This window comes from Chamaea fasciata, unplaced genomic scaffold, assembly GCF_029207755.1.
Source record: "Chamaea fasciata isolate MVZ Bird 193981 ecotype frontalis unplaced genomic scaffold, bChaFas1.0.hap1 SCAF_3, whole genome shotgun sequence".
Classification (NCBI taxonomy): Eukaryota; Metazoa; Chordata; class Aves; order Passeriformes; family Sylviidae; genus Chamaea; species Chamaea fasciata.
The window spans coordinates 14,367,640-14,511,818 of NW_027094088.1; the positions used below are offsets into that span (position 1 = coordinate 14,367,640).

Genomic DNA, 144,179 nt, shown 5'->3' on the forward strand with positions numbered 1-144,179 from the left:
TGGATGAGTCTCTGAGCAACCTGGTCTAGTGGAAGGTGTCCCTGCCCATGATAGGGGGCTGGAACTAGACGATCTTTAATGTTCCTTCCAAACCATCCTATGATGCACATCTAAACATTCAATGGACAAACATCCTATCTTTAAGTTTCAGAAGAGTTTTACAGAATTACAAGCATCATGAAAGAAAATTCTCCAGTGGTAAGTGTCAGGTGATGTTTTCAATGGACCTGCCTTCCAATAGTATCTGTATTTTTGTGAATGCTTGGTGTTCATGTGAGGTACCTACTATTACAGGCCAATAAAGCCAGGTGCAGTGCAGACAGGTGGGAAATAAATTTTCTACGGAGCAGCAGCACATGGGCAGTTTGAGCAGCATGGGGGCAATTGGGCTCTCTGAGGCTGTGGACAATCTCCATGTCTTGTGGTCCTAATTTGCAGGAAATTTCTGCAGTGTGGACTGCAGCTTCAGTGAAGGAGAAGGTTTTGTGGAGCGTGAAGCAACATCTGTCTGATGCTGCCGGATTCGCTCTCTCCATCTTTGTGTTGGATGATAAATATCTTGTCTCTCAGAGGAGCTGGCGTTGGTCTCTTCTCAGAACACCTCTCTAGTGCCATATTGTTTCTTTTCAGAGAGGCAACTCAAAGATGACCAGCACAAACTTTACTCACCTGTAATTTCATTTAGAACTGAAAGACTTTAAAAGTTAAGTGAATGCATTTAACCCACTGCACACTTGACCTTCAGCACAAATTAGCCACTGTGGACTTCCCACCTTACGGTGGGAGCTTATGCTAACATTTTTCTTCTACCAAATGCTTTTCCATCACACTGAGATCCTGTAAAGGACAGGAATAAATATAGCCACTCACCTCAAAATCAAGATTGGAGGTGAAGAAATATAACAGCAGTGCAGTGTTACCATAGTAACAAAAGCTCTAAAGTGATCTAATCTACTGTTAAATTCCAGCTTGGAGATGAACAAAAATCAACATAACAGAATAAATCCTATATTAAAAAGGGAATGAGGATATTTTGAGACTGATATTATATTTGTGTACCAAAATGTAACACAAAAAACATATTTGAAAAGAGAGGAAATTTTTAGCCATTAAAGTTGCACATTTACTGTATTTGTTTCTAATTTGGACTGTAATTAATCTCTGGTGAGGTTGGCTGTCAGACGACTTTTTGCCATACTGCCCAAGTTTACTCATACAGATATATTGCTTTTCAGAATATTCCCCTCCTGTCACTCCAGTAACGCAGATGGTGAACAGTGCCCCATACGCTTTATGTCCCAGATTTTTCCAGCCATTAAAACCTCACACCCATCAGTGCTGCAGGATCTAAATGAGTTCAAACACTGAATCTCTTCAAAAATTGGTTTAGACCATGAAGAGCCTCTGAAGGGTCCTGTATTGCAAGGCAGAGCTGTTGTCAGTGTGTGTTTCTGTCTCTGGTGAATGTTGATATGTCAATAGGTGTTTTCATTCTGTTAAAAAAAATAATGTTATTAAAATTTCCCTTGAGGTTCATTACCTCCCTCCCCCAAATAAAAAGTCAGTTTTGAAAACAAACAAAGTAGAAGTTCTAAAATATGGATATTTCCTGCACCATTTCATGGCATACCACTCTGAGCATAGACACTATGAATAGGGTGAAAGTAACAATTTTCTTTTAAGTTTTGTCTTAATATCCTTAAGAACACTGTAGCTTTAGCTGCTAGTGAAGATTCAGTCGTTTTGGTCTGGGGAAATGAAGGTTGGGGGGTTTAGTGTTAAGCTGTCTCTATTTGTGCTGTATGTTTGAGATTTTAAATACCTGCTATTTAAGCATTTCCAGAGAAGATGAGAAATTCATATTAGTAGTCTACCTGCGTTTGATGTAATTTTGGCATATGCATAATAGTGGGAAAGTAAAAAGAAAATATCTAAACCAGCACCAATACATTTGAAATAATTTCTGAAGGAATTTGATAACTGATGTTTTAAAATGTTCAAGGTAAAGAAAATACATTCTAGCGACAGAGTTTGACCAAAAAAACCCCAGTCACTCTGAATCTAAGCATCTGGCATATATTTCATAACAAGGTATGTCTTCATGATCAAAGACACCCCAGAATCTCTCTCTGCTTCATACTGAAGAATAAATTAACTTTGTGTATGTTTAAAAAGTAGGTCTTTGAGTGTATTTCATCAGCAAGAAACAGATGAAAATAGAGTTTGCAGAGCATCACTTTCAGACTACCTTAATAGCTTACAAACAGCATATGAACAGCATGCTTTTCAGTTAAGTTTTCCTTTCCTAATGGAAGGAGATGTGCTCTTAGAAAATGACAACTCATTTGCATGCAATTTGCACACTGCTTTTTTGCAGAATACATTTGACTTTTTGCACTTTTCTCTGGTGGTTGCATTTCATTTTCTCAGTGCAGAATAGAAGCATTAAGATCACATTTTAACTTAAGAGCATTACTTGCAAAGACAGAAGGCTGCTCTTTCCAGCTCTCTCTTCCAAGCTGTGTAAAATCTAGTATTTTTTTCCCCGGTATCAAATCACGTATGTGTTTCTTTCTCCTCTATACCATGCACCAGACACTGTCAAATCTTCCATAAAGTTCTTGACTCATTATTGAGAGATAGGGAAAGTAGAGCTATTTCTGAGGCAATAATCTTTGCTTTTATGGTCTATTCTCCTTCACATTGATTGCTTGAATTTGAAACTCTCATGGCATTTTGCAGGCAATAAAAACCAGTGGAAGAATGTGTTTCTTTTTGCCAGTATATTATTATTAAGCCAGGCAGAGCTGCCTGCTACACAAACTTGGTGTAGTCACCACTACCAAATTCAGGAAAATTATGAAAAAGAGCAATTTCCATGGAGGATGGAGCTGGAGCTTCCTTCAGCTGATTCACAGGTACCCTTTGCTTTTTTTTATTTTTCAGCTCAATTTGCCCTCATTCTGTTTGAGTGAACTTGAAAGCATGAAATTCACTGGGAAGTAAAAGTAAGATCATTCTCTTCTCTTAAGCAGGCCACTGAACCTATATTCTGAAGTCCAGTGCAGTTTCTAAAGGGACTGGGAAGACTAGAACGTCCCTGCCCCTCTAGGTGCATCAGGATATGGTACACTCTGAAGGACATTTTGGAGGGTTTACTGTATTCTTCACACTAATGTGGTGACATAAAGAGTGCAAGTTGATCTATATTGATCAGAGGAGCAGAGTCAAATTTATGGTTCAATTTTCAGGCATATTTTCTCAACAGGGTTAAGATCCTTATTGTGTATGGAAGTCACAAGAGGATGCAAAGAATGTTTATCCTGCTTCTTTATATATATATATATATATATATATATATATATATATATATATATATATATATATATTTTTATATAGTGTAGATTCAGGTAAATACAGCAACATGGAGAGAATCTTCTGGGTGAGGGCCACGTTGACATCTTTTTCTCTTCAAACCTGAATCATTATTTTAGTTATGTTTTAGGGTTCCAGCTAGCATTTCAACCCCTATGCTTCCTGTACCTTGAAATCTTTTTTTTAAATAGAATAGTCAAAATTTGTCAGCTGGGAAAGGGAAGATCTCAGTGAGAGCAAAGAGATCTGGGCTTACTACGGGAGAAGAAAATGAGTTTATGATGCCCCAACAGGCTACAGATCAAGCCTGCTCTTTTAGTCACACCTTCCAGGTTCTCACAGGTCATTCCTTTCATTAATTTATCCATTGTTTATGTGGTGGTGGGTTGTTTGGGGTTTTTTTTTAAGTACTGTTTGGATGCTGGTTCCCACAGTGTCCTTGGCAATTAATTTTGACATTTTAGGTATAGATTGTGATCAAAAAAAAAAAAAAAAAAAAAAAAATCTGCTCTCTTTTCCTGGATTTATTCTGCTGCCTGCTAATGTTTAAATTAAGAAGCCTCAAATCAGACTGGGGCATAAAGAATAACTTGTTCTCTAAACTTCATTGCAATGATATTCCTTATTTTTACATAAATCCCTCCTACCTTTCCCTGACCATTGCTTTCCAAGTTTAAAAAAACTTAGTCTGTGTCATCTTTCTTTGTATGGATACTGTATTTTTTCTGGGATTGTTTGATTGTCCTTATCTGTTTTTTTCTGCTGCTCTATCCTTTTGGAAGTGGGGTGCCTAGAAAGACATGCAGAATTCAAGCTGTGGGAACACCATGGGTTTATAAAGTGGCACAACAATGGTTTTGCTCTTGTTTTTCATCCTCCATTAATAATTCTTGCTATTCTGTTTTCCTTCCTCACTGCTCCTGATCCATAAACTAGCATTTTCAAAGAACTGTCAATAATGACTCCAAGATCTTTCCTAAAGGCTGGGGGGTAATTTAGAGTACATTAATGTATATATTTAGACTATTTTCCCCTCAAATGCTATGCTTTAAATTTCACCTGACATTGATTGATTGTCCCATCATTCAGCATTGTGAGATGATTCTGCTGCTTCTTGTAATCAGTTTTCAGTTTTAGTGCCCTGAATAGTTTTGAATCATAAAGAAAGTCTGTCACCTCACTATTTATTCCTTTACTGAGCTTTTAAATGCATTTGGGACAATTCATAGGGGCTCACAGTTTAACTTCCCTATGTTATGAAAGTTACTATTTATTTTCATTCTGCCTTTTATTAAGTAATTTATCCTGGGAAGGACCTTCCTTTATTTCCATATGGTTTAATTTTTTTTTAAACCCTTTCATGAGAAAACTTGTCAAAACCTCACTGGGAATCCAAGTATAGGAGATCAATCAAAATGGCCTCATCCCCATTTATCTTCTCTTTCAGAGAGCCTGAATACTCATGTGAGACATGGCTCTGTGTGCTGGCTTTCCTATGTTGTATTTATTTACCTGTGTGCTGCTTATGTCTTTATTGCAATTTTATTAGTTCACTTGGTATAAAAAGTGGGATTTGCTGGTCTAGTTTTCCGGTAGTCTGTTAAAGGAATACTCAGGATTATGTATGTATGAAGCCTGTTTAAGCTAGGAGTACTTCCATGTGTGATTTCTCTCAGGACTCACTGAAATACTAGTAACTTACTCTTTTCTGATCTAAAACCTTACTTGTTTGCATTTTGGTTTGAGGCAGCTGCTCTGACTTTTCTCCTGTAGAGAAGCTATATGTCATCTTTTAATTATTTGCTAACAGCCACTGACTGCATTGATTTCACTCCTCTAATAAAGTACAAACCTTTTGACTAATTGTTGCTTCTAGAAACTCTTTGGCTGGCATGCTTCTATTGATACATCTTTTTGGAAGAAAATCTTTACTTTTTGTAAATTGATCCTGGACATCTCTTTTGCCTGTCCACACTGTGATTTTCAGATTTGACTCCCTGACATGCCCTTTACCATTTTCTTCAGCAGAGTATAGCTTCCAGTTCTTGATTTGTTGAGTTTGCTGGAAGCTCAAAACTAGATTCCGATGTGCTTTGTTATCATCCTTCCCTTCCTTCATAAGAAAAAATGAAATGGTTAACAGTATTGACGTGTGAATTATCTCTGCAAGACACTCAAATCAATCCTGTGCTGAGGAATTTCACATCCTCCACCACTCTCTGGAGACTTGATGAAACATGAGGATAAATGAAGACACAGCGGCGTGGGCTTCAGTCTGTTGCTAATGCGTTGCTGGCTGAAGTCAGTGCTGCTGTATCTTTGGTTCTGGCACTGCTGGAGATGTGTAGATTAAAGCTCAGCAGCCCAGATGCCTCCTCTCCTGCCTGCAGTGCAGACATTACTCAAGCATTTCCTACAACAGTGCTTCTTGCCACCCTGGTTGTCAGAGACCTTGAGGGACACTAACTCCCAACCCAGACACTGTATCCAAAGTTCACTTTGTGTGCGTGGTTTCTACCAAATAGCTGAGTATGTTCTGAAGTCAGTGTCATGAAAGAAGCTCCATGAAGGCACTTGTTTTCAATGTGCCTGCTTTCTTTTGCTATTAAGATGCCCAGCGCTGCTACTGGCATCTGTAAAACACCTTGCAAAGAAAATGTCCCTTTAAAAGGAGTCTCTGCATGCTGGCTCACCATCTCAGAAAAACTGAGGGAGAATGCTGTGGGTACACACTCTCTGACTGTACAGATCTCTTGTTCCTCAGTTTTGAGAGGAGGATTTAGTAATATCTTGGTCAGAGCGTGCAAAGGCAATGACAGGTGGTGGAAGTATGGGAATGTTTCTATAGGAAAAGGTTTTCCTGGCAGCAATCAGATTTGAGTTTTCACCTTCAGCCAGTTCATGAAAAAAACAGCCCCAAACCAAAGAGAAACTCAGAAAAACTCCTTCCTAAACCAGGTTTCATCAAGATAATCAAGGATAGACCAAATATCGAGCTTCTCTGACTGAGATATTCTCTTTGAATGTATTTAAGGTTTGCTTTGCCTCCTGAAAGATTTAACAACTGATTTTTAGATAGAATATTCTGCTCAATGTCATAACATCTTTATGATGAGGTACCCTGCTGCCTGCTAAGTCAGCAAACCTGGACCTTATAGCATTTAAGCTTCAGCTTCATATCCTAAATACAGGGACAATATCCACATACCAAATTTGCCTCAGATTAAGAAGTCATAGGAGTTGCTAAATTCATGTAGAAACATCCAGCATGTTATTCATGCAAACTGAACTCTGAAAAAGCCTTTCCAAGAGTACATGTAGTTCAAGAATCCTGCAATATTGAATAAGGTATTATTAGCAATAACACTGCAAAATTTTAAGAAGGCAATATCTGATTGAATTAGGAGTTTCTGCTAAAGAAATCATATATAAGTCCCTGAATGGTAATAAATGCAGTATTTCAGTTTTCAAGATCTGTTCTGTGAAAATACTCAATATTTAGGGACTGTAAATTTGGAATTTTCCAAAACTTCTTCAGAGTTTGTCTTGTACTTTCTGACACAGATTTCTGTTGCTTTTAAAATGATTAAACAATCCTTACTAACTCAGTATGTCTTCTATAGTCTTGGGCTTGCACAAGCATTGGTATCTTTCCATTATATAGTGATGACATTTGTTAGCTACATGAGAATCTTTATCAGTTCTTCCAATTCACTTCAGCTTCACTTATGCATGTAAAAGACTATTAGGGTAGAAAGACATCTCCAATAGCTTATTTAATCTCCTTTTAACTCTAGTAAAAGTACTTCCCCACTGCAGACCATCTCTAATCCATGGATATCCCAGTCTAGGGTACTGCCAGGATATTACTAATTTGAATGATACCTTATTCCTAATGCTATGTGTTGCTGTCTGTATTTCACTATATCTCTTCACAATTCTGATGACAAAGTGTGTATGTGTGGTTATACATCTGGTCATACATTTTCTTATAAACAAGAAGGGCGTAATTTAATAATTTCCATAGTGTTGGGAGGGGCGGGGGCTTTGGCACATCCGCTCTATTCTGGTCTTTGGACTGGAACCCTGGTTTGTGTTTGCTGTTGGCCTTGAAGGTAACTTTTGTTCTTTATCCTACTCGCACCCTTAAAATCTGCTCCACCTATTCAGAAAATGCATTCATTTCTCATAATTTTAATATTTGTAAGGAAAACCTGGAGTATGGAATAAGAAAAAAGGGGATTATTTTTACTTTAAACATTCTTTTCAAATATCTTTTCTTTAAACTCCATGTCTGCTGGCCTCTTACATATTTATACACAATAATCAAATATGTTTTTGAAATGTAAAATATTTTAGTGTAAGTTTGAAATTATTTCCTTTTCCATTAAGGTATCTGGAACAGCTGCCACTTGTCTTTACTCAGCCAGGGTCTTTCTCACATCTGAAAGGCAGAACTTTGATACTCTTATTTCGCTACATCTAGAGTAACTTCCTGTCCATGCACCAGTAGATAAGTATAATTGTTGAGATCTGTGATGCAAATGTCAGAGAAAATTTTGAACTAAAAGCTAGAAGGAAAGCTACTGGAGCTCTATAAAGTTTCCAGTAATTTGTATTAATAATCTAACTTTGTGGCTAATTAAGCCGTTACACTTTCAGCTCAATATGAAACTTTTTAGCAATTAGCATGCTGACCCTTACCCATAAAAGACATAACTAAACACCTGTTTTAAGATGATAATGTTTCAACTACTGCACTCTTTTCCAAACAAAAGTTAACAGGAATTCTTATGAATCAGGAGTTCTCTACAAGTAACCTGATCATAGTACAAAGCATATGATTCAGTCCCATTCAGGGAGAGAAAAACTGACAGGTGATGCTTGCACTTTTTTTCTCTGTTGGGAATACAGAGCAGGTTGGTTGCACTTCTCTTTTTCTAAAATAAGCCCAAATTTCTGTGTAATGCAGAATTCAATTCAGGGCATTCACATACAACAGAACAAGCACTGTGTGCTTCGGAAATCTGTAAATCCTGGTGCTGGGCTAAAACACAGCCCAGGGGAATGCAGCCTCGGCTGGCAGTACCTCTTCAGGCTGACAGTTCCTCTTCTCAGAGAGGAGCAAGCACCTTCCTGTGTTTCTCCTCTGGCTGTAAACCGGGGTTAGTTAGTATGCTGTGGCCGTGCAGATTTTTATTTCTGAAAAAACTTAGCCTGAAATGTATTTGTTGATGATTGACAACAATCAGATGAATTATAGATGATGTTGGTAAACAAAATGCTGCCTTGATGAATGATGACTTGGCTATACTATGACACAACTGCTAAGTCATTCAAAGCACTGATTAAACCCATTACAGTAAAATAATCACTATCCATTACCTTTAATGTCGTGAACTGACAACCTAGTTAAGGCAGCTGATGGTGTCAGCAAAATGATTTGTTGGTCCTCATGTCCAATGACAATAAATCACTTCAATAAATCAATGAACAGTAGCAATAAAACAATATATTTTCATTTTTCTTGACATTCAATTACAGAGTGTGTATACAGACTTATTCTTGAACATTCAGTGATACAGCAGGATTCAGCATCCACCAGTAACTAATACATACAGTTGTTGAGATCTTGTTTTGTCCAATCGTGTTCTACCCTTGGTTTTGTTTTCTGCTGCATCTGCTGTTGTGATACATCACTTGTCTTACACAGCCAGATCCATTCTCAGGTATAAAGGCCGATTTTATATTCCTTTTCAGTGTGTCTGAAGAAGTTTCTTCTTCTAAATTGGTTTCTGTAACTATTGCATTTTTTGCAAGACTTCAAGAATAATGATCACATTCCTCTTTTTCACCTTTCTGGTATTTGGCTCACAGGTTAAACAAAAAGTGAAAATCATTTGATCAGCCAGACCTGGGCTGAGGCTCCTGTGCTGCTCATGAATAAGCAGTGGATGAACACTGCTAAGATCCAATTCAGCCAACAGCCACTGTCTCTTCCCTGTTCTGCTGCCATTGGGGCTGTGCTAAACGCCAGTCCTGGCACACAGACAAACTGGTTTGGGAGCACTAGATTTTATCCTAGAAGTATACACCTGGATCTACCCATTCATCTCTCTTGTCATAGATATGTTCATGAGGGGATGTGTTAGCAAATTTTAGGTATGCAGAGAAGTACCAGACCCTAGAAATCAATCCTACACTCACCAGAACATATGAAAGGCAAGACACTTCCCAGGCACTTGAAATTATATTTTTATTAGGTAAGCTTACATGCTTATCTCAAGATTGACAATCTCAAAATCTTTATTCGTTCTTTTTGGCTAAAGAAAATGAAAAATTATTTTTTCTCTGAGTTCCTTCCTCTTCCCCAACCATGTGCACACACTCTCACAGACTCTAAAAGTACCCTAAGGAATTCACAGGGCACAATTTTTTAACATAATTTGGGTTACCTCTTATCCAGGAGGGTAATAAGAAGACAGAGATGGAAAACAAGATGGCTCTGAATTCTGTGGTTTGTCTTTTCTGAGAAGTCTTACCATTCATGTGCCCTGAATCTCTCCTTGCTTGGACCTAGCTTGTTTGTGTCATACTTGCATTGTAAGAAGTTTGCCAGCTATCAAGAGCAGGTATATTCACATTTGTACAAAGGGAAGATTCAGTTTTGGTTTCTGGTATGAGATCCATTTCTTTGAGCACTTGCCTGCTGCAGACAGAAAGAGCATCGAGATAAAACTTTTCCATGTGGCTACATTGCAAGGCATATGAAAGATTTTTCTCATTTCTTTCTAAAAATGGATCTGTCAGTAGAGAATGATTGGTCTCAGTGGACATATGGGCAGTTAGAACTAGGAAAGCTGAATGTCACTACAGGATGGTAAAAATGAAATGTTTGACTGTAAATTATTTTTTATGTCATATTTAGATTACAAGTTAAAAAATGCAAGTAGTCACTATGAGTTATGTAGCAGACATGAGAACGTGTCAAGAAATGCTCCATTTTTGATGAAAGTGAACTATAATGGAGACTAGCAGTGACTCTGCAGGAGACATAAGTTGATCCTTATTCCAAACGTAATATGTGCAGCAAACACTTCTGCAATGGCCACCTCCAGAACTTTGTGGGCTATGTACTGTGTAAGAGTTATTAAGAGTTCATTTGAGACAACAGTCATCAATTTGGCTCTGCAAAACCTCAGCAGTTGCTCAGAAGAGAGGTAGTAAAACAGACTGCTGTCCTGTATCAAGTCATCTACTTGTGAGGTCTGTACAAACAGTTAAAGTTTGTAAAAGGAGGGATGCACAGAGCTTTTCTGGAAAAGTTGAGTATTTTCAATGCTTCTGTTAAATGCAAGAGATTATCTGTGCTACCATGGGGGAACACTGCATTTTCTCCTGTAACAGTGATTCATTTAGCTGATGATATCTCACTCCCCAAACTCTACACACATCTGTATGTTCAACCTCATGGCCTTTTCCAGGAACTTCTTGACACTGGTGCTTTGCCTTGCAAAGCGGAGCCAGTGCCTTTAATCACTAGGTGTGCTTTCATCTAAAAAATTGTGTTTTGGGGGCTGTTTTGGCTGGTTCTTACTTTCATACTTCATCTTAGTTTTTCAACTCAGCTTCACAATGGTCAGAACAGGGCTGAGAGCCTGGAGACTGAGATTCTTTCCCTGCTGTCAGAGAACCACCTGGACATCACGGATCAGTCAGTGCTCCCTCTCCATTTCATGATGCTTTCACTCTTGCTGTTGAAAGGAGAGGAAGGGAACAGACCCTCCATAGATCCTCTCTTCTCCTGACTAAAGCTTGAATGAAAACCTGCAGGACAGCAGGCTCAGGTGTTCCCTCATCCCAGCTTTACCTGAAACATGATGTCAATGGCTTGTGGCAAGGTAGTTCATATTCTCATCAGGGCTGAAATCAAATGACCCCACAGACATTGAGATGAGCACAGTGCTTTAGAGTCCTCACCGGAGACTGACAGCACCAGTTTCCTCAGCTCTGGAGGAAAGTTAAGATGGAATTTCATGTTAACCTGGGTCAGCCCGGCCAGCTCTTAAGTTTGACTAGGCCAGGTGGTGTTTCTGCTGGTGTAGACACAGATAATTTATTAGACAGTCTGCCCGTGGGAAACAAGAGGACCTAGTGAGAAATCTTCAGGATGTGCTGTTCTGTACCTTGCTAAAACTGCAAAGGACAACAAGAAAATGTGTGATGCACAGTAGATGAACTTTGAAAATAACACTCAGCCGATGATTCTTTATACAGTCCTAACTCTGTCTGAGAAGTTGTGTAAATTTTTTGTTGTTTTGTTTGATTTGGTTTGTTTTTTGGGTTTTTTGTTTGTTTGCTTTTGGGTTGGTTTTTTTTGGTTTTTTGTTTAAGTGAATTCATCATGTTTTGTACCATCAATAGCTAAATTATGAGATTCTTGTACAATGGTGGTACTTACTGTACCTCTGGAAAACATTCAGCACTGTGTACTGGCTCTGCCTGAGAACAGACACCCCAAAGTGTTGTTTCAATGAGGCAAAGAGGCAATTTGTTATGAAATTTACTTTCCTACATTCATTTTAAACTTTTGAGAGATCATGCTTCAACATTCCTGTTATCACTGCCTTGAGATTAAGTAGACTATAACCAAAAAAAATTGATTTAGAATGTGTATTTTTACTTAGGTATTAACATTTGATATAGTCTTAAAGTTTTCTATAAAACTACTTTTATTCAGTATATAAATGATGACACCATATTACATGATAGTCTGTGGTCCCCCTTAGCTCAAAATAAGATGAATGCATTAACCTTTTTCAAATGTCACCTATAAAATCCATGCAATGAAATAGTTAAGCACATCAGCCCAAACACAATCAATATTTCTTGGTGAAATTGGCTCTGCAGCATATCTTTGCCATCTCTATAAACATTTGTATAGCAACTTTAACATTTGTGTCTGTCTCCTTTCAAAGCTGATGAAGAATTTCTGAAGGTATCCTAGCTTCTTAATTGCATCAAATATTGAAAGCTGACCCCGAAGTTCCCTTCCCAAAGTCCTTCTGATCTTGCTCATGGCTGCAAGAAATGAAAAATTAAACACTTAGAACACACAGATCCTGTTATTCAGCTTGAAATCTTTAACAAACCCTGGTGATCCCAACAGTGCATCATTCAGTTTTGCTGCATGTGGCACAGAAGAGACTGGGCAGATTTGGCTCATTATGGCAAGTAAAATTAAAAGGCTTGTCCTAAAATGGGGAGAGAAAGAAAAATAATGCAACCACCATCAGGAAATGGACAGGGGATTAAAAAAAATAATAAAAATAATTTTTAAAAAAGGCAGTGATCAGCATCTGACATGTAGCTAGTATTAGCTTCTTGGTCACATTTAATCTCTCCACAGGCCACTGTCACCATCAGAGTAGCAGTGTGTGGAGTGACTTGTGCCACAGCTGGCAGCCAGCAGTGCCTCGGCGCTTGGGCCAGCACAGCCACTGAAACATCCATAGAGAATGAACATCCCCACAGGCTGGGACAAGCACCAGGATAAGAGCAGATAGTGGAGAGGAGGAAAGCAAGTACATCCAAATTTTACAACTCTCCCAGTGCTTTTCTTTTGTCTTTGACACCTGTCCTGGACTACACACAGCACACTGCTGATTCACATCTTGTCACCAAGACCAAAGCAATGATTACATTCTGACAAGAAGGCAATCTTATTTCACTCTTGTCTAATAACTTACAGCAAGTAACTGCATGGAAAAGATCATTTTCTGGGGAGAGAAGGAGAGGTTCCTTAATTGTCCAGGTATTTTAATACCTTGTCATTGAAGCCTCCAGAGTGCCATACTATAGTCTTATAATAGTATTTTAAAAAAACGCAAAACAAAAAAAAAAAAAGCAAAACAACAAAAAAGCCCTCACCTTTCTCTTTTCAGCTTTGTCAGGTCAGCATAGGATGTTCAAAACCTGATCTTTTGTTTGTTAATTCTGGTAGGGGCTGGGGTAGAAGGATGTAAACAGTTTTTAAAAGCATTCTTCCCATGACTTGCTGGGAAAAAGAAGTGAAATTTGCATTTCATCATTAAGTTTGCTGTTTTGACTAAAATATAAAAGTTGTTCACTTTATTACCTTGTAAGGCTCCCCCATTTGCCAAAAATCTCTATTTATTAATTTCTCCCATAAGAAGAATGTATTCAGGACTGGAAATCTGGTATACAATGAGGCCATATCTGTATTTGAATTCTGAATTGGTAAATTGCAAATATTTCCCAGAATATTGGCAAGATTCAGAGCAATTTAATGATCAACAAGAAATACAGAGTTAAGAAAATATCTGTTTATATACAACCTGCCTTGCAGAATGTCTTGCAGAATAGCTTTTCTATTAGATCTGTATTGGAATATCTTTGGTAATGGAGTTTAAGAGCACATTTACCTTTCTCACAGCTGTAGCCAATTGGTGACCCATAGTCCCTGTGAAGTAAATTATGTTCTCGTAATTTGCTCTGCTTCTGGCAGTGAGACATCATTTACTCTAAAGGCAGGAGGCGGAAGGAGCAGAGTTTCAGAGTAAATGGTGAGTGAGCTCTCTGAAAAACATCCTCCATCAGATCCAGCTGTACCTGGGTAAGATGCTCCTGGCTGATTCTGGGTACATGGGGTGCTTGGGCAAAGTGACTTGGAAATCTCACTTCCATTACTTGAGCTTTTGTTGATGCTGGGAATTTAAACTCATCAGTAAGTTAGTGTTGCTGTGGCACAGACAGGTGTCCCACTGAGCCATCCTTGGTTCTGGCTGGTCATTTTGGTAGGAGGGGCACTTGTGTGACATCTTTTTAGCAAAGCCTGGAGCCTGTCTCCGCTCTGGCTCAGTCCTCAGGAATGTGGTATCTCTGAACAGCTGTTACCAGTATGGCTGCACCACGAGGCTCCCCTTACAACCTGTGGGTACAGAAAACTTTTTGCTGGCATTAAACAAATTGATGAAATGAACAGGCTGACAACTATTTTGTTAGCTCCAGGAAGGGATCTGGTTCCCTTTGTCTGAAAAAGGTGGTGACTGGTAGAAGGTTTTATCAATATAAGCAAGTCCTTCAGTAAATTCTCTATTTTTACAGGGGCTCTCAAGTCAAATGTTTGTTTATAGAGGGAGCCACATTATCTGTCTCAATTCACAGAGATTCCTGGTGGCCATTCTGTCATGCCACTCCCACAGCAGGAAGTAGCCAACAGTCAAAGCAAACAGCTCACAGAACAAGCATGGGTTCTTTAATAATATATTTTCTTCCCGGTTACCTGAAAAACATTTGCAAACACACTCAAGGACAGTTAGGCTTGATTAGGAAAACTATTTTTATCCAGACTCTGACATGCCATGATTGAGGGCTGGCAAATGCAGTACAGATGTGGCTCAGGTATCCGGCAGGTATGTGTGAGGATCAAAACCTTTCTTGTTTTACTTTAATGATTATGAACTGCACTAGCACAAAGAGAAGTTAATTGTAATCTCTTCATGCCACCTGACCTGTTTTTGTAATAACTGAAATTTCAGAAAAGCAATAAAGTGCATTCATGGCAGAAAAGAAGCATAGTGGTTGAGGGAAGTCAAGGAGTTTGATTTTCTTTCTTTGTTTTTTTGGGTTTGGTTTTTTTGTGGGTTTTGTTTTGGTTTGGTTTTAATGGATTATGTGGATTATTCGTTACATCCTTTGCTTTGATGGTTAACAAGATGCACAGTGCTCCAAGGAACAGCATGGGATTAAATGGCATCCTTAGTTCCCATGAACCAGAAGTCCATAGGTCTCCATGCAGAACACCTCCACAGGCACTAGAATTTAATTCTTTTTCATATGTGTTTTTTTCATTTTGTTGTGCCATAGATATTTGAATTCCTCATTGTCCTAATGCTCAGTTGTAGAGGGTTGCTGTGTTGAACAAGGGTGGAGAGCTCTTGGGAACTGAATTTTAAAGATGTTTCTTCTGCAACTACCAGGAACAAGTTACTGTGTGGTAATGAGAATGGCAGGTTACACCATGAGGAGGAGTTCAAAGTCAGTGCAGACTGAAGCAGACTTCTGCAAGCCTGCCAGCTTCACATTGTCCTGTGATGTCCCTCCTGCCACATGAAAGGAAAGCAGCATTGATTCATTGTGCTGACGTTGTGGTTTAAAATGGGAGTCTGAGATTTGGTAAACTGGTTAAAACCAATCTGTAGTGTGCAAATATAGAATGTGACGTGATGCCAAAGTAAAATGGTTTTTAATTCAAACACATATCCTCAAAGCATGCTCAGGAATATTCAGATTGAAGGTACTTATCCAGGTGTCTTGAAAGACACCTGAGAGTTTATGAAGTATTCCAACAGTGACACCAGAATGGGCTGAATCCTATTTCAGAAATTGTAGAGATGCTGTAGCAAACTGGTAGCATTATTTATGCTTGGTCTTATGAGATTATGGTTACACATCCTGTCTTTATCATTGCTTTTAAGTTTTGTAGTCTCTTTAATCTATCACTGAAGTATTTTCACCATCCTCCTTCTATGCCTCCATACTAGGTCGCACATGCATCTGAAATTTAACGCATGGTTCCCTTAGTTAATCATTCTGTGAAAGGCCTGTGGTTTGTTTGTTTCTAAGGTATGCAGTTCCTGTGGTTCTTAATCAACAAAGACATAAATCTGAAACAAAAAAAAAAGAAAAAGGAAAAAAAAATTATAAGGCATAAGTGAGGCAGTTAAAAAACCAATGAATTCCGGAGGAAACTTTATTATGTATTGTCAATAAATATAACAATAAAACTTTTTAAATCTCTGGAATCCTACTAAGATTACACCCTCTTCCATAATAAAAGGGATTTAGTACCAGTGTAAGATACACTGCAAAATGATGCTGCCTTCATGCAAGATAGATGTGCAGTGTCAGCAGTGAGCATTCCTGCACTATTTAGGTGTCACATGGTCCCTAGACATGTAAATCTAAATGGACTGTTTGTGAAGAAATCTGTTTGTAAATGTGCCACAACTGTAGTAAGCCAGCCTGGGAAAGGCTCTGATGCCTCTCCTGGCACCTCCAGGAAACTTCTGCAGTGAGCAGTCGTACCACCCTCCTCAATGTGCTACTTCTCTTTTCCACCATGATAATCTATGTAAATTTGGAGCCAGCTTTTGCCTTCCTTTTCAATTGCTGATGTGAACATTCCTAGCTCCTGCACTGTAGACACAGCCCTTTTTGGCACACATTCACATCCTGGTGTCTCTTAATCCTGTGATGGCAGCAGATAGTTCTGCACAGCAAGTGGGTAGGAACACTGCCTTGTCCTCTGGCAGAGTCTTCTTGGTCCTCTGGATCATTCACATCCTTTTGTAGTAATTCCTCTATCCAAGTTTAAGCTCTTCCATGTTTTCTTGCCACTGGTGACATTCACTCAAATTTTTAGCTAAGGGGCACTAGGATTCTTTCCACTTCTGCCCAAAGTCCATACCTGCCTCACATACACCAGCCCCTTTGTAGTTTTCCTTTTGCCTTTGCTTTGAGCAGCTATTTGGACCAGACCCGAGTTCTGCCCAGTGTCCCCAGTCATTGACACCTCTGCAGAAAGCTGCTTGCTTTATACAATACTTCTGCAGACAAGTGTAAACCCTAAACAAGATCAGATTTCATTTTGTGCAGCTTTTAGCCACAGCCTGCTGCTGCCAGCTGACCTCAGAAGACTTATTTTCTATCACCTGCAGTCGGTCACACTTGCCCAGCCTAAGATTGCTGCTTATCACCGTTGTTTTAACAATATTTCATCTGGCACCACAGCCCAGCTGGAATCTAAACATTCATTTGCTAGTACAGCTGCAAATATGGCAGCTGAGTGACAGGTGCCTGGCTTTGGCAGTGCATACACTCCTTGCTTTTCCTGGAACTGCACTGCAGACACCATCCTCTGAACTAAAGCCCTCTGCATCCTTGGGCTGTGCACACACTGCTCACCCCTTTCTTCCTGAAATAGCTGCTGCACTGGGGATTACAGATGGCTCTATTTCACATTCTCCTTGCACCTCTCCTTTTCTCACTCCTCACAGCTTTCTTTAACTTAAACCTCTTTCTTTGTGTGTGTGGAGGCTTTTTGGTGTGGGGTAGTTTTTTTCAGTATTTGTTTTTGTGGTCTTTTTTGTGCCCAAACTGCAATTTTGCTGTTTATTCTAATCACTTGAGTGGTCCAAGTGGGGTGGCTAAATTTGGAGGTGCCTCTCTGGAGAGAAAGTACTACTCTCTCAGCAAACTCTCCTGTGGCTGGGATCCTAGGTCGGTAGGGAATCACCTTGAAAATTACAGGAAAATAAGAAAGTTTAAAATTCTTGCAACTTATTTTTGTGTAAGTACATCATAGATCTCTTCTGGGTTATTTTTGGAGGAGATCATAATGCCTATTCAGAATTTCTGTCAGAAGTCTGGTGTTTCTGTTATTGTTCTTAGCAATGCTTTTTATCTTCCTTTTCTTTTTTCTTCCCAATGTGATGGCTAATACACATCTCCCTTCTGGCTTTTAGTTATTTATCTTTCAGCGTCTATTGCTAGATCTGTATACAGACTTTGCTTTCCCCTGCATTCATGTTTGTGCCAGATTCTCTTTGCTAGAAATTCAGCATGGCCAATGATCTGAGTCACTCAATGCTAATCACCTTCGCTGCCTTACTGTGCATCTCCCTGGGCTGCCTTCACCACATTTCACACACCACACGTTGGCTCATGAAACAAGAGGGCTTCATGCTGGCAAATCTAAGTGGGTCTTTATTTAGCAGCTTACTTCAGAGGTGCTGCAAATGCAGCATGGACGGCTCCTACCATAAATAGGTGAATGTCATGGTTCTTCCCTCAGAGTCTTTCTCTTTTTTGCACTTCAGGTCTGAAGAGGGAGGATATCTCTAGGGCACAGACAGTCATTTAAGCTCTGATTTCCATGAGTGTTTAGTACTTTTGCAGCAGCATGCTTACTCTTTCTAGAAAAGGCAGCTCACTGTGCATACAGACAGCAGTCTATGCCAAACAGGCAAGCATCTGGAGTTGTGTGTGTATCATTTTCCTGTTCTGGGAAAAAATTCCCCCTTTTATTCCACCCACTGGAAAAAGTCCACCTTTTTAACAGGAAAAGGGTTTTTAAATCTGTTTGGTTTGTTCTTTAAGTAAATGGTGAATTCAGTTACACTGCATGCACATTTTTTTAATTGTAGTTGTAGAGTTTATGCATATCGTAAAATGAGGAGTTTAAAAGAGGATCAAGAAAAATAGCAGACTTGTTGACCTTCTGACTATTCTTATATTTATTTTGTGTTCAGTTAAGTTGTTTGTGTATAGCTATTTACATCTTTTGATTTCCTGGAGAATTCTCATATCTTATTCAACCTTTTATGCTAGGTTGTTTTTCCTTTTTGTTTTGACTATTAAAAAAACTTTTGATACTGTTATTACAGAAATATATAGCAATCTATAAAATTATAAATTCTTGTGCCAAAGTAGCACAAGCTGTCAGACTTTGGAACAGCTCTGACAAAGACAGGGTGGGTGTAGCCATATGTAGAGAGCTGCCTGGGATTCATTGTCTTCAACAATTCAAATAATTATTCCTCACTGTGGATAATCAAGGATGAGGGGAATTAAGTATGCATTTTTATTTAACAGAAATGTTTTGAAGATGTATGGGATTCTTTGTGAATAATTTATGTTCTTTAAGATCAGAACCGCTGAAACAAAAAAAAAAAAAAAAAGGTGGGCAATTCTGCTGGCATGCACCAGTTTAGAAACAAAGCAGCACTCTTGCCACATGTAAATGCAGCTGAAACAGGATGGCTGTAACATCAGGGGAAAAGTTCTTTCCTAAAAAGTCTGTAGCAATATAGATGATCTCTTCTTCAGAATGTAAATTATTCATTTTGTCCTTGATCAATAGCAGTTAGCATGTATTTGTGGCTCACTGTTTCTTCACAACAAAAAAGTGACTCACGGGAAAAGAAAAGTCATGCTTGGGGAAAAGAGCATCAAGAAAACCCTACCACAATGAAGACTTCTCCATCTTATGCCCCTACCAGGCATCTCTGATTAATCAACCCTTTCAATGACTTTGGTACTAACAAGTTATTTAAATTTTCCTTGCCTCTCCCAGTTCATTGCTCTACTTATTTTTCTATGAGATTAGAAACAGAATGGAAATCTAAAAGGAAAAGAAATATTGGAATGTGCTTATGATTTGGGACAGCTGGAGAGCAGCAGGTGTAGTGTGGGCTGTTAGGGTGAAGCCTGTGAGGGACAGGTGACAGCTCTGCCACTTTATGTGAACTTTCATATGCTCCCTTCTGTGAGCCAGCACCAGCAAATTAATATAAGTATAAAAGATTTTTTTTTTTAAATTTAATCTCCACATCAAGTCCCTGGCTTTGCAGGGGCTTTCCAAACTGAAGTCAATGGGTGTTTGCTGGTGCCTAAAAATCATTGCTTCTTGTTCAAAGAACTGGGACTTTGTGGCACAGGTAAATTATCCCCCCAGCTGGTCACTGCATTATCCAACTGCTGGGCACTGCTGGGGAGCCCCTGTCAGAGGACAGCCTTGGAGCTTTCTTCCACTTGTGACATTCTGGCAACATGTTCTATTCTTCCCATTACAGGGAATGCATGAAGCAAAGCGTTCCCCAGGACTGATATTTCTGTCTGGTTTTCTCAGTACTTTGAGGACTTCTGTAGATCCATTTTATCTAGCATTTTAAACCTCTTGGGAAACTGGATGCAATCTGTTTGTGTTCAGCATTCAGAAGTTGAAATACTTCCATAGATGCTCCTATATACAAGCAGAATCCTTTTTTCCATGTATATGCTGGCTGTCAGCATACATGCTCTTCTTCTCAGGGATGAACACCTTTGGACACTCAGGAGAGGACACCTTTGGCTACATGGGCATGGGGTTGGGTAGAAGCACAATCTGCCCAGTTACACCCTAATGTCGGGACATTTTCACTGCCTTGGGTACCGAATGATTCTTGTCTGGAGAAGCCAGACAGACCAGAATGCACCAATCTTTTAAAATACTCCTTCTCCACCTCTTTGCTACTTTTTCCAAGCATAGACAAAGAAAACTGTAGTTTGGTGGTAAGGTTCAGCTAAATCAAACTGTCTGAACACTGAGCCATTTTTGGAACTCCCGCAGTGTGCCCTGCACCACTTCTTTTCCATTTTACATGCATGCAGAGAAGGTCAAGCAGTGAATTAGCAGACACCTTTGATGGTGCCGAAGACAAAAACCTGCTCCAATACATTATCAAATAATAGACTATAAATTATGTAAGCACTGAAATGCCAAGCAGCAAACAGCATTTTCAGTGCTAAATAGAATCACCAAAATCACTAGAAACTGCTAACCCCAATGATGCAATTTTTTTGAGGAGTCTAAACATTAACTCTTTGTCATCATCCTTCCTTTTCTTTCTGCCTCTCTGTCAAATGTGATCTTTTTTTGATCACATTCTCTTGCTATGCAATTCTGTGACACTGTGTTTCAATTCATGTTCAGACCAACTGCATAAGCTGACAGAATTCTAAGGCAGCTCAGGAGGGGCACCACGTAAGAATAAAAATATTGAGTATGCAAAGCTAGGGAGTAAAATGCCTGAAAAATGGAGCTGACAACATGGAGCTCTGAGCCTTTGTGTGCTGCTTAGCTCCACGCTTTCCATAAGCAGAAGATGGAGAGGTGAAAAATCCAGAGGCTGTGCATGTAATCAGTGTTATACCTCCTGAGATAGATGCTGCAGCCTCTGGGAGATGGGAATTGCAGCTGGCCAGGGATTTCAGCGTCCCTGGTAGCGAGAAATCAGAAAAAAAATTGAAAATGTAAAAGACAGATTTCATTAGAAATTCAGTAATGGTTCGGGGTTTGATGGGTTTTTGGTGTTTGGTTTGGTAGTCTACTTTTTTCTTTAAATAGAGAAACATCAAAATAAATAGGATAGACTGAAAAGTATTGAGCACCTTGGTTTCAGGGAACAAAAGAAACTTGTAACTAAGAGCTTAATATATACAAGTCAAAGAAGTCTTCTAGAAGTTGAAGCATCCTTGGGGAGGGAAGTATTTTATCTGCAAACTTGTTTTCACAGTTTCCCAGAGGCTGTGGACAGATATTGTTCTGCTAATGCAATTTGTTAGACACACAAGGGCAAGGAGTGCCACATGTGAAAAACACCATCATCATTTATTGACAAAATGTCTCATAAACTCAAAGGACTAAGTAAAAATTAGGCTAAACCAAGCCAAACCCAAAACCTGAGATAAATATTAATGTGCAAAAAGTACACAGTCTACCATGGTGCTTGGTCCCTATGTAAGCACAGCAAATGTCATGATCGTTGGGTACATAGCAGGACTCGGGCAAGTGCTGAGGTCTGTAGCGAAATGACTACTAGTTCACAAACTCTTTCTACACAGGCTGCTATCAATGCATTATTTTGGCAATCCACTAAAATTCATGGAATCATTATCAAAGGATAAAGAACATTAAGTTAGATACATCAGAAATTCCAAATCAAGGCATTTGCCACTGAACATTTTACTTGCTAAAGCTTTTTCTTTCAGAGAATTCTGCAATTCCTAAAAACAACTCTTTCTTTTTCATGATCACATATAGCTTTTAGGACCAAAAAAGGAAAAAACCATCTTTCTTTGTGTTTTATCTCAATATTTCACTGAACAGTTAAATTTTTTTAAAGCCTCGAAAGCAAAGACAATTTGCAAAATAATTTCTCTATGACTTTGAAAATAGAAATCATCAAAAGATCATGCAATGTCCTGTGTTTCTGTGAAAGAACCTAGGGTAGGAAGCACACATAATTAGGTGTTTCACAGCTGAATTTTGCTCTGATTTCTGTACTTGTAAATATTTGCTAGTAATGCAGGTTAAGGTAGGGCTACAGCTGTTGTACCTCTTAGTTCAGGTGCTCTTGCTTCCTTTTTCTGCAAGCAAACTTGAAGTCGTGATCAGAGAAATATCTTTTCCCCTTGGTTTACTACATGGAACAAAAGACCAGAGGTCTGTTGGCTAGAGGTGCCCAGAATTAGATTAGTTTAACAGAAAAGCAGAAAAGGAATATTTTGCTGCATCTCTTCAGAACAGGGCAAGTCGTCCCTTGCCAGTGGGAGTCCCTAACCCAGGAATATTCTCCAAGTTTAAGCATGAGTTGTGATTTTGCTATGTATAAAACAACTCAAATTCATAAAATTAGACATCTACTTGGCAAGCAATGATTTCAACTCTTAGTAAAAGTACCATTGTCCTCACATGAATCTGGAGGCAGTAGAGATATATGACTCAAGAGCACACTGCTATAAAGTGTCTCCCATTTCCAGAATTGTCAGTTCCAGTATATTTCACTGTTATAACTTCTATACAAAACAGTGAGAATGTTGAAGAGAAAACTTGGGAGATTAACATAAATTAAGTATTTCTATTACCATGGTAGAAGGTTTCAGCTACTGCAGAAAGCTAATTCTCTTTAAGCCAGGACTGGCTGTTGTGGAGTCTTAATGCTGGTGACAAACCAAGGATTTGTGATTCTGTCTCCAGAAGTGCTCATAAATGGACGCCTAAAGCAGGCAAATTTATGTAATGCCTTCCCCTAATATTCTCTCAGCCTCCAACTTCATACCTCTCTGGTGATTTCTTGGGTCTCTTGTGGCTCGTTCATTTAGAACCCTAAATCATCTATTTTTCAGGTAATCACACAGGTTTTTTTTTCCTTGAATCAGTGTCCACTCTTGCACCCACAATAACAAGGAATTACACAAATCTGCTTTCTGCTGTGTTCAAAACCAGCTCTCCTGGCTTCATTTTATAACCCATAGCTCTAGGAATGAAAGAGATAGTAAAAAATTGGTTCCAACCCTTTACTTCCATGCCAACACTTATTTTGCAGACTTGTACGAAATTCTTTCAGATCAGTCCTTTTTTTCATCCTCCTCACTTTGACCCTAGCTATTTTTTACCTTTTTTTAACCCAGTCAGAACTCCTTCTTTTTTCCCTTAGTTATTTGACTTTGGTGAAGAATTTTTTCAAAAATCTTTTGGAAATACAAATAGATCTCCCTTTTCTGCAAGGATCTGCATAGCAGGATTTCCCTTAGCAGTTTTTCACAGCTCTGTGGTTTTCCACACTCTGTAGATGCATCCTTTATTAGAGTTTCTGCTAATTTGCCCAGCGTTGTCATGATTACAGGCCTGTGATTTCTCAGATCTCCCTGGAACCTTATCTTAAGGATTGATATTTCACCCATTCTTTAGATTGGAGGATATTTTAAGGGATTGGTCTACTTGCAAATTGCCATTAATAACTCAACTACTTTAACTGAGTTCTCTTACACTCCCTGGGCGACTGCCATTGGTTTTTGCAAAGGTTACTGGTCATATGGAGCTGAAGTTAACCAGTGTAATTACATTATCTGCCCCCACTGGCTCTCTGATTCCTCTCAGCACAGAGCAGTCACTGCCAGCACCTTCCTAAGGGGCATCCTTACCACTGCCTGGATGTGGTTCAGTGCAGTCATGTGCCCCTCTTCCTGTTCTAATGATGTTTCTGGAGCTAATCCTCCTTTACAATCCTCTCCCCACCCTCTTCCTGGGAAGATGCCCTTAAAAATAAATGGAAGAAAAGTAAAATACTGGAGTTTTCTCTGCTTCCAGCCTGCTCCTGTCCCATGCTGTGCCACAGTCAGTTCCCTTCGTAGGTGGCATCTGGCTTCAGCATTAGGGTTGAGGTGAGAAATCAAGTACAGTTGGGACTGCGGGATCTGTTATTTCAAGCTTTTTGCAGAATTGAGTGGATTCAGAGTTTAGTATCTGAGAAATGTTTGGTTTTTCTGTAATGAATCTGGAGCTCTAATCTCATCATGGGATCAGAAAACTAAGCAGGATCAAATAGTATTTACTCTTCTGCCCTGGCCTGCTGCCAGAAATGTGCCACATGACACTGACAGATCAGTAGAAGACAATGAAGGAAAGAGATTAAATAGGAGCTATTTACAGATGCTTAACTTTGGTGCTGTCACCTTCAATCATGGCAGAAATGTCACCTTCTCCTACACACATCGGAGAATGCTCCTTACAACAGCTGTGGTCTGCCAGTGACGAAAGCCAGAGTTTGTGGTAGGATGCGAAAGTGTGAATATTGGCCATGATCAGCTTTGGGAACTTTTTCCTACTGCTGCTGCTGGCAAGCTCTCTGCCCAGAAGCTGGATGACTTTCTGGTATTCTGTCACTGAGGCAGTTTTAGATTTGAACAAACATCCTATCTCAAGGGCATATTTGGTCTGGGTTTCTATATCCCCAAAAGCTTTATAGACCTTTGTAGTGGCTTGACTTTTGTACCTTGATTTGTGTACCTTGACTGTTAGTCATTCTTTTTTTCTTTATGCATAAGTGTGCATACTGTTAATGCCAGGATGGCAAGGTTGCATAACAACATGAGGAGGCTAAATATTTTAATTTCTTCTTTTTTTTCTCTCTCTAAAGAGAGTCTTTGTAAGTCATTTTATACCTCATTCAAAATTCAGTCCTCTTCCCACAGTTCACTGTCACTGCTAGCATTTGGTAAAATCACTCCTATAATGAATTTGAATTGAGATGTATGAGGGTGACCAGTGGTTTAATGGCACAACTGTAACTACTCCTTGAATCAGCTCCTGGGTAATCAGAGAGGTAAGAATAGCTCCTCATCTTGTGTGCTGCACTACCTGAGGTTCCTGCAGGCAATCATTATTACCTGCTACTTCATACTCTGTTTGGCCAGATAATGTCTTGCAATTAGGCCTTAAGAGCAAGCGATGGAAAGCTCTCCATAAAAGCTGATTATATTTGGGCCCAGCAGCACATCCCTTGCACCATTCTCCAAGATTTATGACCTTTTTGATGTCTCTCTGCTGCTGCTCTGATACAGAGGCAAGCTGTTTATCCAGGCTACTGCAGTCCAAACCTACAGCAGTGGTGCTCTGGCAAAGCTGCATTGAAGTCAAGGACAATATGGCCTGCCTCATTCTCACTTACATCCCTTCATATTCTGTACTGTGAGCTGTATTCTTTGGCACTTTTTCATTTCTTTTATTGTCACACTCATTTTCAGTGGGTATAAATACCATGTCAACATTTACTCAGTGGATCCACTTCTGGAATCAGGCTTGCTTCATGGTTTTTACGTGATGATGCTGAAATGTTTTGGGGGGCTGTGGGAGATAGCACAAACATAGAAAACCTTGAAAGTTTGGTGAATGTCAATAGAGTTTGGAAATGAATCTTCCCTGACATTTACGTTTACGCTGCCATGCATGGAAGGGATGGACAGTTAAACTGGCCCCAACTGTAGCCCCACATCCTGAGGGCATACAAACTCCTCAGCTCCTGCATAGCAGCAAGCAAGCACAACTGGCTCCCAAGAACAGGCAGCTCTGCAAGTCCAGGCTTACAAGATAATTCAGCTGGGAATCTGTAAGGGAATTTTCAGCCTTCCTGCATTCCAAAGAGGAAATGCATATGTGTCCAACATGCCTTCTTTCCCCTTCCCAGAGCTGCTGTGGTTTGGGAGAGTGTGCAGCAATATTCTCTTGCTTTGTATTTATTTGGACAAGCAACATTGATGTCCCCAAGGCTGACAGTGCAGCCTCCGAGGGTTATACCACATGTTACCCTGTGAGTAAAGGCCACATCACTTTACCCACAGGCCAGGCCAGCCAGGAGTCATATCAGGAGAAACACTGGTTAGCACTGAGCATGAGCTAATGAGCCCTAATGAGATTTCTGTTCAGCTTGGAGGGCATGCAGAAGAGGCTTGTAAAATATAACCATATCACTTTCTAAGAGACAGTACAAAAACCTCATCTGAGAGCTTTTGGGTCTCCAAGCACTTTGAACTTCATCTGGGCAAGCGAAAATTAGTCAAGGTCTGGTGTACATTACTTCGTTTGACAGTGTTTAACAGATTGTGTTTCACCTTTGTGGTCCATCTTAAAACCACCAAAGGAAGGTGGCCATGAAAAGTAGAACAGTCTTGCAATTTGGTTTGGGTTGTTATGCCTAAACTGTGGACAGCTTAGTCCCAAAAGTATTCGGTTTTTTCATCTCATACAGCAGGATGTGTCAATTGTGGATAAATTATATCATGCTAAACGATGTCATGTGAGTGAAAGGGTAAGGAAAATTGTAGTGGAGATAAGAAAAAAATAGATTGAGGTAAGAAAAGTGAAGTATGTGGTGGATTATGTGTTTTCTTTCTGCTTTTAGCTTACAGAATTCAAGAGATTTAAATGCTTTTTCAATATCTAAAACTTTTCTTCTCTAACCCATATAGTGAAGTATATCCCAGCATTGTCACAAGGGTGGTGGCAGCCACAGGAGCCCTTCTGAGTGAAAGACACGCAATCTGTCAGGGTGGGCAGGCTAACACAAATCTGTTAGCACTTGCTTTTCCTACACAGGTCAGTCTTTGGAACACTGGCCAGATTTCAACTTGGGTACATCTGTTAGGACTTAAGCTGTGGCTTGTAAAGTTTGTTTGAATCCTTTGAAAAGCAAGAAAATCCTATGGAAATGTCAGGTGAGATGGGGTTTCAGAATCAAGGGAAATTTGAGATCTTGCCTGGGATGTGAGGAGGAACCACAGTGCATCTTTGTCCTTCCCCAGTTTCCCGTGGTGGATGCCAGTGAATCCCTGCAGGCAGCAGGGATGTTTCTGCATTGCAGGTCACAGCTGGCTGCACAGAGAAGCACAGTGCAGAAGCCAAAAGTGGCTGCAGGTGGGCCAGGGGGAGGTCAGAAGTCCCATGTGTGTGTTTGCAGCTCAGGACCCCGAAGCGCAGCTTCCTGACTTGGGCACATCTCTGTGGGGTTATACTTGTGGTGCACGAATCTGCACCTCTCTGGGGTGCAGCCCAGGGGATCTATCCACCACCAGGCAGTAGATGTGCCGTTAGTTTCCCTGACATTATCTGTAAAATGATGCTGGAGGTCTTTCTTTTCTACAGAAGTGGGGACAAAAATGAACATTAGAGCTGCGCAGAACTTTGATAACATGGTAATGAGGACTATAAAGCACCTCAGAGAGATGGACAAGCTTCTTTTTCATCGTCTGCAAATCTCATTAGCCTACCTGCCGTTCCATTCTGTGCCTTAAGAGCAATGCCAGGACCTTATTCTTCTCCTCTTGCAGAGAGCTGTGCCTGACCTGCTCCCTGTGCATTGAGAGCAATTGCAGGCAGATCAAGGATCGGAGGCTCCTCTTTGTCACTTTCCATGCAATAACCTGTTTCCTGACAGAAAAAGTGTCAAAGGACAACTATTCCAAGGATGAATATATCATTGGACAGTCTTAAGCACTAATTTGAGCTTTCTGAAGCAACTTGGAGCTGTTCTTTTCCATTTTTTCCAGGGCTACAGCTGTGTAAAGACTTAGACATGCCCAGTTTTCCTTTCAATGCTAATTTGCTTGCTTTTAAGTGCCTGTGTCACTTTTCATTATTTTTTATGCTGAGGGGCAGATACTGAATTTTTTAGCCATGTTTGGCAGAACCTTGTTCCATAAATAATCCTATTAATTCCAGTAGATCTGCTTGTGGAAAACAGTACGGTTCAGCAACAGCTGAGGAGTCCCAGCAGGAAGCTCCTGGAAAAGTGAATGAGGAAAATGGCTGCCAGAGATTGGAACAATATTTAGGTTTTAATGTTTTTCCACATCAGCCACTGAATGAAGTAAAATAACTTTTTTTCTTTGCTGTAAAAGCTCCAGCAAAAGTAGGAAAAACCTTGGATGACCTTCAGGGATGCTTTAAAACAAATGTGCAATATTCATTCTCACTGTTTAGTGATAAAATAAGACTCTGTGACTCTTGGGCTCCTAATTGTCACCTGAGGCAGCTTATTTAGCCTACCTGTCATGAAGGCAAAAGTATACAAAACATTGTAACTCCTGCAAAGTAATTGAGCCACTTTCTTTAACCTCCTTCTATCAATATTAATAACCAACTCTAATTGCACAATGTTTCTTTTTCCTTTTCTCCTTCATCTTCAATCTGCTATAGTTAGTCATCTGCATCTTCTTTAGAGGCCTTAACAAATGTTAATTTTTCACTCTTGCCTCTTTTTTTTTTCTTTTTTATTAAGTGTCAGAATGAAATTAATTTCCCAGAAGGATATTTAGTGTCTTTCATGTATCAATCACAGCTAAGTTCTTCCTTTTCTCATGCAGAGATTGTTTCTCTTAGGCTGCATGAGGTCAAAAAAGTAGAAGATAGGTATATTGTAAAGATATTTCCATTTCAGACCCCTTAAACGTATTTTAATGCTGGAAATGCTCACACAACCCGAGTGAATTTAACGAAATTTGGATTCCAAATGTCCAACAACAGGTTGTCTATGGGCCAATTTTGTGAGGTATTAAACAAATTTTCTCTTTACAGATATTTCCGTACTTCAATCTTTGAAACTTCTCATGTAAGCTCTGCCAGGCAGCTCTCTTTCTTTAATATGAGATGATAATTATGGCATGTTGTGGAGGCATCATTAAAGTTTCTTTAATTCATTTTATGTCATAATAAATTGTACTTGAAAGAATTAATAGCCTCTTGAATTCTAATGAGTAAGAACTTCAGGTTTGTAGCTAAACTGTCCTGAATGACAGGTTTTTGAACTTTGAAATGGTGGACAGAAAGCATTAACAGTCTATTTTGTTCATGCTGATGAACATTTTTCCTTTCTTTAGGGATTAAAGACCAATAGCTGAGCAGTATATTGTAACAATGCTCAAAAGCAAGTGGCAGTGTAGGTTTGAGGAAAAGCATGAATAGTCAGTCTCTATTTTAAACATCCTAAAACTTTTTTCTCCCTGAGCTGTAAGCAGAATCACAAAAGAATTCAGGTGAAAGAGGGACCTGGGGAGGTCCCACATGTTGCCCAAAGTGAGGTCAAACTGAGTTGGTCAGGGACTTATTCAGTCTGGTCTTTCAAGCTTCTATGGAAGGAGAGAGTACGACCTCTCCAGCAGCCTGTGCTGCTGCTTCACTGTCCTCAAGGTGAGAAATTATCTCCTTGTAGCCACTCTGAATACCACTTATTTCAACTCAAGTCTGCTACTTTTTGCTCTCCCACCATTCATCTCTGCAATGAACCTGAGTCCATCCTGTAGCAATCCTGGGGGCTGCTTTTATGTGTCCACAGGCCAACGCTTCATAGGCATTGGGGGCTGCTTTCAGGTGCCCACAGGCCATTCCTTCCCTAGGCTGAACAAACCCTGCTCTCACAGCTTCAGCTCATAGAGCAAGTGCCCCTGCCCTGACCATCTTGGTTCTTCCCTGCTCTCCCTCAGTTAAATTATATCTGCCTTCTACTGGGCATCCCAGAATGGATGCAGTGGTCCAAAAGTCCTGAGTAAAGGGGAATAATCGCATCTCTCAATTTCCAGGAGATCTGTTCCCTGAACAGGCAGTGCCCAGCCTGCATCGCTGGAGGGAGTTTGTCCTCCACAGGTTTGGGACTTTGTGTTTGTCCCTGTTGGATTCCATGGGTTTCCCCTGGTGCTGACATGAGCAGTGCATGGTTATTGATGTCCATGGGCAGGGCTCCTTGACTCCACAGTCAGGCAAGTTTCTCTTGCCCCACATCTCTGACCTTCAGGTACCTTTTACTGGCTGGGAAAGGCGTCAGAGGAGAATATATGATGCAAAGTGTGATTCTAGGTAGGCTTTGGTGCCTCTTGTGCATTATTTTGGTCTAGTCAAACCCACTCATGGACAGTGAAAAGAAAAAGTACTTCTATAACTGTGCTTCTACAGACGTGATAGAAACCTAGCAGATGGGCTGCGTCTTTTATTATCGACTGGGGATGAACAGACCTGAACCCAAGGAGCAGCACTAGATGGAGTGACAAAGATTATTCTCTAACTTCACTCTTGTCTCTTGCATATGTCTCCTATGGTCTGAAAATACATGAAGTGCTTCTATCCTCAGATTGCCTCAGAAAAATCACATAGATAAAGGGCTGAGTGGGACCTTGTTAGCCATCAAAGCCATAACGGTATTGGGGGAGACCAAAATAAAGCAAGTCATAACTCCCCTGTCCTCCCAGTCCATAGCACAAGCAGAAGCTCACTGCTGAGAAGTGTCAGCAGAAACATCAGAAGTGTCTGAGACCCTTCCATGCTGGGCTATGTCCTTCCTGAGTCAAATAGATAGGTAGGACTGTTTACACAAGACCCTAATTCGCCTTCAAGGAGGAGGGAAATAAGAGCCACAGTGCAGCTGCTTATTGCTGCATTGGACACAGCTCCATGCAAAGCGCAGCTCTGGTTTCTGCAGGGGTGCAGTTTAATAAGGGAGCAACTCATCACAGCCAAGTTGTGAAGTCGAGAGTCAGTCAGATAAAGGAAATCGTCATGAGCCTAATACCATGTAATTTCTAATCCTTTCCCTTACCCCTGTGTGTTCTGTTCCCGAGTCAATGCACTCCCTCTGGTGGTTGATTTACTGCTCAGCTTCACTCCGTTTTGGAGTTGAAGTATCACATGAGCAGATGGCTAAAGGAACTGAGAGAGCAATAACACTGCTTTTATTAGGCTACTTTATTGTTTTATGTTCTCGACACCGAGGGCACAGATAAAGTCTGTCCATTCAAATGTATTTAAAAATAATCCCCCTTCGCAGAAATAGATGAAACTAAAAATAATCTGTTCAGAACAGCTATTTCTGGAAAGCACCTAAAACATTATATTTTTATAATGTCAGTGATCTGTTTGCCTCAATGATCTGTTTTAGGATCCATGTTGGTCATTCACAAAAGGTAAATCAGCGATGTGTCAAGGCCCTTTTTAGTCATTTCCTCCAATTTCCTTTTAGGATCTGCTCCAGCTCACATTGCCAGCTTTTCTGGAAAGAAAACACCTTTTTCTTCTCATAGCATGGCAGTCAGGACAATAGAGGCTAATGCTGCTTCTAAAGCCACAGGGAGAGACTATGTGCTGGAAATCATCAAAAGAGAAAGAAATATCCACTCTGAAAGGATAAACCTCTTTTGGATGTGTTTTTTATATCATCTGTTCATGCAGATGATTGATTTGCCGACACATTTTAAGAGAATGCTTATTGTTAAGCAAAGCCACTGATAAAGAGGCATTCCATAATTAAACACTGTTCTGAGGCTGGGAAACATCAGTAGAAACAGTATTTATTTAATTAGCTGTCATGCTGTGTTTCAGAGGAGAGAAACACAAGCAGATGCTGCTGTGACCTTGCCTGCCTGTAGGTTGATGCGCTCCAGCACCTGGGGACCTTCCTGCCTTAAGGAAAGGAGCTGCACCCACACGTTAAACAGCTAGATTTAGGTGCTGACCTGGCCACATCTACAGTGTGGTGAAAGGGCTCAGAGCTGTCTCAGAAGCAAGTTTATTGAGAGCGAGAGAGAGAGAGTTGGGGTGGTTCATTTCATTTCCCACTGTAACCTCATTGATCCAAGTGGCAGCATGGCCCAGGACAGGCACTGCTGCTTGGTCAGAGGATGGAGTCTGCAGATCCCCTTGGCTCCTTTGGCTCAGTGCTTGCAAAATTCGACCAGACCTAATTTTAGAGGCCAGTCCTATCAAGCAGACTCCCTTACTACCACCTTTAAAAAGATCCCCTGTTGACTGCATAACCTTGAATTAACTGTTTGTCCCAGACATCATCTAATTTCATGATCTGTAACATCATCATTGAATATCTGTCATAATTCATTTAATTGCATCTCTGTTACTACAGTGCTTCAATTTGGGGAAATTTCTGTTTTCTTACTCAGGAAAACAGTTTACACTCTCAAGACCAATTTGCCAGCTGGAGCATAGTTCTTCTGCAAATGGATGCAAAGATAAGGCTCTCATAAATATCTGAAAGCACCATCATCTCTGTATTTACACATTCAACAGCATGAATCTTAATGACTGTGTGTTCTTGCTCCTAGCACATGATGCTCTGATGGTGGTCCCTTGCAACAGGTCCTGTGGGTTTTCAGGCACGGTCATAGCTCCAAGCTGGCACTCAGGAATGACTTTGGAGTGCAAATTCCACAGAAAGACACCAGGAAGTTTTTTTTTTCCCCTTCTTTTACAAGAATTTTCTTCCCAAGAGAAGATAACTGTGCTCCTGAAGTGGGAGTGAGAGGATGACCAGCTGATTAATCCATGCAGGGGACTGTGTTGATGTGGCCGTATGCCTTTTGACGGTCATGTGCAGAAATAGGACAGAGTTTCCCAGTTCAAAACATTATTAGACACTAGAATCTATTCTTTAAGAGCTTGAACCATATGTTTAAAACAACTCAGACATCCTTCTGAATCTTCATGTATCCTCGGGGAGTTTTAGTGTGGTCCTGATTTAGTGCTTGTTCCAATATGAATGAAATGTCAGTTCTGTTTAGCATACTAGCCTGATTTTACTGAATATACAGATACGTGCATATTTCCATCAAAGTCTTATCTCCCCGGTATTACAAGAGAAGCTTGTCATCTGGGTAAGGGGTTTATATTATTTAATAATTGTCATTTCATTCTTAACTGATGTAGGTGAAAGTGGAGCAATGTGTACTGTACTGAAAAAATGGCCTCACCAGACAAAAATAGAAAAGAGACTACCTCACTCCAGTTTTTGTTCATTATGTTCATGATTTGCTACTGAGCCTGACCCAATGTTTTAAAATATCTCTGTTTTACTAGTTGTACTAAAATAAAACATATTTATTATAGCTTTGGTTCCCACTAATAATTTGAAAAATGCCTTGTAATCCTTGTGATATTTTTTGATCTCCCGACTTTTGCATATAGAAGAATTATTGCCATCATCTGAAATAATTTTTTTGGTTTGATATATGAAACCCAAAGCTAATCAAATTGCAATGTCTTCATATTAGTGAAAATTGTTTTGACATTCAGAGAATGTTACCACTTTTTCAGCTATGTCAAATATTACTATCCATTTCATCAGTATAAAATGACCATTTATACTGATGTATTTCAGTATGAAGAGATACAGCATAAATTCCTCAGTATCCAAATATTCTTGCGCCCTTTATATTCTTCAAACTTCACATTTCATATTTTGGAGATTTTTTCATCCTACTTTTAGTCTACGCCTGCAAGAATTAAAGATTGTATTGAAAAGACAAAACCCCAAAAGCCTCACATGATTTGTCTTCCTGGCATTTGTTTAAATCCTGAAGTGTGTAGTTATTCCAACTTTCAGTGGGCTACAGCAAAAATTTAACTAAATAGGAATTTTTTTGATCATAGGGTGCAATTCTACAGTTTTCATCCCATTGAGGATGAAGGTGACTGAAGGTTTTACTTATTTCAGAAGACATTGTAGGTTGAAGATCTTTCAAAGGAAAGGGAAGAGAAAGAGATAAGGAAAAAGTCACTAAGGTTTTAGAATTTTTTTTTCTGGCAGTCACCGTCGTTCTTATGAAACTTAGAAAAATGGACCCTCTTTTACACATACAGCTAAAAGAATACTCTTACAACTCATTATAAGTCTACCACTGTTAGAAAAAGATTGTCATGATTTTTTCTTACTTTTTTTTCTGTGTGAATAGAAATTCTTATCTTGAGTAGGCTTAAATGACTGGGGGGAAAAATAACAAATATTTGGTACAATTGGGATAACTCTTAAGTTTAGGAATTATTTTAATTATTTTAAAAATCCTAATTATTCCCCTTAAGAAACATCTATATTATGAGGCTTGTTTTAAAAGTGAGAATGATGGAAACTTTTGGTCAACCCAATTCAGAGAAAAGATGCTGTCTTTTGTCTCATTACATTTGTTAACGCTTCTTGATTATGAAAGAAAAAAAACTTTAAAAAAACCATGACAAACAAGCTAACAGCAGCTTTTAACAGGATTAAGAACTCCTTCCAAGCAATGGGAAGGATTAAATTTGAGTGAGGTTCAGCAGAATCACCCATGACTCCCTCACTTATTCAAAATGCACATGATTTATAAGCTCTATGTGTCTGAAACAACTTTTTACAGTTAAAAAAAAATACAAATGTACAAAACACTCAAAAAACCCCAAAACAAAACAAACAAAAAATTAAAAAAAAAAAATATAAAAAAAAAACCCACAAACACTTTTATGTCAAAATGCTCATTTCAGGTCTCTTGTAGAGAAGCCCTGGTTCGAGGTGATGGCCTGGTACAGCTTGACTCAGTGACAGCAAAGAATTCACAGGGCCCCTGCCTCGAGGATTAATATTTGTAGTGAGATATTTTAGCTCAGTCAAAAGAGTAAACATAACAAATAGGGACTCAAAGACAAGATTCAGCATGCAAGCCTTCTGATGATATTCTTGAAGCTGTGTTCCTCCTGTTGTATCACAAATAGTCATTTGGCAATATTCCTGGGATTTCTGCTCCAGCTGATGATATTAGTTTACCAGTCCACAGGGATAATTTGGATTGTGGAGTTTTCTTCTGTTTGGGTTCCAATAAAGGTGCCAAAGAAAAAAAAAGGAGAAGAATCAGCAACTACATGAAAAATAATCACAGTTGTGGGAAAAAAGAAAAAAAAAAAGCCTTATTTAGCTCAGGCTTCAGGTCTGTAGACCTTTTACCCCACGAAGTTGACTATATAAAATAATAGCACCTTATATTTTTCTAGGAGCAATACGAAAGCAGAGGCCCTTGGATCCATGAATAGGAGCATAAATAGTGCCATAAACAGGGTGCTTCTCCTTCAGGGACAGAAAGGATCTGGGCTGTAGAAAATAAAAATGCTTTGCTGTCCCTTGGTCTCACCAAGTGAGACATGAAAAATAGTGCAGCCAAGAAGGAAGAGCCTTTTCCCAGTGTATTAAAAGAGCCCTGGTTAGTACAGCTGGGCCCCCTGATTTCAACACCACTTGAAATACAAAATACTTGTGTCATGAAAAATCAGCATTGCTCATCTCTATCCCCACTCCAACGCCATAAGGAATCTGGGGTCATGAAGTGAAACTTGCTGAGAAGTCATCCCCTAAGAGCCACATGGTTTGTCCCAGCTTTTGGGGCGGATCTTCCATCCAGGGAGTTGGCCTGGGAGGTCTCTGTGTTCCTGCCTTTCAGATAAAGGAGACCGGCACAGATGTGAAGGCAGAGATGTCTCCAGCCCTTGCCTGCTTGCTGCTGCTCCTGGCGGGCTGCCTGGGATGCCAGCACCCTGCCTGTTGCTGCCTGGGCAGGGTCTTCATCTGTCAGGAAAGCCAGGTGGTCCAGGTTCCCCGGGACATCCCTGCCAACACCACCGAGCTGTAAGTAGGGAAAGGGAGCGGCTGGGAGCAGTAGCCTTGTGCCTGGCTCTCCAAACGAGCTGCTGCTTGGCAAGCCAAAGGTCAGGCTTGCAGGGAGTCACTTGGGAGACTCCATGCCAGCTGTTTGCAGAGCACAGCCCTTCCTCCGACGCTCACTTAATTACAACTTGAAACTCCTCTCCATCTCTCTGGTCCTGCTCATTGTAAGATCTCTGTTAAGAAAGGATTTTGCACGTTATAATGTGAAGTGCAGGCTAAATTTGAAACAAGCATCCTTGGTGCTGTGACAGCAATTTGAAGAATAAAGTCTAAGCTTTCTTTACAGCTTCGCTTTAGCGGTCAGAATGTGCAGAGCAACTTGTCTGCCCCAAACAACTTGATGATGAGTGTTTGTTTGTACTTCAGGAGCTTTCCAAAGGTTTGTGCATGTTTGCCAAGAAGCAACTTAATGTTTTCCCTTTGAAATCTCAAAGGCATTGCAGAAAGGACTCTGGTAAATATTCAGGGAGGGATCCTCCTCCACCAGAGGAGCAGCGTGGCTGTGGCTGGAGAGAATGAACAATGTGAAGATAGAAGAGGGGTTTTGTCTATGCTAAAGCTTCTCATTATTTTTCAAAAAGCTAACATGAGTGTGTGGCAGCTGTTTTCTGTGTCAGTAGCACAGGTAAGCAAACGAGTTTGCCCAATGGCAAGCATGCAACGGGCAAGTGATTGTTTTCATTTTAATAGTTTTAAGGCAAATTATGTCACCCTTTGCGAACACCCCCACAGACATCTGGCATTGTTAAAACCTAAAGCAAAACCAAAAGGAGCAGTCCTGGATAAAGCCTTTGATTAGTAAATGGAGTGGCAAGTTTGATGGGAGGATACCATGAAGAATGATGTTACTAGTTAGAAAAATATACCCCCATCCCAGCTTTACACACCACAGTATATCCATGGTTATTATGCCATAGTTTTCCTAGGGCAGAAATTTTGTTTTTTCAGAAGGAGGAGTTGTTATGCTCATTGACTAAGCAGACTGCGGTGTAAACTTGAGAGAAATGTCTGAATTAACCACAAAAGGTCAATAAAAGTTTAAATCATTCTCACAACTAGAGGGAAAACTAATCCATCTGTGATTTAGGTCATCTAAATCCTGAGTGAACTGTGCTCCAGGCGTATACGGCTAATTTTGTTTAATTTTGCTTTGATTGTTTCTTTAGATTACACTGTTAAGGTCTGCCTTCTAGGGATTAAGCAAAAGCATTTTTTAATTATTTCTGCAAAGTAGAGTATCACTGAAAAGCACCTGCTGGTAAAATGGGATTTGTTCTCTCCTTGTTAACTTCTAGAGAGTTTGTTGAGGATGCTAATTTGTGGGTTCTTAGCATGAGTGTTATTCTCTGAAACAGGCAGAATACAACATTAGTGTGACTGAAAACAACACACAAATCCTTTCTTCTGCCAGTGCTGTGCAAATACTGGAGTTAGAATCTCTCAACTTGACTCTCTTCTCACTTTCTCAAAATAAACCAGCCTTTGGTTTCTCAGGAAGTAATTCAGGCCCCATTCCATCAGTATAGACCTGGAACTGATTTCAGCGTGCCTTAAAAATTTGAAAACTGCCTAGAGTAGCTTTGAATATACCAAACCTTAGCATTACCAAAGCCAGATACATTAGCTGAAGAGCTATCAAGTGACAAATAAATCTTAGATTTTTCCTTCAGGAACAAAGGGGAACTCTAGAAAAGTGCTTTCCTCTGCATCTCTCCACTGAGTACCCAGTGGGGTGATTCAGGTGACTAAAATAGGTTTTACTGTTCCAGATGACGCTGCAGTTGCAATCCTGGTAGCAGAAGAATCTTGCTTTATGTTTTCTCAAAAAGTCTCAGTGAGTGAAAAGGGTTGTAAAGCAGCGTACCAACTTAAGCACAGAAGGCCATGGTGTCTAAGAACCATATACAGGACACAAGCAGAGACTGCTTGCTATGTACAGCTCCTGCAAGGTACATTTTTCACTTAAGAGCTCATTCTGGGAGTCTGAACGCAGTCTATTTTTATTTAATATAAAGGAGAGGGATTTCTTCAGTACACTTATAGCTCTTCACCTTCCCTTACTGTGATCTTGATAGCTTCCCTAAGTTATCTTAGAGTTCTTCCCTAGTGCCTTTAAAATGTTGAATAGCATGCTGGTGAATGCTTTTGAGTGAGAACAGGAGCCTGATCAGCCTCAAGCTGATCAAGCACTTCTCTCTTTGCTGCATGTTTCTATTTCACTACAGCTGTGTCTAAAGTTGGGACACTGGCATGTGGCAGCCAGCTCTGACACTTGGAAGGGAAACTCATGAGAAAGGTAAAAATAGAGCCCTCACTAACAATTATCTCCTTGCCATTGCTGAATTTTTTTAATTGTTATTATTTTTTAGTGTTTGAGGGCTGGTCCTGAACACACACTACCTTGAGGGATTTCTTTGTGATTGGCTTCCCAACAGATAGAGCTTAGGCTCCAAAGGAAACATGATCTCAGCAGTGTGGTGCATGAGACAGGGGTTTGATCCTGGCTGGATTGGCATCTGCATTAGCAAGGGTGTTGCAAAGGGAGGGCTGGGAGCCTCTTAGAGTGAGTGACTTCATTTTGTACTTACTGTGTGGAAACAGAGCAGGGATCAGAATCCACCGGCTTTCATCACTCTAATTTCTGCCACACCTACTTTTTCCTTTACAGGCCAAAATCTCATGAGAAGATAATTACAGCTTGGGTTTGTACATTGCTTTTTGCAGATTTCCAAGCACTCTGCAGCTGATGTGTTCTGAGTTTTTACAGGGGAGGCTGTGGTTATTAGCGGTTTTGCTTTATAACCTTCGCTTGGATAGAAGAATTTTTGGTGTTTTTTGTAGATACCAGAATGGGATTGCCCCATTGAGAGGTGGCTCTGACTTACAACTTTATAGTCAATCCATTAGAAACCAGAGGCCAGCAGTTCAGATGGGAAATGTAAGCTCACTTGTGTCAAGTATTGCCTTGGGGGAAGAGGGGAGAGTGACTCAGTAGCAACTGCAGGGAGTTTGCTCCTTGAAGATCTATTCCAGCCTTAGAATCCAGTGTCAGGTTTTTTTAATCCATCATCAGTATTCAGTAGGATTTCATTTATTCCTTAGAGGTCTTGCTGTGAGATAGTAATGCAGACAAAAAAAACCATTCTCAGAAGGGATCCTTCTTAAGATTTAACAAACCACTTTAAGCAGAAACATTTGAATAGCACCAAGTAACAGGATAACAGGAAATGGCCTCAAGTTGCACCAGGGCAGTTTAGCTTCAATATTAGGAAAACTTCCTTCCCTGAAAGGGTCATCAGGCATTGGAATAGGCAGCCCAGGGAAGTGGTGGAATCACCATCCCTATAAGTGTTGTGGGTGTGGCATGTGGGGACATGGTTTAGTGGTGAACAAGGTGGTGCTGGCTCCACGGCTGGACTCAATAACCTAGGAGTTCTTTTCCAGCCATAATGATTCCATGATTCTAGGAGGCAGTTTAGCCATTGTCAGAGCAGTTTAGAGGTATGTTATATAGAGTGTTTTTCCCAAGCATCTGCAAACTATAAACAGCAGGGTTTTTTACTTGCTCACTGCATAGGTGTTTTTGTACAATTGCTCAAGGATATTTACTTTAGACTATCAAGTCAAGGCTGAGTAGATGTCTGAGCACTAAAACATCAGCTGCCTAGAAATAGCAAGTCCTGTTTTATGTACTGAGTCAGATGTGCTTCCCAGCTACAGAAGTCGCAAATGATGTGACTTGTAGCTGCAATACTGTTATTGATAGCTGCAATTAGGATTTTTTTTTTATTCTTTCACAATTAGAGTTGAAATTACACTGAAACCTGCAAACAGCTACACTTCTTACTTGGGTGTTTATACTGATGGACTGACCTTAACCTAAGAAAGGCAAGGTGTGAGAGGATAAAGTGAACGAGTGAAGACTCATGAAGCTTTGAACTATCTGTATTGTGGTGGTTAATCACAGAGTTAATCAATAAACTCACATTTTTTGGGGAATGAGATGAGATTTTTTTTCACAGCAGAGCATATTGAGAACATATTACATGCTGACTAAAGACTTTTTAATTACTTTAGGTTTTAATTCAAACCAGCTTTGCATCTAGGTTACATTGTTAGGGTTACATTCTTCTCTTCCTGAAATAAGGATCAGCTCCTACTTTGAAACAGAAAGCAACGGAGTTGCTGTAAGATTTCTGTCTGTAAATCAGTGCAGTGGTCCAATGCTTAGGCTGGATTCTGTATTTGACATTTTAATTGGGAGGATAAAAAGAAATAGGCAGTTCATAAGAGAGGAAGAGAAAGAAAGAGAAGAATATTACACAAAAGGATAAAACTCAACAGGACAGATCCTTGGCTGGTATAAATGACCAAATATATATCTTTACAGAAACATTCCGTTTCTAAACCTTCAGGAGTTTTTGAACGCAAGGAGTTATACTGCACACAATGGAAGCTGCTTTGCAGTGCAGCACTCTGCTGGATACTCCTGATGCTATAAATAAACACTTGCACAGGGCTCTCACCTTACTTATAGGGTCTGCCACTTGATGCATGTATGAGAGAGGTATGGCCAAGTCTGAAGGTGTATAGTTGTCTATATGTGTGTGTGTATATTTATATATATATATATATATATATATATATATATGTATATGTATATGTATATGTATGTATGTATAAAATGTATCTTTGAAATGGAAGTGCATTTGCTTAAAATTTAACGACTTGCTAAATGGCTGAGCTTTTTGCAGGGAAACAGTGAAAGCCAAGACTTGATTTTGTTTGCATGCAGTATTGGGAGGGTACCAAGCTGATGCCCTTCACTGGGGTCAGCTACAGAGAGAATTTCTCAATGTATAAATTCCATTTTTTCCAGCAGTCTCTGTCACACACACACACACAAACCAGTCTGTGTTACATCACCACAAGTCTTAAACCAGGCCAAAATGGGCTCCTGGGCTGATGAGTTCCATGTCCTGAAATAAAGTCTCTCTGTTAGAAATTTTAGATGTGTTCTGGTTCAGTTCCTACAATGAATCAAACCGTGCCTACTGAATGAGATAATAATGTTTTTCTTAAGTGTTTGGAAGATTAAAGTAGTCATTTGTAGGAGTTGGATTTTCTTGTCTCAAATATGGTGTCTTCATCTTGTGTGTCTCCCCATTCCAGTCATGAATACAGTTAAAAACCCAGGAGAGTTTGACAGTAATGTTATTCATGAGATGGGATCTGGTAAATACCAAAGTTAGTGTTGAGGCATGGCAGGAAATAAAAGCCCTACTAAGATCTGAAATCAGTAGTTTTAAACTAAAATGTGGTCAAAATGGTGAAGCCAGTAAGCCTAGGGGACATTGCAAAGTAGGATGGAGGTCTATCTTTTACTTCTCCTAGAAGAACATGAAGCACAAAGCAGATTTGAGGAGTCATGAATTCACTGGTGTCATGCAGCAGTTAATTTCCTTTGCTCTAAATGGTATGTTAGGCTAAATACTTCAACAGTATGAATGATTTCCTGGCTTCATTTACTCCCCTTACGACAGTTTCTCACAACTCATCAGTTTTCACTCTGCAGAAGTAAAACACTGTATTTCAGACTTTGTTGCTTTCTCATGTCTAATATTAAAATGTATTAACTCAATCTCTCATCAGGGACACTTTGGCACAGGGAATCCTATTGAGTATCACTCAAAGATGACTACTGCTAGCTGGGAGAGCAGAGCATAGTCAGAGCTCTAGGGAAACGCTTTCACAATTTTGAGTGACATTAAAGTGCTTATGTGGTTCAGTCTCAGCTTCAAGGAGCTGCCTTCCCATCCTTCACATGGGGAGCTCAGGGTGTTTATGAAGAGAGGGATGCAGGAAGGGAGTGGGTGCACTCATGCTCTGACCCAGCAGGGTACAAGTTGATGTACTGTAAGAGCTACCAAGCCAGGACAGTTCATCTGTTATCCCTGTGTTTGTGCAGTTGTGCTTTCAGCTCCTCAGTCAGGTTTATAAACGGCATCTTGGATATTTGAGTTAATAATTTTCTAGATCAGGCACTTAGCAAATTCATATCAGCATTGCACTCTTGAAGAGTAAAGCTTATTATCTCCCTCAATATCCCAGGCCATGCCACTAAATAAAAAATAAAATTTTTAAAAAGGCTTCTCAAATACTTGATAATCCCAGATATATTTCTGCAATGATTTCTGAAGAAGAGATCCCCAGTGGGATGTGTCTTTAAAATCTGCAAATCACATTCCTCTGGAAGAGTATCACACATAGAATGTGTCACCTGATAAGCCAGCAGGCAAGTCTACTGTGCATCTCCAGGGTTTTCTTTGCAGATGCTGAGGGGGTCTCATCAGACTGACATGTCACTGGAAACACTGCTTGTGTGAGAGTTTAACAAGGGTGACAGAAGAGAGTGGATGAGGAATGCCACAAAACCAGGAAAAGAATTGGCCAGAGGAGAGATGCTAAGAATATACATCCCAAAGGGAGAGCTGCTCTAACTGCTAGCAGTTTGTGTACAGGAGGGGGTCCTGCAGAGCCAAGCAGAGTTATCTGCCAAAGAGAAATAAGCAAACCTGTGAGACACCCAACTGAGTAGCCAAAGAAACCCATGCAGAGTTTCACATGCCTCACTCTCTCCTCTCTTGTTGGCAGTTTAGTTAGTTCTGCATAACTTTTCTGAGTCCTTGTGCAGGCAAGTTAACAGATAATTGGGGTAGCCTCACAGTTAATTTAAATTGTCATAGCTTCATTAACTTCAGTGGAAAGCACTCCGTTCATTTTCACCCTCTGGCAATGGGGACCTCTCTCAGCCATGTGTTGTTCATTTTGGCAGCAGCTGACTGGGAATGAGTGTGTGTGTCTGTGTTCAGTAAACAAGATAGTTTGGGCACAAAAGACAGGTATTATTTTTCATGGCAGTCTATTAGTTTTACACAGTGAGGGGCAAGCACTCTGGTAGAAAAAGCCACTTTTCTTTGTTTAAGACCTTGACCTTTTCAGACAAGATCTGTAAATTTTCACACACTGCCTGTAGTTTGATTGGGCTGCTCTTATTAGCAGTGAAATTTAAGCCGTTAAAATGAAGCTTATTTCAAATTATAGGTCAGATCAAGCATGGATTTAATGTAAGAGCATAGAAAATTATTTCTTTTAATTGTCTTGCACACACTATAATAAGGAGCCCAATTTCTGCCTTTTACTCAGGGGTAATTTCTTTGATCTTGAGGGTCTAGGGCCAGAAAAGCTTGTGGTTTGTTTACTTTTGCTAGATGTTTTCTTCCAGATATCCTTAGGTCTTTCAGGAGCTCAGCCTGGAAGGTAGGGATGTTTTTTATCTCCCATTACCTTATCAAGCCACCTACAATCATTTGCTCCTGGGTGGCTAGAGAATTTACAGACATATTATATGCAGAGGGAGATATGTGTCTGACTGAAATGAAAACAGCCTCCAACCTAACTCAGCTCAACGAGTCCTTGCTTTTCATAAGTATACTGAGTTTGCTAGCCTCCCTCTTTGCCTGGACTAGCTAAATAATGCTGTAACCTTAAAGGTAACACACTCAGATCTTCCTATAGACAGGACAGCCTCAATTTCAAGCATATAACCACTGGGTGAGCTGCAGGCTGAAGCTTTCAGCTCTGCTCACTCTCTTATCTATTCAAGAATGCTATTACTAGTCAGTATTTCAACATATTTGTCCAGAAATTCTGTTTTGTGAATGCCTATGGAGCATAATTCTGAGAATGGCCCTATTGACATAAAGTTTCCCCATATCCTCATACATGAGGATGTACTTTCTGATATGAATCCTTGTCCAACTACAGCCAGTTAATTGGAATTAATTTGTAAATATTTATTAGTCAGGAATCTGTGAATCTTCAGTGATTCTCCAAAAACACTTTGTGCATAAACATGCAGTGGGGAAAATCTGCAGGTTTTCAGTGTTTGATTCATCTTTTGTTTGAGAGTGGAGCAAGGGGGGAATATACTTGCAAATGAAGATCAAAAGATTTTTTTTTTTTAATTTGAAATAGTAGCATGCAATGAAGAACTAGATGGACTGTGTGAAAGTTGGAAAAGAAAGTGGTGTTTGTTTTCCCAGGAGAGTTTCTGCTGTCCTGTATTTATGTTCTAAACATAAAACTTTGGGATACCATGGGATACTTATAAAGACGTCTTCTCTCCCTCTTACTCCAAAATCAGATTCTACCCCAAGAAGTGTGTCCACACACCTGTGTATGTGCACAGGGTGTCTGTGTTTAACTTCTTCCTCCACCAGCTTGGCCCTGGGCAAAGAAGATGCGATTTGAAAATATTAGCATGGATCTGTAGCTGTAGATCCTAAAATGTCCCAGGCTGAGGTGAGAGAGAGTAATAATGGAAGGAGGGACCCTCTGCCTGTCCCTTTTTCCCAAAACCAAGAGCATAGGATGGGAAGAAGTGATATGTGGTTATTTGGTTTTCTTCACTGAAAAAGACTGTCACATAGGCAGGCTAAGAATTATAATGGTTTTCTTTTCAACACACCTTTGAAAGCCTTTTAATGGTTTTATAATCTGTGCTGTGTCTTGTGCTTAGAAATGATCTCTGGTGTAACAGTCCTGCCTACACTTGGCTTTGAGAGGTTTGGATTTCAGTGCTTACCTTCAGGGTAAGCTTTGATTTCCTTTTTTCACTTGTACCATCACATGATATAAACACATTAGTGTATTGCCTTTAGTAGCCCAATAGGCATTTTTGAGGACCAGACCCTTTGCAAAAGGGTATCCCATTCTGTGGGAAGTATTCAGGCCTGTGAGAGCCACAGGCATTCACTGAGGTAAGAAAGCACATCTGTCTCCAGCAGTGGAAGCACCACCTGTGCTGCTTTCTCTGGTGTCTCCAGTCTCTCCACAGCTTTAAAAAAAGGAGCACAGATCAGCCAAATCCATTTTTTCCTTCTTGATAACTACTGGGAAGCAATCAATTCTGAAGAGTCTTTCCTTGGAGTCCAGTCTCCTAGCAAGAATATTTGTAGACCCACATAAATTTCTGAACAAGCAAGGTATAAGTAGAGGGACTATAAACGCATGGAAAGACAGTGGGTTGATGCTAAAAAACTTCTCTGTCCCCAAAGTTTTCTTCGGCCAACAGAGCTGCTATGGAAATTTTTGCTTTTCATTTTTGGCAAGTGAAGAGTCATAAAAGAAGCACAGGCTGTGCTAGAAAATGACAGCAGACCAAGAAATGCCTTGGCAGAACAGCTCTCTCTAGGTGGAATTACTGGTTTGGGGCAATACTTGCTGCATCCAAATCCCACGAGTTGTAATTTCCTATCTGCAGTATATTTGTTGCCATGGCAGATGAAGCCCAGACCTCATTCTCCAGTCCTTTAAAATCAGCATTAGTGGCCCCTGTGAGGGAATACCCTACAAGAAAATCCAGGGTCTGATTCCATAGGCATTCATAAACATCCTAATTGATTGCCCAGGCAGCTCTGCTGCTTCCCAGTGGGAAAAATCACAGGTGCAAAAGTACCTGTCTGCACGTATTTGCAGATTCAGGACTTTGTGCTATTGCAGTAGACAGGAAACCACTGTGGGGAAAAATAAAATAGGTGTTGAACACACAAATGAAATAGGTTTAAAAATTTTTGCATTTATTTTAAATTATTAGGGGAGATTTTAATTGTTTCGATGAACCCCATGGAATTGATAAGACTGTCTTAGGGTTCACAAAGTTTTCTATAAATATTAACATTTCACAGCATTCCTGGTAAGGATGCAAATGTAATTTTATCCGTTACAGTAATAGCAAAGCTATGGGTTGCAAGTAGCACCACCTTATTCACCAGACTGTTCTCATATGGGAAAATGTCTCCCTTTCCCAAATAGCAAAAAAAAAAAAAAAAAAAAAACAACAACAACAACAACTACAAAAAAAACCCTCTTGCATATTTGTATTTCTTTCTAATAACTATTTTTCAGCAGACAAAGTTGTAACTCTACTATTTTTTAATGTCAGGTGAGGCATAAAGTTTCAGGGCTTTTTCCTTCAAATGCATTTTTATTGACTTGGTACATCTGCACCATCACCTTTTCCACTTTCTTCATTTCTGTACTTTTCTTGTATCAGTTTCTGTCACTGTATTAGAAGAGCAGCATTTCACAGTAGTGTTGCAGTCAGTAATTTAAAGACAGCTGAGGTGGAGATTTTTGTGAGTATTTAAATTACGGCTAACTGTTGGTTCTGTTATGGTCAGTAGGGCTGCCTATGGAGCACTGATTGGAAGGTTTTCACCCTTTCATGAGTTTAATTGCTCTCTGTATATTTCTCCTTTGCTAAAGATCTTCACAAATGTATGAATGTTGCATCTACAGGAATTTTAAAATATATATTTACAGTATTCATATAACAAACAATATTTCTTTGACTTACTTCATTTCTCTACACATTATTGCTGTGTTATATCAGTACAGCTGAGCACACTGCCTGGGCCCACACCCCAGAAATCATGTTGGTTTTTGAACAATTTACCCTAGAAATTGGAGCATGTCCATCCATAGCTTAACAGAGCACTGTACAGACTGAACATGGAGCCAGCAGTCTCCATGAAGTTCCCACTGAGTGATGTACTGTGCCCTGGTCTGGTGGGGACAGCTTATAGTCTCAGGGCTGTGGACCAGCACCAGCTTGGGCTTTGCCATTTTGTTTGTCTGCCAGAGGTGTGGACACTGTCTGGAAGAGACGCTCTGGCGGCATTGGAAATCAGGGAGACTGGGTCTTTGTTCAAGGCTTTGAAAGACTTTGCTTTTTTTTCACCCTCTGTGTCAGGCTACCAGGAGCCGGCCTTGGTTCTGGGCGTGGATTCGTCTCTTTAGTGTCCTCCAGGCTGGGCGCACACGGTGGTTATCAGCTAAAATAGGCAATGAGGCAAGGGGTGCCTCAGAAGTTCCTGCTCACATCTCTTTCAAGATTTTCTGCATTCCACAGAAAGCTTGTTAACCTCTGATCTGGTGGGGAGGCAGACTGCTATTTTTATTAGCCTGACTTGCCAGCTAGAGTACATCTTTACAATGTCCATTGTATAGAGGACTTTATAGATTTCCGTAAAACACCACACGCTGGTATCCTACTTTTATGAACAGCTTTGGGTTTCAGCCTATGTTGCATAGCAACACTCAGGGTTTTGTTAGTCTGAACTCAAGTGATTCAGGATGGATCTCCATCCTAGAAGCCCAAAAGTCTCAGATGCCTTGAGCTTCAATAACTGTTTTTCTAAAAATGGCCCAAAGAAGGAAAAAGGTGCACCCAGACTATGTGGAGGTCTAAATTTCACCTTCAACATCAAGTATAACATCAGTGTAGGAGATTCTGTGGCTTTAAGTTCCTCCTAGTGGAAGGTCTTTTTCCAACCTCAGGATCTGTATTTCAGCAGCTGTCTAATAGAAGCTGTGGCCCATGTTTCCTCTGCCAGCCTACCTAGGAACATGCTTTCCAAGCTATGCTTAGCTTGCATGGTCATCTGATTGGACTTCACCCTTGCTGATCTTATTGAAGTGGTGGTGGAAAATACTGTCCAGAAAGAGAGCAGTGTCAAACTAATCGCTAGTCATTCCCTGCTATCTCCATGCTGAAATAGCAATACTCACTGAGAGGCTACTTCTGCCAGATAAATGATAATCAGCTAAAACATGTGTGTGCCTTGAAAGATTACCCTTGAGTGAAGAAGATAGGAAAATCAAAAAGCATACACAAAGGTAGAAAATATTTTGGCTGTGGCTTTCTACATTTTCAATGCTTGCTATATAGGATGAAGAAGAGATTGTGATGCTTAATTTCTTTTTTGCCTCTTGGACAGTGAGACCTGTTTTTCTTCAGGGTAACCAGTCCCCTGAGCTGGTAGGAAGGGGTGGAGAGAAAATACCACCCTGTATTCCAGGAGGAAGTAATTAGTGATATGCTGGGCCACTTAGCAACTCATAAGTCTTTGACACCAGATGTGATTCACCAAAAGGAACCAAGGGAGCTGGTGGAAGTGCTCACCAAGCCACTGTCCCTCATTTGCCATCAGTCCTGCTTAACCAGGGAAGTTCCAGACAACTGGAGGTTGGACAGTGTCACATCCATCCTCAGGAAGGGCTGGAAGAAGCATCCAGGAAACTTAGAGGCCTGTCAGCCTGATCTTGGTGCCAGGGAAGGTTATGGAAGGTTATGGAAGGTTATGGAATAGATCACCTTGAGTGTGATTACAAGTGCTCACAGTGTGAGCACATACAGGATAACTAAGGAATCAGGCCCAGTCAGCAGGGCTTTAGGAGAGACATATCCTGTCTGACCAGCCTGATCCTTTATGACTAGATAAACTGCATAGTGGATGAGGGAAAGCCTGTGCATATAGCCTGCCTGGACTTCAGTAGAGTTTTTCATGCTGTCTTCCACAGCATTCTTCTGGAAAAGCTGGCAACACACATCTTGGATGGGTGCACTCTTGACTGGGTTAAGAACAGGCTGGATGGCTGGACCCAGGGGGTGGTGGTGAAAAGTGCCACAGCCAGTAGGTGCCTAGTGGTGTCCCCCCAGGGCTCAGTATTGGGGCCAGTCCTGTTCAATATCTTTACTGATGATCTGGATGAGGGTATCAAGGGCACCCTTGATCACAGACAGCACCAGGCTGGGTGGGAGTGTTGATCTACTGGAGGGCAGAAAGCTCTGCAGAGGGATCTCTACAGGCAGGATAGATGGGCTGAGAACAACAGTGTGAGGTTCAACATGGCCAAGTGCTATTCTTAGACCACAGCAACCTGTGCAGCACCACAGGCTGGGGGGTGGAGTGGCTGGAAAACTGCCCAGCAGAAAGGACCTGGGGGTGCTGGTTGACAGCACTGAGCATGAGTCAGCTATGCCCAGGTGGCCAAGAAAGCCAATGGCATCCTGGTCTGTCTCAAGAATAGTGTGGGCAGCAAGAACAGGGCAGTGTTGTCCCCCTGTACTTGGTACTGGTGAGGCCACACCTGAAGTGCTGTGTCTAGTTCTGGAGCCCTCACTAAAGGAAGACATTTGGGGGGTGGAGAGACTTCAGAGAAGGTCAGTGGAGCTGGGGAAGGGGCTGGAAAGGGAATCCAAAAGCAGCAGAGAATATTCTTTTAAACACTGCAGCCTTATAAACAAAGCCCTGGGAAATAAACATCCTTTACAACTGTCAAACTCAGAGCAAATGTTCATTTTCTCATTGCCAGAAGCATTCCTTAATCTGAGAAAGTGAGAGAGAATGACTGCAAAAAAAAAAAAAAAAAAAAAAAAAAAAAGTGGTTGGCTATAGAGGTGAAATAATCAAAAGGGCTGAAATAACAAGCACTGAATATAACCCAACCGGTCAAGGGGTGTAAATTAGCAGCACATTTTTTTTGACAAAGTAATCAGCTACAAAATCCATGCATTCTCAATTTTTTTTGCAAGGCAAACTTGTCTTTGAAACTTAAAAGACTTTTTGCCATGTGAAACAGAGGAAAAAGATAGGAGATTCTGCAAGGAAGCTGCAATTAGAGTAGAGTAATGATGCAGACCTTTGAAATAAATCTGAGGGGAACACGTAATGATTCTGGAAGGGTAAGTGCAAAACTTCACAGGGACATTTCAGGTTCAGTGGTTGATGCTGACTGTCATTTTTGCTTGCCCTTAAGCTAAACCAAACATGGTTAACCAAGCCTCTTGCAGCAAATTCTATCAGCTAGATAAGATGTGCAGCACTTAATGTACAGAATGTTGGCTGATTGTGGATGTCACCAGAGAAGAATGTGAGGCCAACTCATTTTTTTTTTGTTAGAAACTCTGACTGGGACAATTCCATCTCAGCATGAAGAGATTATCACTGCACCACTGATTGGTTAACCTCTGTTCCCATTATTTAGATTTCTGCATGCAATAAATTGTCTGTCCAATACATATTGAAAAATCAGTGGAAGAATTCCTATTGATTTCCATTAGATTGTGTCGTAATATTGGCCCCAGTTTTTAGTGCATTGCTTTAGCACTTGATCATCAGCACTGAAGTGTCAGCTAACAGAAGCCAAGGAGTCATGGCAACGTTTTTCTCATGTGACTCATGAATGGATGTCTAGAATAAAATGAGAACATTAGAAATAGCCAAGTTCTTATACAACTTACACCCTTTAATTACCTTCTGTCACAGCAAGTTATCATTGTTTTTAATTTAGCAGACACCCTCAGACTGGCAAGATGTGCTGTTTCATCCCTGCTGGAAATGTTGGTTTGTTTGTTTTTTTTAAATTTTAATATGAGACATCAAGGAGGTGGAAGGAGGGCAGGGGTTTCAAGCACCCTGACATCCAGTACTGTATCTTATGTTTCCCTAACTCTCTCTTCAAGGTGAGCTGTCAAGATAAGCCAATGATCTGCAGCCCATCTAATTCGTTTTTCCATCATTTTCTCAAGTTGTCTTATGTGCAATAATCATTACAGTGTAAGTGACACTGCTGGGAAAATCAATTCTTCCTCACTGAATAGAAAATAAGTTACACTACACTTGAATCATAATTGGTATTTTGTTTATTTTGTTGGACTTGAAGTTAACCGCTGCGTACTTTGCCCAGGAAAGTTCTGTGTCTTCTGGCAAAGGCACCGCTTGCTATAAACAATAAGGAATCTATTTCCAATTGAAATGTAATAAAAAATGCTTATGGATCTACATTGAATTTTCTGTCAGATGTTCAATATTACGTCCTTGAAGACTATAAAGTCTCTGAATATTTATTAGCAAGATGGAAGTCTGTTCCCAATAGGTTTTGAACCATGCTCACCACTGGAGCATGTGAATGACTTTCAGTAGTACATCTGTCATATATTCTCTTATTACAAGATTACTATTCCTCTTCTGCTGTCTATCTATAATTCAGCCACAACAATGAAAAAGACTCTTATGTGCTCTACAAGAGCACATAGGCCACATAACTAATGCCAGCTTTTCAACCTGAGGATGAATAGGAGTTAGCAGAGGTTATTAGCACCTTGCATTGTTCTCACACATCTAGGCTGTTGTCCCATAATGTGCCAAAAACCTTTTCAGTTTTACTGTATTTGATAAAATAAATTCAGGACTGGTAGTTTGTACTTGGCTTAAATTTAACAAAAAGTTTTATTGGAGGGGGGAAAAAAGGGGTCTGAGGAGTGTTTAAGTGCTTTAATTTTCTGTGTGGCACTTATTCTTCAGAGCTGATGCTTGGGGTGTTCAGGATAAAACCCCTGTGATGAATGGGGAGCTCCTCAGTGACCAGGTCCTCCCTTTAGTAAGACACTGCAGCTTCCCAGGAGCAAAGTCCCTTTGGAACAAAGAGTCCAACAAAACAAGCAAAAAGCCTAAAGGGGAAAACAAGGTGCTAATGGCACCTCCCTTGTTCCTCTCCAGTGGATGATCCTTAGCTGAGCACTGGGGTTAGAGACAGCTTCTGAGTGTTCTCCAACACCCTTTCCGAACTTACCTCGTGGAAAGACACTTTTCCAGTGTTCTGACTAAGAATCTATTCACCTGAGCATTAAATCCCATAGATAATGCAGGATACTTGGTGCTTGCTTATCTATTTAGTTCTGTCCTCCCTGTAAATTCCTGCATTTATCTTCAGGGAATATATATATATATATATATATATATATATATATATATATATATATATATATAATTTTTGGGTTTTATTTATTATTTTGGGGTTGGTTTTTTTTTCCTTCTGGGGAAAAGGAAAGGGAGTCTGTGTTTATGTTTGGATAACCTGGAGTATTTTCAGTATCCAGCTCTGTGTACAGCTGTTCCGGGAGAGATACTGAAAAGCTGCAAGTGGATTCTTTTGCCATCTTATCACATTCAGACAAGAGAAGACACCCCTTGGCTTATAATGATAAGCTACACCCTTGATCGATTTGATCTATGCTTTTGTTCTTCTTCATAATTTGAGCTATTGATTCTATTTATTAAAACTAATTTAAAAAACACAAGCCCTGAGTGCTCTGCTGTTCCAGATCAGTCTGCTCTAGGCAGCCTGATCTGAAGCTAATCCATTCACTACTGATTTATTTTCGCTTTGTTTTCAAGCAGAGTTCTGTTCTGTGTTTCATTTTTTTTGGTCCTCTGTTTCTCTCTGAGAAAAAAGGCATTTTGTTTCACACCTCCAGTGCAAGCAGGGGGGTTTAGATTCCTTTTTCTGATATATGAAATGAACTAAGGAAAGTTTACTTGACTCTTTTTCACACAGGTTTTGTTCAGAAGGTGGCCCACTGTGTATTGTTCTCTGTTGGCTTAAATCAAAGCCTTTATGCTAGAAAAAAAATAAGTATTTTCTTAAATCCACTCAGTCTTCCCATCTTGGAGTTCACGGGAGTCACCATGTTCCTAAACTAAGGGCCAGCAGAGGATATCTTTTCCCTGTACATCCTGGGAACCACAGGTTTGTCTAAGGGCTGGGTGATAGTTCTCTAAAAATAAATACCTTTATTCAGACTTAGATAAATCAAATTAAGCCCTTATTATTTCAAACAGGTTAAAAGAGGAACCTTAAGGAGATAGACACTTTTCAGCACCAAGCTGGCTTTGAGTTTCTGGGCAAAGATCAGCATTTAGTGATTTGGTGATAATTTATTTACTGTCGGTGCATTTTGTAAGTGATACTATTGGGCCTTCTTTCCCCCAGTTTAACACAATAATTTAAATATTTAATCTCCAAATTATTTGGCTGGTTCAAAGCTCTCTAAGTGTCCTGCTTGTGCAGGGACTGCATATTGTGCCTACTGCATCTTTCAGTGTTTGCTGTTGTAATGTATTCTTTCCACAGAAAAAAAAACCTCATAGCCAGTTCCTAATTTATGCTGAGGTCTGCTTGGTCATCCTCACAGTCTAAAGCCTGCAATTTCTCTTGCAGTATGTCAGAACTATCAGCTGGAATCAATCAGGCAAAACATAAGCCTTGATATTGTCATGAAGGAAACAGGCACAAGGTAATATAGAGTAATATCCTCTGAAGCCTTGGTCTGGCTTTGAAAACACTGTGCTTTACTTCAGAATCAATATGGGCACAGCAAGATGGAGCCAGTTTTGCTGAATATTTCTTTGTAGGTTAGAAATGCCTTATGTTGTGCATTAGGAAGATATCTTTGCTTTGACTTGAGAGCCACAGGTAGATTATTGATGGGATACTTGCTACAACCAACATTTAAGCAAAACCACAGTTTTTCAGACGCAGTAAGAAAGAAATTCCCACAGCTTGTTTACAACATGATCTTGCCCCAAACCTTCACAGAGATGTTGTATAGCCCAGAGAGCATCTTCAGCAAGGGGTCAGCAACTCAAATTCGACCCATCAGCTCCAGCTAAGGCCATGCTATTCCCAGTTTCCACTTCCTTGCCCCTGGTTCTCCAGGCAGGGTTACAGCCCAGCAAAGGCAGATCATGGTAAGCTTTTCCTTCTGTAGGAAGGGACCCCCTCTTTTGCCTGGTCGCTCCCTGCAATATCAGCTACAGCTGTAAGTGAATCAAGTCTCCTATGCATAACGGGGAGTCTTAGGAGCAGTGAAGGGTATCTTAAGAATCAGACAAGGTATGTGTATTCAAGATATACACAATACTCCTCCAGTATCCAAATAATTCCAGTCCAGGGGGTTGCCTGGAATTTGTGTTGAAGCATCAGTCCTTGTTCACCTTCTCCAGGACTTCTGTGGACCTGTTTCTTCCCTAAAACTTTCCATGCCAAAAAGTCATTGGTTATTTCTCTTACAAAAGTCCTATTGTGTCTGATCAGCATTAGTGCCCTCCTCTTTACCTTTCCCAATACTCAAATACCCTTTTTGAGATGGAAGAGATCAGGACTGCACCCTCTGTTTTTACAGTAGAGAAGGGAGAGGAAGGTTTCAGAAAAAGAGTGCAGCAAACAAGTGACAAAAAAGCCCTACTCATTTAGACTATTGTGGGCCTCAATTTGCTTTCTAGTCTACCTCCAAAGAGGGCCTGGGAGAAGGGTATGGGACAACTCGAGACTTTGCACTGGCAGTTCAATTTGTCTGATTTTACAAAGATTATCAAAATTACCTAGAAAAAGAATTTGTGGTGAGCTGAAACATTCTTTTAATATTTTCATTATTAAGGAATGCTGAAGTGTTCTTGTCACATTTATTTTTGGTAGTGTCTTGTGGAGCCAATTCTGTGCAATGAAATAGGAGTCTGAATGAGGTGCTGAAAGCATTAAATGGTATCAGCAAGTGCCACATCCACATGGCTTTTTTTACCCAGTTTTATGCAGGGAGATGCTTATCACAGTCATTTAGAGAGCTGATGTCACAGTCAAATCAAGAAATATGATGGAAGGGTGTGTAGGAAGGGGGCAGAAGTCTCATCCACTGAGGTTGGGTGTTGCAAAGAATATATTTTTTCCAGGCATAACTGCTAAAGACTTTCCTAGAGGTCTTCCATATCTGCAGCTGTGCCATGAGCAGGTCAAGTTTCTCCCATCTCTATTTCACTCTTCTGTCACCCTTTTTAGGAGGACCATGTATTATTATTATTTTTAAGTGCTCCAAAGAGGGTTCATGTTTGAGAAGCACTCTGAAGGTGAAAGCATGAAGCACACCTTTATTCTGAACACAATCTAACATTTCAATTGCCAGTGTGGTCAAGATGGCCTCTTTCTGAAAAATACTACTTGCTTTCAAATGCAATAAAGATCCATGCTTGACAACCATGCAGGCTTTGTCCTGTGTATTACTGAGAAGAGACCTGTCAGTCTTAAAGTAAATAGTACAGTTAATATTTTTAAGGATAGTGGCACACTAGCTGCCGTGCCATATTTAGTCAGGAGCATCATTTTAATATGTGAAAATAAATCCATGGCTAATGAAAGGTAGATAGATGAACTTAGCTTTTTGCAGTGGCAAGGTAATTCCTGCTAAAGCAATAGGAAGATGTAATTGTTTATTTGGTTTTGTACAAGGAGAAATAAGGAGAATTCCTTGCTTTTTCATTCCCTATCAAATTGGTGATGTCTATGGGGAAAGGACCTCAATAACAGAGAAGTACTGTGAGGGAGAAGAGATACTCTCAGGAGAGTGCAGGGCAATATTGGAAGAGTCCAGGCACCTGCAGATGATATCCCTGTGACTGTTTCCCTCAGCAATCCCTAAGAGATGAGCTGAGAAAAGTTCTTGACATGGGAGCTCTGTGACTGGGAGGAGGACCAGTGAGATGGGAGTGTGTGGTGAGCAATGGCAGTGAACAGGAATGTTTGCAGAACTTGAATATAATATGGAAAGTGCATTAAAGTGAGAGGACTGTGACCTTTCTTACAATTACAGGAACCTGTTTCTCACTTTAATCTCATGAATACTCCCATTCTTAGTGGGCTTCGTGGTTCACCCCTTTGCACATGCAGCAGCAATTCCAGGAGCCAGCATCTGTGTCCCTGAAAGAGTCAGCAGAGACATTCAGATTAGAGGACTGCATGACCAGAGGAGATTTCGTTTTTTGCATGGTGCTGGAGTGACTAAAGTTGGGGATTTTTTTTTTCTGCTTTGTCACTTTAAGTGTTATTTCAAAACTTAAGCATTTAAATGTGTGCTTCAGTAGTTAAAAAAAGTAAATTCTCCACTTGCCATGGTGTGGGAGAAACAGGAGCATGTGGAAGAGGCCCAGTACATTTCTGTATTTCAGAACTGCTGTGTTAGCACAAGTCTGGCTGGTGCCCTGGGAAGAGCAGAGTAGGTGCTGTTTGCTTCTGGGACCCCTCCTTCCAGAGAGGCTGTTTTCCCAAGAATTCCAGTTGAGTTACTTGTGTTTAACACTCATGCTGCTCTGTGGAAAATACAGCACGTAGTAGATAGCAGAGAGAATATTTACTTTTACAAAGCTTATATTCAAATAGGAAAGAGGAGAACAGTCGAGTCTCCAAGTGCTGTTTCTTAAATGGTTTGTGATTGCTCTGGCACCGGGAGTATCTGATATCTCATTACAACTTCAAACAAGCCTTTGCATGTATCCAAATTAATCCAAATATTTGGTGGGGACCCTGTTACTTGTTAGACTGTGTGCTAAATAGGGAATGTAACAGTGAGTGTCGTTCTTTTTATTTCATTAATATTCTGGGATATTTTAGCTGTGTCTCATTAAGCAGCACAGGTATAGTGCCTATGAAGATATGGATGAGAAAGGAGATAAAAAGCACTCTAGCTGTTTCTAATGAATTTATCAAGATGAAGTGATACAGTTAAGTTATTTGGTGTTTTGCCATCCAGTGATGATTCAGTAAGAAGTTTTGCAGAAAAACTTCCTTTTCTCTTTTACCTTTCCTAAGGCACCCAACTCAGAACTTAAGGGATTTTGTCCCTGGAGGATTTGTCTCAGTCCACAAAAATAGCATCATGTATGGTGCTAACATAGAAAATCCCAAAGTCTTAGAGGTAGAAACACTACACACAAAGAACACTTGTCACCTTTCTGGTACAACCTCAGATGATGAACAAACGCCTCTTCTCTCCCTGCTGTGAAATAAAATCTTTTTTGACACATTCTTGGGACAGGAAGAGTCTAAATGACTGGCTGTGTGTGAACAGGATGGCTATTCTTGCACTGAATCAAAAGAGGGGAAGAAAGTTGCGAAGACAATACCTAAAAGGCCTCCCATCTGATTGGACTGTGGACATTTTCCAGAACCATATTTGCTTTGACAAGTTGCCCATGGGAAAGAACACAAAGTAAAACAATCTTTTTGCAAGAACAAAATACCCAGTACTTGTACAATGCTCCTTTTGTTAGGAAAATATCCAGAGAAATTAATATGAATAGATGTAACACCAAGAATGTGCTCAGTGTGAATGAATTTTTAATGGCTCCTTCTCACCATAAAGATGGTTGCCGAGATCAAGGTCAAGTTTTAAGGAAGTTGTACATTCATCACATGCTGTACATTTCTCAAAGGCCCCTGTGAGTAAGCTGTGAGGAATAAGGATGCAACTTCTAAAAGTAGCATAGTGTCTTACAGGATAATCAATACAAATAAAAGTATAGCTATTTGTAAAAATAAAGCAATCACTATTTCCTGGCTCTCTGTAACCAAGACAGGATAACTTCATTCACTTGTGTTATTTATCTTGCAGAGAACACTTTTCACAGCATGCCTTTGACATTAATAGAAGCAAGTTAAACTGTGCTTTCAAGCTTACTGCTGGCCTTTTTTATGGTAACTCATTCCAAGCAGTTAAACTCGTCCCAGATGCGAACATGATAACTGTGATTCTGCTCAGAAACCTAAAGAGGACTTGTTTGTTGCAATTTGTGCTCAGCAGCACACCCTTTTTCTCTGCGTGTGTATATACTGTAGAGGAATCCAGAGCTCCAACTTTGCTTTGCTACAGATCTGGGTAAGCTTAAAGCAGGAAGGAGATCCCTCCTGCCAAGACAGAATTGCTTTGCCTGCTTTACCTGATGTCATTTGTGTTTGTGACATATCTTGTGCACTACTGCTACCTAAATCTTCAACAAAATTCATTGTCAGGACTTTACAAAATGAGTTAACACACAAAAGCAGCTGGTCTGAATAATCACAATTCTTGTGCTTCTCCAGCTTTGCCTCAGTGTAAATCAAGCCAACCTAAATACACTGAAATAACTACAAAAAGTATAGACCATTAAATATCTCAGAACAAGTAAAAGTCTTGGCGTTGCATTCCTTTTTCTTGCTGGGAATTTTGCCATCCTCTATCTTTTTTTTTTTTTTTTTTTTTTTTTTTTTTTTTTTTTTTTTTTTTCCTGCTCGTCTATATCCAGGTTCCTCCCACCCTATTCGAGGAGAGCTATTTAAAAAGCACCTTGGAGCTTTATTTTTAACTGGGTGCACGTGTGACCTCAGAAGGAAGCTATCTTCTGCCGTGGGGGGATGTAGCAGTGCTACTGAGGACAGTGTGTGCTTTGTCCAGAAATGAAAAGGCTATCAGTGCTGAGACTAAACATGCCATGGCTTTGGGAAACTAAAACTCCTCCTTTGGGAGGAGGGAGAGTAAGCTCTACAAGCCCATTGCTTGACCACTTTTACGGTCTTTTACATGCTTGGTTGTTTTGTTGTTTGTTTTCCTTTTTTCTCAACAGTTGTCTGTTTCCTTATCTCTCCTTATCAGCTGTTAGCTGCCTACGGGCAGCTGTGTGCAATTAATTAGCTAACCTAAGCAAGGTCCTCGGGGAAAAACAAATCCCACAGCAAATTTGCAGTGTGCCTGTGGGAGCAGCATCACAGCTCTGCTGGGAAAACAGGCATGTTGTTATCCATGCTGTGGTGGTGTGGGTGCTCGGCAAGTGAAAAGCCTACAGGACAGTGGGGGTGTGATCTTGAAATTCTTCCCTGCAGCTTTTTGTGGCTGGGGGGCATTATTACGCTGGGTAAGTGTTAACTAAATTTAGAATAGGAATGCAATCAATACTGTTAATTATCCTTTTAATCTAATTCCAAAAAGAAAAGGAAATTGATTTTTATGGGAGGCCACTGATGAAGATTAAGGAGTGATTTTTCATCAGCTGCTGCACTTATTGCCTTTTAGATTCAGACCTGCAAAGCAGACAGACATCACTAATAACTTTATAATCACAGTTCTAATTGTATTTACTTTGTCTGTACAATAGCTCACAAAGCAAAATATTTTCTTTCTCACAGATGCCCTTTATATTACTCCCAGACCTGAAGAGATTCCCAAGTAGCCTTCCTGAAATGAGGATACATTCCCTCCTAGATTGACCCTGTGTTTTCTGTCTTTTCCTTGAAATATGCATTGCCTTGGAATACTCACCTTTACCAGCTTTTATTATCCCACAAGAGGAATAAACCAGCTGCACCGTCTAGATAACTTCTTTCTCAAGCATTTAAAAGGGATGAGCAGCTGGCTTAAGCACATTAGGTGTATGCAGTGATCAGATGCTTCAATCCAGATTGTGCGTGTTAGCAAGGGATTACGCTCTTTCTCTCATAAATCCATTTACATGTGTGTGAAGTAGGGCCTCTCAGACATTCAAATCCATGGATCATGTTTCAGTTGAACAAATGAATTGCAAAGCTCTCCCTCCATTATTTAAGTGCACTTGTGCTATCAGGGTCCACTCTTTGAAATGAATCTGTAGTTATATGAAGAGTCGTTATTAGAAAAATATTCTGCTTGGCTTTGGTTTTCTCTTAAAATAATGCCTTATCTCTCTGAAAAGATGAGACAGCAGGATGGTGGGAGATGTTTTTTGCCACTGCTTGTGCCATTCCTCATAGCCCTGCTTCACTCAGCTTTACAAAGTCCCTACTTCAGGATCCCATGGAATTGAGATGACTAATACAAATCTTTTGCCATTCTTGAATTAAAGCCTCATGAGTGTTGAAAATAGCTTAGCAGCATGATATGAATGCACTCTAAAGACTTTAAAACCAAAAAGCAAAGAAACCCAAGCTTTTTGCATTTAGCTTGATGGTTTTTGAAGCCTGATGTTTTAGTGTCCAATTTATAACTTTTGTACTCCTCTCTGCCTGCTGTTAGAAAAGGGAAAATATAGCTTTGTCTGAAAGCACCTACAACCTACTTAATAGATTCCAGAGATTTTCCACCTAGGCAACTAAGTAGGAGAAATACTTTAATGTTCACATATATCTACATATGCCCCTTCCCAGTGAGATGTTCGCTAGAACAAGACCCTAGTCACAGTGAAGTCATATGACAGTGTGGACCCATTTCAGTGAGCTGGAGGCTTATAAATGTTCTTCATAAATTTAAATTAAATTGCATTTAGCTCTAAGGAATCTCATGATTCATTCTAGTGAGAATTAGGACAGAAGTTTAGAGCCAAAGTGACACAGATCAATTGATTTACACCATCTGGGATGTGGTCTGCAGTATCTATTTGTCTCCTTTTACAGCCCAAAAACCGAAATGGTTCTTCACTGTTGTATTGACTAATCAGGCAAAAACAGAAAAAAAAATCCACCAGGATGCAGGATCTTGTTGATTTGTGCATTTAATCAAGAGCACATTAAATAGGACATAGAATCATTTTGTCTTCCCCTGATGTACAGCAAAAATTCATCTGTTGCTTGTGCTGGAACCTCCAGCACATCTCCAAAGCAATAAGCAAAAACAAGGAAACAACAAAGAAACAACCAAAAAGAATTACAGAGAGTAAATCAAATTTCACTGTAAATCTTTGTTTAACAAAATGCATATTGCTGCAGAGGATTAGAAGGTGATGGCATCAGTCTATTAGCTCAGAGATTAAAGTAAAAATGTTCTTCAAAATCCTATCGCGTTTATTTCTTTGGAACCAAAGTTGGTGATTTAGCATTATGGTCACTGAATCTTTTTGGCTTTTTATTTTATTTTCCTTTGGTCTTTAAGTTATAAAGTTTATAGTATCTGCTTGATATAGTTCATTTTAACGTCAAGAATTTGCAATTTACATGAGGCAGGGAAGATAATTCTACAATGCACACACATTTCTGATTAACTGTGTGTGACTTAAGTAGATCTAAGAAATGAGTTTTAAAGAGTGTTTTGAAAGACCTAAATTCAGCCATGCTTTATGATGCAGAAATTATTTTATTTTTTTTAACAGTCTAATTTCTGATAAACAGTGTAGTTCTTTCTTGTGCAAGGTTATTGCTAGTGGCAGGGGGAGGCCTTCGCCTAGGAAGGGGGCTGGGAGGAGGGGACACCAAAGCAGTGTGGGAGCAAGTTCTGGAGGAAAATTTATGCCAAGAGCACCTTAGTAATTGTTCAAGAAAAACTTGTGGGACCAGGGTCTGAGAATTCATTTGATGAATGTGTAAAATAAACCATTCTGAACACAAATGCTTAACCTCACAAACACGGTGTAGTTACTTTGTCTTGACTTCATGGGTTTCCTTTGCACTTTTTTTCAGAGACAATTATCAGAAATTACCTATATAAGTCCACTTTTTTATCTTCTAATTTAACAAGTCTTTTTAATCACCCATACCTTGAGCATCAGATATTTAAATAATGACATCCAGTCCTCCATTCCTTTCGTGATGAGATCAGTCTCTTTTCTGTCACTGGAATCATGTGGGGCTGGATGAGAGAGCATTAATTTTTCTGAAGATATTTTTTCCTTCATGTCTTATGCTCTGCCTGTCTGAACTACTTCAGCCAAAGAAGACACTATTTTTAAAAAAGATCGATAAATCTCTTCATAACTGGAAATGTTAGAGGGTTATTCAGGAACATTTTAGCAGTGCCTGCTAATTTCTGTTCTTTGCATCATGTCCTCTATAGGCTTTGAGATTAATTTGCCACTATGATATTTCTGTGATACTGGACACAGCCATACAGAAACAAGATGCATTTGTATTGTTTGTTCTTCATACTGGTATAAAGTGCAAGTCATCTGCGTCAGTGGCTTCATAATAACCAAGACACCACTGTTTTAAACAATCAGGTTTAGATGTCCCTATACAAATAAGCAAATCTGTAGGAGGTGGTTCTGTCCTTGTCCTGACAGGTTTGGCTTTAAGTAACAACATTTTTAGTAGCTTCATAATAGAGGATTTTACTCACACCCATTTATAAGACAAATGCAAATTATATAATGGAGAGATATATAAAACAATTAAAAATGCAAAATATCTGGGGGAATTTTACATGTTGAGTCCAGAGAAATATAGAAAGTATGAGTGTGATAGTAAAACTGAAGCAGATATCTTCAGTTCCTACCAATAAATTCCTCAATAATCACTTTTAATAGATATTTAAGTCAGGCTTTAGAAACCTCTCCTGGATATCACAGCATGTATTGAAGCAATGGGCCAGACTTGAATCTGTCCTTTTACATAGTGAATAACAACAGTTAATATTGTCATTTTTCTATTCCCAGCTACGTGTATTGCCTTCACACAATGCAGGATAAGCATGTGACCATCTGGGGCTTTCCACATTTCCTGCTGTGTCATTTCTTCAGTTTTTGGTGGCTCCGACACTGGAGTCCTTTCTAGGACTTTCTCATGTCTTGTGTTGGTACCTGGCTCTGAGTTTTCAATTCCACACCATTCATTGAATTTTTAGGCCTTTCAGAGCTTTCCTTGCTGGTACCTAAGTGCCAACATAAATTTTTGGGACCAAATACTGCATCTCTCTCTAAGTACACTTATTTTAAAGGAAGTTTTTCTTTACTTGCTTCTCATGACCTGAAACATGCTTGAGCAAAGGTGGGCTGTATTCATTTATTTGACCCTAAAATAGCACCAGAAACAAAACCTAGGAAATGCTTTCCATTTATTTTCTCCATGTACCTCAGAAAGAATTGGTACTGAACAGCCCGTATCTCATGTTAAGTACAGATTGATTCTTGGAGACTATTTGGTGAGATTTATTGACAGTAGAGAATTTGACTGGTTATAATAGATTCTATTCATTATGCAGTGGATAATTCAATGAGTAGCTGATTCTAATTTTCACTGTTAGTTATGCCTTTAAGTCTGACTTTCTGTAGCTCACTCAAAGATATTTAAAAACAATTTACCTCAATTTTTTCTAAGTGGAATATGAGATTTCAGCTATTAAACTTCAATTCTGTTTTAACTGCTTCAGGACACTAGACATGTGGTTCCTGAATTCTGGCACCTTATTAACACAGGATATCAGGGTCTTCTGCCAAGAAACTCAAGGTCTGATTTTTATTTCTATGCAGAAGTGGCTTTTCTCATATTGGCAACCCCATCTATGAATGAGGTTCCCTTCTTTTCATTATTTTCTGTATCAGACTGTAATTTCTTGTTGTGGTGAAGCACACTGTAGGCCAGTGTTTAATTAAAAATTGCAAATGCCCCGATGACCTGCGCCTGCAGAGAGAGGATTCATTTTAGGACATTTCCATAAAAAAGGGATCGGTGGCTTTTCAGACAGAGCCCTTTTACTAGGGCTCAGAAATTAGGCGTGCATTTCTACAAAGCAGAGTTTGAGAGAGATTTCAAAGCAGATCAAAGTTAAAGGGTTTCCTGATGGTTCAGCTTTGTAGCACTAAGCCTGCTGGGTGTTCTGCAAGGATCCATTGTACCCATCCACTCTGAAAGCACAGCCACAGCTTTGCATGCATTACAGCAGCCCTGTTTTCAGTCAGGTTTTACAAATTGCCTAATCCAGGTTAGGCCTTTTCTGGAAGCTCTTTTATCCTTCTAACATTTGCATAATCATCTCAATACTGTAATTCTTGTGTGACAGTGTGTTGAAGCTCTTTCTGATTTACATTAATGATAGTACAAGAATAATGAAATACCAAATTGACTTCATCATCTTTCACAGCTGAGAATACTATAAATTTCAATGTTTAAAAAAAGTGTGGGACGAAGTTCACTCCTGGTACAATCACTATGACATCTCTAGAACTAGGTGAGTTGTGCATTGACTTTTTCCTGCTTAAGCAAATATTAACTCATGAGGGGGTAGATTCTATTAAAGACCTACAATTAAAAAATGTGAACTTGTCACATTGGTACTCTGACAGAATAATAGATTTTCCTCTAAAATTTTTATTTAAATATGATGATCTCCCATGAAAAGTCTCAGCTAATCATCTGAAATAAAACATAGATGAGGATTGCATGAATACTTCATGTAAATGGCAAGGAAGTAAGTCTTTAGTTTTGAGGCATTATGTTAAAATCTGCAGGACTGCACAGCAGGTAATTGCGGGCTGAGTTCCCATTTCTGTCCTCCTGCAGACCTTACAATGAGCACATGAGCTGAAAGGTGTTCCCAAATATTCATGCAAAACCAGTTCTGCGATGATGAAAATTAGGGGTGGTCTGGCAGATATATTCACTGAAAAAGAGACTTCCATGGTAATGTAGAAAATATTCATTTCCATGGAAAAATAGGCTAAGAAAGTGAATCACAGGGTATGATGTATGTATGTAATGGGTTCATGTAACATGGGTGACTTTTTTTTTTTAAAGAACAAAACATTTTTTAACAACTATCTGTCAATGCAACCAATATTATCTGATGTCTTGTGATGGGCAGGTCATGTTAGTTTATGCCTTTGTTCATGCTCGCTTCTTATCATTGATTAAATGTGTGAAAGAAAACAATCATGCAGATGACAACTTACATTTCTCTGAGGAGTAGTAGAAACCCTGGCATTTGCTGAGTTCCATCAGAAGTTTTCTAGTTCTTTTTTGTTTATTGCAATTAAAGGAGATGACTCCAGGTTAGCAAAAAGGCCTACATGGTATTTCAAATGAGTTTTCTTCATAAAGCCTATTCTGTGACCTTTAAAAATGATAAAAATGTTGTCCTGGTGCATGTGACCTGGTATTCGAAAGTCCCAATTTTGTGGCACATTATGAGCTAATTAGAAGAGAGACTGTGAGAAGCCATGAAATCATTAAAGTTGCAATGATGGGAGACAATAGCTGAGTCCCTACATTGTCTGTGCAGTAGGTTAAGGAATTTTCCTGAATGAGCATGGATTAACCACTTTATGGCCTTGAGTAAGCACCTCATCCCAGTCTGGCTACACAGGGGTGCTTCATTCTGTGCTTGAGCAGTTGAGATGAGAAAGATGCTCTTCCCCTTCTCAGCAAACAGAAAAGCTGCAAGTCTTGATTTCTTCCCGAAGCAAATAAGGAAATGGCACCTACTAATGGGCGCTTTTCCCCCTAAGCAGCCCCAGCGCTGTGCTGTAATTTTCGATGCTAAAGCTGTATTTAGATGCCAAAGCCTTCAGCACACAGACCATCCTTGTGCCTATGAGAAAGGCCTCTCCTGTGCTGGCAAGGCTACTGCACAGTCCTGTGTTGTGAATAGTAAATAATCACCTCATTTTCTCTATTTTCAGGAGATTTGTCCTCACCAAGATGAGAATCATTCCCAAAGGAGCTTTCGTGGGACTTGTTGACCTAGAGAAAATGTATGTATTGTGTCAATATTTACTGGGAAACAACTATTTTACTCCAAGCAACACTTTCTGATTGCAGTTCCTTTTACAGCCTGTGAGCAAGTCCCTGTCACTGAGCTTCATATAGTTTTATCTATCTGTTTAAAGAAAAAATGGAATGCATTTTTACTGGCACCTTCCAGAGCAATGTTGTCATAAATACATTTTCATATCAGCAACCGGGCAGTGTTCAGTCAAAAAGGGCTGGTTGAGCATGGAGTGTCGGTGCAGTTAATAAATACAGTGCCATAGCAGAAGATCATAGGAAACTGATTATTTTGTGAGTTTCGGAATGAAACTCACAAAAAGGGGAAAGATTAGGGAGGAAAGAGCTCCTGTGAATAATAGGTCAGCTAATCCTCTTTTCACTAATGAATAAATAGGATTGTTTTGTGCATGTTCTGAGGCAGCTGGCAGGATGTGTGAGAGAAGTTTCTTATGGGTGATAGATCCAAAAATCTTAGTACACGAAGAGTGTAAGCAGATCATTTCTGTGAATTTTAGTGATCAGCCTGGAGATGCAATTATGAGCGCCTTTGATGAACAGATGTATCTTACATTCCTTAGTATGCTATTTTGGAGGTATTGCATCTCCACCACTAGAAGGGAAAACCCTTGGTAACATGTTTCCTACTTCTCTTCAACAACAGAAAGTCTATGGCTTAGATGGTGCTAGCACCAGAAATTATAACCCTGACTGTCCAACCTGAGCTATTCTGCCTCGTGTATGTTTTTTCTGAAATATTTCATATACGGGCAGATTACATTTTGCTTAGAAACAGAACAGCACTTGCGCCCTGACAGGAGAGGATCACGAACAGGCTGTTCACCCAAGAGCAGTCTGAGTGGGAGTGGGGAAATGTACTTAAAATGCAGCACCTTTTTCAGTGCTGTGTGTGTAATGGCAAAACTCCGAAGGACATTTCTCTGCATCATTTCTACCCTTCTCCCTCGTACTCTTGCATGAATAAGGGATTTAGCAAGAAGGTAGTGAGGGTTGGCTTTAGCCTAGTCCTTGTGGAAAATCATCGAGCACTTTGTACTGTGAAGTGGGTTGCAGAGTGCATTGTGAACTGCTTTTGTTATCTTTAATTACTCAGAAACCATATGTCAGATGTACATCAAGGCATTGAATGGAATGTTTCTAAGTGGTGATTTATTGTTAACCAAAAATTATGTATGGAAATGGGCTCAATTTGAAAATACATCTAGCTACTAGTAGTACATGGAGGAGAAATGGGGACAGTCAGTTTAGAGCAAAACATCCTTGAAAGTAGAGGTGTGATGAATATGTAAATGAGACTAATCAACATCAACAAAACTGGGGTATTTGCAGATGATATAGCAAACAGATAAAATTTGAAATAGCTAACAAATCCTAAACCTAACCCATAAAACATTCATCAGAAATATTCATGATAATGCAGGGACAAAAAAAGTGGGTAATCAAATAATAGATTTGCATATAAAAACACAGCCTTTGCATGAAAGCCTTTTTATTCTTGCAAGATCATGAACAGAAAGAAAGATTAAGCAAACTGTAGCCTATTTAAGGAAAACAGTTATTAATAATGTGATACCTCCATATGGTAAAATGTGGATGGCCTGATGTATACAAATGAGACACTTAAATGTAGTGTATGTGTGTGCTCCCCTAGAACTGAGTAGGCTAAAAATGAAGAGTGACAATATTTTCTGCATGTGTTACTGAAGAAGAACAGTATCTTCTGCAGTCCAACATAGCTGTACTCGTGATTTTCATCACTAATACATCATTCCTAAGTGTGTTTCTGAGAACAGGGTAGGTGTTAAAGCCCAGAATTTGGAGGGAAATGGTGGTCTCTGGAATCATCCACAGGGGATGAAGCAGTTGATTACAAGTTGGAAATGTGATGGTCAGAGGCTGTCTTGGGCATAGCAGATTTTGGCCTATTTAAGACACTGGTTCAGAGAGTCCTTTGGGAAAGAGTCCTTAATAACAAAGAAGTTCAGGAAGGCTGGACATACTTCAAGAAGGATATCTTAAAGGCACAGAAGTAGTGTCCCTATGTGCTTGAAAGAACTGTCAGGGAAGACCAATCTGGCTAACATGGAGCTTTTGCAGGAATCCAGGGAAAAAATAGAGTTTATGACCTTTGGAAAGGTCAGGAACTCAGGAAGAATACAAGGATGATGTTAGGTCATGTAGAGAAAAAATTAGAAAGGCAAAAGCTCAGTTAGAATTCAATCTGGCCACTGCTGTGAAAGGTAATAAAAGGGGTTTTATAAATATATTAATGACAAAAGAAGACCCAGGGAAAATCTCATTCCTTTAGCGGACCCAGGAGGAATCATTGGCACCAGGGCTGAGGCAAACACTGAGATATTTAATGCTGTCTTTTCCTCAGTCTTTAACAGAAGACTGAGGACAACCAGTCTTCTGTTGTCCTCAGAACACCTCCTGAAAGGAGATTGTAGCTGGGTAAGGCTCAGCCTCTTCTCCCAGGCAAATAGGACAAGAGGAAATGTCTTCAAGCTGTGCCAGGGGAGGTCAAGGCTGGACCAGGGAGAATTTCAGAATTTCCAGAAAGGGTTTTAAGGCATTGGAACAGGCTGTCCATGAAAATGGTGGAGTCATCACCCCTGAAGGTGTTCAAGAAACAACTGGTCATCACAGGTTTACTTGACGTGGTGGTGGTGTTTGGTCAAAGGTTGGACTTGATGATTTTGGAGGTCTCAAGGATCCTTGAGGGACCCTTTCAACTTAGAATAGCCTGTAAAATCTCTCTCCTTTCCAACCTTAATGATTCTATGATTCTAGGTTAAATCAGAGATGAGTCCTCCCTAGAGAATCCTAACCATTATATTTCCCTTCAAAGTGAATGAAGGCTTTTGAATTTTCTGGTTTTCAAAGAAAAATTAATTCCTTGATATTTTCCTACTTTCGCTATGCATTTTAGTATCTTCCCAAACATTCAAACAGAAAATGTCAAATACTTTTCAGTCAGAGTATCTAGGGACGATCTCATTTGTTTTCTATTTGGACTGTCCAAGGACTTTCCAGAGTGAACACTAATGACCATGATTCATAATGGAAAAACTAGTGTGACCTGGAAAGGTTGGCATGGAGGTGTTGATCTGACCTCCCTGGTGAAGCTCCAGTTTTAGTCACCATGACAAAATCTTTTGGGTTTCATCTGATTTTTGTTTTTTTTTTATTTGGCAATATTTTCATTGGATTTTTTTTTTTGAAAGAGTGAGAGCCCATTTGAACCATTTTCTAGTTTGTCATTATCTTCTCAACCATCTAAATTCCTTCAGTTGCTGACAAAACACTAAATTACCATTTCGCAGACTATCCTATGGTGCAACAATTTTCCTTAATGTTCTGGGAGAAGCATCTTTTCTTCTTAAATGAAATGTTTAAAGTTATGAAAAAAACTTACAGGCTCTAATTATCATAAACTTCTCTTACTAAACATGCAACTTGAATTTTCATACAGAAAACTCTTCCAGAATCCCACAGGTCTGAGAAACAGCCTTGCCATCTTGTTGCCAGCAGCTTTCCGACTTCTGCACAGCTCTGGCTTCATGATAATTTAGCAAATAGGTGTTCAGGAAAGCAGATTGGTTATTTTTGCTACATGTTCAGCCTACTCCTAGGTCTTAGTCAACTGGAACGTGGCAGTTCTTCTGGACTTCTGCTTAACCAGCTTGTTTACACTCCCAGAACTAATTAACCCTCCAGTCACTAAATTAAAAAGCAGTCCCATGCAGGCACATAGCTGGCAAAAATCAATCTGACATACTCTGCAGCAGCTATGTCATCCTCAACCTGCACAAAAAGAGCTTAATTTGGAGTAGAGACAGTCAGAAACAACAGTCAGTCTCTTTTCTTCTGTTGCTGAGTTTTCTGCTGTTACTACAAGGTGGTAAAGTAGATTTGTGAATCTTGATCTAACAAGGCCAGATTTGGCCATGATATTTATAGGAAGTTTGGTCTGATTGTGTTACCCTGTGCAAGCAAAAGAGGCTTCAAGCCTGTACCCTGAGGCACAATCCCCTTGAAAATTCATTATCAGTTATTTGTTCTTTTTGAAGGGTTTAAGCTAAAACATAATGCTTTGGTTCATCATTTGCTCTCAAATTCAACCTGTGCCCAGCCCAAGGAAATTCAGCTGAGAGGATGAAATACATCTTGAACTAGAAGATGTCACAGATGAAAAAAATCACCATTACTGGCCCTGTTTTTATTTTGGAAGAAGGCATTACTTTAACAGATGCTGGCAAATACACATTTTAGGAGCATGAACCATGGTATGCATAACAGAGTTTGATGAGTTAAACGCTTAATGAGCTCTGGGGATCATGGAAAGCTATATTTTTTGGGTTGAGGGAATCCACCAGAGCTGACACTCCTGGAAACAAAAGTTTTCTGTCCATGGGAGACAGCGGCTAGCTACTGCTTCCTCGTGAATTTGTAGAGAAAAATAGCCCTGAATCATGTATTTACTCAATTACTTAGTGCATTTAAGATTTTTGGGTTTTCCCTTTGTTGAGACTGTGGATCCAGTGATAGTTCCTAAGGACAAATGCTGCTGCTCTGTAACCTAGATACACAATCACCAGCTTATTTCATAAACAACCAACCTGTTGCTAAAATCTCTCCTGTTTTCCCCTGTAGGCTAAAAGGCAAGTCACACTTTCCTTTGACTCGATTAGGTCACACTGACTTACCTTTTATGTTTAAACTCAGAGGAGTTACATGCGGACTACGGAGACAGAAGACAGAATTTTGAATCAAGGGGTGTCTCTCTTTCTGTGGCTGGGGAAGGACCAGAATTCTTGGCTCGATTGTAAGTCTCACCTAGAGAATTCGGCAGAATGCAAAGACTGCACGTTCTCTAACAACCTGGCAAATTGATGCATTCACCATCCAGACCTTCTTCAGCAGTAGCCATCAGGCTGCCTGGGCTAGCAAGTGGCTAACCCGTCCCATGTGCTCCTAAAATCGGCTTCATTGAGCTCCTGGACGTGACTCTGTGACTTTTTTCAGCATACAGCCCAAAGACATGGGAGTGAAGGGGTGGAGGCAGGAATCACAGGATCACCTAAGGATGAGCAATCTGTGTCTTCTGCTACCAAGAAAGCTGTTCAGCATTTCATAGCTTCTCCAGTTTTTCTTGTATTGTGTTCTGCCTCATTTGATATGCAAACGACTGGGCTTAAATAAGTTCATTAAAGCTATTTTGAGAAAATGGTTATGATTCAGTGTAGCCAAAGCATTTGGAAATTGTATCTAGGCAGGAGTTGCTTTCTCCCTTTCAGTGCATAGTTGGATTAACCTGCTATTTTTTTTTTTTGCAAGCAGAAAAATACAGATTTTTAGGATCTACTGTGATATATAAGTTAAACAGTGCTTATAAACATACTTATAAAAATATTTATTTACATCCCTAAGGAGAAAGTGGTACTCAGACCATTCTATGTACCAAAATACATACTGAATAAGGTAAAAGTCATCCTTTGGTAGCAAATACTCCAGGGTATATTCTCAAGGTGCAACGCTATGGATATTAAATTCTAATTTACATTATAGGAACTTCTGTGTAACTTTCTGTGTCTTAAGGGCACACCATGAAAATAAGTATGCTACTTAATGCATGTAAATTAGTCTATGCATTTTCTCTCAGGGAACAGAGGACTACTGTTCAAAAACATTAAGGCAAGTAACGAACATAGGCAAAAAAATTCAAAATTCAGGCTGTTATCCCAAAGAATAAACGTTTGAATGGGCCATTACTGTGATGTGAGGCATTCCCTCCAACCCTGGACAAGTCAGCAGGCTGGTGACCAGAGGCTTCCTGGCTCCTGCAGCTGGTGGTCAGGCAGGGAGCAATCACCAGAGGCTTCCTGGCTCTCACAGCTGGACTTGCAAGTCCCAGATGCCCCCACCCCAGGTGACAGTCTGTGTTTGATGGTGATTAGACAGTTGGAACAGGACTTTTCCTCAGTGGAGGGGTTGGTGGCACTTCAGGCTTTTGATTCAGCAGCAAAATCACGTAAGAAAGCTTGTCCTCTGCCAGACATGCATTTCACAGCTCAACAGCAGCCAGAGTGTGTCAGTCTTCTTTAGCCCCCTCTGCCCTTTGAGATGGGTTGCCACAAATGGGATGTGAAAGGCAAGCAGGCACTAGAGCTTCTCCCAGGGGTCCTGTATCGCATGGTAGTGGTGGAGCCGTGCCAGGTGCCGCAGTCTCTCTGGATGGCTGTGAGCTGCCAGGGTACTTCTCCTTTTCCAGGCAGTGCCATTGCTACAGAAGACCCTCCTGCAGCCTTTGGAAACATCACCTCCTGGACAGCAAACTTTTGTGTTTGGTGTGAAAATACAGGAAGCCTGGTGTTATAAATTCAGTTTATTTTATGCCAGTAGAAGCTATGCCTTGCATTCCAAACACAATAAACAATGAACAAAGACTGGGTGGCTTTATTATAATCTATAAACCTTTTGCTGCATCATCACTTGGTACTCTGCTTTTCCCTGCCAAAGCTTATCTGTGGAAGAGATCTTCCACTTTGCAGTTACTGTTGTCATCCCTTGCACAATTACAAAAACTGGAGGAGAAATTTATTATCCATGTCAGTTACTCACTGCCGGTGTCAAAGAGCAGAGATTTAATTACAGTTTTGCTACATTTCAGGGAAAGATAATCTGATCTCAGTCTTTTGCTAATGCTTGGGTGGAACAAAATTACAACTAAAGTAAAAAACCCTTAGAAGAAGAAGCTAGGAAATGTAAAATCAATTAATAGTGTTCATATCAACATCTTCTAAATTTTCTATTCAAAAAGTCTCAGAAAAACACACTAATATTTGCATATTTTAATTGAAACACATCAGAGCACAAGAAAGAAATATTTCATAATTCTTTCTATGGGGTTTAGTATCTTGATGCTTGCTTTCTTTGATAAAATAAATTTAGAAAGAAAATACATTTTGTCATTACTTGCTTTTGTTGAGCAAGAATGAGCTTTGTGGTAATGAACTGTTAGCAGAATCTTTATTTGTTAACTGCATTAGTGTGAAGCTAGCATTAAAGACTGAAGTATTTAATGGGAGAATCATCTTGCACATCATTTCAGGTCCCTGTTTTACAGCTGTCTAGACAGAGAGGGAAAGAAAAAAAAAACGGGAACCAACTTGTCTGAATGTATGCTAAATGCTTTAATGCCTCTCCCCAGTGACATACTGTTCAGATCACCTGAATTCATAAAACATGAAACGTGGGCAAATGCTTGTGTGAGTTCCCACTCTGTTTTAAGAGGAAACTTTGATCCAGTGTTCTTCTGCCTTCTTCTGTGCTAACAAAACAGATAAAACTAAGTGCATGCTAAATTAAGGCAGCCTTTTTGCATATATAAGTCTAGGTTCTCAAGAAGCCTCATTCTTCCAAACTGAGATTTGAGTGTGAAATGCACAGTTCTTAAGCCCAGCAGTCAAAAAAAAACCAAAAACCCCCAACCCACCTCTGTAATTGAAAATGTTGTGAATATCAAGATTTTTTTTCTCAGTTAGTAAGATTATTTCTCGCTTGGCTTGCCCTGATCTTAGACAGTTTGCTGGGCTTCCCCTGCCACCACTAGAGCAAGAAGCTGTGCCAGAGGGGTGGAGGTTCCACATCACACAGAGATATTTCCTTCCTCTGGATCATCAAGTATTGCAAGGCAGCCCCAGCCTGGGTCCTTGCGTTAGAGGCATGAAGCTGATTATTGTGACTGGCAAACCTAGCAAGCAGCTTCAGAATTGATGGTCATCCTGCAGTGCAGAATTAATCCCATAATCTTTCTTCTTTTCTCCCATGGGTATGGTCACTGCATGCTGAGGAGGCTGCTATGTCTGCTTTCTGGCCAGCTTTTTGGCATTCATCTCAGGTGCTTTTGGGTGGGTTTTTTGTTCCAAGAGGGTAGGATGGATGCTGGCAAAATCAAAAATTTTTCCCCAAAATCTGTCACTTCTTCAGTTTTCATCTCTTTCCTCCGGAAGATTCATTCTATTTGGAAATAAAGGAAGTTTCAAGCTGTATTTTATTATTATATTCATGTGCTTTCAAGGTAGAACAAATGACTATCTAAGTGACTTTGTAAATATAAAAATACATATTTACTAATTACCATAAAATAATCTTTAAGGTGGCTGAGTGGTACATTTATTAAATTTATTTACATATACCATGGAACTAAGAACTCAGAATTGCCAGTTCTATTTACATTTTACATCTTCAAATATAATTCATCACTCATACATGGCAAAATACATGGTTTTTCTCATGTGATGTGTCAGAATATTGTCCTGAATTAAAAAAGTATCTTTTTCTTCATAAAATCAGTATATTCATTCTAATATCCCCAAATAATTGGCAAAAAAATTTCCCTTTTGTGTGTTACTTACGTATTAACTCCCAAATTTTTTGATAGAATTCAAAATTAAAATGTCCTGACTTGAAAACAGGATTGTAAATACAAAATTAAGGTTTTTTAAGAAAAAAAACCAAAAAATATATTTTCTAACTACAACAAAGTTTTTTATAGAATTTTTCCTGTTAATCTTGCTGAGTGTATTGTAACTGTACCAGCAAGTGAAAGCAAAAGGTGTGACCTCCTTGAAATTGTGTCCAATTTGCTCTAAATGGGATTTGCCTCAATATTTATTGTTGCCACTACTAAATATTGTCTGTAGAAAGAAGTCTGGCACCAGATTGGAAATGGTAATTCAATTTCAGGAGGATTTCAGGAACACCTTCCCATATTAATTTTATCCAGCTTTTTTGTTTATTTTAGGAATAATGCTAGTGGAATTGACATGTTGCAATGAAGGAGTGTTTCCCATTGCTATACAAATGCTGATACAACCCTCAGCATTTATGGAAAACAAATGTTGAGATGAAGTCAAGACATTTATTTTCTAAGCAGGAGATGTTGATTCTCTGACAACATTATATTGCACAGCCTTTATTTTTATTTTGCCAGATGATTGATGTGGATTTAATCATTAGTTTGATGGCTCCTTTGCTCAGTGGAGAGGCAACTGAGAATTTTATCATTATTAGTGTGCTGCATTTTGATTTTTCTATCAAAGGCTCTGCTGGCCCTAATTCATCCCAGGTGTAAAATCAGAGATTCATTTTACCTATTGTTTGTTTTGTGACCAAGCCAAGAACAATTTGCTCACGAAACACTGTGAATATTTGTTTTGATTTCTAGAGCAGGAACCTGGTTTGGATGAAGACTTCCATATATGTGTGTAATTCTTTAAAAATAAGTAAGAGTGGTGAACCTTTTGTGACTAAACCACCCACCCCCTGGCAGAATCTATATACTTATATACTTACATACATGCATGTGTGGTGGTGTATACATAGGGAGTAGTCTGGGAAACGTTTAAATTGGTAGGATTTAGAATGGTAGACAGATACTAAGCCAGAAAGTATTTTGAATGCTTGGGGAGCCAATACCACAGATGGAAATTACCAATGGTTGTGAGAGAAATGGATAAAGCTGGAGAACTCTTGATGTCTGTAAGTTTTCCAGACTAGTCAGCAGAAGACGGGGAGCTGGGGACAGGGACAGGCTTTTGACTTTCCCCATTCAGAAACTCACCTCTGAGAGCTGCTGATGTGACTTTCTGAAGGAGAACATTCAAGAGAACATTTCTGGAACAACTGTGGGATAGTTCATCTACATGGAGAATATATTTTATCCACCTCATAGGGTGCTTCCTTCTCTGAGGAGAAGAAATGCACATAATAAATAGGGGGTTTCTCAGCACAAATGACAGGAATGGTCTCTCCATTTTGTCTTGTGCTTACAAGTTTCTTCACTAAAAGCAGAAATAATGCAGAATTTCATGTGAGGACAGAATTAAACCAGTTTTTGTTATTTGGAAGCATTGTTTACTTCTGTCTTGCTTTTCTGCTCAAGAGCACAAAGATTTATATCTTTATCTGGAAATGTTTATCCTTTCTAGTGTAATTATGAAGTGAAGGTGCTCATTAGACATGTCTAATCCCTTTGTCAATCTTATCTTTTATTCAGAATGGGGTTTTTATAGTGATCTGCTTTTCATCTTCATTCCCCACGTTTTTAAGGCTTCTTGTGCTGGATTTTTAAGATTTATGCTTTTACCATCTGTTCTGTGAGAAGGGGTGAGCACGATGCAGTGAAAAGAACGTGCTTATTTATTATTTCTGTTTCTAATTAGATGAGGCTCTTTAGGAGAGCTGGCAGCAACAGAGCTCCCTGGAGGAAGGGGTGTTGGGTATTTCCATTGTGGGATAAAGGGGCTTTGCAGCTTTGAGGGGCTGCAAGTGGTAGGAGAGTTAGAGGCCAGAGATGGATATGTGTCACTCAAGGGCTGCCCTGGAGAGCAGGGAGTAGCCCCAGGAGTGATGGACAGAATTTACAGGAGGTCTGAGCAGAGCTTACTGCCACTAAGAGCAAGCCATTGAGGAACTTGGCCACTCGGTGTTTAGAGATGGACTTCACAAAAGAGGGGGTCAAACTTTTCAGCAGGGTCAATTTCAACTACGTATAAGAAGCTTTTGACTGTTTGGTGCCGAACCACTAGAATGTGCTGCCCAGAGAGATGGTAGATGATCCATCCCTGGCAACATTCGAGGTCAGGTTGTTCTGGTCTCTGAGCAACCTGGTCTAATAGATGTCCCTCTGGGAAGGTCAACTGCATGACCTTGAAAAATCCCTTCCAACCTATATTATTCTATGATTCTATGAACTCCAAACCTCCAAAGGCACTGGATGTCAGGGTAGAGAGTATATAAAATCTTCCCAGTCCTCTTCCAATATCCTGTAAGGTTTTTCTGCTTTAAAGTTAATTATCCTAGTTGATGTTCTAATCAAAGCTGCCTGTTTTGAGCTTAAGACCCTTTCAATCCTTCTTTGAGACCTCCTGTGTAGGGGGAGGTCAAGACACATTGCCTCAAAACCCATGACTTGAAGTGCCCTCACACGGCACTGTCCAGACTCCTTTGTCATTGTATTTTCACCATGTGCCACATCCTGGCTCCTCCATTACCTGATCCTGACCCTCTGTTGCGAGACCCAGTGCTATGAGCTGAGGCTGGAGGCTCATTTGCAGCGGAGGAGTAACCTCCAGGGAGGAACAGAGGACAGAGCCAAGAGGCAATGAGTTTCCACAGAGGAAAGTAAATGGATTTCAGTTCATCTGTGACAGCCATGTGCCCAGGCATAATTGAAAATACAAACTGTTTTTTTAAAAATAAGCTCGGTTTTGCCTGTGTTTCTTGGTAGCAGACCTAAACACACTAACAAGTAAAGTGGCTTTTCACAAGCCTTCATCTGTCAGTTTCAAGGACCCTGTTTTGTATTCCCAGGTCCCAGAGTAGCTCTGAATAGCACATTATATTTCCATCCTACTGTGCTGCCAGGCACTGTGCTTTCAGGGTAACAGATAACATGTTAACAACTGAAACAGGCTGTAAAAATGAGGGGGAATTGTGTCAACAGTGGGCAATCACTCAGGTCTCCAGAGGGAGGACCTCCTAATGGGATCTCAGCTAAGCACTGCACAGGCTTAACTCCAAAGCAGCACCTCCCTGTGAACTGGACAGTCTCCAGGTTTCAGGCACCTTTCCTATGCAGGAAGATTGATTTCATATTGATAAAAATCTAGGACATATTTGTTCTTGATTTTGGTGGTGTGCAGTCAACATCAGTCCCAGCAATGTGACAGGAAGGTATCTTTTTATCTGCACATGTAAGGATGCTTCTCTTCACTGTATTTTGTGAACCTGTTGGCAGGCTAAAAGCTCTCTGCACTCAAGGGGCAAAGCTCTCATTGACCACAACTCCTTTGGTTCACAGGAGAGTCAGTAATGGCAGAGCAATAATCGTTCTTTGGGGAAGACCACCTTTCTTTGAGGAAGACTATCCAGGAGCCCTCTCCTCCTCTTCTCGCTGTTATTCACTCTCAGTAGCCTTTTTTAAAATCCGTAGAGCTTACTCCTGCTTTTACTCCAGCACTGACCTTGTCTAATCGTATTGATTGTTGGTAACTGAAGGCTAATTAGGAAGCAAGTTGCTATGGCAATTCTTGAGTCATACATATAAAGGGAAAATACTGCTAAAACCACTAGTGCATGGTGATTATTAGCATAGTTAAACAAATTAAAAAATATAATTCATTCAGATAAATGCTGGAATTCAAATTAGGACCTAATATGCAACAAGGAAGTTTTTCCCTTGTTGCCACTTTTTCCTTTTTTGTGGTAGTTTTTTTCTTTTATTTGTATGTTGAATGAGTTATACATAATTTTAGAACTAAATGACAAAGTAGGCTTTGGGTTGTTCTCCACCAGGCAGCCCACACAAAATATGTCACAACAAGTTTCATGTGACAGGAGAATGGCTCGGGCAGAGGGTAGTAGGACTTGGAACCCCCCAGATTTCTGGGTCATTTGTTCATATCCAGTCCGCATGTGTGTGATGAATGTTTTATTTTCACTTGGGTAGGCTGATGGCTGGCATTCCGTGAGAGGGTGATGTCAGCCTGTGCCCTCAGGAGATGGTGATTCATTGCAAGCTAAGGCTGCCACAGCTGGTTGTCAGCAGCAGCAGCCTCCTTTGGCCAGACTTTGAAATGGGGTCTCAGTGGGTGTCCACACTCCTTTGTGGGGCACTGTGGGAAGGTTTGATTGCATTGGCTGTGCTGTGCCTCATCTGTGGATAAATGGAAGATTTTGCCATCCACATCAATAGTCTTTTTACCTCACTTTTAACTAAATGTGACCTAAAAGAAAATCAAGTGCATTCTCCCTGTTTAATGGGGGCCTTCCTTCTTTTCCTTTGGCAGCTTCCTAAGTAATCATGTCACTGATGAAGCTGAGTTCTCCTAACAGGTCTCCATCTGCACATCTTTAAGGAGGAGGATATAAGAGCATGCATCCTGGTGCTACCCTTCTGGACTCTTTGAATGATGAGGCAAAATGTATCTAGGAGGGTCACAGGTCTAGATGGGAGAGAGTGGTGTCCTGAGTTCAGGTCATAACCTGAACTCCAGGGGAGTTTCTCTGCCGCTCTCAGTCTTCAGTGCATGAATGTCCTTAAATTGACTTTAGCAGCACACAGAGAAAAAAGAGAGGAGAAGTGGAGTCATTTTGTAGCATTAGTCTCTTTTTTAACAGGCCTCATAGATAAATATTCTCTGTGTGGCTTCTTGGGATTTGCATGCTCACAGAGGTTCATTCATTTGACTGAAAATAAGTCATAAAATTGACTAGTAGTGTGTTCCAGTTGAAAAAAAGACAACAAAAAATAATCACACACACACAAAAACACACCAAAAAAATCAGAATAAACAAGTATGTTTGAATTCATTAGGATCAACTAAATCTGATATATCTGATGTGGGTCTTTGTGTGGTCCTGAAGTTAAATAGGTGCCACTGTCCTGACCCTGCTATTTTGAAGTATCAATTGCATGTTTTCACTAATTCAGCCCCCAGGGCAATGCCTTTGTTTGTTTAGTGCTTCTCCAGAGTGGGCTACAGAGCAGTGGTGGCAGCAGCCTCCTTGCAAATGGGGTGAGATTTGCAGACACAAATTCATTTGGGGAGTCTCTTGGCCATAGCCACACTGCAGAGCCATCTTGGAACTGATGGAAAGAGTATAATGCAACCCTATTACCTCTGTGTAGAAGAACGTGGTGTGCAGGAGCTGCTGGTTGCTTTCTGTTTGCTGTATCTTTCTGCATGTAAGAAAAATGCCCTTCTGTCCAGGGATCTGGTCCAAATTTGAGTAATTTCAAGAAAAAGCGTCTTTCAGAGGGAATTCTGATAATGTTCCATAATCTTATGTAATATTTGTATCTTCATTTTGCTATTAAAATAATTCAAAAATGCATGCTTTTTTTCCCATCTGGTGGAGGAAAAAAAAAAGTATATAATTTTTCTTTTTGTTTTAATTCAGTATTTAACATGCAAAAAACATTCCTTTAAATCTGAGCTAATTTGCTGTCACAGGATTGCCTTTAAGTTTGTGTACTTCTGTGTTCTGTGTAGAGCTGTGTGTTTTCTAGAGAAAACACTTATTCAAAATTGCAGGAAAATTTGCACTCCTCTAAAATGTAGAACGTTAATGTAAATATACAGATCCACTATTAAAACTAATGGATTTTCATTCCTTCTGCTGCAGAGTCTGAAATCTTATTCAGTCTCAACTAAAGCAATGGTATTTATCAGAAATGATGGATTTAATTTTCTTTATTTATTTTTTAAGTGTGTTTCATCAGCATGACTTTTCCAAATGGTAATTCTTTTGTTTGGGGTCTCTTTAGGAATTGTTTTTCCCCCTTCTCAGTAGTATCTTCTCAAAGAATTTTACTGGAAATACAAAAAGATTTTGCCAGGCTTGCGTGCTGTGAAAACACTGTAAGTTCCATTTTTTTTACATCAATACAGGAAGTCAGACAGAAAAAATATCATAAGTATATGAAATACTGTTCAGCAAAGAAATAGACAGAGCAACGTCTAAGGAGAACATGATTTTTATTTTTTTTTTTTATTCAAACCACATTTCTTTTCCAGCCTCCTTCTTTAGTGCTTTGGCTAGGGAGGAAGATTCCTCATTTCTCTTGACGAAGAAGGAAGACCTAATTCCAGCAACGCTTTCTGCATCATGTCTAGGTTAAACTTCCTTCTATGCCCCAGTTATGTGTGACCCAGGACAGTGGGGAGAAGGGTTCCCAGGTAGATCAAAGTACTCTGACACAGGAGGACTAGGTTGTTCCCAAGTGGCTGAGAATTTTGTGGCTCAAGGGTTTTGCCTCATTCCTGTGAAATGGTTCTTCCTGAGGGCTCTCCATCGAAAGGTTGAGTCAAGCCTTGTGATTTTGGATTCCTTGTGAAAGCCCCAGAAGAGCAGAAAGCCTTTGTTTGTTTAGTACTTCTCCAGAGTGGGCTACAGAGCAGTGCTGGCAGCAGCCTCCTTGTAAATGGGGTGAGATGTGCAGAGAGGCAGCTGTTGCCTGCTTCCAGTGAGTAAGAACCATCCTGTGGCCATGGGTTTATTATTTTTATTGCTTTTATTGGAATATTGTGTGTATACACACACAAACACAGAAACATATTGTTAGAGTGAATTTTGGCCCAAGTTTTATGATACCTTCCCTTCCCCCTATTAAGATTTTCTTATCTGTGTGCAGCCTTGCAGTGTTTGCTGATAAGGGTTATAACTCAGGTGGAAGCATATGATTTTCCAAGGTTTCATAGTGGACAGCTGTTCAGTTACAGGTAAAATAAGACTCTCGGTATTTTGATTCAGGCTCCTCTTTGCTGCCACTTGGCAAAAGGATAAGGGATTGTGTGTAATTCCCACGTTTGCATGTCATCTCTGCATGCTCTAATATAGAACTTGCAGATTTGGGGTTAACTAATTTTTTCTGATGGTATCATGATGGTATCATAATTTGATAAGTCTCGTTGCACACATGTTTTGTAAAGCTTTTGATTTAGTAGCTTCTTGGTGGTGCATGTTTTTTCTCTGGCAGTCTGTAGCAAGGCAGAGGTTTGGATTTAACTTCGGAAGCGTAAAAGAATATTTTTTCCCTTGTTAGGCTATATGTAATCACACAAACATTCATGCAGTACCATCTTAGCTGAGCCTGGTGCCAAAGCTCAAGGATAAGAGTTTGTAGGGTCAAGGCTTCAGTTAGACATAAAACATAAGGAGAGTAAGTAGCTTTTATGCAAGGGAAGAATGAATGCAAATAGAAAAGAGGAGACAAGGAAATCTCTGGGCTGGAAAAGAATATTTCATAGGGAGAAACCTAAATAAGAAAAACCTAAATCTTTTCAGGAGAACATTTGAAAGATGTAGTGCATGGTGCTGGCAGCTGTTGGATTATGTCTATATTCATAATTTGGCTTAACATTAGACAATGCTAGTATTTTTATTATGATGGGTCAAGTCATGGAGATTTATTTTCACTGAAGTGGGTGTACATACTATATGATTTGCTCTGGTGAATAATACTCAGTGTTCTGGGAGGATTTTTCATGCAAAAACTGAGGAGTAAGAATGGGGTTTTTTTTAATTTCCTATCTTAGCTAAAATGTTTATTTGTGCCTATCTGAGGCACTTGTTATTCTGGATATTTCTGTTTCTGTAATGTATTTGAATTAGTAATGAACTGTCCTCCAGAGGCCTCTTGTGAATGAGTGCTTCCTTAAAGCATTTCAAAACTGTCTGCTGAAGTATCTGGGAGCATCTGCTTCAGAATGATCTGTTTAGAAAGGCTGTCACTAGACTTTGGGTTCTGGAAGCCACATGTTCTCCCAGTCCAGGACAGTCTGCCTATTGATTTTTCCCAGAAATTATTTGCCATGGTTCCTCACTCAGCTGCTCTCCTGAATGATTGTCTCAAATGTAATTTATTCATCTGCCCAGGTCATCTTAATGAACTATTCATAATTAGCTGGCTACTAAAGCCAAGAGAGAAGTAATACAAGATGAGTGGGAATAAATGCTGTTTGCCCATTTCCATGGAAGGAGTTACAATTTAGGAATATCAGCATCTCTGAAAGAGAAGGTCCCTTCCTCAGCTGAACACCCCTCTTTTTCTGCCAGCTTGGTCTCAACATCCTCTGGAGCCCATCATGCCTGAGGGGGAGAAGTGCCATTGACTGAGTGGGTGTTTCTATTTTACACATATTTTTCTGTCTTCCCTGCAAGCTTTCATAGTCAAAGATAAAATGTAGTATTACCTGAAGCCAGGGGCAGCAGATATGTCTGTCCCAGCACCTGAAGGGCACTGAGTTCTAACCCCATCTCTTTTAGCTGCCTGTGTGGAGCCGGATTTCTGTGGAAAGCTGCCATTTCGTCCAAAGATCCTTTTTCTTGTTTGACCCTACAAACTTTCATGCATTTTCAGCACTGCTGGCAATAAACTAAAAGGAGTATGATACACTCCCTTAGTGCTGGAGTATGAGGCAATATCTGTCCCCTCAAACTCTACTGATTATAAAATCAATCCTTATAATGATGTAGCTTCGTCTGTTGGATCTGGTTGTTATCAGTCCCAATTCTGCAGACTAATCGTGTGCTTTTTCAGATTAGAGAGACCAATTTAAAACCGTTACATGGACAATTAATTTGATGCAACCAAACTCTCCACAGACTTTCATCAGGATTGCTGGCACGGTGCTAAAGCACCGATAGAAATAAAATCCCCTTTGTTTCTGTATGCTGTGCAGAAATTTGCATTTTTTTTTTCTCCATGCCTGCAGGGATTTATTTGAGAACATGGTTTCATGCCCTTTGGAGAAGACAGGAAGGTACAGCATTGGCACCTCCAGATAATCTCCTTCAAAGACTGATGCATACACTATCTGGCTCTAACTGTGGAGTTACTAGTAGTGTTCAGTTGCTTAAACAGGTTTTCCACTTAATTAGTAAGGCCAGTACAGCACATGTGTATCTTCCGCAAAGCAAAGAAATGACAAGAAGAATCAGTCCTTGATTTAATTTCTGAAACATCAATACCTGCTAAAAGATATTACCCTGTAACTCCCTGGTGTTCAATCATGGTAGGGAGACAAGTTTTTCATGTTCACAAGGAAAAGTGACAGGACAAAGTGTCAACTATCTATTTTTTAAAGGTCAAAAGTCTCTAATATTTTTAAGAAAAATGGCTTCTCTTTTGTATCCTGTTAAAATCAATGTAGTAGCATTTTCCTGTCACTTTAAAGGGAAGTTTTCAAAAATAGATTTTAGACAGGCTTGTTTCTGATCAGGCTGAAGAAATAAGAGCCACGCCATCCATGACAGAGACAGAGAAGACAGAGGTAGCCAGGTGTTTAATTTTTCAGTTCAGACAAGTCCAAGGCTGGTCCCGTGGGGGCTCACCCTGTGAATGCTGGGCAGGATTGCCTGGGCAACACCACATTTGCTTCCGAAGCTTGACATAAATTGTGACATCAGTCAAACCACTGAGTAAAGCTGACCTGGAAAATTGCTCTAAAGAGTATTTATATATATATTGAAAGGGGGGAAAATAAGCATTGCTGGCCTTTTTTCCCTTCTCTTTTCTCTTAAATGAACAAGATGCTGTTGATTTGTAGCAGTACAGAGAGCACAGTGAGGCCACCTGCTCTGGGAATCAGTACCTTAAACCTCCAGCATCACTGCTGATTGCAGGTACCTATAAAGTCTTTCTTAGAAAAGCATTCATGGGAATCCACAGGGTAACTATGCCACAAAAGAACTGCATCAAAGGCAAAGGATTATAGCCAATAAAGACCCAATTATAATGTATCACAGGAAATACAAGGTGAACAGATCAAGTGTATAGCCTGTGTACATACCTGCTCTGGAAGGGAATTTAAGGAAGGCTGTAGGAGTTTACAGGGATGGAGTCACTACCAAGACCACAGAGTAGGACAGTGTTCCTGGAGAGGGAGGAAATCTCTTCTTCACATGTACTGCTTCTGTGGGCAAGGTGCACACACCAAGCAAGGACCAGAGAAGCCTTGACAGACAGGGCAGTCTCCTCTGCTAGTCTACCATGGGGAGAAGAAATTCAGAAATCCATTAATCCCACATTTACTGTGGCCATCAGGCAGCCAAGCTCACCAGGTGGGCAGCAGTTTCTCTCTGTCATTCATGCTGCTAGAATCACAAGGTCTTTGTGCTCAAAATCACACATCCCTGGGCATCGTGTAAGGGGCTAATGCTGGCCTGAGCTGCTCTTCTGCCTCATGTATGCTCTGCTCTTCTTTTGGCACAACCTACCACTTACTGATCTCCGTCAACCTTCTCTATCTGTATGTAGGCGCACATACATAAACACATTATTTTAAAACAGTCATATTTCCAAGCAGGAGAAGAAATTGCCCTATGCCCTACCCCTGTGTGCTCCACTTTGATCCTGAAAGGAAGTTCTATCATAAAAGACATAAACTTCCAGTTTATTATTATTTTGTTATTTTGAAATATGAGACCACTTAGCCCTGAGATCATTAGTTTATGAGTTTAATGCAGTCTTGTTTATTCTGTAAGACTGGTTACTCTAAGAGACTCTTCCTTTAGTGGCCTACAAAGAAACTGCTATGAACTCTAACTTCCTTGCTAACAGAATTGTTTAAAAGGCCATATTGATGTATCTTGATTTTTACGGGTTGTACTCTGAGTGCAGCTGGTTTGAAGAGGAATCCTTCCTATGGATCACACTGGGCTCTGCCACAGATGCCATGGAGTTGTACTCCTGGCCTTGCCTAAGGGCAGCTTTGCAAGCAGATTGAATGATTTTTCCATCTCACTCTCTTCTAAGATAGGCTCTGACTGTCACACATGGAAATGATACACTGCACTCAGTTGCTGGGGAATGGGTAATAACAATTCCAGTTTGCTACTTTAGTGGCAAATTAGAGGAAATGCCTTTATCGTGTGATGTCACATCATGGAGCCTTACATTCCCTTTGCAGAAAAATAAAAACAGTCGTCCTTTGAGCCTTTGGAAAATGTGTTTAATGAATGCTTTTTCATCTTTTCTGCTGTATTTGAGTAAACAATTTATGCTTTCAAGGATCACTGTTGATTTCAGTGCAACTCTGCATGCAGTGAAAACTAAGCTCAGGCAGATGCCTAAGCACTTTGCAACCACTGGGTGGTTGGGATATTTGGGGGTTTTTTAAGAAATTGCCCGATTGTTTTGCACACCATCTATTCCAAGGCTGGTCTATTTCAGAAGTGATGCTGGGACTGCCAGCTGGGTTTCCTGCCATAGCTACTAGCAGCACTAATAGTGCCATTCATTCCAAACAAACAACGTAATAACAGCCCCATCTTCTCTCTTGATGACATATAATCAGATCTGCATTATGAGAAATCATCTGTTTGTGTGTATTTATACTGTAAGACAAATCACTTGCACAAACACTAGCCAGCAATCCCTTTTTTCGCTTTGTAGCTGCTGCCTCAGGTATTATTTGCTCTCCTCTACAGAGGATCTGAGTCTGCTGAGTTGGTTGTTTGATGTGAACAGCAGTGGTTTGCACTTTTAATGTCATGGATACCTGTATCCAAGACAGTGTGGTTTGGGATTTCCAGGAGCAGGTGTGCACTATTAGCTAGATATGAATAAATAGTTCACAGAAATTATGCAACCAAACCCCAGATTGGTGCTGCCTGTTTTTCACGGTGTGTGACTGATCTCCTAAACATAATGCTTTTATTTTATTTATCCTTCTTACCTGGACGACAGCCCTGTCAGGTTTATGTGCAGCCCAAAACTGGGATTCATCTGCAAAGAACAGTGATGAGTAAGGTCATCACCAACAGGATTTCCTGGAGAGCGTGTAGCAGAGGATACAGTCCATTGCAAGGGACAAAGGGTCTTTTCCCTCACCACTGCAAATCCCCTAAACACAGAGGATGCAGCCCAGCACCAGAAGGGTTATTGCCTTCTGCCACTGACAATTTTCCCTTCTGTTCCTTTCACTGATCTTGAGATGTTCATAACCTCAGCAGCTGCAAAACAGGTTTGCTTCAGCTGGAAGACAAAAATAAGTAATTTTAAATGGACATATTTATATATGTCCATATTTTCATTACCTGTTTAAAAAATGACTGTCTCCTTTGTACCTGTGAATGGGAATGTTAGAATGAAAGCCAAGTCATTTCCCACATCTCTAAAAGCCCCCTCACACAGGTGTTAATTCCGTTTAAAAGAGAATCTCTAAAAATCTTATTATTTTAAAAACCTAATCTTGCAAAAACAGTTTAGAGATTCCTATCTTCCTACCTCTCTTCAGTCCTTTCCTTCACCATGCATTCTCCAAGCCTTCCAGCGTGCCATGGCCTGCTTGTGCCCCCTTAATCAGATATGTATCTTCCATTTCTTGAATCAAAACAAAGCCAATAACCTACCACACTCTTAGGAAGCCAAAACACTCTTCTGATGCAGAAACATCCATTTTTAAGCAATCCATTAAAAAAGCTGTGTCATCCAAGTTGTTCCAAAGTTAGACAGCAGATTGGATCATAAAAAATTATTACCCTCAGCAGCACTATCTGCTGGGTGAGGTCACAACTGTATTATGGTTTCTTAATAACCTTTTTTTCCCTGTATAAGGCCAAGGCATCTGCAACATTTTTCCCCTGAACTTCTTAGTGGCATGAAGTATCTTCTGGCAAAATGTATTTGTTGGTATTAAACATGCTGCTTTTTTCTGAAGATTTTTTTTTCTAGACAGCTGATTTTTAGGTTGTGGGGAATGGTAAATATAAACCTGACCACACAAAAAGAGCACAAGGAAAACCAAACCAAACCTTAAAAGTGTGAGATACCTCACATGTTGTTAAATCTTCGGGACTGTAGTTAGGCAAGTGTATTTTATACTGTCATATAAATACCTCATAGGCAGAGTTTGCTTCTATTCTATTCTATTCTATTCTATTCTATTCTATTCTATTCTATTCTATTCTATTCTATTCTATTCTATTCTATTCTATTCCATTCCATTCCATTCCATTCCATTCCATTCCATTCCATTCCATTCCATTCCATTCCATTCTTCTGGATATTTCTACTTATATCTTGTAATTATTTTTAAACAAAACAGGAAGACAATAAAAAGTCTTTGAAGCACCCTTGCAATGGCTGTGTAGCTCTTATGGTGTAAAGGAGTCCCTGTCTCAGCTGAAACATTTTGTTGCTGATGAAAATTAAGTAATAAAGAGGAACACACTCACATGGTTCAGCACTGCTAAACAAACCCAGTCCTCAATACACCCTGCCAAGCACCTATTGTCAGTCCTCATGTACTTTTATTTTCTTATTCTCCAGCCAGTTTAGATCTCCTGGAGCAGAGCAGAACTGGATTTCTTCCATAAAAAAACTTGAGGAAACAGGAGGGAAAACTTTTCATTAAACTAAAAAATATTAAACCACTAAGGCATTTTTTTAGAACTGAAAAGGTCAGGTGAAAAACAAGCCTTTTGCAAGGCTTTTGTTTGTCTTAAATGGGCAGGTAATCTGTTATTTAGAATAGAGTGGAATACATTTATATTCCTCTGATTAATTTTTGTGATTATTTTTTGACTTTGCACCTGACATTACAATTTCATGTTTTACCTCAGGCCTATTTGAATCTATTTGCAACCATCATAATTCCAAAAGAACAAGATATCCAGGAAAAAGGGTTGTCCAGTTTGCAATCTATTTATCCAAGGTTTCATTCCAAACATGTGCAGCTACCTTATGATTAAAATGCAATAGACCATGATGCTATCACTGAATCACAACTGTATTACAAATTTTGTTTCCTACAGCTGACCTCAGCCTGACAAAATAACATTTCGATGCCATTCTCAAAAAAAATGGCAGTGAGGAATCTTTTGGCATTGCTGTCTTTACCTCGACCTCCCTGGTCAGTGCCAGGATAAGTGATGTGACTGGGACAGGGGACAGTGCAGTGATGCCCACTTGATTCACCAGGAGAACTCCTGAGCTCTAAATAACACCAGAGCCTGAGCCCTGTCTTTGCCATCCCACAGATTAGGGAAGCAAAGAAATAGGTGTTCTGGGCTAGCAGGAGAAGCATTCTGGTGTGGTGGTAACAGTAAACTGGCCATTTATATTCTGCAGTTCTCTGGCTGTAAGTGGGTATTACCATGTCAAATAGGGTTTGCTCCAAGTTATGGAAGACTTCTTCGCTGCTGTTAACCAGGGCACATTTGCTGGTGGCTTAATTTTAATCTCTCTACTTTCCATTGGGTCAAGACAGCGGTGTCCTGTTGCTGAAGTTGTGTTGTATTTCTTGGGAACTTTTTAGCTGTCTTTGTTTTCAGCCACCTTCACCGCCTCTTTTCTTCACTTAGTTAAAAGGTTTCATTAAATTTCTGTCAGTAATTAGTAATGTCAGAAGTCCAGCAGCCCGTGATGGATAGACCCTGACTTTTAATGCACAGGGAATGGTGACAGCAGGATATGCAGGTCTGATGCTCCAGATACAAACTCCAGCCTCAGATCTCTGTTCCTGACTGTTGTTATTGCTTGCCCCAGCAGTACTCATCAGTGTTTCTGTTTTTTCTTATCTGATATCCACCTTGTTTTTAAAACTCATCAGTAATCTGAGAAAATGCTCCTTGTGAATTTTTCACTTCTCTAGTTTCTGCTTCACCAATGACTTGAAATATCTTGACTTCTAAATTATTTTTCAGAGAGATCTCACAGAATGATGCCTTGGAGGTCATAGAAGCAAATGTGTTTTCCAACCTTCCCAAACTACATGAAATGTAAGTAATGAGCAATCTAAATGCAAAGGAGACAATTATAAAGATTCATTATAGGCAAGTACCAAAGATTCTGCAGTTTGGTTCAGGTAAGCACTGAAGAATTTGTGGCATTATAGGAGCTTTTGAAATCTCCCTTTGTCTTTTCCATCTTCTTATCTAGCTGTCCCTTTCTTTACCTGCTCAGGTGAAAATTTATCCTCAGGTCTCTGCCAGGATCAAAAGGTGATGGGGTCTGCCTGTCTATGGCAGGCTGCTCCCTGAAATCATCCAGATCTTCTGCTGTCGAAAAGAAAATCTCAGCGTATTGCTCCACTACATCACGGGACAAACATAATTTTAAGATCAATACATTGATATATTTTTCTCTGATGTTTCATTTCCTCTTTGCAGAAGAATTGAGAAAGCCAACAACCTCGTGTACATCGATAAAGATGCCTTCCAACACCTTCCGAGCCTCAGATATTTGTAAGATCTTTTGCTCTTTACAAGTCCTAGAGTCACTTTGAATTACACACCTGTGTATCTGTCCAGCTGGTGCTGAGTACTTTGGGTGATAAGACAGGATGATTCCCTCTCGTCATACCAGTTGCACATTGTCAATACACATTTTCATGCCTGCACATCCTCAGAAAAGCTGAAGATGAAAGCTTCCACAGAGGAGTCCCACACACAAGTTCCTCGAGTCTTTCTAAGCAACAGGTTGAAAATGAGAGATGAGAAGATGAGCTGGACCTTTCTTATGTCTACAGAAACAGATTTAGGTTGAAATTCCTCCTGGGAGCTAAAGAACAAAAAAAAAAAAAAAAAAAAAAAAAAAAAAAAAAACAAAAAAAAAAAACACCAACAACAGCAAGAACAAAAAAAAAATCCCCACCTCTCATCTGTCTTTGCTATAGTGCTGCCTTCTATTGTATATCACATACATGGTGTTAAACATTCAAATTATTTTTTCTTTAGCAAAGGTAGTGCTATAGCTGTGGTCTTCATAAATGCCTGATGTGAGATGATTAGATCCCCAAAATAAGTTTATATTGATACATAGAATATGAGCTTTATTTCCTCAGCCAGCCTCATCAAGAACATTGTTCGCACCACTGTGGTTGCCACATCTGCTTCTGTGGAGTTGCCATCAAAATTCAGTGGTAACTGAATGGATCCTTCAAGTGAGCTGGTTACTCAAATATATTTTCACAGCTTTCAGCATGTGGTTTTAACCTGACTTATAATCTCTCCTCTGCATTAAAACCCCAATGAAGTCCAATGAACTCTATATAAAACTAGTTGGTTTTAATGGTCACAGGTTATACAGCTCAAATGGTGCCCTGTGGTGAGTGGGATACCAAGTTATTTACCCAGCAGGATCCTAACTTAACTTTTTAATGTCCATCCACCTGAGCACATAAATCCCATCTGATTTCCCTGACTGACACAAGAAACCTTGCTCATACAAGAAGCCTGGTCATGGTTTCTACATTTCAGTACATAAAAGTAAGCATTTAATCATCTGGTTAGAGATTTCATAAAGACAGTATGAAATCAGGTCAGTGATCTGATAAGCATAGCTCCCAGTAAGCCAAGGAGTGTTGAAAGTCTCTGTAAATCACTTGTATCTGACAGGTTCTGGGCTCAAAAATGCCAAGGGGCATTGCTTTTAATTAGTACTTTAAGATTTCAGATTTAGGACTCGGACTTTAGGAGATAAGGTGTATTTAGCACTACAGAAGCCATTTTAGTTTAAACCCTCCTTGAACTGGAATATGTGGCTAGATTTGGAGTAGAATTTTCACTCTTCCCAGTATTTTGACTGATTCCCACTTTATCGAATTCATGAGGCACCTTGGTGAACTTAACTTTTATGTTTGCATAACTGAAATGTAGATTTTTCTCTTGACAGTAGGGAAATAAAGCTCTAAGTTTGCATTGTCATGAGAAGAAATCGTGTGCCTTTTTCCTCCCATTTCAAGCCCAAATCATTCAGCAATGACAGCTGTCTTTGAGTAGCCCTGACCACCTAAGAACAAAACCACAGCATTTGTTTATCCATGTAAAATCCCCAGAACAAGCTGCCGTGGGGAGTACAGATGTACAGATGGGTAGAAAGAATGAGAGCACATTTAGCCCACACAAAATTGAAGAAGAAATGTGGACACACTAGAGAACACACTAATTTCAGTGATCGCTTAAATATGGGACACAGAAATCATAGGTGAAGGTAAATTCACACTTTAAATATCTGAAATAGTGAAAGTTTTTCTCTTGGCACTCGTGGATGTTGCCTCTTCTGAGCACTTGTCATTCCACACTTCCATGCATGTTGACTCAAACCACCTATGTAAAAACTCAGCTGCAGCAGCAATCCTATGACCTATAGAAGCAACAGATTGAAAACACAGATGATTACTTGTCTACCTGATCATTCCCCTGTCCTCTTCAGCTAGTTTTACTTTCTAGTTGATATCAGAGGAAACTGCATTTTTGAAGGTTTTTGAGGTTTTTTTCTCTTGTTAACTTCGAGGGCTAGAAGAGACTCTCCAGCTGCTGTATCCTATTTCTTCCCGGATCCACTTCATATATCCCATTAATTAAGTGCTTCATTGACATTCTAGATGTTCTTCACTGTTCCCTGCTTTCCTGCATTTTCCAGGAGAGGCTTTTCCAGAAATTCAATGATTTGGTGACTCGAAGATTTCCTCTAGTTTTATTCATGGCCCCTTAATTCACGCTCATTCTTGTGCCAAAGTTTTTCTCTAATTTAGGTTTATAAAACCCATCTTTGGTGTTTACACAACTAATCTGCATCCCCGCTGTGCCTTCATTTTAGGAGGTAAGACCCCCCCCAGTCTTGCATGACTATAGCTAGTACAAAAGGTGCAGGTTTCATGGCTCAGAGTTTCTGAATAGATGATTGTGGGAGTTTTTATAATAACAAGGGTCGAGGAAGATGTGCTAGGAGTATTAATCCATGCAGTATTGTTGGTTTCAGTGGAGCTGCATCATTTCCCAACACAGGGACCAAGAGCAGGACACAAAGTTCTTGTTGGGGATTTTCTACATCGAATGAGCCAGGTGTAATGCTGAGTAACATCATGCTCAGACCATCTCTCTACATACATCTCTCTTCATGTTCTCTCCTACATTTCTGGAGGAAAGATGCCATTTTCTCCATCCCCTCACTTCACTCACTGGTGCTTGCCCTTTTGGAAACTGAAAAGGCAGAAAGCTTTGCTGTTTGAAAGGGTAGGATAGTTAATTTAATGAGAAAGCAGAAACCTTGATGGAAGGCTGTAAAACAGCATCTGGTATAGGTAACTCAGTCCTCATATTCACCTTCCTGTGACATGCAAAGAAGAGGCAATACTGAAAATATGAGGTAAGATGTCAAGGAGGTTAATAGATTGATGGTTTTCAGTTCAGTTGGTGGGGTTGGGTTGTGGTGGTTATTCAGGGTTTTCTATACAATACACAAGCAAAAGGTTATAAACATGTGGGACTATAGTTTAAAATAATTCATGAAAGGGTAAAGCATCTGTGTGGAACAGCTATTGCAGAACTCATAAAAATTTTAAGGCCATGAAAGGAAACTTGTAAAACCTGAAAACTTGTAAACCTGTACATCACTGCCTAATTTTCACATTAATTGTTGTAAGTTAGGAAGGAATAGCACATAGTTTTGTCAGTATCTTGTCACATAACAGATTAGGTGATTCTGTCTGACTGTGTAAGCAGGTACAGAGAGACCAAGCTGCAACCAGCATCTCAAAGCACAAGGACTTGGGCACAAGCCCATTCCTGAATCACTGTGGTTCTTCTGGAGCTCCCAACTATGGGGACAGTCTGGCAGGGCACAAGACACATGCTCTGATTCCTTACACATTTCTTTGGCTGTAGCAGAACTCTTAAAACACAATGCAGAAAACCTTTCAGAAAAAAATTCGGTTTACTGGTGGTTTTCATTTAGAAAACACAGAGGAAAAAAATTAATCAGTCTCAATGTGCAAAACTGAACCCAGGTACTACAGCCCATTAGTTTAATGACCTTTGCAGCACATTGTTTGCAAGGCTTTCTCTGTGTTTCTACAAAAATAGTTGTATAGCCACTAGGTCATGTTTATAGGCAGGCAAGAAGCTGTAGCTAGCCTTGTCAGTCCCCTCATCAGCTTCATGGGCTCATTATGGCCACCAGCTGTTGAATATGAATATGCTTTTATCTCTGTCAACTTGGAGACAAACACATTTCCTCCTCAGCCCACTCTCTGTCTCCTGCATCATCATTACCAGTATGGCCAAAACACAAAGGAGATGAAAATGCTGAAAAAACACAGAATAGCCTAAACCTTCCAGAAACAGGCAACCTTAACTTTCTCACCAGTCTTTTAGAAGCAGAGAAGAGAATTGTTAATTGGTCTTCTTGGGTATAAGCCGGAGAGACGGACTGCTTCAAAATGGTAACTGGCTGACCTTTTCATGGGTACAAGATTATTTATCTGGCTCTCATTAGGGAGACCTGTGGCATAGTCTCTTTAATAATGTAGTGATGGCTTTTCAAATTAATTTTCTTTCCAAAATTAGTTCTCATATGTAATCTATGTCCTTTGATTAATTTTTGAGGGGTGTCGATGTCCTGTATTTAGCAATCTCAGCTTACAATACAAAGACTTGAATGTAACACTCCTTTCAGGTTAATTTTGAGAGCATACAGCTGAATTGTTGGAGAGGAGGGGAAATGTAGGTCCCAAAACCATGGGTTTTGCCTGCAGAAGGAGCAGAGCCCAACTGCAAAGTCTTGCACGTTTTTGTACCTGCCTGGTGCTTCCTATACACAGATCTGCATTTGCTGCAGGTGCGGCAAATTCCACAGAATTACTTACCCTTTTCTTGGAGTTGACTCTTCAATAAAAAGAAGTGATGCTCCACTCCTTCCTTTGGCATAGCAGCCTCACAGTTAAAGACCTTTCCCCAGGACTGGGGGCTGCAGATTTAAGAAGCCTGGGATACATGAATCAGAGGAGCATCTCACTGGAATCAGGCTGACACGCACCATCAAGTAACCAGGGTGATTAAGGGACACAAAGATAATGCTTCCTGAGTGAAGTTTTGTTTATCTCTGCCTACCTTGAGTTTGCAATTTAGCAAATACCCCCAGTAAACTGATGAGGTAAACTGCGTTCCCAAATTTGTCAGAATAGCTCCTACAATTTGGCACAAAAAAGAGCAGACGTGTTGCTATATCTGGAGATAAGCAGCCAGAATCTTCCAGGAATTAGTTTCTGAAATATTTTTTTTTTCCTCTGCTGGTTGTGGTGCTGTGTTTCCTTAAGTGCTGACTCCAGTAAGCCTTTTCAGAAAGACAATTAATACCTTGGAAAGCAGCCATCAGCCATCTGAAAATAAAAGGTTCTCACCAAGCTGTTTATGCATGGCAAGGAGAGAGTCAGTTATAACAGAGATTAAAGAGGACACTTGTTTAAAGTGAGGCTACTAAGGATGTATACATTGTATGGTAAATATATTGACAAAGCTGTCCTGCAGGAAAGATATTCAGTAAATTGGATTATCCACATTCTAAAAAGATTATCCACTTAAAGGCCTCTGGAGGTTTGCTGGTAGAATAAAAAGAGAGGGAAGATCTGGGCTGCAGTCTAGCTAAATGTTTTTTCAGTTCTTTTTCTGCATTTAATTAAAGGAACATCCTCTCCTGCTCCTAATCACTATTCTGTGCCTCTGTGCAATCAGTGCCTTGTGCCACCTGTAGATTTACTTCAATATGTAATGATTTGTCAAAGATGCTTTCCTCTTCATCTCATGCTGCTCAGTTGACACCAGTGAAAATTGAGCCCTGAACACTTTGGAATTACTGGAAAGATCAGAACTAACCGAAGGCATTGGGGATGGTTTTTTTTCACGTGTATGATGAAAGCTCTGATAACCAATGTGGAATTTTGATATGCTGGGATTAAATTGCCCTTGGGAGCAGTGTTTGAATAGCAGATGTTAGAGTCCTGTCACCTTTCATTGCTGCACCATGAGGACTGAGATTTTCTTGGGAAAAGACTGTAGAAAGAAAAGCTTCTTATATCTTCTCTGTCCTGCAGTAGCTGTGCACTATTTGGCAGCAGTCTCCTCCTTCACTTTCCTACTAAGGGAAATGTATGCCATAATTTGTGTTTAAAAGGGGCTTGTAAAAGAGGATTGCATGAATTTTTAGCATATGACTCATTTAAAATTAAAGGAAGCTTTCTACTAATACCCTCTATATCTCCAGTAATTTAGAGAGTGTATTTTAAAATATTGTAAGGGGGAGTTACAGGTTCTTCTCCTTTTGCTTCTGATTTTTTTTGACGAAGTCCTTTTACGAAGTTTAAGTACAGAAATATTTTAAGTAACAAGGGCCTTGTGTAATCGACCTGCTTCATTAATCATGCTTTCTATTTAACTATATGTAATAGTTTTTCAAAGGCATTTTTGTGGAGCTTTCTTGGTCACATGTGACAGCTGTTATTTTTAAGTTAATGGAATGCCAGACCACTCTGAATCCTGAGATGAAGCAGTCTTGACATTTCAGCAACTTTCCCAAATTGGCTTCTTGAATATTCACTAATACTACTTTAATTTTTCCATGCATATGAAGTATTGCTTTCTATTACAAGATGAGACAGATCAAAGTTGGCTTTTCAGCATCTGAGGATACCCAGATACCACATCAGGGAACTCAGAGCAGTACTTATGCAAGTGAATGACTTTTTAATGGACTTATGTGTCACCCTGAGTTCCCAAATGCAGGATTTGGTTGTCGCACGGAGGTGTTCAGTTTCAACTCAAATTATGAAACCTGAAAGACTGCAACTCTCCTGAAATAATCTAGGTTCATTTAAAAGAATCATATGAACAATGTCTCCATTTTCCAGTCTCAACCAGTCCTTTGATCACAATTCAGCTATTCAGGAATGATTCTGTTAAAAAAAATAAAAAAAAAAAAATAAATTAAAAAAAAAAGGAAAAAAGAAGTCACATCTAATAATAAAAGAATATTATTCTAAGTGCTAGGATAAAAAAAATCCTTACATATCCTATGTTCCTTAAGAAACCAGTATTCTTAGTGAAAGTTTATCTTCTCTACCATCTCAAGTATTAAAAACACAAAGATGTAATCAAGCTTTCAAGAATCCAAAATTTCTCTTTGTTTGGCGGGGTAATCATGAGACTTTTTGGTGTCTGGAAAAAGCTCCCAGATGTTCAGAGGCCAGTCTAGTCCACCTCCTCCCTCCAGCACTCAGCCCTCATTCCAACCATCAGCAGCCACCAGTCATTTCCTGATGCACGGCAGCATCATGTTTCCTTGTCCTTGCTACTGCTCTGGATTACAAAAGTTGACTAAATTACATGTGGTCCATCTCTGTGGATACCTGTGACCTCACTGGCTGTGAGCTCAGGGCTGTCCTTCAGAGTCAGCAGTTCTGGGGTGCTGTTTCATGGACAGGAACCAGAGTGCAGAGGTCAGTGATGGTCAGTGCAGTGGGAGGGAGGATGGAGGTATTGAAGGACAGAGGCTTGGGCCCATTTTGAGCTGCACAAACTGCTGAAATGTTCCCACGGTTTTGGCTCCTCACTATTAAAGGTGCTGGGGAGTAAAATGTCCTAATTCTTTCCTAATTCCATCAATTAATTTCTCCTGGAATTAATTTGTCCTCTATTTTAGTAGAAGGTTGTGGTGGGTTGATACTTTTGTTTTAAAACAGCTACTATGAAAATAATTATCCAGTGTCAGTGCAGTTGATTTCTTAGAATATTGTTGGGAAATTAATATTAACAATTTACTGAGATCATCAGGAGGGACTGTGTTATCGTCCAAGGTAGGGTTTCTCCCTTTACCTCTGTGGGGCAGAATTCAGCTTGTACTTTGGACAAAAATCTTTTTGAATTACAATGTCAAGTTTCCTACTGGGAAACTCCACTTTTGTGGCTAAACTCTGCCTTTTGTGAAAACCATTTTAAGCCAAATGTTCTTTCTTCTTCATTAATTGCTGCCTTCTTTCCAGAGGCAGACTGAATAACCTTCATCTTCTCTTCCTCTTAGGTTAATATCAAACACTGGCCTTCGGTTTTTACCTGCTGTCCACAAGGTTCACTCTTTCCAGAAAGTTTTGCTGTAAGTTTGAACTATTGCTTTTCACTTTTTGAAAGCTGCCTTTGAGTGTTCTTCTGCTCCAGCAAAGCCTTTCAAGACATTATTCCCCCCATGTGTTCATTTACTAGCTCCACAGTGGCATGTTGATCGTAATTTTGCAGGCCTTGATGATAATGTGGCTCAGAAGGTCTCAGTTCTCTCCAGGTCTCCCTTCTACAAAGTCTTGAAACTAGTACTTTACAGAACATTCTAACTGCAGTGTGAGCACGTGTCTGGGTGGCCCAGGGGACAGATAACAGCCTTTGACTCCTCTTTCAGAAGCTGAAATCCAAACCAGGATGGTGGCAGTGGAAATTTGTTGCCACCTGGTGAAAATTTTCTGACCTGCATGGGAAGAGTCACAGATCTCAGAGCTAAGTTCCATCAGAACTGGCCACATCACTGAGAAAAGAAAAATAACAAAAATAACAAAAATAACAAAAATAACAAAAATAACAAAAAAAAAAATAAAAAAAACAACCACCACCTCAGGGAATTATCTACCATACCCTTTTCTGCTTTCCCCTGGCAGTAAAACTGCCCAGTGAATGAAAACTTGTGCAAAATTTTGTGTGAAAACAGGCTGTCATTTCCTAAAGCACTTCTTCTTCTGTAGAAAAAATGCATATCAGAAAAACTTGGTTTCTTTTTGACTGAAAAATATTTTGACATACATTTCTCAATCAGTTCTTAGTATAATTGAAAGCATTCTTTTGGACAAGATTTATTGTTAATTCACACACAAAGTTCTGCATCTTCAGAACTTTGATTAGAAGATTTCAAACTGCAGAAATATTAATCATGCAATTATTAATGGCTATCTTATTATTAGTCATTAATATCAATAAAAATCCATATAAAACAGAGAGGGGGATGCCTGAATATAGTATACAGACATATAAGAAATCCATTTCAGGAATACATTTGACATATGTAATTCTGAGAACTTCAGTTCATTGCTCCTCGAAACCATCAAGGTAATACAACAGCTATGGCACTACAGAGATTTTCACCTGTACATCTTTGTGTTTATCATCAGTCTTAACTAGACAGGAGTTACTGTGTCCTGTACCAGCAAGAGCTTTTAATATTTTAGGTGCAACTCCTCACTTCCCTGTAAGAATAAATAGACCTTGATACTGATTGAGTCCCAAATTAGACCTCGGTTCAAACCTTAGTCCCCCTGAGGTCAATAAGAAAATTCCATTTGGCTTCAGTTGTGACAATATTTAAGTCCCAAAGACAGGTCTTGAAACTTATAAAGGGCAGATCTTTAGTAGAGGAATACAGTTCGCTTGCATGGGTGCTGTGTTCCCCCCCTGTTCCTGCCTCTGCTGCCCTCAGCTTGCTGAATGAAGCCTTCGTGTGAGCATCACTCAGTGCAGAGTTGTGGCTGTATGGAGCTGTCAGCATGAGATAATTTTGGAACCACCCTTAATTTCAAGCTTTGCAGAGAATTAATTTTGTTCCATGCTTTCCAACAGAAACAGCATGGAAGCAGCCACATCCCCAGTCTAAATTATAAGTAACACTATTTAACTTCTTTGAGGCCTATATTGGGCCAGCAACAGAACATTTCTTTATTTTTTTTTCTATCTGTCACAACTGAGGAAAGACGGAAATTCCTACTTGTACATTCAATAAGCTGCACTGACAGGGGTCCTGCATTTAAGTTCTTAAGCACATAAAAAGCCTATAAGCAACCCTGTTGACATCAGCTGGGGAATGATTCATGGGCTGGTAGGTACCCTGCTGAATCAGGCCCAAACGGCTAATGGCTTTCCTCCTTCTGGTTGGGAGGCTGGGTGAAGGGGTGGCCTCACAGCCCCTCCAATTGCATTTTCTGAGGAGTATATTTGCTGGAGGAGCTATTTCATCCACCTCAGGGTTATACACCTGAGCTTTTATGCATTTTAATGTCTTCAGCCTATTTGGGAGGAAAGTATGGGGGTGTTTTGCTCCAGCCTTTTTTATCAGGAAGGTTTGTGCTCTGGGGAAAAAAAATGTCTTGGAAACTTTGGTTATTACCCTCTGTCTTATAGTACTTCCTCAGACTGAATATAAGGGAAAAATACTGTGACTGTGTTTGAAGCAGCATATTGTACTAAAAGGCTCACAGAAGTACAAAAAGGTGTCGTTTCTATTGTATTTTATTTTTCAGAGATATTCAAGACAATATCAATATACGTACAATTGAAAGAAATTCATTCATGGGCCTGAGTTCTGAAAGTGTGATTCTGTGAGTAGACATAGCAAATTCATTATTCTCCTTGTTAGCTCATTTCTTTTCCAGAACAGGGTCGAGGATACCAGGAGTTGGGCACTTTTTCATACACTTCCAAATTCAATTTGAGATTTTACATTTCTCCTTGCCCCTGAGATCTCTGTATTCTGTTTCCCTGCCATGAAACAAATGAATGCTTTTGGGGTTTTTTGCTGTGTTCTTGTCCTGCTCTTTATTTTAGAAGCACATCAGAGAGCGAATTCAGTAATAACCAATGCCAAGGCTAAAAACCTACAGCTACAGTTCCCTGTGATACAAATTGTGTTCAAACGGATGGCACGACTCATAAATATTTACAGTCAGACACATCACTCAAAGATGTTTATTACTTGGGCAGAATGTATGGAGATGTTGTGGAAATGTGGTTTATTTGTACACAAAGGTAATGCATTGGTACGGGCAGGTTCACAATGCAGTTTGGAGCTGCAAGGTTACATGACTCTACATTTGATTTGAACAGTCATGTATTTTAATGAACTAGCTGGCTTCTTTGATCCTTTCTCTCTGTATATCAAAACATACTGTTTGCTTACTAACAAGCTGCCTTCCTTTCACTTAGCCAGTGGCCAGACAGGAAAAAATTCCCATCATGTTTGTGTGGTTGACCTGGCACACTGAGAGAGAAAAGCAAGGTTTGAATTGACTGATTGAGCTCACGTTGATTCTGGGGGGAACAAGGTCAGACTGTCAATAATTAAGAGAGTGCAAGAACAAGCCATTTAGCTTTATTGTTCCCTTTTCCCTATCAGTTATGCACAACCTCTCTCTACTTCAAGTTCTGAAGTTTTAAACACACACACACACACACATGCATACACACAGATTTTTCTCGAGCATATATTTCCAAAACACCACACAACAAATACTATGTTTATTTTTATGATACCACCGAAGGATGAGATAAATATGCCAGTGTTTTGCTGTGTTTTGACCTCTCTGTGCCACTTGAGCAGCTTGAAGTTGGCTTCCCCCTCTCCCCCCCAAATGTTTCATTGCTTATATCAGGAAGAAATTATTTACAGTGAGGGAGTGAGGCAGTGGGACAGTTTTCCAGAGAAGTTGTGAATGCCCCACCCCTGGAAGCGCAAAAGGCCAGATTGGAGGGGGCTTTGTGGAAGCTGGTCTAGAGGAAGGTGTTGCTATCCATGGCAGGGGCTTTGGAACCGGGTGATCTTTAAGGTCCCTTCCAGCCTGACTCTGTTGTACACCACAATGACACAGACTCTGATTTCAGAAGGCTGAAAATTACTCCTTTATTTTTGGGATGTGTCTCCCTTTTATAGTATTCCATACAGACCAATTCGATTGGTGAAACAAAGACAAACCTCTTCAATCACATTGGTCAAACCAGAGGGACATCAAGAAGAAGTCCCTCCTAGGGAAAAGAATGTAAACAAAGTTACAGTTACAAAAACATGTCTCTTGTTTACAGAAAATTCCCTGGGAAAAGAATTTCAGAAAACCAAAACATCTCAGGCATGAACCAGTGCTACACCAGCCCAAAACTGTCTCTCATTCTGTGGTATGATTATTGCCTGGGTATTGAAGGATACCTACCTAGGGACTTCAGGCTGCTGGTTTGCTAGCAAAATTGTCCTGGTGGGGGGATTATGTCCACTTTGAGCTGCTTTGCCCTTCCTCCTGCAGTTCCCTATTGTCACAGGCTCCCCACACCCACCAGTGTGCGCAGGAGCAGCAGGAGCTGTGTGAGCTGACCTGGCCTCCAGCACCTGACTGGTCAAGACAATGTCCTGACTTTGCTCTAGCTCTCCCCAGAGCAATTCAGGACAGAGGCCCCACATGTGAGAGTCCCTGATTAGGCTTTCCTTGTGCTATGGTGAACTTAGTTCACTTAAAGCACAAATTTGCCATTTTTCTGTACAAAACTGAAGTCACAGTAACTCAACAGAAAGTTATGGTTATGGCAATATTATTTAGAGGAAGCAGGCATATCAAGATGATTAAAATCACCCAGGACCCACTGAACCCCCACATTCTAGGGAGAAACCATTTTAATAGGCTTAGCTGTGGCAGGCTCCAAGCAAATTTCCACCAGTAATTTGGATTGCATCTGCTCCTATGCTATGCATAGAATCAGCACAGGTGGGAACTGAGGAGACATTTGGTAATGCAGTGCTAGAAATTTATGGAAGAAATTCACCTTGCTACCAGGTCCGTGTGCCACTCAGGCTCTAAGATAGATCTTTCCAGTCTCAAAATAGGGTGTAAATGGTACCTTAGGGGCAGTGACTTCTTGCACTGGGGGAATTTTTGAGTTTTAAAAATCTGCTCTAGCAATGAAATGATAAGAAAAAGCCACCATGCCCAAGCTCTGGATCTCCGTCTCCACTGTCACCTTGCTAAAGTAAGAGTTAGTGGAGTCAGTAAGGGTACTGGTTGAAGTGAGGGGAGAATTTGCCTCAACAGGAATTTATCTATGTGTACTATAATGAGGTCTTGGGATTTGGGTAATTTTTTTGCTCTTTTTACTACTCAGATGCTATTAGCCAGGTGACAGGAGTGTATAGTCCACACTGTGTGGCTACAGTGACTCTGTTTTACAGCCTTAGTATCTCACTGCATTAACATCATGTTCAGTGAGAGAATGCAGTAAGTGCTAATAGTGTGATTAAAAACATATCTATCAGCCTGGCAGCTACAAATTTATAAGATCAATGTAATATAATAAATGTTTCAAATGCTGTAAGCAGGGACCTGTCTCTCCTCCTTGCCTGCTCACTCATGTCTAATAGTGTTGGCAAGTGAAGGGGACGGTGACAGTTCTCCTGATCCATCCTGACAGACATTACAGACACAGAGCTATGTGCATCTGCCTGTCATGGTCAAAAGAGCAATCCTTTCAGCCAGACTCATGACTGATTTCCGTGCTGACCTTAGCTCACCACCTCAGACCTCAGATAAGTGGGTCACTTGCATGCTCAGCTTTCAAAGTGAATTAGAAAAGAGTCCAGGTTTGCTGACAGTTTAATTAAATCAGGCCATTTTTGCCATCAATCAGACCTGTCACTGCCTGTTGGAGAGGGCGTGAGCTTCAAAGTGACGTTTAAGGCGAGATGAAAGATTGCACCATAAAGATGATAAATATAACTGACCTAAATGTAAATTTTTAGGACCACAAAGGGACAGAGGGAAGGTCGCTAAACGTTAATTAGGCAATGCACCAGAGTAAAAACTTGGCAGAGAGCCCCAGGAGCTTCAATTGCCAGGTTCACTACCTGTGTCTCCTTCTGAGGAAAGGAGCATGGGGAGGTAGGACTGGGCAGCAGAGCAGAAAGGGAGTGTAATTTGTCAAGGCAGCAATGTAGGAGGAATCACCTGCTTTCTGGGGAGTTTGGCTCCCCCCTCCTCCACCTGCTTGACTGTGGATGTAAGCCCATGGCCCACAGCAGGCTTTTTTCCCTTATAACTGGCAAAGACAAAGCCGTAGTCCAGCGTTTCAAAAGCATCTTGCTAAGAGTAAAACTAAGTGGCACTGACTGTACCAACAGGAAAGACCCTGGTCTCCCTGGCTCCTCTGCTGCCTTCCCAGTGGAGCCATGAGCAGCGCCAGCATCTTCAACAGCTCTGCCCTTACTTCAGGAACTTACTCCAGCTGCCATCTCTGATGGTAGCACTCTGTCTTGGTTTTGATAGACAGGTATCTGCCAGGGAAGATTGGAGTCTCCCTTGGAATGTAAGCCCCTCTCCCCCTTTTCCAAATTATTGGAAATTAATTAATTTTCCAAATTATGTGCAATTAAAAGGCTGCCAGGCAAAGAGTTTGGGAATAGCTATAGCAGTTCTTCACTAGGGATATAAAAATACAAATGTTGTAGTACAGAAGAATAAGCAAGCAAACAAGCAAACAAGAAATCCTAGAAAACCCTGACAGAGTCAGAAATACAGCCTAACGCGGTGTTGGTCAGGCTGTTGGAAGCAGTCCAGAGTAAGTCCTCCTGGAGTGGCAGATGTGGTTCTGTTGGAGTAGAGATGCTCTGTCAAAAAAAGAAAAAAAGGTCCAGTAACGGTGAGGTGGGTCCAGTCTTCCTCCAGGAATCCAGTGGGAAACTGGATGACTGGTGACACTTGTGGCTCCTTTTCATCTAAGTGAAGATGGTGTGGCTCCTCCTCCCTGAGTAGAGCATCTTACAACGGTATGACATAATGTGTCATGTCACTGGTGAGCTTTAATGGTCCATTAGCAGAAGATATCCCCATGGGAGTAGTGGAACAATGAAGAGAGATAAGCGACACTGCTCCATCTAATAAGTAACACTGACCTACTCGGTTTCAATAGATGGAATAGAATAACATTTTTTGGGTTACAAAATCCAAGACACACTCATCCACCCTATTCATGTCTGCCCGCATCCAAAGCCTTCCTCCAACTACTTACAGGGATCTTACAGGCTAGGATTTTTAGAAATTTCACCGTTTCAATGTCCATTTAATAATGTTATTTGTTTGAGATTCTCTATTTTGAATTGCATACATTTCTGTCATGAAGCATAAATAAGAACACAACTCTTTTTTCCATTTCTCTGTTGCAGATGGCTCAATAAAAATGGAATTCAAGACATTGAGAATCATGCATTTAATGGAACATACCTGGATGAGCTGTAACTATTTCTGTTGTTTGCAATTCTGAAAAATGAAGATAGTAACTTCTGCAAGATTTTTTTTCTTTTTAGTCTCAAGATAGTTTCAGCATAAAATATTGTGTTTTTCAGAAATCTAAGTGATAATCACAACCTAGAAAAATTACCAAATGAGGTCTTCCAGGGAGCCAATGGACCCATTGTTTTGTAAGTAGTATTTGGGTAACATTTTTCTCATTATTGACTCCTTTAAAAAGGTCAGAGAAGAACATATGAATGCCAGTCTGTATTTCAACATCTTGCAGACCTTGGAGTTCAAGACCAGAGGTCTAGTTCTGAATAAAAAAAAAAGGAAGCCATAACTGAAATTTCAGTCTAAAATTTTATTTTCACTTTGTCCTCAAAATTTTGGGAGTATTAGATCCAGGAGAGATTTAGATCCAGGTGCCTCTCCACATTTTAATAAACTGTGAGAGGAGTTGTTCTGCTTTGTTTTTTCCTCTAGAAAAAAATGCTTTTGATTTCCTGTTTGAGCACAATCAACTGAGTGAGTGGTTCTTAGTGCTGAAATCTGAATTACTTGCCACTGAAGATCTGCCCCTGCATCTGTGCAGCTTAATTCTGAAGCAAAATTCCTATCCTATGGGGATGGGGATTGGGATAGGTATGAAATGCATCCCACACATTTCCAGCAGGATGTCCTTGGTGGGTGATGAGCTGGTGAACAAGAACCCAGCAGTAGAAAATTTAGCAGAAGGATGTTCATGGATCTCAGCCACCATTACCTCAAGCCACAGTTTGCCATAGGGTCTAAAATTATATGAGTTTGCACAGCTGCCTGTGTTTCTGAGCACAAGCCACCACATGTAAGGGCTGCAAGAGAAATGTGGGATTCCTTCTCTGTCTCACTGATTCATTGGAACCTTTCTCTCTTCGCATCTACCCTGGCTGTCCAGAGAGGACTAAAAGTCACCCTGAACGAGTGAGAGGGGTCATTGAATCTGTTGGAAGATTTCACACAGGTGCTAGAGTGGTTACAAATCTGAAAAGAGGGAGAAAAAATGTCTGATTAACCTTGAGTTGAGTCCAGAGCTCTTCTGAAGGCCTTATTTTCTACTGTGTGATGGTCAGTGCACCTATGATATAAAGAGCTGGGTTTACTGCATTCTGCTCCACTTCCATTGTTTCTTCAAAGCATCTTTTTTTTTGGAAAAGACTGACACTGGAGCATCTTTTCATCAGTAATATCATAGGTGTTACTTTGGGAAATCATTGTTTCCTGTAGTGAAAAGTAAATGCATTTTCTTTGCAAGCTATACTTGATACAATCACATTCTGGTGGTTTATCAAATTGATTTGCCTGTAGTTGAGATTCATTTGATAGTTCAATTTCTAACACTGAGTTATTTGTGTAAAAAGTTTTCTGTTCCATTACCAATACATCCACTATTCCGTGGATGCGAAATTACCTTTTTATCCTGGATGAGATCATGAAAGAAGAGCCTTCTTACTCATCCATCACTGTAGTGTACACCAGGGATGTGCTTTCACTTGTGGAAATGATTGACCCATAATCATATCTTTGCTGGGACAAATCATACTTTTGCTGTTGCTGCAATCAAATCCATGTTGCAGATTGCAGTGTTTTAACAGAATGAACATCAAGGTGATTTAACTCCTGATCTTCCTGAACCAGTGTTACAGAATAAATTAATGCCAACTTCTATTTTATAATTCATCATATTAAAGTAATGTGAAAGAAAGACAAACACTAATTGCACCAATCATAGGCCTTGTACAGGCTACAGAACTTCACAAATAAATTCCTCTCTCAGACTTACAGCTCTTGGCTGAATTAGAATCTCTCTTTGGGAAAGACATCAAATTTTGAGTTAAAGGATTTCAGCATTGACAGTAGGCCAGTAAATGAAATAGCTAATAAATCCCAGAGCTATACATATTCCTTCTATACAGATATACACTCTCTTTCCAACTTGGGAGTTTCATAGCTTCAATTTTCAGCTGCGCTGTTTCATTTAATTGTCTGCTGCTCCTCTCAGAGCTGTAGTGGCTTGCACCAGCCTTTGCTGGTGTCCGCAGTTCTGTGACTGTGTCCTGACTCAATGCAGGGCGAGGTATGGCTGTGGCCCATCCCACCCCTGCAATTTGTCTTCCTTGGTAATCCCACCTATGGAGGCTGCAGGAGAGCTCCAGTAGATCCCCAGCTCAACAACTGAGTCCCTGAAGTGCAGCCAGAGATCAGTTTAGATACAAGCACAAAAAAAATTGTTCTTCCCAATCCACCTACCCTGCACTGATTTCTGCTCCAGGAGCTATTTTTTGCCATTTCTGTAGGTGCCTTTCAGACTTCATCAGCTGGTCAGTACTTTTGCTAATCCAACAGGGGCTCCCAGTGGGAAAGGGAAGCGATTGGAAGAGAAGGTAGATTCATTTTGCTGTTCCTGCACCAGCTGCTGTCAAGGCTGATGACTCACAGCCAAGCAATGACAACACAAGAACACATATTTCAATTGCTGATTCCTTCTGGTTTGATTTTGTACTGCTACTTTATAATCTTGTTCATCGGGCTTATTTAATTTATCAAGCCTCTAAATAGAGCACAGCATCCCAAAGAACCTCTGGGCTGAGGTGTATGTGTGTGGTAGCTCAGTGGAGCAACTTATTAAACCACTTGCACAATGTCTGTATTTGCTTTTTGGGGCTTGTCAGTGGTGTATCCATAGCTATCCCTCACAGACATACTGAAAAAAATCCCACAGGGGTATGCAAAGCAATTTCCCTAAATCCATTCTGTTTATGTGTGATAATTGGCATGAAAAGTTTCTTAAATAAGAAAAAAATTTGTGGAAAAAATATTTAATATCTTTGAATCTATTTGGAGATGATGAGAGATTCAGTAAACTTTTAGATATTTTTAAGTGCTATTCATAGTCATAATTGCTTATTTCCACACAGTGTAATACCAGTTTGGACTCAGTAATGATTTTTAGCTAAAAAGCCAAAGAAAACATTTTCTGTGCTCTAGTTCAGAACTATGAAGTTACACATTCTCTTAATGATGCCATGAATGATGCTGCCTGTGGATTTAAGCAGAAACCTGCTGTTTAGTTTTTGACTCATGAGCATATACTCTGGGTGACAGTCTTCATTAGGCAGAGCACTGAGGGCAGTAGTCAGCACAAGTGAAAATTGAGGCTGCTCATTGCAACCTAATTTCCTCTTCAAGCGTCCAAGCTAGAAATCGATAGCCTAAAATTTCTCATCAGCTGCTGGGTTTAGCTCCTGTAGAAACAGGCCCAGGACCTCAGGACCTCTTCTGTGAGAGGTGTGACTTCTCTCAGCCTGCCCTGCAGAAATTCACAGCACTTGGAGTACACAAGTCTGTCTCCCAGTAAAAGTCACTGTCCCCAGTTGGGGCAGTGGAGTTTGTGTTTGCTTCTCCACTGCCACAGCCCACTGTCCAGTTGTTGAAGGTGGCACATTCCTTCAGAGCCTGGATGTAAAGCCTCAGTTGTGGACACAGCATGGACACAAAGATCCTCTTAACCAATTTTACAAATTGCTTTATCTTCTGCCTATGAACTTCTTAGGCTTGACTGGGGCTCAAGCAGAGCCCTTTCCTGGTATTAATTTTGCTTTCTAGACCAGAGAACAGAGGTGAAAATGTGAGTGTGGCACACAGCAACTGTCTAAACTTTATTACATGCTGCTGAAACCTGGTCTCACCCCCACATGGCACCACTCTCCTGTATTAATGCTACAATAAAAACAATTTGTGCATGTTGGGTGATAGGGATCAAATAACTTGTCCTGACATCACGCTGTCAAGGATGAATTGGAAACTATACCTTCAAGGGGACATGGAGAAAACTGCAAATACTGTCAGTCCAATCCCTTGATTAAGGAGAAATCTTTTCTTTTCTTGGAGAATAAAGAGTAGAGCAGTCTCAGGAAACACTGCATCCTGGATCAGTCTCAGGCTGTGAGAGCACAGGGCTTAAAGGAGGAAGGATTATTTTGTGCAGTCCACTTTTACCTTTGCTCTTCAGAGAAAGGAGTTGATCTCAGGCTGTCGTGATCTGAGGGACATGGTTTGTGCCCCAGTAAGGGAAATGTAGAGTTGTTTTGCCCCATCTGCTACAGATGAGCTATGGAGATGGATCTCTTAGCCTAGAGATGGAGCACCCTTGGTCCTTCCTCCCTGTCTTCACTTGCATGGCACAAGTCAAGATTAAGTGTTTGTAGAACTTCATTCCTTTCAAAAGCCCCTCCAATGCTCTCCTTAGTACACTCATGGCAGCTGATTCCATCGCTGCCTCTGATAGCCTGTCCCACAGTAATTGCCTTCCACATAAACACATCTCTCCCAACCTCCTGCAGGCATGCCCCTTTCTTTGCTTCAGCCTCTGCTATATTTGTTTTCTAAACCACCGAGAAGGTTTTGTTGGGATTTTTTTGTTCCTAACAGCCTGAACAATGCCACCCCTGTCTCTCTTTAATCTGTTTTTCTTCCTAATGAGTACAAAATCCGATATCCCCAACCTGTCCTCACATCTGTACCCACATGTAACCTTCTCTCTTTGTGTTTATTACCTTTTCCACAGCAGCCTTCCAATGATGTGATGTTCGTATAGCAAACTTCTATTGTGATTTCATCAGCCTTTTTTTGTCATTTAACAGTATTCTGGGATGACTGCTGCAGTTAATGGCCATTTACAAAACCCAGCATCATATGGCAGTAATAGTTTATATGCCTGCTAATTTTTATCCAGAATATTATGGGATTTTTTTTTCTTTTGTTCTCACACACTAACATTGTTGTTTGCAATGGATATTAGCTCAGTTTCCTGGAGGAACAGCCAGTTTAGCACTGGATCATCTTTTCAGTGTAGATTTCCAGCTGATCTGTTTCCAGTCACTACTCTGAGAATGAGTCGGACGGTCTAAAACACATATCCATTGTTGAGCAGAAGTAAATTTGCTTTTTACCAAGATTTTCATATGTTTTCTTAAAGGGATATTTCCAGCACGAAAATCAGTTTCCTGCCAAGTCATGGATTAGAACTCATTAAGAAGCTAAGAGCAAGGTCTACATACAATTTAAAAAAGCTTCCTGACTTAAGCAGATTTAGATCTTTGATTGAGGCAAACTTCACCTATCCTAGCCATTGCTGTGCATTTACAAGCTGGAAAAGACAAAAGTAAGTGAATTCATTTGTTTTTCTTTTTGGTGCTTTTCAGCAGTTGATAGTGAATTAAATAAAATTCCTCAAAAGGTGGATAGGAAAGGTCTCTTCGGTGCAGGTAAGTAAATGGATGGAAATAAACGAATACACAACACGTACAGGTTTATGCATGCTACACAGTGCACTGGCTCTCCATTGCAGGGAATTATTAAATTTTGTTAGACACAACTCTGCCCTCACCTGTCATAAATCCACCTTTCACTGGGACCAGCCTGGAGCCACACTGAAGACATGAAACAGAAAACATTCAATAACTTTTTCAGAAGGTAACTGGAGAGAAGGCTGTGTTTGCAGAGAAGCTGGTCAACAGTTGTTCATCAGTCCAGGAGAGCAACGGGACCACTGAGTGATCCCAAACTCTTCTTTCATAAAGCCTCACTGATGTTGGAGCACAGCCCAGCCAAGCATCACAGACACATTATCTGTTCATACTCATGGCATTTTGGGACATGTTTTCTGAGCAGATACATTTCATACAAATCAACAGAGCAGGGTGGGAGGCTAAGGTGCCTTTTTAGACTCCAAAGGTAATTTTCCGTGCTGTTTTTAACTTTCCATTAGCAAGTTGCAATGAGACTTTAGGTATCAGTGATTCTCATTGAGTATTTTCACTTCAGTCATACAGTCTTAAAATGTTCACATTTAGTAGTTAATGAACCTCCTGAATCTGTGCCACTGGAAAACATGAGGAAGTGGTACCTACAAAAACCCTTGTTATTGTTTGAAATTCTTCCTTTGCTGGATGTCCTGAAAATCTTGGACTTTGCCATGGCAGAAAAAAACTATGAATCATTGTTACAATTTAAGACATCATCATCAGAAGTGGCATAAAACTTCAAAGAAAAGTAAAACCATGCAGAGAAAGCATAAACTGTTAGTAGCTTCTATTTTAATACCCCCAACAGCCATTTATTTTACTTTTAGCATTGTATTGTCACCAGACAAGGGAAGATAACTGAGTTTGCTGATAGATAATAAATATCATCTACATGTGTTTACAAAACTGTGTAAAGAGTGCAAGTGTGATGGTGGAGACTGTAGTGATAACAGAAGTAAGTGACAGAATCCATCTCCCATCACCCATTTTTGATCCAAAATGCTAAGTTTTCACTAGAACAGTTGATCAGCAGGCAACGTTTTCCCACACTTGTGCAGTCTTACGCAGACACAGTGCCTGGTGGCTTCTAAGCAGAAATGGTTCCAGTCCTTCCAGAACTGGTGGCAAAGTGTAATTTTCCGATGAATCCAGTGAAAGCATGTTTAGTTTTATGTCTGCAAAGACACACTGATATCAGTGTGATTCAAATTTTTTAAGGTACTTGGCTTCTGGGCTTCTTGGGCCTAATCAGAACCCAAATCCCAGAACAACCCCCTTAAAATAGGCAACCGGACTTTTCAAAAACAAAGTAAGAATTGCTATTGAAGGAAAGCTACAGGAGGAAATAGTCCTGACCCTGCAGTAAGCTGTCAGCATTTAGTCCCCTCATGTGGGCTTTGAAGAACTTCTATGCCACACACTCGCTACAAAGAATTGAAGTCCACAGCACTCACTTCCCCCTTAGTTTAGCCCCACTTTTGGAAGCCTTTCCCTGGCTAGCAAGAAGGTAAGGAGAACATAACACAGACCCTCCCACAGCCCAGGTAAGTGTAATTTTTGCAAAGAAATTTCAAGAAACCAGTGAAAAGCTCACACAGACCCAGTGTGGATGTTCCAGGCTGGGCTGGAGCACCATGCCATGATGGGGCTGCTTCTGGAGCAAGTCTGGTCACAGCTGTACCACCCTGGTCAACGGAACAAAATTGAGCATTTTTATCCATGCCTTTAATAGTTACCAGATGTATTTTCTAGCAAACATTAAGCATAAATGCAAAATTATGAGAAAATATTATTTAGATGAACCTTTCCTGTCAGCTTCTTTTTAACATAATTAAAAATTGTCATTTCTTTCATACAGTCATGTCTCTTGTACTAAAATTGGTGTGAAACTGAGATCCTCTCTCCTGATTAAAGAGAGAAAGTGGATGCATGTGTTTGGTTTGAAGACTGAAAGTATTACCATACAGTTTAGCAGAGATTAGTCACACATACAGTAGCTACACCCTCTTTCATTTAAAGCAGTTTTCATGACAGCTGGCACAAGTTGTGTGCGCACTGAAGGCTGCTCAGGCTGTTTAAAAGTTATTAATAGCTTGCATAGTGCTTGATCACTCAATGTGTAATATTACTTTGGTAAGAGCTGTGCTTGGCTCAGAGTATCAGGCATTGCTTGTGGTGGTGGGAACCCTGGTGTGACCTGGCTTGTCATGCACCTTCACAGGAGATGGTCATACCTTGTGGCCATTTAGCTCACAAAATGCTTCCAGGTAGTCCAGGGAATATAAAAATGATGCCTCATCACCCTCAGAAGTGCATTTCTAAGGATCACAGCAGCAGCTGGTGTTCATGTGGGAACTTTAGGAAGGAATTAAGACAGGGATGTGTGGCCCCTTTCTGGCTGCCCATTCATGTTTGATTTCCACTTTTTGAAACTTTTGCAGCACTCAAAGCCCTGGACAAAATAAGTCACCATGGTGGATCATCCTCAATCACCTCTCTAAAAACTGTCTGCAGCAGCAAACAGATGCTGTTGTGATAATGGAAAGCTTAAACCTGTTACAACAACAGTGCTTTCTAAGTTTTGGAGGATGCCACATCAAGCACAGCTCTGCCAGTCTGAGACACACATTAAAACATAAGATAGTTTTGATTTTTTTTCTCACTCCAATAAGGATTAAATGCTAAATATTGATCTGTAGTTTGATCACACTGGAATATTGTGATGCTGACTGGAAAGGTAAGCTGCATTCTTCAGACAAGTCTAGCACAGTATGTTGAGCTCCCCTCACGTTTCTCTGTGACTGGAAAATAATATCCTTGAAGTGTGGATAGGGCAGAAGCCAGATGTTAAAACACTCAACTTGACACAGACCGTTATGAACTTCAGCAGGATTTTGGCTTTCTTTGACATAAAGATCACCCTCTGCCCAAAAGAATGGCATTGGTATGACTCTGTCCTTACACTTGATGGTTATTTTTTGAAGGAGCTGTCACTTGAAATTCTACTTTTTCAAAAAATGTGGCAGCATCAGGAATGGTGTTTGAGCCTAGTCTCACAAGAACATACTATCAGTTGCTCACAACTCACATAATGGCACTTTTTGGTGAGGATGATTGGTTTGAGATAGGACTTATTATGGAACATAGGTCAAGACTATTCTGCTGAGAGTGTTTCTCAGCACATAAGATCCTGCTGCCACCAGATCCAGACCAGGCCGCATAAAATAACAACTTAAATAACAAATTGTAGAAAGGTAGCAATTTTTGTTTATTTTTGTCAGAGCACTCTGCCAATTTCAGTTTTGTTCTCTAAATTTCCCTGTCGCCAGTTTATTTTTCTAGTTTATTTGAGCAAAATAATGTTAAACAGTACAAAAACTTTACAAAGAGAGGGAATAAATTAACTGTATTATGACACCCACAGTCTCAACAGGAAGCAAGGAACACATCCCTTGGCAAATAATGTTTTAAATTGTTGCTCTAAGTTCACTGCACAGCCCAAAGGGTGAGAAACACAGGGCAAAGATATGACAAGGAGTCTGAGTCAGAGGATAGCTCTTCCTTCCCTTGGGACTTTCATCTTACCTGCTCCCAATACAGGGAATCAGCAGGACACTCCTTGTTACCCTTCCTTGGAGAAAACACCATATTTTTTGGGACTCTGGTTTTATTTGGGACACTGGCTGTAAAAATAAGGCAAGAATTAATGAATTGTAATAATTAGAAATATTTAATTGTCCTTACGTAGTGCTCTTGCCTGGGTATATCCTTAGGTCCAGGCAGTGCCTCTAAAATTTTAGAAAAAGTCTTTTTTTACCTCATGCTGAGAAATGATTGGTTACAAACATTTCCCTCAGTTCATTTTCAAAGAACTACCAATTGCTGCAGCTTTCAGTGCCCCCAAGTGCCTGTTGCACTAAAAAAAGAGTGACTTTTTCTCCTGTTATTGCTCTTTGGAAGCCTATATTCCCTTTCAGCCAGAGAACTGCTGATATATTGATCAATACTCTGGACCCTTCACTCATCCTTATGCGAGTAGAACACAGGAGAGCAAAATGTAATGCCTTGTTATTGCTACTGTGACCTTCATAGTGCATATTTGACCTCACAGAAAATCAGTTTTCTGACTCAGTTGACAGGCAAGATAAAAAATATTGATAATAGTAGAGGATGTTCAGAATCTCATAGGAAATGTCCCTCACCTTCTGGTGCTGGACCTTCATTAGTTTTCCTTTCTTGCAGACCCTTTAAACTCAATTTTCAGAAGATGTAGTGAGTTCAGAAAGTCAAAGGGTAAAATTAGGTTACAAAGAAGAATTCTCCCTTTTAGACTACTATCAGTTGTTCAAAAATTTAATGTTACTAATCTAGAGAGTTCTTTTCTCAACTGTATTCAAAGTCAGGGTGGAAGATAAGCTGGGGTCCTGTCCTAGAAATTACACGCCTAAACTGCAGTCTGGGTTGTAGCTGAATGTAAGCAGAGCTGAACTGGGTTGGTTTTACCACAAAATGTCGACTGCTTTATTCTGTGACTGAGATTAGATCTGCATCCAAAACTGTGGATGCAGGTTCATGGGACAGCCAAATTCTAAGACAGCCAAAGAGCTCTTGTAAAAACTCATGGTTCATTTCATGTTTATACTTGATATTTCTTGGTATTTACAATCTTGTTGGAGTTGATCATCTTTCTATCATCTCAGGCAAAATATTTGTTTTTTCTGTAGATCTAGGCATGGAGAAGGGCATAGAGCTAATACTATACAAAATAAAGCCAAACACAAAACTATCAAAAATGCTAATATTTACCTGTGCTACTAAAAATTCTTAAAATGTTCAAAAAATACTTTCTGACAGAAACAAAAGCAACTACTGTTTCCATTAGAACATTTGGTTTGGTTTGGTTTGGTTTGGTTTGATTTTGCTTCACTTGACTTGATTTGTAATCCACTTCTTTTAAAAAACAGTTTTTAAGCAAAATGGTCTCCTGTGCCTTGTGTTTCTGTTGGCATCTGTCATCTAGAGATTATCAGGAATCCTGCATGAATTTATTTGTGCTATTTGCTTGTGTTACTGGCTAGTCACTATTATGATATAAGTTACTAAAAATGAACAGCACAAAATGGAATTATGTGCCCTGACAGAGTTACAAGACAGTGGTGATCAAAACCTTTAGGAAAAAGGGAATTTGAGAATAACTCTAAGAGACAGTAGCATTATTGTGCTTATACAGACTCCTTATGAGCACAGCTGACTTGACGTATTCCTCAAACCTCAGTCTTACATTGGTGTTCCTTGTCATGGACTTCCCTCATGCACAAATCAGCTTGTCAGTCATAGCTTAGGTGAGAAACTTGTTTCAAATGAGGGAGGCTTCTTACAGAGTGTGTTATCCAGGTGGATAACTGCATCATGAGTGTTAGGTAAACATTAGGTTTTCCTTTCCTGTGCAGTTTATGATGTTTCCAAGTAATTTACATGCTCTTATAGTATTTTATAAATAGGGACCAGCCGCACTATTAATTTCAGACTCCAGGGTAATCTATAAAATCAGTTAACCAGAAAAACTGAGCTGTTAAATGGAAACTGGATGGTTTTGTGTTGGTTTTTTGCCTCATACTGTGTCTCTTAGCTTCCAACTTGGCTCTTTTTACAATTTCAGGACCGAATTACATCCGATATGTAGCATATCTCAGGTGAAGCAAGACTTTGAGGGGAACCCTGGAAAAAAACTACAGAAAAGATCTGCAGCTGAAGATTATATTTCCAACTATGGCATAGGATTTGACCCAGCAGAGAATGAATTTGACTATGGTTTATGCAATGAAGTAGTTAATGTCGCCTGCTCTCCTAAACCTGATGCTTTCAACCCATGTGAAGATATCATGGGATACAACATTCTGAGAGTCCTGATATGGTTCATCAACATTTTAGCTATTACTGGGAACACTGTTGTCCTCATTATTTTAATAAGCAGTCAATACAAACTCACAGTTCCTCGCTTTCTAATGTGCAATCTTGCCTTTGCAGACCTCTGCATAGGGATCTACCTGCTGTTTATTGCCTCTGTAGACATCCAGACCAAAAGCCAGTACTACAACTATGCCATAGACTGGCAGACCGGGGCAGGATGCAACGCTGCAGGATTTTTCACAGTGTTTGCCAGTGAACTCTCAGTGTACACGTTGACGGTGATCACCCTGGAGCGCTGGCACACCATCACCTACGCCATGCAGCTGGACCGTAAGGTGCGCCTGCGCCATGCTGTGACCATCATGGTTTTTGGCTGGGTGTTTGCTTTCACAGTAGCACTCCTTCCCATATTTGGGGTCAGCAGCTACATGAAGGTCAGTATCTGTCTGCCCATGGATATAGAAACACCATTTTCCCAGGCTTACGTTATATTTCTGTTAGTGCTGAATGTACTTGCATTTGTCATTATTTGTGTCTGCTACACCTGCATCTACTTTACTGTGCGAAACCCCAACGTCATCTCTTCCAACAGCGACACCAAGATTGCCAAGCGCATGGCCATACTGATCTTCACCGACTTCCTCTGCATGGCACCAATATCTTTCTTTGCCATATCGGCCTCACTCAAGGTTCCTCTCATTACAGTGTCCAATTCCAAGATCCTCCTGGTTTTTTTTTACCCCATCAACTCCTGTGCTAACCCTTTCCTCTATGCCATTTTCACGAAGAATTTCCGCAGGGATTTCTTCATTCTCTTGAGCAAGTTTGGTTGCTGTGAAATGCAAGCCCAGATTTACAGAACAGAGATCTCCTCATCTGCTCATACTTTCCACACAAGAAATGGCCATTGCCCTCCTGCATCAAAAAACAGTGATGGCACTATTTATTCTGGGGTTCCCCTGAATCATTTGAACTGAAACACTTGCATAATTTGTGTCTGAGGCAGTGTGCTAATCACTTGCAAGTATGTGAATTTTAATAATGACTTTAGCACAACATGCAAACTTATGTTTTATGAAAAAAGAAATATTTCCAATTTCCTATTTTTGTTCAGTGAACAACCATCAGAGATGACATGTCATCTTCATCAGTTCTTGAAGAACAAAGTGCCAAAGTCTTCATCTAGAACTGTCTCAAGAAATAAATGAGATCATAAACTGGTATCTCCCACCATGCAGAAAGAGATTCCCTTCATTCTAGGGAGATGTCTGTTGCTTATTGAGAATTAAGTAGTAGTTATACACAGTTTCAAAAAATGTCTAGAATTAATTTCTTTTCCTGTGGATTGTGTTGTAATAATACAGATAATTAGCTTTGTTCATTAATCACATTTCTTGGGGTTACAGGAAACCGAAGGCAAATTTAAGCCCTCCTCCAGCACAGGCTTGGTAGGAATGAGAATATCTTTTGATGCTTTCATTTCTGTTGAGCACAGCAGGGAGGGAGGAGGCATCTCCAGCTATGCTGGATCTTTGCCGTTCCAAACTGTGTGGACCTGCCTTAGTCTGCACAGAAGCGTCACTTTGGGTGGTACTTGTGTTGGTTTAGATTGGCAGGCTCAGAGAAATCTGTTGAGTCTGTGTTTGTATGAAAGAGTTTGGTTTAGGGTATGTTTTCAAGGCAAGAAAGAGCAAGAATGAGGCCAAGAGAAACCTCTCATAATAAAAAGGGTGTTCTCTAAAGTTGTTTTCACGAAGTTGAATTCACTTGTGTGTCTGGGAGCCAGTGTCTTGGAGCTCCACCAAGGCACGAGGCAGGTGTGCCATACAACAGCATTCGTGTATTATACTGCCTGGGCTGCACAAAGAGCAATGGATCTAGACGTGGCTTTCAAATCTCTGCACAAAAGTTCATGTGAAATCCTAATTTTTTTGTATAATCCTTTTAAGATTTCTCCTTCCTCTCCTTCCTTTCTAAAAAAAATCTTTCACGCACACATTATCATGTGCTGGTCCAGATTGGAAGACCTGAAATAAATCATAAGCTGTATATGTTGAAACAGAAAAACAAACAAACAAACAAACAAAAAAGGTAAAAAGAAGAAAGAAAAAAAATTAATCAAGATTTCCTGATTTTACAGGGATTTTTCTAACATCTCAATGGATGTACTGACTTTTTACATGATTTGAATATCTAATTTTTGCATGGTTCATCATTCCAAATTCCAACAAAAATTCATGGATGGGTAAGGTTTTCTCATGCTGATTATGTGTCTGTGTGTGGATATGTGGGCATTAAGAAAACACCAGGAGAGCAGTCTGGGCTTCATTCCCATCTCACAAACAATTCACAGTTCTGCCCCATGAAATTATAAAAACTTGGAGTCTTCATGGTTAAATGTGATGTGCTTTGAATGTTTCCTACCTACAGCTCATAAAATTTCAGTAGCAAATCTTGATGCTTCTATCCATAATTTCGCCTGTCATCAGCTTCACATTTCAGCATCTGAATCTTATGTGAACAACAACAGGAGGTGATTATTCATTCAGTCCTAGCCAGGGAAGGAACTATCAGCTCCCTAGCGCATAAAACAGGGGAGATCAAAGACAGTGTGTTTTGGCAGAGAAAATTTCATTACTCAACACAAGTTACACTCCCTCCATGATCCAGGAAAAGGAAGAATGAAAGAGAAAAGTGGGAAAGACACTTCATCTCTGGGAAGATCATCTGACTACTCAGAGGAAACATTTTTTTTCAAAAATACTTTATGTCCTATGCAGTCTGCTGGTGTGCAGCCATTAAAACCCATCCTGATGGAAGTGACTGAACGATGACAAATAATCTAGTTATATTTTTAAAGGGTCCTGAATCTATTATTTGTCTAAAAATGAGGAATGTTCTTTGGCAAATACTACCCCACTTTTGATGATAAATAGGGAAAATTCTTGCAGTGTGTCATGTCATGCTTTTTTGCCTAAGCTCTGTCCATTTACCAGGAATGAGATCTGGCAGCTCAGGAAAGCACAGGCATAGTAGTCTAGAAGCCAGTCTCAAAGATCCATCAGGCACATGAGCTTGATACAGACCATCTACTTCATGCAAACCTATTGCCCAGACATTCGCAGAATCAGGACACAGTTAAATATTGTTTTCTAATTAACATCGCTGAAAAGAGACCTTGCAGGGTTGTGTCTTGTAGCCAGAGTCAGACCAGGGCCCAAAGGATTGAGCCACCTAGCCCATGGGACTTCCTCCAGAGGACACGAGTTGATACTTGAGGAGGAAGTAAAGACTGCAAAACTGGACACCTTGCCTCATGGAGGACATGTGATCCTGCCCACACATGCTGCTCAGGAGCTCTGGTGGCAGCTCCAAAGCTGAGAGATTGACTGTACAGTTACCAAGACAAAATTCTCCCTCTTCTAGCCCTTAGATCTCCTTGGCTTTAGATAGTCTTTTGATTTTAATAATCTTCCAAATTGTGAGGGACATTGTGGGACATGTATCTTTCCCTGTGTGAGATATCGGTCTTTTTGTATCATTTTTTTCAGTAGTGTTTTTATTTCAAGAAAGCAGTATAAAAAACCCCTCAGGATACATTTTGTCCATGCTTGTAATGTACAAAAAAGCCTGCTGGTGTTTGGTGTGGATTTCCTCAGCTCTCAAACAACATTTATGTTGCAATCTCTAAACTATTTTTCATTTCCCTTTCTGAAATCTATTTTAATAAACCAATATCAAAACAGAGTGCCTTGAGAACAAGTGTGTGGCCAGAGATATGTTGACAAAGTATGCAATAAGTGTTGTGCTGCTTATCTGGAGAGCGGCATTTATGCACTGCAGCCCCCACAGTTGGATCACTGTGACCTACGGATGAGAGACTCTGCAGAGAAAACCCTGCTGCAGCCTCCTGGAGAGTTAACAAAGCACAGAAAGGTGTGCTTGAAACCTCTTCAGCAAATAACACAGAAAGACTGACCTGTCTTTAACAAATCTCTCGTATTAACCCATATTTCTTATGAAATAAGATATTAACCATTGACAGAACTCAGACAGGCATATTTTTCCTCTTTAATTCATATGAAGGGCTCTTTTTATGTGATGCATTCTAAATTTTTTCCCCCTCATTTTTAGAGCCAGGGCTTTTAATTCTCTTTCATTTAGTATTTTGCTCAGACAAATAAATGTGTGTCTATGGGTGTACATATGCTCATGTGAGTAGGAGAGACAGACCAAAGGTAACAAGGAAACTGAATCAAAGCCTAGCTCTGATTCACAGGGAAAGCCTGGGAACTGGTCTATTATGGGTAGAATGGCCATTCATTGCAACCATTCATTGCATTTTAGTCTTCACCAAGCCCCCAGAAACACTGAGTTAAAGAGCTATGATTCTCTTTGCCCTTATGGTGCCATGACCAAAGTGGCACAAAGAGACTGCACAGGCAGTGAGGAGACAAAATGCAACTTCTTGATCTTTTTGATAGAAGCATCATTCCTTCAGGCATGTACTTTGTGGAGAACCCAAACCTGACCTCTCCAAGAAAGTTTCATCAGGTGTTGTGATGGGAAATGAGAAATGGGGCCACTTCAGCTTGGCAGACTAAAGGCAGCATCATGAAAATTGCCACCATGGGTAAAGGTAATAGGAGCACCAGGAGCACCTGGTCAAAAGTGCCAATAAAAACAAAAACTTGACTCGGTAGAGAAAATGAACCATGATCCATTTTTTTTTACAACTTTGCTCTGGAGGTTACACAGATATGCCAAGCAGACTTTGCTCATTAGAAGGCAGGTCTGTGTTTGAGCTTGTTAAGAATTCAAGATGAGATTTGCATCCCATTTAGCAAGTCTTCAAATCATTTGACCACATTCCTTTCCTGTAGATTCCCTCCTAATCATTCCACTGAGGACACAGCAGATAATCTTACATTTAATTTATGCAGCTTTGTTGTTGAGAAGAGTTAATAATGCAAAATGATTTATCCTCCAGGAATAATTTAACCATGCCTCCCCTCTCTGAATGAAAGAACAGAAAAGAAAGGTAGATCTGGTTCAAATGGTCAAGTAAGCATATACAAACCTCCTCACAGATTTGCATCTTTAATACGGGCATATGCAATCTCCCATTGTGTATGCAAATGGGAATTGCACATACACACTCTTCTTCCGTGAGAGCTTTTGTCTAAGTACTTGGCTACAAGCATATATTTGAAAATCTGGGCATTGTTGCTTTAAAATATTCAAGCACAGGAGTAGGATTTTATAGCTGTCATCTGGATAATTAAACTCTTCATTAACAGTTGTTCACAAACCAGTAGGTGACCTTTAATTAGGGATGAAAGTACTCAGGAATTGATTTCAAACATTAAAAAACTGCAGAGGAGCCCTTTTTCCTCCACTTCCTCAAGTCCATTGAAAATCTTATGTAAAGAATTGGTTTTCCAACAGAAATGATGCTGGGTGAGACAAAAATATATCTCCAGGCCCTATCCATCAGATATACGCTTTGTTTAACCTTGCTGTAACTAAAATATTGTACTTTCTGTTTTCTGTCTCATGCAGAGTTTGCCATGTGTTACCTGGGTATTTGTTACCCCAGCCTGGACACCTGCACCAAGTCAAATCTCCACCAGAAAAGAACAGAAAAATCAACAAGTTCACAATGAGAGCAGTGCACAGATGGGAATGTGCTGTATTTGTAAGTGGGTGGAAGATTTCAGGGCAGAATTGAGCAATATGGACATTTCTGTTGAGTCATTTGAATATCCAGTGCTAAAATTCTACATTAAAGGGGCAGTTTAATAGTTCCCAGGAAGAAATCAATAGAAATTTGCATGGAAAAATCCTGTGGAGAGATAAAATTTAAAGGTAAAGTCAGTGGGGTTTAATAGCGAAAGATTGATATAAGGACAGAATGTGTGCTGTCTCTGGAAAGAGAGATAGCAGCTCCTTTAGAGGCCATCCCGGCATCAACACTGCATCATCACCAGTCACCTTTGCACTGCAACTCTGTGTAATTGTCGTGGGCTACAAATGCCTGATAAGCTTTAAATGCTCAGAGTTTCTTCTTTTCTTGGCTATGCTGTGTGGACAAGGACAACCCCTTGGACATCTATACTCTTGCCTCTTCATTGCCTCAGCTTTACCCCATGTTGTCCCTTTCCACAGTGGTGGTTTGTGCTGTCTGTGCTTGGAAGTGCTCTGCTTTTACCTGCAGTCATGTAAGGAACAGAATCCACATCCCTTAGAAACACTTATTCCCAAATCAGCAGTTGGAAGACCAAAACGCAGCTCGTAGCTCTCTGTTCTGCAGTGCACAAGTCTTCTTACTCTGCCTTCCAGCTTCTCTCTCTCTCATTTTTGGTTATTTGTTTGAGTGACTGTTGTGAGGATAACTGACCCTCTGGCAAGTTTGAGACATTCTGCTTTGAAATAATCATTGTTTGAGCCAGACAATTTCCAAAAATCAGGGCGATATTAACAGAACCATCTCCCTGACTCTACATATTTCCTGGACTTTGTTGGTGGGAAAAAAACCCTAATTTTTACATAGGTGATTCACAATTTCCCTCTCCCACATTGCCAGCTGCATTTTTATCTTGTCCCACAGATGTCATGGTGACATGAGGCAACCCTAAGTGCCCTGGGCAGGCTGTGGAAGGAGGAGGAAGGAAACACAGTCTGGATAAAGTGGGGACATCAAAAGTTAGAAAAGCACAGCCAAATTAGGGCAGTTTTTAAATGACCCCCAAATGCTCCAAGAACCACTAGAACCCTCATCAAAGACAAGCCCAAAGTCATTCTATTTTTTCATTCCTGCCACCAAGGCCTGCAGTCATAGAGGATTCACTCTGATCCAGGGGGTCTCTGAGAATTACCATGGGGTCTGTCTATCAGGAGGCTGTGCCAAATACCAAGTTTAACAACGGCACCAGAAACAGTGATTTTGCTCAGTGCTGTACCAGTGCTGAAAAACTGTTCCTCTACAGAGTTAAGAACCTGGACTGGGCAAAAAATTGCATTGAACCAGACTTTTTTCGAGAATTGGCATATCCATGGTACTGTTTTCAACCACATCAACTTAACCAAGGTTTGGGCTTTTTTCCCAGCAACTTCTCCTGCTACCCAACATTACCTTTCTCCTGGAATGCTTGCTCTTCCTTCCTTCAAAAACCACTGCTGCCCACAACTGACTCAGCCCAGGGAAAATCTCTGGCCAGCTCCAAGCCCCGGCTTGCGCCACGAGCTTCCACCCCCAGACTACTGCAGGACCCGGATGGTGGATCGGAGAGGGCTGTGCTGGTTCCCCACAGTGTACATGTGTCAGGCGCCAAGGACCAGGGCAAAGAGGAAAAAGAGGAGTCCTCAGTGTGTGTCCCAAGGAGGTTCATTCCTCAAGGGGGTCAGGGACAGAAGACCAAGTACAATGACTGTGCCCAGACTTCTAAATGGGGGTAGTACAAGGGGAAGGTAAAATACGGTAAACAATCAAGGATAAACCGAGGAGGAGCTTGAGGAGAGGATTACAAAACTGGGACTAATGGGAGAATACAGGGGGAGGGTGCAGTCTGCACAGACCAATGGGGCACCAAATAACATGGAATTTGCTAGAACAGGCGGAAGGAGTAAGCACTGACTGACAACCAAATAGGTGGGGTGACAAGCGAGGGGCTGGTTCAGGGGAAGATTGACATAGGATGTTCTGGACAGAGGGGCAGGCTTAAGGGGGTGGCTGACAACTGGGAAAGGGAGGTGACAACTCTGGGGGAAACCATGAACTTTAGGGAAGAATAGGAGCCAACATCTGAAGAAGATAATGAAGGCAAGAATGTGCACCACCACACACAGCCACCACTCTTAATACCAGTTTTCCTTTCTTCTGTGGTGTCTTTTTGTGTGATTACACTGGAGTCAACCAAAACACTTATTAGTCACTGAAAAAGCCTTCAAGGCATCAGCACTCTATTTTTCCCAGAAAGGTGTTGTTTTTCTTCATGGCAACACTCAGAATATTTTTCCACACACTTAAATACCATCATAACTCGTGCTCAGTTTTCAGTGTCTGTCCTACAGAACACCATTATACAGACACAAACTTGGTGGTGCTTTTGGTCCTGGTTTCACTGTCCTTTCTGCACTTGTGTAAACCAGACAAGTGTCATCCTTCTCAGATCCTCAGAAGAGACTTCCCAGTTTGACTGCCCTAATTGTAAGTACTAGTCCTGTTTTGATGTTCACCAGGAGAGACCTGCTTTTGTCCCTGAGGAGGGCGAGCTGTGAAGTCATGATAAATTGAGGAGGAAATGAGCAACCTGTGTTCAGAACAGCCTCACCATTACTCAAGCACCTCGAAGGACACTTGAAGGGCAGCCAAATCTCACGTGTAAACGTTTGTAATTACAATTTTGCCTCTCCTTGTTGCTGTAGATAAACCTCCGTGTATCACATAGCACCACCAGTGCTGTGTCTCAGAACTCACAGTGCTGGAGCTGCAGTTTGTAAAGCACAGTGGGACGTCTCCTGTAAAACGTGTGCATGCATTTGTCACCACGAGTCAATAAAGGTCTCTAATGGTTAGCTAGTTAGGCAATCAGACAATTAATTATGCAACTAATTAGGTCTGACCTAATTTCTGGAAAATAACCATCCAGGAATCCTTTGGTTTGTTTCCTCTCTCAGAATAATTCATCAGCAAATACATTTATTTCCTTTCTGTGAAGAGTCCCCCTGTGAGCTGTAGCCCAAGTGGCTTCTGGTTACTTCTTTCATAATTAAAGACCCTTTGTCACTTTTTTCAAAAGGTGAGAAACACCACCAGTGCTGTGTCTGGCGTCGAATTGCCAACCAGGCACAGATGGCAATGCCTGAGGCTGAGTGAGGAGCTGAGGCTGTTTGCATAATGCCATCTCCACACTCCCCTCACTCGGCAAAGCTCCATTTAACACTTGCATGAAGACAACGGCGAGCAAGGTAGGCAGAGAGCTCCAGAGGGAGCTCAGTTGTCCAGGATTCAGGGATATTTACTGAGGAGTTCAAGAAGAACTCCTTTGAACGCTGGGGGTTTTAGCATCTCTTTAGTCTGGGGAAACTGTTTGAGGGAAGGGTTTTACATGAGACATGATGATGATCTGCCCTATTTTAATTAATACTTGCTAACACAGAGGCGGGTCTCCAGCAGTGCCCTTCTTACCCTCATGGTTTTCTTCCCCTCCCAAAAGACCAAAAGAATAAAAATACTTTTGAAGGGTAAGCCTGGAGAAGCACTCACTGCTACTAGAGTGAGAATTGCAAATAAGGGAGGGAGGTAAGGAGGGAGGGAGGGATGGATGGATGGATGGATGGATGGATGGATGGATGGATGGATGGATGGATGGATGGATGGATGGATGGAATCCAAGAAAACAAGGTGCACTTAACAGGAGCTTTTGCCATATTTCAGAAGTAGAATGATTTTCTTAAGGCTGTAACCAGAAACCAGGTGGTATTGAAACAAAATCTTCCATGTCCTGTGCTCTTCAGCCAGCTAAGAGAACACAGCTGTCTGAGGAGAGAGTCTTAGTGAGGCTTTCAAAAGCTTTATTCTTCTTTTTAATATTGGCAAACTCTGAGGAAAAAGCATTGGGGAAGGAGGAAAGAAGATGACAAGGAGAATGAAATTTTTCTTACTTAAAATAAAACTATACAAATAATCCTTATGAGGGGAGTGAAAAGATTTGCACTGAGGTGGCTCATAAAAAAAAGCAATGTTCAATTTTTTAAGCTGGGCCTCCTAGAGGCAGCAATGTTCTGCACAGAGACCAATATCCATCCCTGTTCAGAGAACCAGCACAAGGACTATTTCCACAAAAAATTACCTTTTAAAGTGGGGCTGACATGATGTGTAAGTTTTGTGCTGGCCCTCTGCACTGCAGCAAATTGCATGTTGAGGAGGGAAGGCTTGTCTTTCGCCTGTGAAAAATGGCCCACACCTGCCCCGTCACCCCCAGCCACTCCTAACACACATTTGTTTATGTGCTCTTTGGGCTCCAAGGCTCTGCATCACAGAATAGCACCACAGCAACGCGCTGTTTTTAAAGTAAAACGCATGGCAAAATCCTCCCCCAAAAGACAGGGGACTCCTACTTATTGCCTGGGATTAGGGCAGTCTTTTTTGAGCTGAAAATCACAGAAAGGAGGCAGACAGGCTACAGGAGCACCTGAGTCCCTATCTGTTCAAGGTGTATGGAAAAAAAAAATTTAAAAAAAAACACAGAGGGAAGAAAGCCTGGGCAAAGGGAAGGACTGTTTGATTTGAATATCTCAGTTCTCAGCCTCTTCAAGCCAATACCCTTCCCTCTGCAAGAGCGTGGTTAAAGGGCTGGAAGATCATGAGGCCCCACCAAATCTACCTTGTGGGCTTGCCATTGCTTCTGACATGGATTTGTACCTGCTCTTACTTAGAAACAAACCAAATTAACTCCTCTGTTGAATTACAGCCAAATTTACACACGTACACAAAAAAATGCCCTCATGTTTCGACACCAAGCACCACTTTCACCATTACTGAATGTAATTCTCTCACTGCCTCACCACTCTAAGCTTTATCTCTACATTTCCTTACAGTTTTCTTGAAAAAAATTCTTTTCCTAATCAAGCCCTTCCAAGTGCCAGAAAGCCTGTCTGCAGTAAACCACAGCTGCAGTCCTCCCATGTCTGCTCAGGGTACTGATATCTCCACTAGCAGTGGAGTAAGCTCTCTTCCTGCCTCATCCCTGCACAGGACAGGCAGTCCAGGACCCCATCCCTCTCTGCTTCCTAGGAAATTATATCAAACATCAGCAATCACAGCAGGGTGTGCAGACTGACTCAAGCCTCTACTTCACCCCTCAGAGGTCACCAGAGCTGTGCAGCCTGGCAAACCCAAAAATGTATATGCAAGGCATGCTCTCCCCAGACAGAGTGGTAGGTGCTGCAAAATGAGAGCAAGACCTCAGTGCTTTTGCAGAATTGCTTTTGTTCACACTGTGCATCAGAGCAACTTGCAGTGAAAAGCACGTGAAATAAGTGAGCCCATATTGTCCCACCTGCTGTGTGGGCATTAAAGCAGTGGAGGAGAGCAGGCAGAGGGCTGGAGAGTCCCTGCCCTCCCCTCTGTTTCATACAAGTCCCTCGTTCTAATGCAGATTTTTTTTTATACAGGTGAGTATGATGAGCAAGAGAGCAAGATGAACTCAGGAAATGAGGAAATGAGCATGTTGTGCTTTGCTAGTGCACTCTTCTTGCTCCTTGCTCCTTGCTAAGAGCCAGGACACCAGAATAAGATAGTGCTTGAACACCATTAACTACTCAAGGGCACGATGTGCAGGGTCCATGAGAGCAAGCTGAGCTCCGCAGCTACTCAAGGGCTTTGGGTGGAGGAAGAGTTTGCCCCCCAGGTCTCCTCTATTCTTTGTGCATAGCATTTTAAAAGCTAAAGCATCCACTTGTGCAGAGCAGGAGAAAGCACACAGTCAGTTTGGTTACAAGGAGAAGGAGGCACTTGCTATCATTACAGCTCCTTCTTGCCTCCTTCATTGTTCACCAAGTTGCACCACATGTCTCTTCTGTAATCCCCTTCTGTGTTTTCCTCTACCACCTCCCAAGGCACAGGTGTCTTCTCTCCCTCTTTTTTGCTCAAGTGCTTTGTTTCTTCCCTTTCCCTCTCTGTTACATTTCTTTGAACCAGCCTGGATGTTTCACTTCTAACAGGAATATTCTGTGCCCCTCAAGCATACAAGCAGCTTAGAGGGGAGATGAGGGAGGCTCAAGGCAGAAAGCCTGAGCCTGAGCAAGAGACTGATGGGTGAGACAATTTTTTCTGAGGAACTCAGAAGAAGAAGAGGGAGGATAATCCTTGGCCTAGCCCAAAGGGTTCGTCCTAATTTGGGGTAGACTTTTGAAACCAAAGACCTAACCCTTCAGAAGGACTAGGTTTATGTACATTATGATGGAGAGGCAGAGATACTAGCAGTTATGAAAACACTGTCACATTATTTACAGGACATTGGCTGGCATTTTCCTGCTAATAAGAGGAATAGTAAAGAAAGCTGCTGTGCTTTAAAAGCATTGCAGATTAAAAAATAAATAAATAAATAAAAAGCACTGCTAAGCAGCCTCCAGCCACAAAATCAGGCTGACTGGATGTATAAACCCCACACTCCACAGGTGGCCCAGCCAAGCTCCTAGGATTGAGAAGCTGCTCTAGAAAGCAGAAATGCCAGTTGCTGGGAACTTGCTGTGAACATGAAATTTTCCCCTCTTCACATTCCTATCTCTTAGCACACTTTCTTTCTGCCTGCCAAGCCCTGTGGGCAGAGAGCAAGGGCACAGCATCCGCAGATGGGGACCTGGCGATGGGCTGTCTCCACCAGCTGGGTGTGGTGGGGCCAGAGGACAGGGCAAGCTTTTGCAATGCACCTCAGCTCTCTGGGAGAACCCTGGGAGCACCCTGGGGCTTTGTGACCACTTGCTATTTTTGTACTTGGAAAGTTTTGTCATGGTTTCTTATCCATTCCCTTAATGGGATTAACTCACAGTTGCATAGAATACCCAGTCTCAATTATTAACAATGCAGAAGCTTCCCTTTCCTCTTAAATTAGAAAGCTGCTGCCGTGGATTTCTACAGTATCCAGTGTTTAGCATATGAATGGGGTGGCATTAGTTAGCTTGCTGCTCAATAGCTGTTTGTCCATTTAAACTCCACCTATGCATCTGCCAGGAATGGGCTTCAGTTCAGGTTTTACCGGAGCAGTGAGTATCTCCTTCTCTTTTCTCATGCCTCAGCCTCACCAAATTTTTCTGGACAGCTCATTTAGCCCTTTCTCTTCCCATGACTGAGGGAGAAGCTGCTGCTACACACTTCCTCCAAACTTCTCTTAGACCAAAATTATTGCTCCCAGAGCTTTTCTATTTTATCTGGAAGAGGGATATGACATTTTAGTGTAGCCTAATGAAAATGTGCACATGGCACTTAAAGAAAAACCAAGCTGGCTTGATGCTTTGAGGTTAGAGACCGAGTCTTCACACAGCAACTCTCTATATTCTCAACTCTTCACACTCTATATTCGGTCAAGCTTCCTTTGACCTCTGAGCCATTTTGGACAAATGGCATGAATTTTTCTGCAGAGACTTAAGGTCCTGACACATGCAAGATTGTTGCAAAGTAAAATGCAGTGACTTGTACAGCTGCTCAGGTCAAAGATCCATTTTGACCTCTGATTTATTTTTCTGTCTTAGAAAGTAAGGTTCCCTGGAGTTGCAGAGAGGTTTTTTTCTTTACTAAGCAGTTCAATTGGTAAAAATATTTTGGTATTGCAGATTAACAAATTCTGTGCTGTTACACCCCAGGAAAATGTGCTCATTATACCAGAGAACTTCTGACCTTGGAAGGCTTTTAGGTGAGGCATTTAAACAAAATTAAATTTAGGTGAGGCATTTAAACAAAACAAACCACCACCCCTTTTTCACAGTAATGCCCATGTGCTGGCTGTCATCAGGACACTGCTGGGCACCTCTTTTTCTCCTCTGCTTCAGACCTCAGGGACTCCTAGCACACGTGCAGCAGCTGGAAATGCTCACTCACTGCTCTGCTTCCTGAATGTCTTTGATCAGTTTCAGGCCAAGGCATCCCAGAGGAGTTTATCATGATGGAATTTCACAGCAGTCACTTTGTGCTATTGAAACAGCAAAAATACTAATAAATTCTGGGCTTGCTTTGTGGCAATACAATAGGCTTTTATGCCCAGGGCTCAGGCTCAGAGAAAGACATGAAAACCAAGGCTGAGCAGCAGGAGCTGACAGAAGTTTCTGAGTAACTGAAAACTTTTGAACAGCATAAAAATCAGACGTTTTGCCTATGGGAATACAGAAGAGCTTGCAGCCAGGAAACCTGGTGTACAAATGATGGGCATGGCCCGTGGCAACATCGTGCTCCTGGGGCAATCCAGGCATAAACGGAGCGGGCACATAATCCCAAAGAGGTAGATGAGCAACACTCCAAATGGCACGTCCAACCTGCTTGGAATCATCAGGGTGCTTGGGTAGCTCACCCTTATCCTGGTCTCTGGAGAGTGTTTCAAGCTGCTGAACACAGAGGGAAATTTTTCCCATTGCCCACGGAGACACTGACATTTTCTTTCCATGCCTCATGTACCTCAGGCTTGCAAGGTGGTAGAAAGGATGGGCTTTTATTCCTGGGAAATGTCTGAAATCTCCCAGAGAGGGCACAAACTGGAGGGTACAGCATCTCCCTCCTGCTGCAGCTTCTGGCTCAGGAGAGAGCCATGGAGCCAGAGGTGAGGTGAATGAGCCATGTGGGACAGGTCTGTCGCAGGAAGCCAATTCCAGAGTGCTCGCTCTGCCTCATTCACAGAACGCCTTGCAGGGAAGATTTGCCTGGATCTACCATCACTCCCAGATGGCAAACAGCAGGCAAAGCAGCCTCTGGCATGACACTGTCTCCTGGCTGCTCCCCGCATCCAGGTCAGCTCAGTGCCAGGGAGGTTCTTGCTCGGCACTGCTGTGCCTGGAAAATGAATTGCTCTGGGACTGACATTGTGGTGTGCTCCCACACACAGCTGCACAGTGAGCTATTTAACTGCACAGACATTAGTGAGGCACAGACTGCAATGCCTGTTTTCTTTCTGAAGTGAAAAAAGGAGCATTACATCATGCCTATACTAAGAAACACTCCTTCCTTAAGGACAACAGCACAAAGTTTATCTCAAAATGCGTGATTAAAATGTGTGATTAAAATGCAAGGATGCCCGCAGGTAGGGAATGGAGAGGCTGGATTCTTCCACCCTGGCTTGTGACCTTGCCCTCATTATTCTTCTGCTTCCCACCTGTGGGGAGACCACTGTTTGGAATTAGGATGGGGTGTGCAAGGAAATTTTTGTGGTCCGACCTACAGAAAAGCAGTGAGGCATCTCCTGGGAGTCTGAGAAGAGCAAAGGACAATTAGGGTCCCTGAAGTGTTCACTCAGTTTTAGCATGAGAGGGTGAGAAGGAACTTCAGGAGATGCTCACATGGTTGGGCTTGACCCATGGCCAACCCTGTAAACCAATCCCTGGAGCACAGGCAGGTGATGAGAATTTAACCCCACTGCAACCATTCTGCAAGTGCTCAGCACTTCTGCATGTCAATTGGTATGTGCACAGGGGAAAAAAAAAGAGCTGTAACAGGGCTGAGTCAGGTCATTGGAACCATGGCTGTAGTTTCTACTGTGCTGTGTAGAAGACCCCCAAATTTTAATTCGGCTGCCCCCACTGTTGAAGCCGGCAGGATGCATTTAATACCAGGTGAGGAGTTGGAGACAGTGCTGCACATGTGAATGAACCCTTATAGGAGCCTGACACAAGAGATTTGCTCACAGCAAAAAGGCAGATTTCATCTTGATGCATCTTTGGTCACATACTGCTGCAAATATGTCATTTTGTTGCTGTCTCTCCTCCATCTCAAATAAATATTGCACCTAGAAGGAAATTCAGAAAAACAGATTATTTCCAGCTGTGTAAGAGATGCAGATTCACTTTGGAATGTCTCTCTCTGCACTGGCAAAGACTTCCACTGTGCTTTCAAGGACTTTTTTAATGCATTTCTGGATTTTTCCACTTATGGGACAAAAGATTAATTGTATCAATAAAAAGACAATGTGCTCTGTGAGTCAGTTCTGCTATACTGAGGTTACAACTCTTGTATAGAGGTCAGCTCTCTGAGGTCCCAGCAATTCCTACAAAACACTCCACATGCTCAGGAGGAAGAAGAACCTCTGAGTTTCCTTGTGAAGACTGTGGAAATAAGTATTTTCCATATGTCCTTGGACAAGAGCTGATGCCCAGGTTACAAATTTTGAATACAGGCAGCTTAAATAGGCTGCAGTGCTGGTGCTCTCCCTTAGTTTGCTTAATGATATCACTTACTCTTTGGTGGTTACACTTAGAAACTGGTGTTAAATCTTCTTTAATAATAAAATTTATTTTCATTTTTCTGCATTGCTGCCTATACCACCATAATCTAAAATACCAAGAATATAAGTATCCTATCTTGGCCTAACATGTTCACACTCTATTTATTAATTATAAAGATGAAAGAGATTATTTATATGGAAAATTTGAGGAAAAGTCTGGAAATTAAAACAGCAGAAGCAAAACTCCCACAAAATGAAACTTGAAACACCATCATGTTCCTGGAGCTATTCCTGGAAAGGTTGTCATGTTTGTGTGAAATCCTTGGGAGGGAATGTATGCAAGCATTCTGCTCATCATGAACCCCAAACACCCACAACACTGCTAGATTCAATGTAATAATACATTCTGAAAGAAGAAATACTACAATGGAAACTGAACAACTCTTCAATGCTCTTTGACACCCAGAAGGAAAAGGTGCCCAGAGAATGTTGTTTTTCCAGCCAACATACCAGAGCCACAACAATCAACCATAAGGCTCCAAGAAATCATACAGCCAGGTTGCCAACAACAGCAAAACCTGACACTGAAGGGAGAAGTCAGTGTCTGAGGAACAAGGGGTTCTCTGTGGGATAGTTGCTCCCATTAAAACTGTAGCTAAGGCCTCTAGGACCATAGACAGAGGCACTGCTCTGGAAAATATTTCTTTAGTCTTAGAAGCAGTGTTAGTAAGCATCCATTAGACTAAGATTCCTTAGTCTGCTGAGGAATGTACTTGGGGGTTTGGGGAACAGGAAAATCAGAACATGAAATAGAATTCCTAGTTTGCTGCCTTTCTTACTGCATGCAGACTAGAGACTCATTCCAATGGGATTGCCTGAATTGTATTAATTAGTAAAGTAGTAAGTAAAGGAATATCTGCAACAAAAAGTGTGCTTTATTCATATGGTCATAATATATGTGGTTTTATAACCCAGAGGGTGGCTGGGCACTGGCACAGGCTCCCCAGGGCAGTGGTCACAGCACCAAGCCTGACAGAGTTCCAGAAGCATTTGGACAATGCTCTCAGGCACTTGGTGTGATTTCTGGGATGTTCTGTGCAGGGCCAGAAACTGGACTTGATGATCCTGATGGGTCCATTCCAACTCAGCATATTCTGTGATTCTGGGGTTCCTTTATATTTCCTTCCAGTCACTGATCTTGTAAGAGTACTGAAGGCTTGAAGACAAAGGACATTCTACCTCACATCACATAAATATGATTTACCCTATGAACATACAGAGTGCCACCCTAACAACACGACCAGAATGCGGGGGTTAACCTTAGACCCAGGAAGGTGCACAACTGGTCAACTCATTACCTAATTCGGCTGTAAACACGGTCTGAATCACTCAGTTCTCCATCAGGTATGCACAGAGTGCTTTTCAGATTGCTGGAAGACTATATTCTTCTTAGGGCTAGCTCAAGGCTCCTCAGCTGTTTTGCTGCCTCAAGGATGAGGACAGAAAAAACAAGTGCAGACACAGAGCAGAATTGCAGTGAGAGCCCTCCAGATTCACCCAGCACTGTTCCCCCTGGCTAAACCAAGCCAGTCTGATTTTGAAAAAAACCTCTTCCTTCTTTATTATCTGCTTGATTGGAGGGTCGTAGGCAAAAATAGAGTTTTTCAGAAATATTGCTACACATTACATTGTTGTTTTTCCTCTAAAGTCTGAAGTGACTGGCCTGTCTTTATTGGAACAGATGCTCTACAGCATCAGAATTTTGTGTTAATTAATTGTCTCCCTGCACTTAATCAGTGTGTCCATTCCTATAGGCAGGTTGGAGAATTGTGGTTTACAGACCTGGGCAGCCTTCCACATTCAGCTCACTGGGGGTTTGAAAAACACAAGGAAATAAATAATCTGGTACATAACAAATATCAAAAAGGGACCTGCATGGAGTCTATTCTATCAGCTCCTGCATGTGAGCTCTGAAGAACGAAGGCCCAGAATACTTGTCATGTGGATTTTATTAATGATCATGAAACAAATCAATGGAGACTCTGACACAAGAAATTTGTGCTGCTCTGGAGGCAGCTAAATTATTCCATTTGCAATTTATGCTTAAGATTTGCAGTCTCTAAGAGATCTCAAAGAAAGCCCTGCTGGAGCTAGAACCAGAAACCAGTTGAGTATCACATGACTTTTGGGTATGATGGAAAATCTTTTTCACTGCTGGGTAGAAGAGAGTTACTGAGTTTTTTTCTTTCACGCATAAGAAGGAAAAAATTCAGACATATTTGTCTTTGCTTCATGACACAGGGAGGGAGAGAGAGAGAGAGAGAGAGAGAGAGAAAGAAATAAAAAAAAAATGGAAGAAAACCATCCGAACTGTTGTCAAATTGTGCTGAAAGGGTTTGTTACTGCTGTTAGCAGAGTCTGATTCGGTGTAAAGAGAATGCTTTAAATGTGTGAATATATTCAGCACATCTGCATATGAGCCCCAGTTGTTTTGGTGGCTGCCCCCTGAGGACAGACACTCGCTGGAGCCAGAGCTGCATGAAACTGCAAACCCTTCTTCCCAGAGGGAGCACATCTCCTTGTCTCCAGCAGAGACGTTCTGCAGAGATGCTCTGCCAGCTCAGAGGCAAAGGCAGACATATTAATGATGTATTAGTGCACCAAAGACTGTTCTAGGATTCAAAGCTGCACTCCAGTGATGTAGTTTAGCCACAGGAGGCTTGTGCTGAGTATTGAGGTTATGCAAGGATTTTTCTTTCAGAAGTAATCTCACTTGCAGTTTATTTTGCTTGGTCTCAGTATTTTGTTGGATAGTTTAGGTAATTGTGAGTTTGTATTTTTTTCCTCAGTTTTGTGTTTGATCTCAAAATTTATAAGAAAATTGTTTCAGGTCAGATCGAAATATTTACATTTACCTGAAAAATGTCACAGGAAAACTCTAGGAAGCATATATATTCTGGAAGAGGTAAAAAGTCCAATTTGACCTAAAACTCAAATGTTTTGGATATAGTTTTCTGTTATATAATCAGGCTTTATATTTTAAGCAAATTTTGTTTTAAGTTTAAGTGGAAGACAACATGTTTTGTGGAAATTTTAAAAAGTAGTGTAAAGCATTGAAAAGAATTCTTTTGTTTCAAAAATAAATAATGAATTAAAAACAATTCTTCAAAAACAATGGTTTTTTTTCATTAAATTCATTGTCAGTGGGTTTGAGGCTTTTTTTCCTTTGCTTAATTGGTTGCTAATTAACAGCAATGAGAAATTTCTGGTACCACAAAGAGGAAGAGGTTATCAAAATTGCTGTGATCACTGTTGTAAGGACTCAGCACAAGCCATCAATGACTGTAATGATCTCAAGAAAAAACACAAGTTAGTCCTGCCTTGCAGGTGGAAAACCTGGGGCCCAGACCCTGAAATCACCTTGCTGTGGTCATGCAGGACATCTAAGATTGATGAAGTAGCACAGCCGAGGAGGAGTGGAGCTATGGGAAGAAAAATCTGAAGAGGACCATGATATTTTTATTGGGATCAAAGCACCCACATGGAAAGTCCTTGCTGTGTACTTATTTCTACTCTGGGCCCATAAAGCTGGACCCATGCTCACAAGCAGAGTGCATCAGGTGCATGCTCTAAAAAGGCCATGTGGTCCAAAACTACTCCACAGTGGGAACCAAAAATGGAGTGAGGAGAAATGGACAGGAAATTAATTTCAAAACACACTCCAGTTCTGCTTGAAGATGCTAATGCAGATACTGCATTGTGTGTCCTAAGAGAGCCCAGGTCTCTGAAATGCTAATTCTGACTCACTTATATAATTTTCTCACTTCTAACTTGCAAGAGGTCTATTGTGAAATGGTTTGAGTGTTTCAGTAGTACTAGCCAAAAAATATAAGTTTCAGGAGTAGTCACAGTCTCAGTCAGTCAACAGTTACTGCTCATTGCCAGAAGAGGTAGCCTGTCCCAATTCTGTTTTTCAAACACAGTTTTCTTGGTGACATCACTATCATCAGAATTATTTTAAAATGGGTTTGAAAGCACATACCAAACAATAATAGTTTGAAAAAGCTACTGATATAAAATCAAATAGCCATGAATAAATCAAGAACAAGTTCAGACTGGAAATCAGAAAACTGGTTCTGATTAATAAAAAAAAAATAAACTGAAATAGCCTACATAGAAGATACTGGCAACTGGAACTGTTTTAAAATGAGAATGATATATTAATTGGATTGTATAAAAAAGGGATTAAGACACAGGATTGCTGTATTAATCCTGAAACTTCCAAATTCTCAATATCTGCAGCGCAGGGAGTGGATCGGATCTCACTTGTCAATAGCACTTGTTCACACTCTATTTGTTCTGTACTTACAATGCCTCAAACCTTTCTGTACCAGCACAGGAGTGTGGGTGCTTTTTTTGGTTTATTTTCTTCCTCTTTATACAAACACAACATGGGTTCTGAAGGGCCGGTCTTTTCCCACTTTCTTCTGAAGCACAAGAGCTTGTCCACAGGAGACAGTGCAGTGTGTGCCTCAGTGATTTTAAACCCCTCCAGGTGGTCATCTGTCATTTTTCCCCCATTTGTTCAGGGTTAAACTCATCATCGGGCTTGGACTCAAACCTGGTTTTCTACAGATCACTTTGAAACAATCATTGTTTCCTGACTGACTGCTTCTAGTTTCTTTGCTTTCCATCTTTTACTGTTGCTTGGTATGGGCCTCCTTTTCAGGGCAGTCTGTGATTTTTCTTCAGCTAAAACATCACCTTTGTAAGACTTGGGACTCTGGAAATGCCCTCAGGTGTCCTGTGACACAGTGTATTTGGAGTTTTTGGTCTTTCACCACATTTCTTCAGTTTATTTTGTAGCAGGCTAAGCAAGCAATAAATGTAAGAGCCAAAGGGGTGCTGGGACAACTTCTTAAAGTTTTGACCACGATTCCATGTCTGCAGTGACTGGAGATGAAACCCAAGATCCAAAAGGACTGAACTCTGGCCAAACCCAGGGTCTGAGAGCAGAGCTGTGACAGTGCAGGTTTTTAAATTTCTAGTTACACCTGTAATTTATTCTGGAAGCGCCACTGTGTGACAGATTTCTCCTGAAAGACACAATCTGAAGGAGAAGCCAGTGAGGAGTACAGACCATGTCTGATGTTAAAGGGTTACAGTACTAGAGAGAAAGGGACCCTCTCTTCTTTACATGGATTTTGCCAGTGGTGGGTAATGTCAAAGCACCACTGAGAACTGGGTGCACGTGCATTATTCAAATCATGCACTTTTTTGTGGTAACTGTTAAAAGCAGGAAGCAGGGATGGGTAAAAATGTGCTATGTAAACAGCATGTGGAGAAATTATCAGTATGTACACAATGATAATATTAGGCAGTAAAGGTGCTACCGAAATTGATCAATATGCCTTAATAATGCCTTTCCACATTCCTAAGGGAGACAGAAAAAAAAAATGGAGCTGAGACTGTTTTGTGTTGGAGATGATATTTTGTAAGTTCATATTTCTTTTCAATCACTTTCTAGGAAAGGATTTTGCACCGAGAGTACAATCTTCTCTTAAAGAACTCTCCTAGTGTGTTTCCCTTTATGAACCAACATTAGCTGTTATTAAAATATATATTTATTTACATGGAACTGAAAACACTCTTGTTTCATTTGGCTTCTACAAGTATATGGTAATGGTAAATGTATCAGGTCACTGTGCTCTTTGCATGAGATTATCTCTTTTTAGATCCTGCTCACAAATATAGGAATAGATCAGAGCAAAATATAACAGCAAAATGCAAAGTACTTCAAAATAAAATCATTCTTTTTCAACTGCTTTTTTGCTGTGTTTTTTGTTGTTTGGTTTTGGTTTTTTTTAATGAGTTTTGCTTAAGGGTTTGATTTCATAAAAGTTAGATGGGTATTCTGCACTTTTTGCCATCCAGAGACTTTTATTGTAGGGGTGAAGATTGAAAAAGTGGCTTGAGACATCCAAGCTGAGCACTTGTGTTCATAACAAAGAACCAGCTTCCCATAATGGCAAAGTTATGTCTGTACAGGATGATTAAAATTCTGGAGGAGAAAATAAATGATGATTCTGTCAGCATAAACAGCTCTACCAATGAATCCTTTTCCAAAGACCCCAACCCTTCACAATATTAAACTGCCCTTAAACCCAAGCCTGATGGCAGATTCCCAGATTTTTGCCAGCTGAGCCTTCGTACCTCTTCAGACTGATGCTCCTGCTCATTTAAACCAGCAAGACATTACTCATTTCTAAAATGCTAAGGCCAGGAAGGCAATACTGACAGTAGTACCTGCTTGGCACAGACAACCTCAGCCAGCACCATCTGTAGCAAGTTTACAGCTTGGGCTGAGTCCCCTGGGAGGGTAACTAAGCGTGGGTACAAATCTAAGTGACCCCAGCATAAGATGGGTGACTATATCAGTGTTTGAAGATAAAAGAAAGAAAAGCATGCTTTAATATATTTACGTCCATCCTGAGTAGCATCTTTCCCATCTCTGTCCTTACTCTTTTTTTCTGCTGCATTACAGAACTGGCTTTTACCAGCAGCTTCCCCTCTAGCTAGGGTAGGATTTATAGTGAACAGCTTACCTCTTTGCCTTGGATAAATGAGGCACACCCTAGCAATAAAAACAACTTTAATCTCACTTTTTAAACAAGGTATCCATGATACGCCCACCATATCTCCAGACTATGCTTCCATCAATATGGCAAGTTCCAGTTGTTTCTCAGAAATCAAAATGTACTGTGTTAACATCATTAAGATGAGCAAACTGATATTTCATAAACCTAAAGCAATACTTCTGCTATTATTTTTCTTTCATTATTTATGGATCCCCTTCTATTTTTACATGATGGCTCCTCCAGAGATTTGCTAGATTAATTTGTCTGTGATTTGCTGGGTCATTCAATTTACCCTTTTAAACTGTGACATAATATTAGCTCTGGCATCCCTCAGTCTTCTTGCTCCAAGACTTGTTAGAAATCAGCACAAGCAGTTCATAGATCTCCTCAGGCAATACTTCCAATGCTTCTGGATATAAGCACTGTAATCCTGAGATCTTAAAATGTTTAATTTCAGTTGTTGCCGTTTAACATCCTCCCTAATTAAGAACAGAAGAGAAAGTGTTACCCCACATGTTCTTAACAGGAAACCATCATTCTCATTTTTTTCTGGGCAAAGAACAAACAATTATTGAACAGTCCTGAGGCAAAGCTTTTGGGGAGAAGCAATATCTTTGTTGGACTATCAAGTAGTTTTGATTATGCTGATAGCAGGTGTAATAAAAGATTTTATCACTGCCTGGAAAATCTGCTTTACCTAAATCTTTAAGCTACCATGGTTCCAACAGCACCCTCATGATAAAGATTTCAGTTTTTTAGTATCAGAATTAGATAATAATAGTAATTAGATAATATCAGTATTAGATTTAGTAATAGATAATTTTATCACACCCTTTGCTATGACTCTCTATATACCAATGCTAAAGTTTCATTTGTTTCTCAGGCTGTTCAGAACTGTCTTTAGCCTCTTTTATCAATATTTTGAATTTTATCTTAAATTTAAGAGCCGCACATTCCAGTTTCCTATCTGGGAGTGTGTGTGAATGTGTATACATCTATTTGGTTTCACTTAAAATCACTGCCCATCCTTCTAATCAGCAGGAGGTTGTGGCCTGTTTTTCCCCCCACTGCTGAATTGCAGAGGCTTGAAATTTAATAAACATTTCCTGAAGAGTTTTCTATTACCGTGTGTACTCTGGTGTTTCAATTTTTCTCATTATGATTTTGCCTTTTGAGAATTATCCCTTTTTAAAGCAGAGAGGAAGCAAGAGAGGAAATTGCTGGATATGTCTGCCTTCCAGTCAGGATCAGCAAATGAAACTAGGGCTTTCTTAATGATATTTAAAATACCTTTGGGATTTTTTGTGCTTAGAAAGCTACCTGTCATATTTAGAAACTCTAAGGTTATGGTGTGACTGGAAGAATGTACATGTGCTTCAAAATTTTCCTCCTCTGCTTATTCCATCTGCTTAACTTACTTAGGTTATAAGGGGATGGTGGCTCCGTGGTGACCTGCCAGCCCTTCTGTATCTATCCTGTGACCAGCAGCATGTAAGAACTCAGCCTTTTAGAAATACATCACTCTGGGGTACAAATGGCCTTTTTGACAGAGAGAGCTGCTTCCAGCCTATCACAAGCACCCAAAACACACACCTCTCTGCACAATTTAATGTTTCTACAAGAGGTTATGCCCAGTATTTGGGCACTCCAGGTATTTCAGGCTTCCAACCAGCTCCCAGTACTCCTGAGGGCATCCAATTTCTTTTCATGTGTAATTCCTCTTATTCATTGCCCAAGCTTCTTGTGTTGGTAAGAATGCTGCTACAGATCTACTTTTTTTAAAATGCCTCAGTGCTCTGGTTCTTTACACTGCTGTAACCTCAAGTAACACGACTGAAGCAAATGTGCTCTGTTAGTGTTTCTTAATTCTCTCTCAATTGTACCCTGCTTTAAAATCTTTGTGGTCACTTTGGGCAGGCAGCTCTCCAGAAGATGGACCCAAGGCACACATCCTCCAGCCACTCCCCTGCCACCCCTCTGGTGTGCTGCCACCCACAGCTCTGCAGTGCCATCACACACAGGGATGAAACTCACTTTCTCACTTAGAAGGCACTTAAAAGTAATGGTGTAGAGAATCATGCCCAAACCCCTTCTTAAATATACTTCCTCCTGTATCTTCGTGTCTCTAATATACATTTCATGATGCTTAAGCCCAGCTGTCCCCTCCTCCTCCCCCCACATGCATTGACTGCAGAAATCTTCTGGATGCCCATATAGCACAGTGACAAGTACCTATTACACTGAAATTATTAACAGTGCTGGTTTTGCTGATGACTATTTGTGCAATTCACTGCTGTGGCACATAAGAAGTGCCTCCAGCCCCATTAATCACATCATTTCCCTAGGATGTTAGGCATTATGACCACCAGGATATGACCTGCTTCTCCACTAATAGCTGCAGGTTATGGGCAAGCCATCTTATCACCATGCAAACTCACAGCATCAAGAGGGGCCTGAAAGACTAAATATTCCTTCTGTATTATATGAAACCCACATGGAGAGCTCTACCCTCCCCCGAGCACTGTTCCTCCTGGTCTCACTGCTGTTATAAGTAAATTGCATGCTGGCTATGCTGCCTTCACAGACTGGTGTTCCTCAGGCGGCTCTTCACAGCCTTGGGATGAGCTGCAGAGATTAGCTCCGGGTGTGCAGCCCTCAGGGATGTACTGCTGTCAGCTTTTCTCTCTCTTTTTCTGCAGGGGAGAGGAAATTTGACAAGTCCATCTTATCCTGATAACAAAGCCATTATGGGAACTCGAGTGAGGGTGGTGACGGTTGCTGTGTTGTGTCTCCCTCTGTTCCCTCGGTGCTTATGGACCCATTCAAATTGCAAAAGCCTCCTCGTGTTCACATGGTAAAACATGGACAAGTCAGTGCAGAATATTGGCTGGGCTAGGGAGCCTGGCTCACTGACTGAGGCATCTTGCACGTTTTAGCAAAGCCACCTAGAAAAAGTGCTTGTATTTTAAGGCAGCAGTGGAATAAACATTGCCCTGGCTCTCTACAGCAAACATTATCTTCAGCAGGACAGATTTGCAGATAATGAGTTCAGTGTGAATTCTTAATGCAACATGGTGACCCTGGACAAATGCAGTCATTAGGTGCGTAATTAAAGAGTATTGATAGAAGCAGGGAGCTTAGATTTTGTCTGCATATGAGACTTACCCATCTGTGATGGAAACACAGCATCTGTCACTCAAAAAAAAAAAAAAAACTCTGAAAAGTTGGAAAAGATTCCAAGAAATTTCCTGACAATTACTGGGTGATTTGAAAGTATGCTTACAAAGAACCAACTCCAGGGGCTCCAGCTATTTATCCCATCAGGCCTCAGGGGCTACTTGGATAGGTTCTAAAAATTGCTATCTAGCAGTAAAATGCATCAAACACCAAATGGCTAGAACCTGAGGCTAGAAAAAATGGTGCTCAAAATCTAGTGCAATTTTTAAACAATATTTGTATTTAATCACCAGATCAAATTCACAAGTGTATATTATCAAATTTTGCTCCACCACAGCCAAATGTTGCCTTAAAGGGGGGGATTGGTTTGGATTCACTTGTAATTCAAGTAAGAATTAACTCAGGCCAGTCTTGTGGCCTTGATGGTTGCTTTGGGCTTTCCAGTGTGTAGAATTTCCGTTCCTGACCTGCAGAAGAGGCAGAGAGCTGTCCTGCCTTCTGCCACTCAGCCCTTCTGCCACAAGCCAGCACAGATCCCTCCGTGGGAAACCTCAGCAGGCACAGAAAGAGACCCCATCCACAGCATCCCCTTCCTCCTGCCACTGCAGGCAGGGAATCATCTCCAGGCCAGGTATGAGTCTATTCATGCCTTCACTCCCTTTTATTTCCTTTCCTTCGATACACAGTGCCCTGACACTTCCAAACATACACCCCCATGGGGCTCAGTTCCTTCTACACCTGCCACACACTGGCATATTTTTCCTTGAAGTGGGTAATACAGACCTTTTGTCACTCTGCATTCCTGCCTATGGCAACAGGCTCGGGCTTATGGCTTTGTAAGAAAACCAGACAACATAAAAAGGCAAATAGCAAAATTGCCTTTTCATTCCCACATGACAGCTCCTGGGGTGGCAGGAACACTCTGCTGTCCTCCCTCTCCTGTTTGCCTGGGTAGGGCAGAGCCCCCTCTTTTTAGGGTCCTGTTTACACGCACACTCAGGAAGGTCAAAGCAAACATACTGCAGGCAGGAGACAATGCACATAGTTCAAAGCACATTCAGTCTGCAGGAAGATGCTAAGGTGGCTTCAGGGTCCTAATACATTGGCTCTGCAAGATTTAGCTGGCATGACAGAGGACACTGCCTTTTCCACCTGCCTGTCCTCTCTGTTTATTCCTAGCACCAAAGCAAAAGTGCCAGTGACGGGGAAGTTCTAATTCCTGGTGCCACAGTTCGTTGCCTCGAGAGTTAATCCAAGCTGTAATTGATTGTGTAAGCAATTAATAAGACAGAGTGATAACTGCAGCACTCACTGCGGAGAGGATGAAGGCAGGCCAAGTTATGACCCTGCTGGAAGAAGTCTCCCGCTAGAGGAGGGAACAGACTGATAATCGGTTAAATCTTCCCCACATGAATCACTGGAGTTTGTGCAGCAGAGTCTTTAATTCACTATAATTTAATTCTCCAAGGCATAAACCACAGAGATCTACAGCCACTTAAAACTCCTGAGTGAGAGCATCCAGGCATGCTATGAATTTTCCCATGTCTTCACACCCCCAGTTCAATTTCTACCTCTCACATAGACGAGGACCTAGAGCCATATAACTGCTTTGCAGGCTCAGATTCACGCAAACTCCCAAGGAGAGGTCTGGCCACACAATGTCTCATCACTTTTACCAGAAATGGAGGTTTTTAAAACCTGTACATGTGACTCCTGCCCTGCTAGGCTGATTACTTCTTTTACCAGTCTTGCTGTGAGAGATGCATTTTCCCCTGTTTCTGCGATTAGGTGGGAAGTGCTTACCTTTCTCATTTGGACTTGATATTGTCTTCTGCAGAGATTTTTTACTTGATGTAGGTATACAGCAGAGTTCCTGTTGATATAAAATTGTAAATTTTGAATGCATATCTTCTTAAGAGTTGAATATCCTTAATAAGGTATTGATCATCAGCACTTCTCTTTCTCCATATCACTAAAAACTCCTATGAAGACTAAGGCAGCAAGGTTTGGAATTGTATTTTAATCAATATGGGTATTTTATATAAGAACTGTTATTTTAGATGTGTGTTGATGAATACACATCTAAACCTAGGTGGGTTTTAAGGGTAACATCTTTTGATTTGTCTTTTATTCAATGTCAATTAGTATTTATGTTTTTAAAGAAGGCTAAAGCTACACTTTAAGATGAATGAATTCTTCATATTTAAAACTATAATTTGCAAAATTATCCTTATCTTGTCACAGAAAGTTGCTTCTTTTAAACTGTAAGCATTGTGTTTCCCTGTACACTCATTTGTAGGGAAAACATAGAGATGGTGAGGAAATGTTGAACTCCAGTAGAATTTCATCTGTCTTAGGAAAGTTACTATGCTTTTATGTTTACTTCAGAAATTTAGGTTGGATATTAGGCTGTTTATTTTTAAGAATTTTTTCATACATCAGAGTATATCGCTCTGAGCTTGTAGAAATTACCACCGTGCAAAAGTGGCTGATATGTACCAGTCAGGAATTTACAGTCATACATGTAAATCCTGCACTAATGCAATGAGAAATTCTGTCTGTCCTTATCTGATCCCTTGCAGAAAAGGAAATGTTGAAACTAAACCTGGAATATCACGTTAGAAATGTCAGCTGTAATTGAAAGGCAATCAGCAAAACAGGTTAATCAGCTATTTCCAAATTCCCTCATGTGACAACTTTCCTCAGAAAATCCAGCGCTCGTGTACAAGAAGAGGAAAAATAAATTGGCCCATAATTCCCACAGCAGCTGATGAACCTCAGACACTGCAGCAAAGCTCTGTTGGCTCATCAGCTTCCACCTCTGCCACAGCAACCTTCCAACACAGATGCCCAAGCAACACTGGAGAGCAGATCTGTCCCACACCAGCACTTCTGCAGCCTTTACCCCTGCCCCTGCTTTGCCTCTTGCCTCTCTCGAGCTGAGGACGCGCAGCCTGACATTTTCTGTAGGGTGGGAGCAGTTTCCAAGGACAAGCTTGGGCAGTGCAGGCTCGCCCTTACTCTCCTTGCAGTTATCTGGTCCTGCTATTTAAAAAGCCTTCAGAGCCCAAGCACAAAACATCTCTGGAAACAAAGACTTAGATTTTGTCCTGATTCCACTGCAGCTCCCTGCTGACAGATACTGTGAACAAGCTCTTGCAACTTGTCTCCCTTTTCTGATTAAAGGCATTATCTTTATGTGAGGCTAGTATTTAAGGCATCAGATTGGAGCCCAGCCACAGCTAAGTGACAGTGCTTGCTACATAAGTTTCCTGAAAATTTTGCAGCAGGTTTGGTCTTCTGAAACAAACTGTAATGATACCATAAATAAAGAGCACCACACGGGAGAGCTCAAATTGGATTTCAGCCTCAGCTGGGTGATAAAAGGGTAGCACCTTTTAACTAGGATACGAAAAACCCTTCTGTGAGGGGTCCTCCAGAAATGAAATCAAATAAACACACACAATTAAAAGAGAAAGAGAAAAGCAGAAGGCTGTGCAAGGACAGACAGTTTTCTTAGGGAGAGTGGAGATAATAAGAATTTGTAAAATACCCAGTTATAAGAAAATACACATGAGCACATCAATCACTTGAAACCATAATCCTCAAGTAAATGCTAGTCTTTTTCTTACTTCTAAAAATAGAAGCAGACCTTTAAACACGTCAGAGGAGTAGATAACCACCACCAGGAACTCAGAGAAACTTGACTACCAACATTAAAATTCTCCTCACTATAAGAAACAGCAGAATTTTAGCTTTCCAAACAAAAATAGGAAATGGCATAGGGGAAATCAGTCTGCCCGAGGGGAATGTTTTTTCTGGGTGGGGTGGTAATAGTTTTTTCAGCCTATATCACTCAATCAATTGGTTCTCCTCTTTCATTTATGAATATCTCACTCTGTTTTTACACTGAACTAGACCTCATGAACAAAGGTGAACAAAAAAATAATACACTTTACACTAGTAAAATCAAATATCTGAAATGTTGTGTGGGAGAGGAGAAGCACATCTGCGGAAAAAAGAGCTTCTCTCCCAAACATCCATATAAATGAATGATTTTAAGAATGTAAAGAGAGGTCTACCACTTTTAAGCCTTGTCAATGAGATCAGAGACAGGGCCTTGCTGTCTGCT

The 144,179-nt window shown here is 40.5% G+C and overlaps 1 protein-coding gene across 5 annotated transcripts; it reads left to right on the forward strand.

The window, feature by feature from the left end:
• The first annotated feature begins 13,904 nt into the window (after positions 1-13,904).
• Positions 13,905-118,032, forward strand: FSHR (follicle stimulating hormone receptor). 5 transcript variants are annotated; one of them, XM_066178088.1, is made up of 11 exons: positions 58,125-58,141; positions 63,046-63,132; positions 64,583-64,654; positions 87,912-87,986; positions 88,377-88,451; positions 96,061-96,132; positions 98,312-98,389; positions 102,985-103,053; positions 103,165-103,239; positions 108,069-108,254; positions 114,056-118,032. In XM_066178088.1, exons 3-11 carry the CDS (start codon positions 64,602-64,604, stop codon positions 115,281-115,283), a joined length of 1,911 nt encoding a protein of 636 aa, XP_066034185.1. In that variant the 5' UTR covers positions 58,125-58,141; positions 63,046-63,132; positions 64,583-64,601; the 3' UTR covers positions 115,284-118,032. The 5 variants fall into 5 exon arrangements, with proteins under 5 accessions (XP_066034184.1, XP_066034182.1, XP_066034181.1 ...); XM_066178087.1 differs by lacking the exons at positions 58,125-58,141; positions 63,046-63,132 and adding an exon at positions 13,905-13,961; XM_066178085.1 differs by lacking the exons at positions 58,125-58,141; positions 63,046-63,132 and adding an exon at positions 13,940-14,011.
• Positions 118,033-144,179: the final 26,147 nt, after the last annotated feature.

Bases quoted from the DNA above. Each gene is read 5' to 3' on its own strand.
- FSHR (XM_066178084.1), top strand. From the start codon at position 35,548: ATGTCTCCAGCCCTTGCCTGCTTGCTGCTGCTCCTGGCGGGCTGCCTG. The intron at 87,987-88,376 runs GTAAGTAATGAG...TCCTCTTTGCAG, and splicing joins CTTCCCAAACTACATGAAAT to AAGAATTGAGAAAGCCAACA. The intron at 103,240-108,068 runs GTAAGTAGTATT...GTTTTCTTAAAG, and splicing joins GCCAATGGACCCATTGTTTT to GGATATTTCCAGCACGAAAA.